Source organism: Sceloporus occidentalis, unplaced genomic scaffold (assembly GCF_023333645.1).
Source record: "Sceloporus occidentalis isolate IW3139 unplaced genomic scaffold, rSceOcc1.0.p SCAF_76, whole genome shotgun sequence".
NCBI classification, from domain to species: domain Eukaryota; kingdom Metazoa; phylum Chordata; class Lepidosauria; order Squamata; family Phrynosomatidae; genus Sceloporus; species Sceloporus occidentalis.
Genome location: NW_028317056.1, coordinates 3,129,421 through 3,273,599, shown reverse-complemented (window position 1 = coordinate 3,273,599; position 144,179 = coordinate 3,129,421). Strand labels below are relative to the sequence as shown.

The following is a 144,179-nucleotide window of genomic DNA, read 5'->3' as shown; positions in this document are numbered from 1 at the left end:
TTCAAACTTTGCCCCAAAAACCTTTTACTTGCATAACCCCACTGACTGTGTTAAACAGGGAACACTGTGGATGGAAACACGTGATTAATTTCACACTCACTTAGGTACGGCTTTATGGAGGATCAGCTCTCTGGCCACGCCGAGCAGCATCACGGCAGCGGTCTTCGGACTTTCCTTGTCGGCTTTATTTAAATATTCTGTCACCAACTGGTAAACACAAGAGTACCTGTTGGGGAAAGTGACCAACGTTATCCAAGCACCGCCATCAAGAAAATAACCCTTACTTGCTAAATCTAATCAACCCAAGTATTCAATACGTCTTCACAATGCTGCATTGGGGAAAAAAGATAGATGGACTGAACAGAAAAGACACGTGGAGTCCTACTTGTTTCAAGGACCACAAGTGATGAAGAGGAAAAAAAAAAAAAGAAAGTCAGTAATGCTGGCAAGCCCTGAAAGCCTGGAGCGGGACACCCCCCCCCCGGGATCTGATGCTTTACACTTTTAGACACTGCTGCCAACAGGTGAGTTTGGGAGCCCTCTAGATGATAAAAGTTTGATGGCTGTTACCCGTAGACAACGACTTGCATGTGATTCACGGTGCATCCGTTGCATGTTTGCGTGAGCTTCCGTTTGTGACACGCGCACACGCACTCGATAAAGCTGTCCCGGGGAACCGGCGTTCCTTCTAAATAGTTCTTATATGCCACAGACAGTTTATCAATGAAATTCTGCAACTGCTTCCCTAGAGCAAAAGAAAGACCTAGACTAAGTCCTGGGTAACGATCACAGAAAACCGTCAATCACGGCATCCCTACCTAGGAAATGTTTTCAAGTCGGGTGCTTACTATACAGCACATACCATCGTCATCTAGGATGACGCTTCTAACGTTACATAAGGTGCGGCTTTATAGATATACCTCCTTCTCGAAGCTCTGCGTCAATCTCTGTGAGATCCAAATTAAATATGGTTAGAACCCCGGCCAGAGCCGAGTCTCTCTGTTGCTTCCAATATTTACTCTTATTATGCGCGTTGCAGTGGCAGGCAGACAAGGTGGTCCAATATGGGCACTGTAATAAAAGGAAACAAAAGTAAGTAATAAGGTCAAACGGCAACAGAAGTCACAGCAGTTAGAATGTTTTACTGTTTTCTTGACGTATAATTCATTTGGATAATCATTCAAAACCTGACTCAACTTTTCCAGTGTTCTGCTACTGGACTCAATGGGATCACTGGGGGGAATCCGCGTGTGCAATGCTGTGTTTGTGGCCCAACGAGTAGCAAGGTGCAACTTGTTGAGCAGCAACTGGTTTATTTAGTGAAAAGGGGGTAGATAAGTGGAACGGCCTCCCAGCACAAGTGGTAGAGGCTTATACAGGGAATTTAAACACGCATGGGATCAGCCTATGGCTCATGAATCTAAGACGAGACCAACGACTGTTTAAGGTTTGAGTCTTTACAGCAGGAGAAACGGGCAGACTAGACGGGGGCCGATCTGCTAGAAGTCTATGTTCTATGGAAGCAAAATATAGTCATGGCAACAAAGGGTTATATTTTTGATTCAGATGAAGGGTACATTTTAAACAAAATAAGTTTAAAGCTTTGCAAAGCAGTTGTTTTTTGACTGATGCTCACTATTAATATCTTGATGGACACATGCCTTATGTACAAGAATCTATATCTTCTTTAAAAGGACCATCATGACCCTACGCACTTCTGAAACAACTCCAACCCCTCACTACGCAGCAGGTAAGTTCGCTTTGGCGTTGAGCGGAAGAAAAGCGCCAACTAATAAGAAGGCTAACCCCAGATTGTTTAGATTCCCGCGGAGCGAGGACAGAGCAAGATTCATCCACTATGTAGTAATATTACCTCGGAGGATTGCTTGTCACAGAGATAGCAGTAACATTCTGAGCAGGCAGTAGCGTTCGTATCTAACGGGACTTGAGTCTCTCGTTCAGCACGTCTATAAAACAGAAAGCCATGACGTTAAAATGTTTTCTGCACTGTCCAAACCTACATGGCGCAAACACGGGAGCCTCGATTTGCTTACGTGAACTGGTGCGTTGTGCAGTCGTATCGCGCATGAGGCATCACCTTAGCCTGTTTGCTGAACGTGATGGCCAGTTCTTCATCGAGGACCTCTTCAGTCTTCTTCTCGTGAACAAAAGACTCCTCTGGGGGGGAAAGAAGTGTGTTATGATAAAAAGCAAAGCTTACTGGAGATCTGTGAGTCTGTACGGGTCTGGGGGTTCCAGTGCCTGGTATAGAGCCATAGTCCTTCCACGAGTCGCATCTATACAGCTCTTGTTTCTGGGCTACCCTATCATCCTAAAGCAAGTTATTGCATTTAAATAATCACAGATGTTTTCAGAGCGGCGGGGGGAAACATGAAAATAATAATCTTACAAACCCAAAAGGTGCAGGGAATATACCCCTTGAACCCTCCTTAAAGGGACCCTGATATTTTCAAATGCATTTTGGTGGTCCATATTCTTCAGTCTTTCACTTAGCCGCTGCCTCTAATAAAAGCAGGGAGCTTACCTCCTGTACGCGTGCGGAAGCACCCTAATTCCAGTTCATGCGCACCGAGCTCCCGCTGAAGTGACAGCAGCAGCAGCCAATCCGATACATGCAGCGTTCAGCAAGCATGCCTGTGATTGGTTGCTTCTGAAGTCGGAAGTGTTACCGAGCTAGACGTGTACGTATGAATGCCTCCGGCTTTCAGTAGGCAGTTGGGAGCCGGGCTAACAGATAGAATTCATTAAAATACATTTGAGTCCAAAGGAAAATAGACAACAATACGGATCCGACATGAAAATAGGTCTGGAGAGGACCTTTAAATACAGATGGGGTTAAAGGTCAATCTCCGTCTCAGGCAAAACAAACAGGTACTGGAGTACAACCCCGACACCTACACCTACCTCCGACGTCTTCAATCAACAACACCGAATTTCCCAGCCCGAGGGTAACGTCACCCTCGTCGTCGCTAATGACAATCACGCTCTCATCACGAAGTGTCGGCTCGAGAGAACTGCTCCCCTCGCACAAACACTCGGCTCCCGATCTCATGATCGCTGCGGTGAGGCCTGAGGAGAGGAGAAAAATGAATGAAAGCAGTTACTTTTTTAAATAAAATAAAAAAAAGAAACTACAGAGGGCATGAAATACAGACCAGGAAAGGGTTACAGACCCGATGCCTTCCGCTGGTTTCCGGGGAAATGTAAGTGAAAGTATAGATCAAGAGATACTTCGACCTACAGCAACGCCCCTCTGTGCGTGCGCAACGCACAAATCACACTATACCTATGTGAATATGTTATATATATATATATATATCACATATTATATATTTGTATTGACACACATATATGTTTATATATATATAGATATAAAACACAGAAACGCTAATATTTACATACTTACATATAGACAAACATTCTTATGTGCATATATATTTATTTACATACATATGTATATTGACGAACACTAATAATTACGTATATTTGTACACAGTACTACTCTACATGCCCGCAGGCTGCCTGGGAACATGTATGATGTGTTTGCCGTTATTCTGTGGGTTATTAGCCCCTGGCATGTACCTGCTGCCCCTATTCACCCTTTCCCCGCTGCAGCGCCCCCCGGTTTCCCGGCTCCGCTCACGCCTACCGACCAGATAGCAAAAGGTTCGCGCGCAGTTCACTTCCGCTTCCGAGGCTCGACGCACATCCGCGTCCGGGGGTTGCCTGGCAACAGGTGACGGTGTAGGTATATACAGTGATGGAGTCAAGTCATAGGATGGGGTGAATGTAACGTAACTGGGGCTGAGGGGCTGAGGGGCTGAGGGGCTGAGGGGCTGAGGGGCTGAGGGGCTGAGGGGCTGAGGGGCATTCTTTGACACTCTGACAGCGCCGCCTGGAAGCCGGAACTGCTGGGCCGCAGGCAGGAACGGCAGCCATAGCTACCAACTGTCCTTCTCCAGGAGAATCCTTGCTGGGTATGAGTGTGTGACGGTGTTCTACAGCTCCAATACTGTGTATAGAGACAGCAGAAAATGGCTTTGTGGGGATGTTAGGATGCAGCTCCTGCGATGTGCATTTTGTTATGATATACCTCCCAAGTTGCTTTTGTGGGCGGTTGGCATCTTGGGCCGGATTTGCAGCGCGATTTATCAAAGCTGAGCTCTGCGATATGATGTCATCACAACATTCTGCTTTAATACATCAGACAGCAGATGACCCCAGCCCCCCCTCTAACCATGTCCCACCTGTTACCCCCCCCCCCTGTTACAGGGTCACCGTACCCAAGGCTGGGTCCCCCTGTTTGAGGGCTGAGGAATCACCAGTCAGTCCCTCATACGGATAGCACTCAGCTATCCACGGATCATCCAGACCACCATTCGTAGCAAACCAAGAAGAACTCTCTTTATTACAAACACACAGAACTTATATACAATCTCAATGCAATGTGTACTGAACCCAACCCCCAATCCCATCAGCCACATCCCACCACAAATGCCATCAGTATACAGGGGATGTATCAGGTGAGGGGATTACAGAATACAATGGGTTCCCCCACCTGTGTTATCCCCCCTGTAGTGCGGGTGCCGTCTGGGCAGACAGGGCTGTGTTGGCTGATTAAGAGCCCCAGCCAGATTATAGGGTCGTCTCTTTGAAGGCTGGAGCTGAATCCACATCAGTCTCTGGGCCGGTTACACAATAATACACAATATAAAATATTACCGGGTCACGGGATACAGAACCGGACACAAAAGTGCTCCGTGACCCGGCTAAACTTCAAATGACACATGAGCCAGCTAGCCTGGCCCTGTCACCCCCCCCCCGAGGAGGTGTCCCGCTTTAGGGGGTATCTATTACAGGTGGACCCACATGTGCATACCTGGGAACTCTCCGGGATTCTTGGGGTCACCCCAACTCCCCACCACTTCCCCATCAACAAAAAAACATGTCTCCCACCAGCGGGCATACCGTACAACGCCAGCGGGTCTACCCTACGACGCCAGCGGGACCTCCTGCCACCATCCCGCAAGGGGGCTCCATGTAGCCGGAGCCAGAAAGTTCCCAGGTGTTCCCATCTAGAGTTTTTTTTCCCATTTTTAGCAATTTTAACCCTTCGCACGGCTATTTGTTTATTACCACATTTTGAAAAAAAGAAAATCAACATAATATAATAACTGTTATCAGATGCATGCGCTGGTTACCACAGTGAGGTTTACCGGTTGTCCTGTTTACCCTGTTTATACCAATCAATGCATTTTAATAACCATTTATAAACCAAAAGCAACGGATTCTTCTTTAAAAACCAAATCCGCATGAAATATGTAAGGATGGCCGCGGAGGGGACCCAGCGCCCACTCGCATGAATGGAAATGCGAGCTTCTGTCTGCTGAACCCTTTTCGGGAGCTTTAAGATCCCGCCGTCTGTCATCAAAATGCTTCACATTCTTCGTTATTTCTCGGGGAATATCGTTAAGACGTCGAAATGACACATTCCGAAATCAACGCGCTGCGAGTTTGGCAGAGAAAGGTCCGCGCCAGCTGTCCACCACGGGCTTCTCGAGAGCGGATCGTCAGCTGTTACCGATTGTTAACAATTAAAATTCTAGTTCCATTTTGTTAAGTATTCTGTCAATGAATGAGAACGCTCATTGTCTGACGGTAACGGCTCCCGCGTGTTATTTACGCGCCGACGGGGGGTTAAAAAGAGACACTGCGGTTTCTTACCGCTTTGTAAAAAGTGATTTGTGAACCCTGAGATCTTACGACGAACCCACAAATCTGATCATCGTAGATCCAGACTTGTGTAAAAAAAATCCGACGGAACTTGCTGGTAACTTAAGGCAGCGATATAATAAAACGTCTCCGAGTTATGCAGAACTTGGTTGGCGGAACCATCCGCTTCCCTAAATCGGAGACTTTCTGTAGGTTTTCGGGGGATAAAAATCCCTTTTGGTGTTTCTCCCACGGTGGGAAAGAGTTAAGGCTTTTGCGATAGCTTTTGTCTCTATTACCTCATTCAGTCTGGTAAGAAATACTCCTTCCTGACAGACTGTGACTCATCTTTTAAAAGCCTCGCACAACCACAAGTTATATCGAGTGAGTAAAGTCTAGAAGTTCCCAACGAGCGGGAAACCAGACAGCGTTGTCACCTTTGTCCTTGGTTGAAAGAGCAGTCTGTCACCGGTTATGAACGAGTTAGAGTCCATAAGCGGTCGCTGGCCGTCATGGAGATGGATAATAACCTATTTTGGAAGGTTAGAGCAAAAGGCGCGTAAGAAATGTTGATTATATGTCACCCAGACGAAAAATTCCTTCATCGGTGAGATGGCTTATATGGAGACTATCATCAGATACAATGGGGCTACGAAAGGCTCCTTAGATAATTGTCCTCTTCAAGTGGGACAACATTCCGGCCTTAGATGTAAACTTGTACTTCGATGAGGGTGTTGTGGATGGCGCATACGCTGCGGCAGATAATCCAGTTAGAGAACGTTATATATACGTATAGCTATCCAGAATATAAACTATATTAGGCCAGGGATATATTTTTGGAAGGTCTGGGGGTGGTTGGGGGACAACAGCAGCCCCCTTGCCACTGCTCAAGTTCTGGACCAAATTATGGTCAGGCATATTTTTGGCCTCTTTCTTTTCAATTCACATTTTCTTTTTTTTCATGTAACAATACTTGTAGACATCAAATCAAAGCCTCCCCTCCAAGCGACAGCCTGTTCGAGGAGCCAGGGCGACAAATTCTGGAAATGTAACAAATTGCGGCTTAACGGTGACCACATGTGGTATCTGCTGTGAATTTCACAGTATCGAACCAACTTCATACCTAGTGAAAAGAGACAGCGATGTCAAGCGTTTCCTGCCTCGGTTGCATTTCATAACCCAGGGGGCGTCACGGTGGACTTCTTCGAATTTATTATTTATGAGTTGCATTCATGAACTCTTGCCCTAGAAAGCATCAGAAGAGCTGGTTTTCATTAGTGCTGGTAGCGGTGAAGCATGGCTTCCCTATGGGATAGAGAAAACATTTGGAAAGTGAGAAATTGATTGACTTGGCTGGCCACTTAGGACCTCGTATGGAACATCTCATCCCGGACTGGCTTTCCTCGACATCCGCCCACCGCTTCATTATTAATCAGTTGAAGTCCTTATCGCTTTAATGTTTTCTTTTCTGGAACTGTATAAGTGAAAACTAGGCTTATGTGGAATGGAACGGACTGTTTCTAGGCAGATCCTCATTAATCCTTGACAAAATTAGCGTGTTTGAGAAGATGTTAGGGTCTGACCCTCAACCAAAATCTCTGGCTGCCATTTTACCAGCTTGTGGGTTACATGGAGCAATTCCTCCAGGGCCCCAGCATTGTGAGGGGCCCAAACTTCTGATCATTCCCACGAAGCAACAATCTGACCATGTGGCCACCTTTAGTAATTCACAGCTGGAAATTACATTGTTTCCGGGCATGAAGCACAGTGAGGGGCCAACCAGCCGTGAGGAACATCTTGGAGGCAAGCGGTGGATGCGGTAATTACCAGGGGGGCACTCACAAGGAGCCCTTTTTCTATAAATGCTCCAAGGCCTTGGGTAAAGAGATTGGGAATGTCATTCTAGATCAACCATTGGCTGTGAGGAAGATCTTACCGGATCTCCAGATTAAGGAGCTCTGCATCTCTGGAATGCAGGTCTTAGTAGTATTCCAAATATTTGGTTCTAAATTTAGGGAAAAACATAATAAATGAGGACAGGAACCTGTGGCGCTTACACAACCAAATATATAAAAAATTATATTGGATTTGGAAAAAGTGACAAAGTAATCATAATTAATATTATGGATAATATTAAGTCATGTTTCTTACATTTAACTCAACTTTATCTCAGCTTTAACGCTCTCCAAAAAATCCAAAGAATGGACCTAGAATGTATTATTTGTCGTTCATTTTTTGTCTTTCGACGCTCGGATCGTGGCAGAGAGGTCTAACAGAACCCTGGTAAATTCTGGGTGAAGCGTTTTGCTAATAAACTTCTAATCCGTATCAGCTGGAAGCGGCCGGTGGTTTCCCTCATCTCTCCGCACTTTTCTGACCTTTGCTCCCGGACTGCGTTTTAATAACTTTACTATAATTTATAGAGCCTGGGACGGATGACTTGTGGGAGAAGGAGGATTATCTAAGTCTTACAGGCGCACTGCGATGTTAACTCATCGGTGGATAGCTATTTTTGGTCTACCAACGCTTAGCAGCTGGTACAAAATAAAAACTTATCCAGCCACGAACAATGATAAGAATCAAATTTCATACAAAATGTAATCTTTTTACATCAAAAAGTTGTGTTTTTTTATTATTATTATTTTGAGATTTCCAAAGCCGATGATTAACTTTTTATTGGTAAGTGTGACACGTCTTACCCTGGACCCCGGTGACTTTAGAACCTGTTCTATCCTTTTTCAGTGGGATGGGGCCATCACCTGGACAACACGGTCCATTCTTAATGGGATGCCTTTGTGGTGTCTCTCTGCTTTTGACACTTGATGGGTCGTCCCCATTAGTCAGTCATCAACGTGTAAAACCAGTTGTCTGTATTCTGATCCCTGATCTGACCCTTTAATGTTAGTGTTGGACGCGTCTTCTGACATCTAGAACGTTTTCAGCACCTGGACATGTGGAACGCGTTACCTATTCACCAGGAGGTGTAAGAAATCCACACCATGGGAGTCTGAAGGTTCAAGGTGTATAATCACTGGTACCTTTCACCACGGCTTACGGTCTGCAGGCTGATTACCAAAACACATTGCCTGCTCCTCACCTGTGTCGGTTCCTTGGGACCTTTGTTCAGATTCACAAGACTTATGAGCGTTACTCTTTTTGTAGATGGCGGCCTTAGAGTTCATATTATCCCATCTTTTGGTTTTTGGACCTTTCTCCATTGATCCCACGTTGAAGCAGTATGGTCCGGAAATGGTAGGTGGTTCGGGCAAAGACCAAAGCTCGGTGACCAAAAATTATCAGAATACACGAAATCAGCGCTTCTTCTGTTGTTTTTTTTTTTTTTTTAAATCAAGTGAATAAAGGTAGTTTTAAAACTGCAACTTTTTATTCTCATATTTCACCAATTTTTCCAACGTGGCGCAGAAATAGTGTTTTTTTTTTAAAAACATGGCGCCTGTGATGTTCTTCTGTGGACCCTACGTGCTTCGTAGATTAAAATTCTACCAAAATAATCTATTCTTGTTTTTACCAGAAGTAATATTTTTATACAGGTCCATACGCACGCTAACTCTCCCTGGACATCTGGTTTCCAAAAACACACACAAAAAAAAACCGAGGGAAACTTTCCCCAGCAGCAGGTGAACGGGGGAACTGGGGACCCCTCGTGTGACACATGTCCCTGCCAGTTAAAGAGCTGATTTCATGCCACTAAATAGCGCCGGCAGGGAATTCCAGGCAATAGCTTCACACACGAGAGGGAATAACTGCGAGATTCCAGGGACAGCTTTAACCCGCATGTTCTTCAGGCGTTGTGGGCATGACGAGGATTCCCGCGGGTCGGCCTAAAATTGTTTATTCTAATTTTGTGATTGTCTTCGGTGATACCCACGTTAGCTTTGTAGATGTTGCTTGTACACAAGGATACATACAACAGACTTCATTAGCATCGCCATAAAGCGTCAGCTCAGTGTGGTGTTTGAGCCAGGAAAGTCACCCAAAATATCCAGATCTGCAGATAAAGGGAGTTTTTTGGAACAAAATGAGATAAAACCAGGTTTTTGTCACCGACCGACATTACTGTATACAGCGCTGGGGGGTTATATTACTGTATACAGCGCTGGGGGGTTATATTACTGTATACAGCGCTGGGGGGTTATATTACTGTATACAGCGCTGGGGGTTATATTACTGTATACAGCGCTGGGGGTTATATTACTGTATACAGCGCTGGGGGGTTATATTACTGTATACAGCGCTGGGGGGTTATATTACTGTATACAGCGCTGGGGGGTTATATTACTGTATACAGCGCTGGGGGGTTATATTACTGTATACAGCGCTGGGGGGTTATATTACTGTATACAGCGCTGGGGGTTATTACTGTATACAGCGCTGGGGGTTATATTACTGTATACAGCGCTGGGGGGTTATATTACTGTATACAGCGCTGGGGGGTTATATTACTGTATACAGCGCTGGGGGGTTATATTACTGTATACAGCGCTGGGGGTTATATTACTGTATACAGCGCTGGGGGTTATATTACTGTATACAGCGCTGGGGGGTTATATTACTGTATACAGCGCTGGGGGGTTATATTACTGTATACAGCGCTGGGGGTTATATTACTGTATACAGCGCTGGGGGGTTATATTACTGTATACAGCGCTGGGGGGTTATATTACTGTATACAGCGCTGGGGGGTTATATTACTGTATACAGCGCTGGGGGGTTATATTACTGTATACAGCGCTGGGGGTTATTACTGTATACAGCGCTGGGGGTTATATTACTGTATACAGCGCTGGGGGGTTATATTACTGTATACAGCGCTGGGGGGTTATATTACTGTATACAGCACTGGGGGTTATATTACTGTATACAGCGCTAGGGGTTATTACTGTATACAGCGCTGGGGGTTATATTACTGTATACAGCACTGGGAGTTATTACTATATACAGCGCTGGGGGTTATATTACTGTATACAGCGCTGGGGGTTATTACTGTATACAGCACTGGGGGTTATTACTGTATACAGCGCTGGGGGGTTATATTACTGTATACAGCGCTGGGGGGTTATATTACTGTATACAGCGCTGGGGGTTATATTACTGTATACACCGCTGGGGGTTATATTACTGTATACAGCGCTGGGGGTTATATTACTGTATACAGCGCTGGGGGTTATTACTGTATACAGCGCTGGGGGTTATATTACTGTATACAGCGCTGGGGGTTATTACTGTATAAAGCGCTGGGGGTTATTACTGTATACAGCGCTGGGGGTTATATTACTGTATACAGCACTGAGGGGGTTATATTACTGTATACAGCGCTGGGGTTATATTACTGTATACAGCGCTGGGGTTATATTACTGTATACAGCGCTGGGGGGTTATATTACTGTATACAGCACTGGGGGTTATATTACTGTATACAGCGCTAGGGGTTATATTACTGTATACAGTGCTGGGGGTTATTACTGTATACAGCGCTGGGGGTTATATTACTGTATACAGCGCTGGGGGTTATATTACTGTATACAGCGCTGGGGGGTTATATTACTGTATACAGCACTGGGGGTTATATTACTGTATACAGCGCTAGGGGTTATTACTGTATACAGCGCTGGGGGTTATATTACTGTATACAGCACTGGGAGTTATTACTATATACAGCGCTGGGGGTTATATTACTGTATACAGCGCTGGGGGTTATTACTGTATACAGCACTGGGGGTTATTACTGTATACAGCGCTGGGGGGTTATATTACTGTATACAGCGCTGGGGGGTTATATTACTGTATACAGCGCTGGGGGTTATATTACTGTATACACCGCTGGGGGTTATATTACTGTATACAGCGCTGGGGGTTATATTACTGTATACAGCACTGAGGGGGTTATATTACTGTATACAGCGCTGGGGGTTATATTACTGTATACAGTGCTGGGGGTTATTACTGTATACAGCGCTGGGGGTTATATTACTGTATACAGCGCTGGGGGTTATTACTGTATAAAGCGCTGGGGGTTATTACTGTATAAAGCGCTGGGGGGTTATATTACTGTATACAGCGCTGGGGGGTTATATTACTGTATACAGCGCTGGGGGTTATATTACTGTATACAGCGCTGGGGGGTTATATTACTGTATACAGCGCTGGGGGGTTATATTACTGTATACAGCGCTGGGGGGTTATATTACTGTATACAGCGCTGGGGGGTTATATTACTGTATACAGCGCTGGGGGTTATTACTGTATACAGCGCTGGGGGTTATATTACTGTATACAGCGCTGGGGGGTTATATTACTGTATACAGCGCTGGGGGGTTATATTACTGTATACAGCACTGGGGGTTATATTACTGTATACAGCGCTAGGGGTTATTACTGTATACAGCGCTGGGGGTTATATTACTGTATACAGCACTGGGAGTTATTACTATATACAGCGCTGGGGGTTATATTACTGTATACAGCGCTGGGGGTTATTACTGTATACAGCACTGGGGGTTATTACTGTATACAGCGCTGGGGGGTTATATTACTGTATACAGCGCTGGGGGGTTATATTACTGTATACAGCGCTGGGGGTTATATTACTGTATACACCGCTGGGGGTTATATTACTGTATACAGCGCTGGGGGTTATATTACTGTATACAGCGCTGGGGGTTATTACTGTATACAGCGCTGGGGGTTATATTACTGTATACAGCGCTGGGGGTTATTACTGTATAAAGCGCTGGGGGTTATTACTGTATACAGCGCTGGGGGTTATATTACTGTATACAGCACTGAGGGGGTTATATTACTGTATACAGCGCTGGGGTTATATTACTGTATACAGCGCTGGGGTTATATTACTGTATACAGCGCTGGGGGGTTATATTACTGTATACAGCACTGGGGGTTATATTACTGTATACAGCGCTAGGGGTTATATTACTGTATACAGTGCTGGGGGTTATTACTGTATACAGCGCTGGGGGTTATATTACTGTATACAGCGCTGGGGGTTATATTACTGTATACAGCGCTGGGGGGTTATATTACTGTATACAGCACTGGGGGTTATATTACTGTATACAGCGCTAGGGGTTATTACTGTATACAGCGCTGGGGGTTATATTACTGTATACAGCACTGGGAGTTATTACTATATACAGCGCTGGGGGTTATATTACTGTATACAGCGCTGGGGGTTATTACTGTATACAGCACTGGGGGTTATTACTGTATACAGCGCTGGGGGGTTATATTACTGTATACAGCGCTGGGGGGTTATATTACTGTATACACCGCTGGGGGTTATATTACTGTATACAGCGCTGGGGGTTATATTACTGTATACAGCACTGAGGGGGTTATATTACTGTATACAGCGCTGGGGGTTATATTACTGTATACAGTGCTGGGGGTTATTACTGTATACAGCGCTGGGGGTTATATTACTGTATACAGCGCTGGGGGTTATTACTGTATAAAGCGCTGGGGGTTATTACTGTATAAAGCGCTGGGGGTTATTACTGTATATAGGGTTTAAGGTTCTAAACCTGTGGGACACGGAGCTGGACTGGGGATAACAATTCGGCCCCCAATACTTTAAACCTGGAGCCTGACAACGGCTGGATATGAGCGGCCGCACGATATGTTCAACCGGCCATATGGTGGTACATGTATACATGTGATATGTGTAGAAGTCTGTAAACAATCGTGCAGGTGGACAGTGCGGTATTCGGTAGGAAACGTCAATACGCTTAGAAACAGGAGAAAAGTTGGATTCCGTCGGAATTGTTTGAAAATCTCATTTTTTTGGAAGCACCTCTTTTTTTATTAAAAATATTGCATTCATTAGTAAAATCACATTGCTTGAAAATAATACATAAACATATAGGACATAATATTACCGAAATATTAACCTCATTGATGGATCAACAGAGTTACAAACATGTCACACCGAGTAATCGTGCTTGCGCGTAAGTGCCTGAAAAACAGTAACATTGGGGTATTATAGCGTCTGTGAAGACTGTGGACAAAAAAACCTCATTCTAAATGATTTAGTGAGTTTGGGTCTCAGAAGAGGGTCCTAGAACATTATCATTGCACTCAAGTAAAAAAAGTAATGACTACGTAGAAACCTACGGTTCTTGAGTGAAGAACGTTCCCCCCACTGCTGTTTTGTGGCACTAGGGGGCGATGTTGCCTGATTATTTGGCCGCTCCGTACATTCTTGCGGTCTTGGGTTAGGGCCTCGGATTTGAAAAATGAAAAAGATGAAATTCTGGTACATGTTAAAAAAAATAAAATACAGCTGTAGAGTGTCAACACGGAAAATCCGCCTGTATTAAAATATTGTTTTTTATATTGTTTTTGTTGTAATGGTAGTAGCACTCTTCTCCTTTTTTTTTTAATTGACTGTTTTTATTTCTTTTTCTTAAAGGGACAGTTCAGTGGAAAAGAACGCGTATTAAAATGCTCTGTGAGTAACCCTAACCCTCTGTGAGTACTTTAATATACATTCTTCAAAAACCGAAAAAAAATGAAAAGCACTTAGCTAAGGTAGAAGCTGCAGCTGCAGCTTCCCTCCTCCTCTGTTGGCCGGCAATGCTCACTTTGAGCCGCCAAGCAGATCTAATCTGCTACATAACAGCCTTAGAAGACAACTAAAAAATGACCAGGTGCCCCTAATGTACCTACTTTGTCTCCTTATTCCGTGGATCCTGTTCTGCGGAGGGGGGGGGATAAAACGGTTACGTGACCATTTCTCCCCGGGGGGGCAGCGACTTGCTCTTCATTTATGGACGGCTGCCGCTGGAATAAAACTTATTCCCAACAGTTGTTCGATGAGTTCATCTCATGGAAGACTTCACCTGCAGCTGTCGCTGTGGCCCCTGTTTTGCAAAGCTGTTAACCCCTGGGCTGCTGGCCAGACTGAAAAAAAAAAAGGGGGGGGTTTGCAACACGGCCAAAATTGAAATAAAGCAGACAAAAAGAATGGTTTGCCCGAGTGTCAGGTGGCTGGCGCTCGATACGCTTTTCTTCGTATGAAGCCTATTTTTTTGCCCAGTTTGTTGGGGGCTCTGTGACCCGAACTTCGTCTCTCTGTAATTCTAGAACTTCATTGAAATAGCGAGCTATAGATCGGAATTCCTAAACTTAAGACAACAAATATCACTATTTTTTTATTTACCACGTTGGACAATTTAAAAGTCTGGCTCGGTTTGGATCCAATGAAGATTGCAGAATTTCAGATTTAATGGCTCTTAGTGCAGATGTTACTTTTTTATAGACAATTTAATTTTGTTAAATCGGTCTTTGCCTCCAACGCGAGCAAGGGCCCTTCCCAGGGCCAGACTGGGGATAACGAGGCGGCTCTGGCGCTTTAAGGCCGGCGGCCACCTAATGACATAAGTGCGGCTGGATATGATGTCATATGTTAAATTTTTATGTTCTCCAGCCGGTGGTCCCATGGTGCCCCGGGAGAGGCAGATCCGGTGAGTATGGAGGGTTGACGTCCAGCAACCCTCCAGGGATTTGCCCCATGTGCCAAATGGCCAGTCCAAACTTGACCTTTCCCAATGGAAACCCATATTTTAGACTCCCTTTTTAATATAAATTTATCTGAATCGAAAATTCTCTTTTTTAATTATTAAGGCCAGCCTATAAGGTCATGCAGACTGTTTGTGGGTTGTAGGCTAATATTCTCGTGCAATTTATCTGGCTTAGCCAAGGGCATCTAAAGCTATAGTCTTTGGTAACTTGGCTAGACGAGGCCCCCATGTGGACATACATGGAATACGTCGTCTCTGGTCCAGATACTCCAAAGCCTACATCCAACGTAAAATCGTCTCGAAAAGCCTCGATGCACGTGTGAGATTTGAAAAGTAAAATGATTTTGATGGGACGATATCCATTCTTGCCAAACGCTTCATTTGCCATGTTTTCGAAATTGCTGTTTTCTTTATGACTGTGGTGTGTGCCTAATTCCCGAGTGAAAGCACAGCTGTGCGGTTTTGCTTTGTGGCAGTCACTGACCAATTCCTGTATTACTATCATTCAACTAACATTATTATGAGACCCCTCATTAAAGCTGGGTGAGAAAAATCAGCGGGGGGGGGCTTTTGGGAGGTTTGTTTCACTGCCTATTTTTGCCCACTTTTGCCCTGGTCAAGGCTCCTATGGGAGTTACCATGGAAACAGGTGAAATATCTTGCTTGTTTTTTTTTTCAGCAGTTCACCTATATTTTTTTTAAACTTTGCCAGAACAAGCGAAAGACCCTGAGTCCAAAAACGTTTAATTCCATGCATACAAGGACTAACATGAGCATGAAAATATACAAAATACAAATAACAATAACGTTAAGACACACCAGTACAGAGGACGAGAGCCTTGCTCACGTGAGCTTACAATCTACCCTCTGGCACATCAAACTAGGTAGAATGAATCGCGTCTCCCTGGGGGGCACGCCGGTTCAATAGGCTTCTCTAGAAATGGCTTTAGAACAGGAAAGAAATTATAAGAAAATCTGTTAATGAAACAAACCCCCCAGATGTTTGTTCAGCCCTGGGCAGCTCTTTCGGTGATCCTGCCATTGTGTCAGAGTGAGGGCAGAACGCTGAACAATCATTAGCCCGATAAGGAGGAAGAAAAGCGCATTGAGACGCTGCCGGTATCTAATCGGGACGCTGATATCAGCCCTGGAGTTGCCGTTCAGCCTAAATCTCACCGCTTCCTCTTGTCTTATCACAGCTCACCTTGTAGGCAGCCGCGATTGAGGGTCATGGTGGGCTGTGATGATTTTTTTACCCTTTAATTCATCATTTTAGGGAGGTGCTAACCATACGTTTAATTAGGATTAGTACCGGGGGAACTGACTTTGGCTCAAGTCCTACGCCTGACTCGGGACATAAGACATCGCTGAGCTGCGAGTAGGACTGGATTGTGAGCCCCCATCACTGGATCCCCCATTGTCTCTGGAGACATAAAATATATGTTATAGTAAACAAAGTCTTGTTCAATGTATAGATCCCATATTATGGTAACAGATGTGTCTCAAACCTCAATCAGTCGTTGGTCTCGTCTTAGATTCAGGAGCCGTATGTCTATCCCATGCATGTTTAATACCCTCACTGTATTACCCTCTACCACCTCTGCTGGGAGGCTGTTCTATTTCATTCACGGTGGCAATATATTAAATGGAAATGGAATGGGATTAGTTGGCAATGTTTTTCTTTGAATCTGCTTTGGAGTGTTGGCAACATAACAAATACATGAGCAAGGGGTTTTCCTCGAAGGGCTCTTATGAGGTGTTATTTTGTGATAGCTGTGAATTATTAATTCCGGGTCTCAGATTTCCCGTAAGGGGCACAAAGCTTTACCCGGTGGTGCCCAGGTATCACGTCATACCTGGGAACTTTCTAGGTTTGACCCGGAGTCTCCTGGGGAAGCTCTGCTTCTGTGTCTCCAGGTCAGAAGACCACTGGTCAGTTTCTTCATTCTCCAGGCAGGGGAGCGGTGCGTGGCAACGACCAATCCCTGTCCATGTTCTAGCTGATCTCCTCCCAGTTCCCTCCCACTAAACTCTTTCTGTGGCCATCGCCTACGCATGGCCTACATGAAGCCACTTTCCCAGCTCCAGGTAGCCTACGTTGGGAGGTTCTCATTTGTCTGGAGCCGTGGAAATAAAGTAGATTTGTTTGTTGTCGATTGTTTATAAACCTGAGAAAATACATTACCGTGGGAGAAGGTGGATGTGACGAGGGCCGGACGGCTTTAGTTGTGTAACCGAGTCAATGTTTGTTTAGAAATTGGGCAGCTGGAAAGCACAAATGCGATGAGTACTCTTTTTCAGCCATTGGATGGCTTGAAATCATTGGGATGGCCACACAGCTGAGTCTGTCTGCGCAGGAACAGGTGACGGAGGCAGCTGTCACTCCGAAATCATGTGCCGGAGCGCGGGTACACAGAGAAACCAAAATGGAAGAATGAGAAGAACATGGAACGACAAACCACGGAGGTGTAATGAGCGTAATGACTGATGATAGATGGATCAAGGTTCGCAGGGTTCCTTCGTACGCAGTTTGCTGGGGGCAGGAAAACGATGTAAAGATATAAAAGCACACTTTTTAACACTTTTTTGTTTACACTTGTATACATACACATGCAACTGTCATAAAATCACACGTTTTGATACTTGTGACTTTTTTTATTTACACCTGTATGCATTTACTTACTAGAGATAAATAATCTTACTTTGTTTACATTAGTGTGTTTTTTTTGTTTACACCCGTATACATATTCATGCAACAGGCACAAAATAATACTTATTCACACCTTGATTTTTTGAGTTTGCACCTGTTTACATCAAGAGATATAAAATCTCCCTTTTTTCTTGGTTTTTGTGCACCTGTACACATAAACACACAAGTAGAAAATCACACTTTTTTTTAACACGTGATTCTTTTTTTTTTGTTTACACCCGTATATGTATAGATACAACATATATAAGATCAAATGTTTTAAACATTTGTGATTTTGTTTTGTTTAGCTTACACTTATATACAAACAGGTATAAAATCACTCTTTTTTACACTTTTTTTTAGTTTACACCCATATCGTAAACATGCAAGAGATGTAAAATCACACTTTTACTAAAGCAAGTTAAGAAGTTAACACTAAGTTGAAATTCTCCAATTCCAGTAAAATTAATCTTGCTTAATTTATTTATTCACTTCCCAGCAATTAATTATTTTTTTTAAGTATATTTTAGACATATTTATTGTAACATTTAAAAAATCAAAAAGGAAAATATTTTCTGGTTTAAAATAATGATACTGATTTTTTTTACATATTCCTTTGCTTCTTATTAAACAATTTAAACTAATTTTCTTTGATTGCCCAATTTAAAATAATTCATCCACAACATAAGAACAAGTAAAGAATAAATAACAAATACAAATTATATAACGAAAAAAAATATGTATTTTTTTTTTAAATGTTCCTTTTTAAGAACTCAGCTTTGAACTTATTCCCTATTCTTCCTTAATTATCTTTTTTTTTTTTCTCTTGATAAAATCAACGTAAATAGTGCCTTGATTTTACGCAGAAACAGAAAACTTTGGGCTGCATTCAGTGGAATTTGGGCTCACAGAAGTCTCCTAATATTTTCTTGTCAAATGTTAATTAACAAAGAAATTTAACAAAGAATTCTTAGTGGCGAACGGACATAAAAGAAGGACACACAATGTCGCCTTTCTCCGACGAAACGCAGACATCTGCCTCTTTAAATATGAATTAGCCTCATTCTTGGGCTGCGCAGGAATATTGCAGCTGCAGAAGTCACGGTCGGACCGGGACAATAAGTCTCTGAACACATAGAGCGGCTGCAGGTGCAGAGATGTCCGCGGCAGCGCGGTGGAGGGCTTTACTATAAAAGAAGCGCTTCCAAACTCGATATATTCCTCCTCCCAAAAGGCAAGCGTTCAGCTTTTCTAAGATTTAACCACTTTGCTGCCAAAATAATCAGCAAAGTCGCATTTACCACGGGATCCGTGTTTTTTTTTTTTTTTTTTTTCTCTTTTCAGCTAATTTTTGATCTGATAAAAACCTTTTTTTGTCCTAAGGTGCAAATACTCCCCCAATGGACCCTCTGAACATGGCTCCTTGTATTACCAAAAGGATACCTTTGACCGAACCTTAACCAAGCAAAATAACAGACAGAAACATAGGATTGTGGCAAACAAAGTCACTTTTATTATTATTAAATACAGCCAATAATAAAACTTGGAGTTATGGAGTCCCCTCCTAAAACTAATGTGGCATTCCCTCTCCCCCGAGGACAACGGCACTTAGCGACAAAGCAAACAAGTTAAATCATATCCGAAACAGCCCATTGGACTCACTTAAATAGACCCCCCAATTCCCATCATCCTTTTGCCCATGCCCCTAATTTTCCTGCCATTAAAGTTGGCCCAGCCTGCAGCCCATTATTCTCAATAGAGAGGCGCGTCCTGTGTTGGGTGCCGTGTTCAGAGGATCTGGGGCAAAGCTCCTAAATGGTGATAGCTCCAAGCTGGTCCCTCGCTGATGCCACTGTTTATTGCATAGCTCCCAACAGTCCCGGTTTTCAAAGGACAACCATGAGTTTTGGGGCACTGTCCCGCTGTCTGTGGGGCTCAATACAGCTTTCACAATCTAGACCCCGGAAATGTTGTTTATGGATAATTATTTATTTTGATAAAATATTATTATTTTTAAAGCGTATCTATTTATGAGGCAATAATGTAATGACTCAGAGGGGTCAGAGGAGTTTGGAAATCCCGGTGGAGAGCCTGAAGTCCACGGTCGATGTGATTCCTTGTTTGCTGAAGGGCCAAAGGGCTACCTACCCATGGACTCAACACAACTTTAAATCTGGCATGACATGAAAAATGGATCACAAAATGTTATTTCTCACATGGCCCCAGAATTTAATTGGCTGACTCCGTCGTAATTCCCAGGTTAACCCGTTTGCTGCCATGCAACGCTACTTACCCTTCCACTGTTCATTCTCCTCTGGACAAACACAACAATTGTCAATCACGCTCCTTACAACACGACCCCAGGTCCAATTATTACAGCCTATAACCTTAATAAAAGTGTCGGACTATTTAAAGGGTGATGACAGGCGTATTTACGGCGGAGTCTCGGCTAATGTTATTGCATTACCAAAGCAACTGATTTGTGCCACAGACGGAGCGGACAGGCTGACAAGCGGAATGGACGTGACAGAGAGGACTGTAAATGGGGGTCGAGGTTTGGTGAACAGTAAAACTTGGCTTGAAGAGTCTGGTTATGAGGGTTTTACACGGTGATGTTGAAGACGGTAAAGTGCCAGCAGCTACATTTCCTACAAGGAAGCATCATCTGCCCAGCGATGTATAGGCGTAGGGCAGTAATTCCAGGGGGCAGCAGTCCCTATGCTGCAAAACCTGGTGTGCCGCTGCTCAATGGGCCGGTTACAAGGGAGATTTCTGATCTCCCCAACTTGCCCGTTTACACAACGGAGGACTGTGCCGAGCCAGCAAAGCCTCCATAGGACGCAGCAAAGAGGCTACGCGCCTTAAGGGCACAGAGTGCCAAGTTATGATGTCATATCCCAGTGTTCCACAGCGAGAACCTCCATGGCCAAAGAGAGGGTGGCTGGGGGCTCGTCGCTGGGTCAGGACTGGGGCAGGTAACTACACCACTGAAGCCACCATCGTCTTCCATAAATGATATACACATCATCGTACCACCAGGACCATCACCTTATACTGTCCGAGGCCTAGGGCAGCAAGTCTAGGGGGCAGTAACCCCTTATAACATTTCCAAAATCAGACAGCCCTATTGAGTGATTGGGCTCCGTGGTGCACATACTTAATGTTATCCGTCACAAGGCTCGTGGAAGGCACTAAATGAAATGTCCTTCACAAAAAATGTGGCTGCCTAGCTCTGGTCTGGGGTACAAACATATCCCAGGGCAAGAAATTAATTCCCACCAATTCCTTGACAATTTATATCTTTATTTTTTTCATTTCTCATTTTTCTTTATTTTTACTTTTAATCATTCACAATTTTCCCCATAATAATAATAATAAAGAAATCAGTTTTAAACCCAATCATCCTGGATGGCAGCTTCTTTGGTTGTCCCGTGTTGGATTTTTTTCTTTTTTTGGACAGTTTGTATAATGTTTACCAGGATTCCGCACAATAACTCAGTTGTCCCGATGCTTTGGCTATAATGAAGTCATTTATTTGCAGCGGGCATTAAAAGTGTCATAACGTTTAAACAACACTATTGTCCCTCTAAGGGGGGCTTGGATTTAATGCCTATAGTCGGATAAAGAGGTGCCAGACTCCTGCAGATGCGTTGAACGGGATAAGCGCGGCGTCTCTGGAGATGACACCAGTCCTAGTGGTTCATTATCTGCCCTTGTGAAATGAGACTTACTTTCTTGATGAAAGTAGAGGATTTTTAACTCTTGTTTGGCCTCCCTTCTATCCCATTTTAATAATTTAAATGGCAACATTATTATTTTGTCTACATGAAGGTAGAGTTGGGAGGTCATCTCCTGGTAACAACTTCAGAAGATACGTCTTCTCCTGGGGTCAAGAGGTCAATGACCATCCTTAAAGATGGGGTTACACAGGGCCTAACAAACCTCTTGTGTGATGTCACAATTGCATAATTTTTGAGACATTTGGGTGTTTTTCCAACATTTCGTTTTTCGCTGTGGCTTGTGGAGGAACGTTCAAAATTCCATAAAAAAATTATGACAAAACAAACCACGAATGTGTCTAGCATGGATAGTATCAAATTATATTACAATACAATCAAAGAGTGTTTCCCTTATACTGTTCCGCCGCTCAGTTGAAGTGGAATTCTAATCTAATTTGCAAAACTGGCACCTGCGCACGTTGGGAGTTTCGGCGAGGACTCCTTGCCTGCCAAGGAGCAGGTTAACGGCTTAAGCAGAGACTTGATCCATACCCCGCGATGAGTCGCCCACCCAACCATCCAGAAGTGGTTAACGTCTCTCTTCCCCGAACTTCTCAGCCCAAGGTCTGGCCTCCTGGACGAGCACCATGCGCTACAATTTGGGACTGTGTGGGCGTCTGATCCAGACAGAGCATCAACAAAAGGCTCGGAGTTATGGATGCCTTGGGGTTGGATCAGCTTACGCGTGTTTAGGTTTTTAGCCGAAGAATATTTTTCTCGGCGAAAAAATGCAAGATCGCAAATACGGCGTTAACAAAACGTAACACTTCATAAAATCAAACTGCCAAGTCTTATGCTCTTCACACTCGGCGAGTGTCTATTTTTGTCTATAGACTCGCAAAATAGTTGTTCTCCAACATGGGTGGAACCGCCGCTGTGTATCTAAAACTAGCAACAGGGAACTCTGGGATCTGAATAAGATGTAACCCCCACCCCCCCGTCCCACTCCCACCCTGGGGTCTTTGTACTGTGGGTGCTAAAAGTCACCCAATCCCTCCTTTTCTATAAAATGAGCTTATTTACCGTCATTGGTTTCTGCAGTGGATTCTGGGTCAAGGTAAGAAGATGCTAGTTAGCCATGTTCATTTTTTTTGTGGACCGGGAGGGATGCAGATGTCAACAATAAAAAATACCAAAAGGTACCAAAGCCTTTATAAAATGTTTGGACGAATTAATGTCCCGTGGCTTTTTTCCACATATATGACCTGTCCATGATGTCTCGTCCTTCTGTCTGATGCATTAGCGGCTCCGTTAATTCTTCCACCTCCGCGCCCACAGGGACGGTCTGAGCTGAGATCGTTCCAGGGTCAACCTTAAGAAACAATTAATTTGGGTGTGACCGGCAGATCTACTCAGCAATTAATTATCGTGTCGTCCACGATGGCACCAAACCCGTTCTCCCATATTATTAAATCATTGTATTTTAAAACATTTTTCTATAGAAATCTTTACAAAAGCCAAATTGCAAATAGATAAATTCAGAACGGACGCAATCAAAGACAAATAGTTTCAAACAATAATACATTTAAAAAAGTTTATTATCAAAAGTATCCTTTTTTTTGCTGGTTGGGAGACCTGGATGCAATGTAATTGATTACGTAATAAAAGGCAAACAATGCGTATGCCGGAAATTCTTTGGCTCACGGGCCACTGTTTGGACGGTGTGTTAGATGACCATTGAGGTTGTTAGAGATGAGGTCAGATCTTCCAGTTTAATCCCTCTAATGGTCAGAGTAATAATATATCTGCGGTCGCGCTACCAGCGGGGTCTTTGCTTTTGCTGTTCCGAGAGTTCTCCGGAGGGCTCGCTACGGAGAAACAAGGCCAACGGGGTCTTCCTCCTAAAGCACTGGAGATTTGCACTCCAGATGCTGCGCCCCAAGTGGGAGGAGGGTTAAACCGCAGGACGCCGGCCAGATGGGATGGTGTAGGCAGGGGTGAGACCCAGGAACAAGATAGATCAGATGGGAAGTTGAGGGTGTGTGGGAACATCGCATCACTTAGCCTGTGATTGACTCCCTCACCATTTCACTGCCGGACTTTCCTGAAAACTGAAGGGATCAAACATCCAAAGGCATTGAACTCTTCCGCCGGCGCGTTGGCTTTGGGATGAGCAGCCTAAAGTAGGAGCCGGTGACCTAAGGACGTGCAGAAAAAATAAACGGAGCTGCAAGGCTCTCCATGAACTGGAAACCCTGATAAATAAGTTTTACTGAAGAGCACAGTCAGGGACCGCGTCGCACAGGGTCCCGGGGTAACCTTGCATACATTTGCACAGTAAGATGGCCAATGAAGTATTAATACACATTTGATTTGTGTTGATACATTTTAGGGTCCCAGTAGCAGTGGCACAATTACAGTTTGCCGGTATGTTTGCGGGACTTTTTAATGCTTAGGGGACCAAATGTCACTTTTGCCCCGATCTGTGAATACCTCTCGACTTTTCTCCTTTTCGTGAAACCTCCTACGGGCGCGCCGAGGCCTGTGGAAGCTTCATATATTCAATTGCTGGAAATGTGGGTTTTACGTATAATTTCCAGTGTGCGTCATGCTGTATTTTAACCACCTGAGGCCATTTTCCTTAGTGGAAAGAAGAGGGTCTAAAGAGACCCGATGTGAGTTGGTACATTTGAGTGTTGCTCCAAGAGCCTTGGTAGAAGCCACAGACCCTCTACTAAGAAACCTCTACTTGTCTAAACCCAAGAGCTGGCCTAAAAGACCCTGAAACGGCAGAATGTATATTTGGCCAAGTGGGGCATATTTCTGGTCCCCCTCAGAAAGCGGGGCAGGTACTGCAAGTTACCCATACAAGCCTCTATTGGCCTGGAACGTGAGCTCTGAGCCAGACCACCCTAGTAAAGCCCGATGTTTTGACGATGCTGGATGGGGTCTTCTTCACAGCAAGCCCACTGTTATGTGAATAGATTGCAAATTCAGAGACCATATGGACAAATAATTAGAAAGGATCGTTTCTCCTCCGGGCAGCGAAGGATTTTTAATCTCATTTTATACCCTGCGTAAATTACTTGCGTACTTGGTACAAGGGATAAGGCTGGATTTCCCATAAAAGACCCTCTGCAAATCATGTATGCCAAGGAGAAGCCCACCGAATGTTTCACTGAACTCCGCAAACAGTTGGCTGGTGCGGTGCTTTGGGTGGTCATCCAATCTAGATTCCCACCCCATGTATTCCTATCAGTTACTGTTACAGCCGACATCTCCCACCCCTCCAGCTCGGTTCTTCTTGCGTTGATACGTTGACGTTCTCCTGTACATATTCCACATCTCCACCGACGAGCGGGGTAGGTTGGCACAACTTAAATTGATGCTTATAACCCATTAGCATCAATAGATAAATCCGTTGTATACATAATGTATAGAATGAAGAATAACCGCTGGCTATATGTATATCTATTTGATCTAGAGCCAGCTGTAGAACCTCCTTAGAAGGCTAATCTATACACAGAACAGTGACAATGTAGCCATATCTGAATGTAATCGTTACATAGTAGTTTTGTGGGTGGCAGTTGAGTAAGAGGGGTGCATTTCTCCCCCTACAACGACCCCTTTGCCCTCCGCAGCTCCCCTTCTTCACGCTCGCCTCTCGTTTTTGGCCTTTTGTAATTAAGAATTGATTTGTGACTTATACGTTAATGAGGTGACAGATGGCTGAATGAGTTTTGGATCTGTTCCAACTTTCTTTGGCACCAGGACCCCCTGCTTTAAACAGCCCCATTTGTTGTTTACCGCACCCTGGGGACCCCCGAGCGCACCCCTCCTCCCCAACCACCAAAAAGAGCGAGCGTGAAGGAGAATGGTGACTGGTACTGGCCAGAAGCCCTCTGTTTATATATATATATATATATATATATATATATATATATATATATATATTAGTGCAAAATCACGTGGACTTGGCAGCGATTCAAACAGTAGAGATAGAGACAGTCACTAGCCAAGACTGGAGTATCTCAGAAGGGTTCCAGATAAGGCAGGCTGACAGCGTACCAACATATAAACCTCTGCACCGGCATCCAAACCATGCTCAGAGGGTCAGTTGGACCACATCACGGATTAGGTACCCAAAAAGCAATTTATTAGGCAAGTTCCCTAACTTTAGAATTTATCACTTCACCAAGACGGTGGTAGGTAAGTGGAACAGCCTCCCAGCAGAAGTGGTAGAGGTTAATACAGTAAGGCAATATAAGTACGGGTTAGGCGTATGGCTGCTGAAGTTAAGACGAGCCCAAGGACTGATTAAGGTTTGAATCTTTACAAAGTGTAGATGAATGGGCAGATGTCTCTTATCTGCCATCGAACTCTATGCTTATGTTTCTATTTCCAAAATAATTATGTAAGCTCAAGGCTATTATTCTTAATTTCTATACTTGACAAGAACAATTTGTGACAGGTGCGACTGTCTAAAAGTAGCAGATGTGCGGTAACAGAACGCTAATATGGACATTACTGTCCGAAGCTGGTAACTAATTCACTTTTTTTATTTACATTTTTTTTGGGACTCGACCTTGGCTCTGAGACGTCTGAAACCAAACGCTGCTCGGTGTCACGTTTCGGCGACGTGACATGGTATTTTTGCTAATAGATTAATAAAATATTTTAACCATAATGTAATAACGGAATAATGTAGTCTGTAAACCTATTAAGCGCTGCATAAATTGTTGGCACTATGTAAATGATAATAATAATAATAAGAAAACACTGATATGAGGCTTAAAAAATTTATTTTTTACTTTGTGGCTAAACCAGTTTATGGACCAAATATGACAAATATGACTATTATTTTGACCGCAGTCACTGCGTCCTCTTCTCGTTGCATGTCACGGTTCTGCGTTTTTTTTAACACCACTACATGATTTATTCATAAATGCGAGAAAAAAAGCGCTCTAATCGGTTAAGTCAGGTGATTTCTGCAGATTTTGCTTTGGTTCTTGTCTGCGTCAAGATAATAATCCAGGAAAAGGCTGTCAGAAAATGTGCCAAAAGTTACAAACGTGATAAACTAATCTAACGCGGGCTCTACGAGGCTCAGCCTTGTTGGACTGGCACGGAGAGGCAGGAATGCAGCAGGGTCATATAACTCGAGGTCACGTGACCCCGCGGTAAAAGCAACCTGCTCATGGCCAGAGAGAAAGGTGCCGGCGAGGTAAGGGGGTGCGAGAGGGAGCGAGTGAGTGGGTAAGAGAGGCATTACAAATGTATGTATGTTACAATGAGAATGGATGGAAGTGTGTGTGTGTTAACATGAATGTGTGTGTGAGCATGGATGTCTATAAACGGTGTGAGTGTGTGTTAGCGTATGTGTTAGTGAGTATAAGTAAGTATGTGCATGTGTGTTTGCATAAGTGTATGTAGATATGTGTGCCAGTGTATATGTTGGGGGGGGGGCACATGGCTTTACCTGCCTCATGGGCCAGAAGATCCCAGCCCTCCCCTGCTATATACAACCAGTGAGAAGCAATCTAGAACTTCGACTGTTCAGATGATGTTCTTCGTCCTGAAGATGTTTAAGAGACCTGCTTCGACGCGTGTGAATTCTCATTGCACGTAAGCGATGTACATTTTAAGCCTACAGAGCGGCGTTGAGCTTCAATTGAGGAGATGTCTCTCCATCCCGAATTGAGAATGGTTTTAGTCTGTAACGCTGCAACCCATAGAGATGTCCTCAGAGCTTTAAGGTTGGTCCAAGAAGCCACAATGTGTAGGAGATCCAGTCCAGGCATTTGAAGGACGCTGAATGACGTATTTTACCTACTCCGGGACGTTCTGCACGTGAAAAGACATTAGGATTTAAGAAACAGCTCCACCAACGTACAGCTGTTTGGATCCCATTAGGTGGAGTTGTCTCAAAATCATATCAACCACCAACGTTCTTAGGCAGCCAACGACGAGAAACAAAAACCTCGAAGACATGCAACAACCATAAAAAAAACCTTAAAATATTCCGAGAGATACGAGTCATTTTAGCACTTCCCCAAATATCAGTTTGGTGAATGAGGAAAAAAATCTTGCTACATTTAGAATGTAAAAATAACCCAGTTTTGGAAAAAAATGATTAGATTTTAATGATATTAAAATCCAGAAATATTGGCCATTTGGAACGCGGATCACCAGCGATCGCTGTCATAAGCAGGCGGCTAATGGGCCGGCATTCCAAGGAGAAAAGAGGGCTTAAGATTTTATTATCTGCACAGAACGGAGCAGCTGGGACGCGTTTCGCGGGGAATTCCTGCACAGAATGCCGCTGAGCATTCATAACTCACAACTGTCTGGTACTGAAAGCAGCAGGTTGTCTTGAATGAGAAATCCCAGAATGCCTTGGGGCGCAAAGCTCCAGAAATGGCCGAGGTCCATCTATGTTTATAAGACAGCGGCAGGGGGTCCGCAAAGGTTTCTGCGCCTGGGTTTGGGTGGAAAACGGTCCGTTTATTTTTTCTTTACCTGGAATGTGAATTTTCATGTAGGGTATGAAAGGATTTTAAAGGCAAGAAGATTACAACATGATATCTTTTATTGGGGGCAACAAGATGTAAAGTTTTGGGATTTTTTTCCATCTTTGAGGTCGAGGAAGTTTATGTAACTTTAGATCTTTTTCTATGCTGGTCCGATAAAAGGGCTCGACTTCCACCCAAGACCCCCATCTTCTCCTGGCCCAATATGGCTGTATCTGTTTTTCTTATTAAAAAATCACAAAGGTGTTCCTGAGTTTCATATTCTCCCCTAATTGTTCCCATTACAAGGGTCATTTATAAAAGGCATTCTAAACAAACAGTATGCATTAGAAAAGTACATATATATATATATATATAAAAAAATGCTTTTTATTTTGGAAAAATATCAGCGTTTCAGTCCATTCTACGAGGTTTTTTCCGGCAACGGCCACGACCTCGACTGGAAGAATTTCTTGAGGCCGGGGAGGTTGACCGGCGGGAAGTAAGGTCCGATCCGCTTCCGAATCCACCACCTGCCCTCGGACGCGTGCGCACCCCACAGCTGGCTGAACCTGTACCTGAAGTGCTCTCCTCGTATCCACCTGTAGGGGGCGATATTGAAAAGCGGCGTTTATTCACGGCCCTTTATTAACCCCTTCGGATCCAGAATACCTTTTCACGAAATTCTGGAACTCTCGGATCGCGTTCTGTTTGAACTCCAACGACAACGTTGCGAAAAAGGAGACCCGTTAATAATGAGATATAAGCAATATCTACGGGATTTCTTTGATCAATTTTATCTATTCTGCCCAATTTTCCCCAAATACCAGTTACTATTTTTCTATTGAAAGTAACCGAGTAAGGCAGAGGATATAAGAAAGCTAAGCCCAAGTCTACTAAGCCATGCGATCTATAACCGAATGAACACAAAACAACCCAATATTATTAGGGGTCCCGTTTAATGATGACCCAAAGCCTTCGTAATGCTTAAAGGTGGGGTTAGCGCGCCCCCCCGCCGCCGCCATTGAATTTTGGCCCATTCCATCTAGCCTGGTAGCAGCTGGGGCCGAAGCGGCCCTTCATGGTTGCGTATAGTACAGCGGGTGTTATGACATCTTCCAACTGTACGCGTGAAAAAATTAGAAGCGATATTTGCGTGGTACCGGGGGGGGCTAAATCTCCCCGACAGCTGTAATTAGTTCCAGAGGGCAACAGCTGTCCCGAAAATTAACAGCTGAGAGATTTTTGGAGGGAAAAACAGGAATTGTGTTTTCTGTCAAAATTAACGATCTGACAAGGCCAGCGAGGAGGTGGGGAATCCGCGGAAACATGAGTTTTATTATTCTGTACGGTCACTTAATACGTTATTGGCTTTTTTTTATTTATCTGGAGACCTCTTTGCACGGTTTCCCTCTTAATTGTAAATCAAAGAGAGGACGCTGGTCAAAAAAGTATAAATTCATTAAAAGCCATTAAACCCCCCCATCCCGTAGGTCTCACTTCTGCCTGTTTGGGATTGTTAACCGCGGACGCAAAGCCATCTCAGCGTGTAAAGTCTCGAGCAATTATTATGTTTTTTTTCAAAACAAAAAAAAAAATATATATATTTTTGGCTTGGGGGGGGGGTCTAGAATTTCAGCCGAATCCCTTTGTGATTTAGGTGAGATATTTCTGAAATGAAATGCACACTCGTATTTTAAGAGCGCTAATAAAGGCTGTCAGGTCAAAGAGACCGTTTAATTGGTGTATAAATCTAGACGTTAACGGTGTGGGTCAAACGGATCGAGGGGAGGAATGAGCCGGGAGAGGATGGCGGTCGTTAACCGTTTTTATTAATGTTTCCAAATGCAAGCGGTTGGAAGCTCTGCAGATATAAAGCTGTCTCGGGATAACGTGTTCCGTTTTTTATTGTAAAGACGTAAGAATTGACAATTTAGGATCAAAAGAAAGGGTGACCGCTATAGCCGCTCGTGTGAATCTACTTGGTACTGAGAGCGTTAAACTTAATCTGACACCTAATCTAAAGGATGGCTCTACTGGGAAGGTGTATTGGGCATAAGACATAACGACACAGGGTTTTTGCCCCAAACTCAGGGTCTCAGGGGCAGATTCTCAGGGTCACACAGTCTGGAGCCGACTCCTTCCTATTCTCCCCGCTGTGATCATATATAAGACTCCCAGTTGGTGCTTTTGCTCCCAGTATGTTGTGGTTGATATCCCTGCTTGAGTGCAGGTGACTCAATTAAGAGCATCTTTAAATAATGACAAGTCAGGGTTTCGATTAGAGCCAATTAATGAGTTGCTACGTAGACTTTGGGCCATTAAAGAGTTAATACTAATTTAGATACATTAATGACAGTCAGATCCGGACCCCATGTTTATGTATATATAAAAGCCAAATATATATATATATATATATATATATATATATATATATAAACCTTTATTCCTCGATGTACGTTCTGGCTTTGGGTTTAACCCCTCGCATGCCAGCAAGGCTAAAGCTGGACAAATCCTACAAGCCGTATAGCCAGGGCTCCTAAATTTTTTACTGCCGACACCTAATATTTTGGGCTGTTTTTTTTAGACGGGTCTATCCCTTCCCGGCTCCTATAAAATAAAATAAAGCTGGCTCTTAAAACGTTCCGTCTGGCTCCTAAATTCTAGGCAGAGAGATAGGTCCAGCCCCGGTGCGATGCCCGGGAACCCGCTAAGCTCGGTCTCACTGCGGCGGCTCGCTGATGCGGCGGATGTAAGACGAAGCCCAGGAACCTTCTCTGCATTAAAAATGGAAAGGAGAGGTGTAATTTAACCCCGTCTTGGCACGCTCCCAGCGTGCGATTATCTGACTTGTTGAGCCGGCCGCAGTATTAGGTAATAAAGCGAAATGCACAATAAACTGGAAGCTCCCTCGTATTTGCAAGTCCTCTGGTAATTGGCTTTTATGTTGCAGTAGCTCCAGTAATATGGCTTAAAAACTTAACTTATTAACCGCCAGCACCCTGCGATAGGTTGTGGCTGCCTTGCACACCTAAATCAGATATCAGACCATAGGAACGGAATTACTCTTTATACATAACCCATTACAGACTCAGTGTAGCACAGGATACAGATCACTGGATCTAAATCATCCACGTAGAATACATGGATAACGGTTAAAAAAAATAAATGTATTTTCCTCCTTTTATTTAAGGGAGAAGGTGTTAAATAAGTGGACAGTCTCCCAGCAGAGGTGGTAGAGGGTAATACAGTGAGGGTATTAAACATGCATGGGATGGGCATACGGCTCCTGAATCTAAGACGAGACCAACGACTGATTAAGATTTGAGTCTTTACAGCAGGAAACAACGGGCAGACTAGACGGGGGCCGGATGGGGCCGATTCCTAGAAAAGTGCCCCAGGGGCCTTTCGAATTGCCCCGCAATCCTTCTCACCTGGGAGGACTCTTCTCCAGGAAGGGGTTGACCGCTATGAGGGAGGACGCTGCTTTGTCATTGGCTAACAGCTTCCCCGCGAGGTGTATGATCCACTCGTTCTGTTCGTAGGTCTGGCAGAGAAAAATGAGAAATACATGGAAAATTATTTTCTTTACAAACATCTTCCGCTTAGAATCGTTATTCTCCGGCGCGGAAACATCACTGCCGAGAGGACAAAGGAGCAAATGGATCAAACGAGACTTCCGACTTCTCAATATAAAGTCTAAACGTTCTTTTGAAGGCCCGGTCCTCCCAGTCCTAGTCATCCATCAACAGGACAGTGGCGTATTTTGGCCGAACATTTGCTCTGTCTGACCCAGGGCAATGCCCCAGCTGCCCCAACCACCTACCCCTCTGGGGCTGCCATCCTCTAGGTTGAGAACCCGGATATGACGCCTATTGAGCTGAGGTCCCCAAATTCCTGTGCCCCTTTTTCCTCCCCTGATGCCCGTCTTTTCTAGGAGCTCGGAATGTTTGCTGGGTATGAGGGTATCGCAGGGTTCTACAGCCCTAAAAGCCCCGATAATGTGTATAGAAACGGCAGGAAACGGCTTTATAAATTAAACGGGGTAAATAAACCCCATTATTCTTCTTCTAAATGCCCCGCCCAGTTACACAAATAGCTCCACCCGCAGCCACACCTCTAACCACACCCCCTAAAAATGGCCCTCTGTATTGTTGATCGGTACGAAATAACATTAAAAACAATATTCATTTTTTAGGCATTAAATGTGAGTTTTCTGTCATTTCGGTGAATGGGAGAAAAAAGGCACTTTCCGAACCGGCCGCTTTTTTTTTTTGTTTGCTTTTAACTCTCGTGTTCCCATAAAACGATCGAAATGTTTCATTTTCTCCAGATCCCACACGCTGTTTTACTCGTGAATGTTATTTCTGGAGCATTAACGTGCAAACCACCCCATTAAGCGCTCTCTCTTTTGCAAGTGCCTGATGTATAGTTAATGCATGTTCCACCTGGCAGCGCATTAAACCACGTTTAGCCACCGGGTGCAATCACGCGCCACGTAGCCAGGAGCAGATAAAAACGATTAAATTGCACTTTCCTCCAAATAAACATCAATTTCCTTTTCAGTGTTTTTTTTTATTTCTTTCCTTAAATTTGACCCATGTGGTAATATATTTTAAAGTTTTTTTTCTCATTGAAAGTCCAATATGTTTTTAAATGGCGGGGGGCTTTTAAAGGCTTTATATGAGACGTGCCTAAGGAGAGTGAAGGTGGACGTGAAAAAAAACCCCTGGATCAGGGGGTCTGCGATGCCCTTCGCCGGGAGGGAAGCCTATGGTGGGGGACCCCCATAGCGTGGTGGTGTCCTGATTCGACGATGTGCCCCAAATTTGATCCGACACCCCTGAGTTTTCACACTTGTGCATGGGTCAAAAAAAAAAAACCCCAGTAGCCGTTACACATTTCTCCAACAGGAACGGAATGTTGGCAAAAAAACAAACAATTGGCCCCTGAATGTAATCCTTTCAGCGACAGAAGAAGAAGCAGCGCATGGGCTACCATTCTAGTTCATGTGACACGGCCCACCTCTGTGTTATCATATAATAGTGATTTGCATGTTTTTTTTTTCACATTCAACTTATTACTTGTAAACAAAAAAAAATGGCAGAAGCACAATTCTGCCCTTGTTGTCATATTGGGTTTTAAGTGGAAAAGAAAGGGTTAATTCCTCGCTAAAGAAAATAGAAAGTCCGAAAGAGCAATTTTTGCCAACTTTTCTTTTATTGTTTGTCCTCTTACTGCAAAAAACGTCACTTCCACTCCACAAGTTCTAAGGATAACAAGGACAGCTCCGATCGCCAGCGGCGAATTCACGGCTGTCTTCTCCATGGCCAACCGACGGTGGTCCAGCTGGTTGACTATTACAGTAGGTGTGAGACGTCGCAGCGAGTGGCTCCATTCTAGCCGGAATCCTACAGGACGGCTTCTCAAGATTGGCTTAATACGTGTGAGTGCACTCAAGTTTGCACTGGAGGAACCAAAGAGTGATTTTAGGTGAATGCAAGGCGTCGTTGAACCATGTGCCTGGGCGCCATCAGAACATTGGCTCGTGGGGAGTCCCATAATAGGGTCTGGGTAGACCTTCAGAGTCTTGCACTTTGGCACTTAAAGGTTAGGTCACCTTTTGGAGGTTATTAGAGCTTGAGGGGTAAGGAAGCGAAACACTTGGACCGCGTTCTTTGATTTGGAAACCTTAGCTGTGTATAAATCAGGCCGGGGATACTAGAAAAGAATTGTGTGTGTGTTGGAACTCTACGCATGAGATGTTACCACGGGAGGTGGGTGATGTTTTGGCTGCTCGTCTGTTTGTTCAGCGTCTGTCATAAGTCTGGCTCAGAGATGGAGTGACCCCTCGACCCGTATCGTTTTGATGTTCTTGCTACTACCGTTGACCTTTGGTGGAACGCAGAAGACACACGATACCAGGTCAAGGCTACGAAGTGTTGGCAAGTTCCCATGATCACCCCGTTGGCCGCAAAGTTACCCCGTGCTTCCATAACGGCTCATGCATTTATTTATTTCACGTTGAGATTTTAAAGACAACAGCGTCGATGGGTCATCCTCAGCTTGGTCAAAAATGTTTGCGTTCCTTGAGTTTCGGGGGCGATGACCCCGGGCTTGACGGTTGGCAAAAATCTGGATTAACCTTGCCCGTTTGGCAGCGAAAGGCTTTGGAACGGACGCCGGGATGAGACTTGCAGCTCTGACATGGAAGGATAAATATTTACCCCGCACACACCCTCTGGTAGGAGATGAGCGCGTATCTATTTCAGCCAGCCGTGTCCGGGGCGGGCTCACCAAACATGCGGCCTGGGTGCCGGCTTCACGCTGTCTTCTTCAGGCTATAAAGCTCAGGACGCTGTGTTATTCCTGGAGAAACCGTACGCTCCTCTCCGTGGTAACACAGAATTATTTCCACTCCAGAGGGATCTTGTTTGTTTTGATTTGCCGGGGCAGAAATGTTGAATTATTAAAAAAAAATTTTTTTTAACCCTTTCACCGACAAATCGGTATCCGCGGCATTGTAAATAATAAGCGTTTTCGGACTCAAAAACAAACAGGATTCTATAACTCTGGAGTTTTTTTTGTTTAAAACCTTTGTTCAAGGCAGGGGCACTTTTTATTTATTTTTTTATCTGTAACATAACAAAAAAGAGCCGGGGCGTGTCGGGATTTGGGTGCAAATTCAACTTTGTTTGTGAACCGAAAAAACAGATTAAAATTGCTGAGCGGCCCCTGAAAGTCAGAGTTGGGTGGAGAAAATGATTATTTTAAGAACCAAAATTAAACTTTTTGTTGTGGCCCTATAATGCTTGTTGTGGTCATGGAAGGGTCGAAAGCCGATGGCCTCGCTTCACCTGCTATTTACCAAAATGTAAAAAATAAAACACAATTTTGGAAGTTCCGTCGTTTCATTATATGCCCCAAATCATCGTTTTAATTATTATCCTTTCAGGAGGTTGCCGTGTCTTTGGCAGAGAGCGTTCACATGCGGCCAGGAGTTGACGCCACGTCCTGTCGAGGTCGGAAGGCATGTGGCCAATAGCGGAGAGGGCCTGACGCGTTTCACCGAGTATCAGAGGTTGGTTTTAAGTAAATGCGGGGTTAAAAGGATCAAAACAAGATTTAGTGGAACAAAACAAGCGCCCTGGACTTGCGTCACGTTTGCAGAAAGAACAATGATGTATTTACAGGAAAATGTGTTGCTTTGATAAATATGGTGCCATGTTTTGCATGCGTTTACTTTTTAGCCCATGACTGATTTCTGAACTCAATGTTTCTGTTGTTCTGCTCAGATAAAATGTTTAATTGCATTCTTTGGCAAAATAAGCCTTTATTCTTGTTTTTTTCTTTTTTTGCTGAAAGTTTAAAATAAATACATAAAACAACACTGGAGCATTTAACGTTGTTTTTCAGTTTATATGGCAACAACCTATGGGTGCCTGCTCCTGACTCACACGGGAAATTAAGAATAAGGCAAAATTGAAGCATTATTAAAGAATTATTTCTGGGAAAGTTTTGGGCATTAAGCGCTACTAGGAATGACGTCCCCCCCAAAAAAACTCAACTGGGGCCACCATTAATGCTAACTGGGTTCCAGCCAAACATATACTGGCATAGCCGGGAATGTCTTAGGCTAGCCTCCGCGGAGTGCTCTGCCTTCTAGGGGAGTGGCTTTGTGTAAGAGGGACAGCCCTTAGTGGGAGGGAACTGGGCGGACACAGAGGAAAGAGGGCAGGGAGTGGGCGTGGCCGTGGCCACACACAGTGCTCCTCTATCCGGAGAAAACAGAAACTGACCCGATTAGCAGAGCTTCACCTAGAGACTCTGGGTCACACCTGGAGAGCTCCCAGGTATGCATGTTGATTCTGGTACTTCTATTCTATCTCTAGACTTCTCCCCTAAAGAGCTTGCAATCATTATTGGGTAAACAATATTTCTTCTCTTTAGTCCCTCCTTTTTTATCAGTAACCAGGCTGAAAAAATGTGATAGCTGCGGGCCCCTGATAACGTCTGGGGCCCCGGACAATTGCTTTTTTTTTCAGGTTTAAAATATTGTCTTGTTTCAGTTTGCAATCCATCCCGAGGGTTAATTTCATTATACGGCCCCTCTGGTTGCTGGCCGCAGAACTTTGTTTTTGTCCCTGGTTATTCAGAGCTCCCCAGTGCCAAAAATTTAATGTTTAAATCATAAGTGCATGTTATTATAGGGACTTGTAAATCCTGCGCGCTCTCGCAGACACTCGCCGAAGTCACCCCACCAAACGGAAAATGTGTGTCGTTTGTGTACCTTTTCCGACAGCACGAAAAGAACCTTTGGGACAGAATGAAGCCCAACGCGGACCTATCGATGGTATTTAATCTCTGTAACTTTACATCTGGCTCCTTACATACAAAAGCATATAAAACAAACCAAAAAAAAAAATACAAAAGAAAATATATATAGGTATATAGTGTGTATATATCTTTATACGTATGTATATTATTTTTTTTGAAAATGTATATATATATATTTTTTTAAATAAATAAATATATATAAATATATATATATATATATAATGACAGTTCACTGAATTGAACACCAAAAATAATAAAAATAAAATACTACTACTATTACTATAAACACAATATGGCTAAATATATATAAATAAATATATATAGTCCAATGAATCATTGAAAAAAGTCATTTGAATGGATTTTGGGTGTCGCTGATAGGACATAGAGCGGTAAGAAAAAAACATTACCCTAATCCAGGGTTTTACCAGCCGTTCCTATCTGGGAGCCAGGAAGGAATATTTTGCTGGATATATTGGCTTCTGTGCAATTCTTTTTTTTATTATTTTCCACTAATTTTGCCTACTGAAACATAATACAATAATATTTCCATCAACGGCGTCGCGCAGGTTTACAGGACGCTAAAGGCTGGTGGAGTGAAACGCTGAGATGTTTGTAGACTGTTATCTGCCGCGTGAAACCCGATGGCTGAACCCAGAGAGGGTTAGGAATACCGAGCCTGGTGGCCAAGTTCTACTAAGTGACCCAACGCATCTGAAAGACAATACACTCCCCGGACTATTTTAGGCTGTCCAATCCCCAACAAGAACATCATAGAAAGGCCATTTGCGATCTTTCATGGAGCCAGTAAGGATCCAGTCAGTGTGCAAATTCTGTCCTTATTCTAGAAACCCCAGCATGCCCTCTATTTCAGGTGTTGAGGGGTGGTGGTGGCAACATTCCTGGCCAACCTTGGCCAGGAACGTTGTCTATACCAGAGGCATCTCACGACAGAGGGTCTCGTGTGCTATGTATAGTATAGGATTGATTATTAGACACTCAAGTCTCTCTATAGGAATGTCTGTGTCATGGAACCATTAATAATCTGTTACCTGGAACGCTGCAAACCACATGAGCCAGTCGAGGCGGTAATGGTAGGGGCTGATGATACAGGGACGCCGCGTCAGATTCCCCGGCTTGCATTTAAACTCGTATTCCTCCCACACGGCGTTGGGGTCGTTGGGATCCAAGCTTGAAGTCCCTTGAATGATGACCTCCGTCCTCTCCTTGGTGATACTGTGGAGTAACAGAACGCATAAGACCTACAGCGCAGACACAATATGGTGATACTACGTTACGTCTAGGTGGCCGCGGTGGAGAAAACTTCCTTAAAAATGGCAGACGATGTGAATATACACTTGGAGTCTTCAATCTCGTTCCTGGGTTCCTCGTTCCAGTTGTCATATATGGCCAATAATGACCTATTGGCAGGACTTGCTATGATTCACGACGGACCGCATTAGATCTATGAAGTTTACGACCACGCTTTGTTTTTCGCTTATGGATCTCGGGTTGAAGCTGTAGGTGGGAGAGGACACGGGGTTGCAATCTTACTTAACCCCTTCACATCTAGAGGAGGGGGTGGGGGGGGTAAATAAAATATTGCACAGCAAAACTCTGGTGGTCTCCCATCTGGCACAGATAGCGGAATAGGGTGTGTGACATGTAAACACGTTCAGATGCCAAAACTGTCATTGAAGATTCCCAAGGGTTTCTGCGCGGAGCGAATTCAACAAATTACATAATTATCCGCCCTGCATAAATATGTTTTTTTTTTTTATAAAAAAAAAATAAATTGTGTGCGTCCGGTAAATAAAAGCTAGCAGGGTCAGCCGTGAAAGGGTTAACTCCCCCCCCCCCCCCGGGATGCATCCAGTTCTAGATTAAGCAATGGAACGGCACCCGGACCCCCTTAACCCCCCACTCCGCCCCCACCCCAAACCAGATCTTATAAGTGTTACCTGCTTTTAATGGAGTTTTTGGGGCAGCCAGACAGCCTGTTTCATATATACGCCGGGTGAGTTATGATCGTGGCTGGCAGCCCAGCGGTAAGAAACACTTTGTAAATCAGGGAGACCAAATTAGTAATAAAAGTTTGTTCCTACTGTGTGATTTCAGATATGTCAGGTTTCACGTACTCACATATTCATTATGAGCTGAATGTATTTTCTTTTTTATGGGTTTACACGGGCTGGAATTACAAGCGCTTGCGGGGGCCGCGTCTCGCTGCTGCTGCGCACGGCTGACAACCGGAACCACGGAGCAGCGAGGAAAAGTTTTGCAGGGGCACCCAAAAACTGGCAAGCGCACCCAATCTTTAATCCGTTCCGCTGTTCTCTGGCAGTATTGGTCGGAGGCACCGGTGGAGTTTATTGGGGGGTCTCAAGTCATTTATTGGAGTGGGGATGGCACCGAACTTTATAAGGACAAACTTATTGTAGGGGAATGTTCTGGGGGTCCAATAGTTTATTGCAAAGGGGGGATGCCACGGAGGTTTATGGAGTCGAATAATTTATTAGTAGGGGGTGGGGATCCCACCAAAAATTTATGGGGTCAGGTAGTTTATGGTATAGGCGATGCCACGGAATTTTATGGGGTCACATGATTTTTATTGTAGGGGACATGCCATGGAAGTATATGGGGGTCACCAAATTATTGTAGAGGTGATGCCATGGAGTTTTATGGGGTCAAATAATGTTAATTAGAGGGGAGGTACAGACTCATTTCTTGTACAAGAAGAGCCCCTAGCTACTCAAGGACAAACAATCGATTCTAAAGGGTACCCCAAGGAAACTATTTTAGAGGCAGATAATTTAATGTAGGCGATCCACAAAAGATTAAGACCCTGAGAAACCAGGGAATCTTGGGAAAGTCTACCGAGACGAATCATACCAAATATTTCTTCTATATATTACTTCGTATTATATTTTTATATGGAATATAAAGACGTCGACCGTAGACGGCAGGGAGAAAGGAGTAACTCCATCCAACGAGAGGAAAAAGTAAAGCGACCCCACGCCACAAATACTGGCGTGCTTTTTTATTTATCATTTCGCCATTGAATGTCCACGTCCAAAAATTTAAGGGTTTCCGACATGAAGAAAAGGGTTATTTTATATCGTTCTGAGAATGTTGTTTGTAGAGGCCAGTAACTCACTGTATTGGTATATAAGATAACCGTAGACCTGGGAAAAAAATGGCGGTGAAGACGTAAAGACCATTGGAAGGTACCTAAAAAATGTATAGCGTTCTACGCCATTTGTACAGAGCAACCTACTGCAAGAACTATCCTATATGCTAACGTTATATCCCAATTCTACCCATCATAGAGTTAAAGGGACGGTGCTATATAAAAGTTACACTTCTTGCGGCATACGCTATATTATGGTTGGGCAGGAAGCCGAGGTGGCTCACGTTCGTCCTATGGAATTTCCATATAGTTACTCCCAAGGACCTTTCTTGTGTCATCTTTTGGGTTCCACTCCAAGCCTAGGTTGTGCGTCTCTCTAAGCCACAGGGTTGAATGTAGGTTTTAATTGGACTAATTCGATAACTTTTTTTTTTTTTTATCACGTCTGGTTTTCGTTTGTACGTAATAACCAACATATGACAAGCAGGCTGAGATGATCCAAGACGTAGCAGGCCATTTCCCAAATTTCATATTTTTTTCAACATTTTTTTTAGAGATTAGGGAGACTAATACAAATAAAATGAAATAAAAAAAAAAAATTAATGAAGAAAACAGCAGAACTGTCTGCTACTAATGGTTTAGATGATTTTATGGTGATGGTTTTTGCCAAAAGCTGTTTCTGTTGGCTTTGTGTCCAATTTGGATAAAAATTGTTCTCTTGGGTCTTGTACAGAATCAGCCTTCGCTGTCCAAAAAAATCCCTCAACGTGTGTTTACCTTTCGCTGCAGCCAGGAACACGGAATCTAGAACACTTAAAAAGAGAGAGACGGAAAACTAAGCCCCTGCATTTCGCATTACCTTAAAACACGTCCCGCCATGATATAAAATGAAGGCAGGATTTATTTACGTTGAAGAGCAGGGAAAATATGGCGTCTTGGTAAGTGGAGGGTCTTCCACTCTTCTGGAAAGAGCCCCGGTGGTGGCAGTGTTAATGTTCGGGGGAGACTGAAAAATGTTTTCTTGAGGTTCCTAATGCATTAAGAGCTAATAAAAGACTGATAGGGTCTCTTAACCCCCCCCACACACTTAATTCCTAATGCCCAGACCAGCTGGACTTGTTTGCTGAATCCGAGTCAACCTCAAGAGGGAAAGCGAAGAAAATATTTTCCAGTAGATATTCTCCAGGACGATTCTTTCCCATTATAAAAAAAAAACCCCAAGGGGACGTGACCACTCTTGGCATGGAATACCCAGAATTCTGATGCCAGCCATCTTTCACATTAACACAAAACCACTCCTTGTCCAAGTCATCCAAAATTCATATTTTTAACATAAAACAATGTTTTGAAAAGGGCAATATTTTTCCCTTACATCATGGAGCACGTTAATGTAATATCTGCAAATAAACGTAAAAAATTCACACGGGCCTTACAGCTTTACAGATTAGCCATAATACAAAAGCACGTACACATATTGGAATCCCATTGGGGTGCTGAGGGCTGCCATCTTGGTTACTACAGGTTTTGGCGTTCTTATTCCACCCATTGACTAACGCCTCCATGACGCTGCCATAGAAATTGCGTGCAGATGTTTCTGAGACATACCTGCCAAATGCTCCGTAGGTGTTCACAATTCGGAGTGGGTTGAAAGATGTGTTCATGACTTGCCTGGAACTCAGTAGGTTCAGGATGACAGGGACACTCAGGTAGGTGATCAGGACTCCCAGTGAGAGATGAACCATTTTCCGGACGTAGAAACCTGAAAAGGCAATCAGATCACCGATAATTAGCTGAAGGTAGTAGGGATAAGTGCATGGCTTACAGTCTCAACAGAACAAAGACAGACAAAGCATGGTGAAGACATACTGAAAAGAACAGGGGTTCCAAGTGCAACAACAAAGAATGTGTGAAAAAGTGTATTAAGTATCTATAGACTTACTATAAGTCTTTGGAGGTTCATCACCAGCAGCTTTCTGGGTCTGCAACTTGGACACATGATGTTTCGCTGACCCTTCTTTGGAGCTGAAGAGGAAGCTGAGGCTGGCATCATCAAAGCAGGCAAGGCTTGGCACGATGGTCAGCCAATTCAGAAAGCTTAAGTTACCGCTGAGGATTAGGGCCACCTATTGAAGGAATAGTAATGGGTGAGAGGTTAGTGGTCCACGAACACAATTCTCATTCTGCTCGCATTTCAAGTATATGGCGTAAAAGGCTGACTCAAGCCTTTCTTGTGGAGAAACTGGCCATGGTCCTCTCACGCCTTGAGAGCCATGCTGGAGCTCTACTGAGAACTTCCATTATTTGCTCAAGTCATAGAACACTCATAGTACCTAAATCGCTGCAAGGTTACCCCAAGTTGAGCCCCTTGGAACGGACAATGTGAGAGATCTCCACACGCCTCATCGGTTATATTATGACATCTGTTTATTAACCAGTTTAAAACTGGACACACGTGGCACAATCTGGAATCTTAGGGGAATGAACTATTCTTTAACCCCTTAAGGACAATGGACGGTCCCTAAACCCATTGAAAACAATGCATTTTGAGCCCGTAGATGTACAGGCTTTGTCATTAAGGGGTTAAGAAGCTCTGAGAGTTCGAATTTTGAGTCCCTGTTCTCTTCCAACTTTAATGGGGACTGCTATGGAGCTATAAAAATTAATAAATAATAATATTAAAAATAATAATAATAATAAAGTTGGGAAGAGGAATTATAAATTAATTTAGGACACAATTTAAAGGGGTGAACCCGGATCAAGATACATGTAAGGGAGGTTCTCCAGCTGCGTTTTTTTTTAATCAAGAAGTATAACTTCTCAAGTCAAAGTTAGTTCAACTTGAGCCTTTGTAATAACCCTCTAAATCGATGACATCACACTTTTGGTCTGTCATCACTATCGGGTACCAGAACAAATGAAAGAACTATAATAAGTATTAAATGAGTATTTTTTTTTTGTTCTTCTTAGAAGTATTAAGGCGCGTCTTTCTCTTTCTGTTTAACGTAAAATATATTTGAGTTTCATAAAAAAAAAAATTAACCCCTTCTACTCACAGAAATATCCAGCTAAAGAAGAAAAAAACAAACCTGTAATCCTTTCAATAAAATACATGTAGATCGTTCTGGAAATAAAGGGTTTACTGTGCAGAAAAGTGTTGAGTCGTTAAAACGGATCATAAAAAAGGAGAGAAAAAGAAAAGTAATTTCTTACTCATGTCAAATTTCTCAACATTAATTTTATTCCATTATTTGGGGCCAAAACAGACAAATTCTCCAGAAAATGCCAGGGGCACTTGTGGGCTTTGTTTTTTATGGAGGTGTTTTCCTGGCTGGGATATGTCAAAGTGACGGCCATTAATTTGACGCGATGGTTTTACTGGGCAGGGCAGTGCGGAGTGCCAGCCGCCCGTTGAGCTCAGTTCCAGATTTCCTAGCAGCCGGCGGAGTGGGGCTCGGAGTGAGAGGAGATTATAGTCCTAACAGGGTCCCCACCCTAGAAGTGGGTGGTGATCTCCCTCGACGGTCTAAGGAGAACATCCCTCGCGTTAACCCTTTCTCCGCGTTTGCCAGAAGGGCCTGGTTGCCCAACGGCACCATACTGGGTGGCGCCGAGTCGTAACTGAATACCGCCGTTCAGAGTTCTAAGTATCAGTTAGCAGAATGTCTTGTAAAAAGGAGAGGATTGGAGCGTTAATAAGACAATGCCTACTAACAACAATGCGGAAGTGGAATCTGGACACATCTTGTGCATAAAGCCATAAAATTCTCTTCTCCTTTACTTCTTTCTTGTTTCGCTCAAAAACTAAAAGGTCAGAGGTTTAGATGGAATGTAAGGGAGTGTTACGTTACCAAGAGGGTGCTAGATAAATGGAGCAGCCTCTCAGCAGAAGTGGTAGAGGGTAATACAGTGAGGGGATTAAACATGCATGGGACAGACATACGGCTCCTGAATCTAAGACGAGACCAACGACTACATCACAAAGTCAGTCCCAAGTGTATTAAAAGGAATTAAGATATTGTGTCTGTAGAGGATCTCGGCACGGGGAGTGACACAGAATCCATAAGCCGTTCCCAACAGAATAAAAAAAAATGCAAAATAAAAGAAAAGGAAGTCAAACCCCCAATTATATTTTTTTAATTGTAAACACACATTGCCCAAAACACTGACTTGAAAAGAGGTCCAAAACAATGCCACGATTTACTATAATGACAATTCAGAGGAGGCTCAAAACTGCATGAGAACACGATCTGGAATTTGGAACACGTCCTTCTGGAAATCAACAAAAAAGGGCAGCTGACCTCTCGTCCTGTCTTCCCCACCCCTATCACCGCCATATTACTTGCCCCTTTGCGAGTTACCCCGGCGTCGATGAAAGCTTCTTGCAAATCCTCTGCTTTTTTTTTTTGGAAGACATCGTAGAGGCTCTGTGTTAATGATGAGCCGGGTTGTGAATCACCGTTGGCAGATTTTAGCAAATGAGCAGCTCAGCTAGCGATAATAAGAAGATGTCTGTAAATGAGGTCCGCGAGGGGAGGCAAAAGATTAAAACAAAAAAGTATTAAAGATGGTAGTGTTCCGTTCTCACTTTTCCAAAGTAAATTATGTAGCAAAGGATAATTTAATTCTAACAATACCTGTTAGGTCGTTGCCTTGAGTCTACGTACAGCTGAGATCATCTGTCCCGGAATTTTTCTGACCTCAAAGTTTGATACCCATTCTCACTTGAATTCAGGCGTCTCCTCTATTTTGATCGATAAAAAAAGGCTAAGTCTGCAGAAGGCTCGCCCGTACATGGGTTAGGATACCCCAAAAACCTACAATACTGGGGGGATGTTGAGTATGAACTTTGACAACCAATATGAGGTCAATGGAAGACCCACCAACAATGGCCAGTCATCAACCTCTTTTTGACATATCACATGCTACATTGGTTTAGCAAGCCCTGTATGTGCTAACATTCATGTTTAAGCCTTCTGATAAAAAGGGTTAAGAGTATTCAGTAGTTACAGTTAAAGTATTCTACAGGGTTTCTATGGTGCCTGCGTTTAAAGCTATCCAAAGGAACCGCGCCATGACTCCTACTGATCAATTAGAACCCAAACATCTCACTGTTCCCTCACACCTTCAGAGGTGATAATTCTCCATTATTTAGCCAGCTGAAGGGAGCAGAGGGAAAATTCAATATGTTAAGCTTTAAAAACAAATGGAAGCCATAAAGTGCTGTGAATGTATTACACGGTGGAACAATAATATCAGTAAAAAGAACATGTACAACTTCATTTCCAGTCGTCGACCCTCTAATGGGGATTTTCTCCTCGCTCGTATTAGTTGTGGAGATGTGACCGTGGCGCTGATGGGATGAGAACGAGAGGTGGGAGTATTTCTGGGTGCGGAAATACTGGAAACATGAATTAAGTATTTTCACGCTTCATCTTCTACTTCATCTTCTGCTTCACTTTGGCTTCCCATTCATCCTCGATTTGTCTCCACTGTATGTTCCATCATAAAACTCACTCTTTACGCTCTCCTGTTTCTTCAGCTCATGTTTTCAAGACCAGCTCCTGTTTTGCCCGATATTTATGGAACTTGGCTTGTCAAAGAACACTTCAACTCATATTGAGCAACATTTCCAATGGACAAAGATGGACACTTTTGTTTTAGGGGGGTATGGTTAGACACAGGGCTTAACTGAGTTCTTTGTGACTTTTTGACCTATTTATAATTATTTATGGAGCCGAGTATGGAATTAAGAAGAATAATATATTTAATTTACAAGAATTCCATTTTGGAACTCATTCCCTGCTGTTTCTATACACATTATTGGGGCTTTTAGGGCTGTAGAACCCTGCGATCCTCTCATACCCAGCAAACACTCCGAGCTCCTAGAAAAGAGGGGCATCAGGGGAGGAAAGAGGGGCATCGGGAGAGGAAAGAGGGGCATCAGGTGTTTGGGGATCAAAAAGGATTGGTCCTCATAAATAGGGACATTTGGGGGTATAATCTAGCAAGCAGAGACCTCCCAATTTCACCCATGCCATTGGCTACTTCTCAAACATGCCCCCAGATCTTCAATATTATATGTTTGGACCTCTTCACCGCACCCGTCGTCAATATGGTGGTGTTACAGCCAATGGACTGTATCAAAAACTCTGTATTTTGTTGGCGTTATAGAAATAAATGAGTATAATTAATATAAAGTTTCTTTCACTGAATCCCATAATACAACTCCTCCCTGTCCCTGAAAGCATTAGAGTCGCGCATGCGGTCAAATCCCATGGCCAGCAGGTAAACAGAACATTTCCTAAATCTGTTCCCAAACCCTTTGTTCTCTTGTCACGTTATTATTATTGTTTTTTTTTGGGCTCCCTTTGTTTTTTTTCTCCCCCTAAACCATTAAACGTTCTGTGAGGATCCGCAGCCTGTAAGATACTAATAAACTTCAGACATATCCGAGGCATGTCACTTTAGCGAATCGCAACGTATCCTTGTTTCACCTCGCCTCATGCACGGAAACCGACCGCTTCTTTAACTCTTTGAGCGTCACGTGGGAAGTGCGCCTGCCTTTCGCCGGGACGTTGCATGTCCTCCCTTCCGTCTTCTCATCTTCCTCACGTGCAAGGAAAGTGGTCCGCGAACGCGAAACTTGAAGGCCTCGTAGAGACATTTAAAAGACCCCTCGAGGGAGAGGAGAAGTCCGCGTCCGTAATGTCTCAAGACGCAGCTCGTGACAGGCCGACCCCAAACACACCGCCAAGTCCCACTGCTCTTTGGGGACATGTCGCTGGTTATGTTCACTATTAACTCTATAGGTTCCAGATACATCATGACCTTTGCTGCATTGTCTGTTAGAACAGGACAAGTTGCTACCCATGATAATAAGTTGCCGGTACCTGCGCGGCTATCCTCATTAGGTCCGACATTAATCATAATAATTGGGTAGGTACACTGGGGTTATAAACCCAAGGCATGTCTAATGAGGGAGGGCCCTATATAAGGAGCCGAGGGTTTTTAATCTAATAATGTCAGTTTTATGGATTATGACTGGAGTTTTATGGAGTGTGATATGAAATGCTTGGGATTCATTGCCCTCGGTGGATTAATTTGCAAAAGTACTTTTTTCCTGGTCGCAGGCCCGAAAACAATTATTTCTTGTATATTTTCTGATCCCGGCGCTGTACACAGAGTCTACGGCGAAGAAACAGCAAACTTCAAAACATCAACATCTTTATATATCCTGTCTGGTGGCTTTAAAGGGTGGTATACACGCTGAAGACATTAAAACACTACTCAGAAGACAAAAAATGCACATCCTCCCAGGCTGTGGTCGGATGAGACCAAACCAGATCGTCCAAACGTTACTATCTGGGTTAATATATGGGGTCCCGGGTTTTCCCACGTGGTCAGTTTTTACGGAGTCTGTGGCAGAAGAAACTCCTTCCTTAACAACAGATAGGAAATGGGGGGGATAACTGTGCAGACTCTGAGGACAGGAAGTTGAGAAGGCTACTCTCATGGCAGAACCTTAGAACAGGAAGTTGAGATGTCTTCTCTCATGGCAGAACCTTAGAACAGGAAGTTGAGATGGCTGCTCCCATGGTAGATCCTTACGACAGGAAGTTGAGATGGCTGCTCTCATGGCAGATCCTTACGACAGGAAGTTGAGATGGCTGCTCTCATGGCAGATCCTTACGACAGGAAGTTGAGATGGCTGCTCTCATGGCAGATCCTTAGAACAGGAAGTTGAGATGTCTTCTCTCATGGCAGATCCTTAGAACAGGAAGTTGAGATGGCTGGTCCCATGGCAGATCCTTAGAACAGGAAGTTGAGATGTCTGCTGTCATGACAGATCCTTAGAACAGGAAGTTGAGATGGCTGGTCCCATGGCAGATCCTTAGAACAGGAAGTTGAGATGGCTGCTCACGTGGTAGATCCTTAGAACAGGAAGTTGAGATGGCTGTTCCCATGGCAGATCCTTACAACAGGAAGTTGAGATGATTGCTCACATGGTAGATCCTTAGAACAAGAAGTTGAGATGGTTTCTCCCATGGCAAAAATACTTATATTACATAGAATGGTGGGATTTGGGAAAGTTCCTTTTTATGGAACATTCTATTAGTTCTCCCATGTTCTATATAGTTTGGGTGAGCTAAATATACGGAATATATATTCATTTTCATGGGGCTATTATTAAAAATATATTGTCTATTTGGGATACAAATTGCCCCAAACCAATAAAATGTAACATTGGGTCAGTATATATATATATATATATATACTCATATGGTGTTCATCCCCTGGGGTAAAAATATTCTTTTTTGTGATGGAGTCCAAAATCTAATCAGCAGCCTCAGATAGAGCAGTGAAAAGGTAAAACAGTAATGTCGAAATTTGACACACAAGGCACGTCAAGGCCACGGAGAAATAGTTCCTAAGAAATAACTATTTTGGAGAAAAAAGTCTTATTCTAAAGGCATATTTAATAGAGATTAAAAAAAGGTAATTAAATCACATTTTTTTGGGTACGGAATATAATGGCACTTTAAGGTCACCTTTTCTGTAACCCAGCAGATACGTGAAAATTGGATTTTATGTGAACGCGTTGATTTGCTGGCACACGGTCTCCCATGGGCTGACACACCAAGACTCGCTCATCTGGTTTTGTTTTATACAAGTATTTCTATCTGTAGTTTTTCTCCCCAAAAAAAAGTTATTGCAGAAAAAAACCCCTCATAAAATGACAGTAAGCAAGAACATTTAATTAGCTGCTATTATTCCTTTAATCTTGCCTTCATATTTCTGCGTCCTCCAGGAGGATTTCATTTTCACGCACGCCGGCCAAGACTGTGTGAAAAGCAGAGCCGGGCCGTAACCCTTTCTTGGCCGACTGGGTGGGTGCAAACCCGTGTCCATCCTAAATAGTCTAGGCGCTATTCTATTTAGACTATGGACTATAGAAACTCACAGCAGATCGGCCCCCATTCGGCCCCCGTCTAGTCGCCCGTTTCTCCTGCTGTAAAGACTCAAACCTTAATCAGTCGTTGGTCTCGTCTTAGATTCAGGAGCCGTATGTCTATCCCATGCATGTTTAATACCACCGTTGTACCACTTCTGCTGGGAGGCTGTTAAGAGTTAGGCAGGCCTAACCAACTCAACTACACAAGTTCTCCAGCCATGTACTGTTATTTAGAACTATAGAGGAACCCGATTAGGATCTTGTAAGTCGAGGAACGCCATGACGCCTTGATGATGTCATCAGTGTTGAACTTTACCCACTTCCTGTCATAGCTCTTGAAGCCAACATTCATCTCGCTCGCACGTGACTTGTGTTTATCACTCTGTTTTCCAGGCTCTTAGAAGGTTCCCTTACAAGAGTTTCACTTGATTTCTTGATGCCTGTGTCCGCCCCCCCCATATCTCTTATTCCTCGTACATTTGGCCTGGCGTGGCCTCACATTCCTGGCAAGGTTCCTGCCCGGACCTCCTCTGCCAGATAGGCTTACGGCCCCCAACCCGATGTGTATAATGCTCAGCGTTCTGCTTGTGAGAGTTTGCAATCAAGTGAGATTAGGACGCACAGGTGAAAGGGAAATTGGAGAAGCTCAGCCCTCTTTGGACGGAGCTCGGTCCAAATCCGCAGATGGTCCCGGCCTCATCACATCACAAACTCACAACATTTGCTACATAATTAAAGATTAAATTCATTGGGGGGGTTGGCCTTTTTGTGACTTCAGCTACTGTCATCACCAACATCTCAGAGAGTAGAAAAAGGCCGTTACTATGTGACAAGTAGACAAACATATCTACAAGCCGCAAAGGGTTTGCCGTTCCCCGGAGGACTGTCTAATGAGACCGATCTCACGGCTTCACGTAGAAGAGACTGCACGCACATTCTATTCTATGTCTTGTCATCCCTGTTCAACACCGCATTGGAATATGTTGGTGCTACAAATAATTATAATAGTAATAACACTACAATTTCAGGGAGCTACAACTTAACAGTGCATTCATTATTAATGATTCATTTATAAAGATTTGTAATTTTTTTTTTTTAAATAGTAAATATTGCAAGAATTTTTATTTAATTTTTTTTAAAAAAATTGCTATTATTTTTATTTAAAAAAAAAAAAAAGAATTAAGTATTTGAGATGAGATTCCTTTACATTTGTGCACCGTGATATAAAATAAAAAAATAAAGTTGTGCTTCATACAACGGTCCTGTGAAGACGTCACAACAGGGAAGGGTGAACCAGAGGACAGAGGCTTCCACCCCTTCGGAGACACCCCAACGACCAACTACAATCATTTACTTTTTTTTTTTCTTCCGACATGCTGTGCTGTGAATTCAGTATCTTTGTCTTTTTTTTTTTTTTAACCCAATGCCAAATCCAGTAAGCAATGAGTCTGTAACCCCCATAAATTCCGAAGGGGTGCGCTAAATATTGCTAAATATCGCAAACTTCCATGGCTGAAAATAATTGTTATTTTGTGAAATGCAAAGCCACCGAATCAGAAGTTTATGAACCCCTCTGAGTATCCGACGGCTAAAATGGAAAACATTGGACCATGGAAAAATACTTTTTTTATCTTGAGCATAACCACAAGTACTGTATACATTAATAATCCGAAGCACTATATACAGTAATACACCCACCAGAGCTGTATGTATACAGTAACACCCTCCCCCCCAGAGCTGTATACAGTAACTCCCTTTATCTGCAGACCTGGAGCTGCCGTTGCTGTCAGTCATGTGATATTTTGGGTGACTTTTCCCGGTGACGCTTTATGGCGATGCTAAAGTTATCCCAAGACAAAATGTTGGAACGTTGCTGACTATTAACTTTGTGTTTTTAGGGCCAGACATTCTAATTTAGATTTTCATTGTTTAAAGTATAACGTAGTTTTCATTGCTCAATACCAATTATATTTGACCTGATATAATAATTAAAATGTTATTATTAGTATAATTAATTGTAGTATTCTATGCCATTAGTGGTTGTGTAGGCTGCTCCTACCGCCCTATTTCATTTATTGTAAGACATTCTAATAAGACAAACCGCACTTTCATCTTCTCCCGTATCCCTATAGAAGCTCCAGATGAGAATGGCCCCCAGTTTCTATTATAGGCTTGTATTGAAATTGATCCTTGCCCCGGATGTGAGAAGCGTTCCTTTGGTGAGGGTTAAAGGGGTACGAGGGAGTTAATGTGGATGAGCAGTTTAGTGGCCCCCCCCCCCGGGAGATTTGGGAGTCCAGATGTTGAAGGAGTAGATGTTACACGATCCCGAGGAGGAAGAGGATGTGTGCCGTCCAAGCCTCCTCCCCCGATGCGTAGTAATTGAGTGCAGCCGATCTCTGGACTCATGTGGCGCCGGCAGGTGCGGTCTCACTGGTGGACTGGGGTCTTCAGCAAACCCCACCTGTAAAAAAAAAAAAGGGCCTCCTTCTTCCTTCTTCTGTCTTTCTCAGCTCCTTAGAGTAATCTGATTAGACTCTAATTACAAAAACGTCTTAATCCCGCAGAACAAGGTCTGTCCCAGCATCTCGGAGCAGGTTTCAAGAAGATGGAGTCCTCTCCTTAAACTTTAAGGTTTATGTCCCACTTCTACGCCGTAAGAAAACCCTTTGCGCCGATGCTTACCGACTAATATAGAATTTTCAAGCCTTGTGAATTCTAAGGCCGGAAAGAAAAAGAATGATAAAGCGTTAAGAAGAAATGGAAAAACCATCAAAATGTAACAGCCAACAGCAATAATTTGGGAGTCATAAGTCAAAGACTCTTTGGCCCCACAGCTGTCTTTTTTTACCCACTCACTAGATGTTAAAGGGAAATATACGCGTAATAAACTGACAATATTGACCCAGGGAAGCAGCACTTCCCCCCCGGAGACTCCGGGTCAAACCCAGAATTTTCCCAGGTATAATTCAATTTTTTTTTAAATCTGATTAACAATTACAAAAGTGCATTTTCTTCTGGCTTTTTATGTCATAAAGTACAAAATTTATTTTTTTTAATTGGTAATTTTACCTAGTATTAGATATTTTATAAACAATGTGGAATTTTCTGTCTATTTTCATTATTTTTTTTAGATTAAAATTTTTTTGATGCGGTTGCCAAAGTTCTGCCAGAATCGCAGACCCTCCTATCCTTTTTTTTTTTGTTGTTTTTTACCTGGTTAAAAATTAATTTTAGCTCCCACTAAAGGCAATTCCTCTGCGAATTCCTCATTACGAACCATAGCCGTGGCTATAAATTGCAGGCCATTAGTATTGTTACAAATCATCGGGCTTCATTCCAGAGCCGAAATCCCCTTTTACTTCTCACAGTAGCCGAAGCATTAAAATTCTCATTGTTTACCTACGAGACGGTCTAATTAACTGCTGGGTTTATTATACATGTATGTATAGTGTGCGTCGTTAAATAACGCGTCTGCCGGTGTCTGAGCAGTAAACTATATTGTAAGTAGAACCCTCCATTCCCCACGGGGGCTTCCCTCTCAGGCCCCTCTAGCTGGCTGCTTTCTCTCAAACCCAAAGGAGTTCTGGATCGGACAGCCGCTAATGAAAAACAAATTGTTATATTACTTAGGAAAATAATTTGCAGGAAACCTGAATTAGCTGTGACGGTGAAGAAAAAAAAAAAAGAAAAGATGGAAAAACTTTGAAAATCAATTCTTGGTGTGTATGCGTTATTCTGTAAGGAGGGACGCAGAAACTGTATCTCTCTGATAAATAAAAAACAAAAGGTTCTACCATATTATATATATACTGTATATATATAAATATATATATTTACATAATATTTTCCCACAGCTTGAAAGAATTGGTAATATTTGTCAGCTGGGGGAAGTATTTATCGATCGCACGTGCTCTCTTGTACTTCCTGTGAGCAGAATGGTTTTAAACACTGATGGGCATACCGGGGAACTCGTTAAATCCGGAGTCTCTGGGTACAGCGCTGCATTCATGGTTCTCCAGGTCAAATTTTTCTTTCTCTGGGCAGGGGACGGAACGATCACGCCCACTCCGTGCCCATATCCCACCCAATCCCCAACCACATCCCGTCCAATAAAATGCACTCCGGAGTTATTCCCACCCTCGCACAAAGACGGGGAAGAGCTCCGAGTAACCTGTCCCCCAGGATGTTCCCAGGTATGCTGATGGGCCAAGAGCTAGGTCAAGGGTCCATTCTAGAGGGCCAGTCTGAAGCCCTTCTAATATTGCTTATAATATATGCCTGTAATTGGTTTTTTTTAATAAGTGGGTTAGGGTTAGATGCTTTAAATGCTGGTGGGGGGCGTTCTTCACCCACCCATTTTTTAAGTTACATAGGGGTCCTTCTTTAAAAAAAGATGAATCCAGAATCGTTTTTTTTTTTATATAGGCTCCGGAATAGTAAGTGGGTGCAAACGATCGCACAAATAAGGAAAATTATTTCTAAATATTAAAGTAACCTAGAAATTAAATCAAATGATCTTATGGCTAATAATTTGCCCTGTAAACGAAGCATAAACAGGTGAGCGGAATATCTGGATACTTCCGTTAACATTCTAAGACCCGCGAAGAAGCGTCTGCAGGATTACGAGCACAGAGAACCTTAGTCATGGAATAAAAACACACAAATTATTTGAATGTGAGTATTCAGGGATTTGTTTTCACGCTGAAGCGCATAAATATTTATTTTCGCATTTACACCGATGCACGTCGCGGTACAGATGCACACACACAATACCCTGGACGACTTTGGCAATGCCCACATGCCAAGTGTTGGAGTCTATTTTCCCCCTAAGTCGGCACCTGGTCCCTTGGCAGTCGGGACGGGCAGCTGCGTGGTCTCGAGCGGATTCTGTCACAGGGATAAACATCTAATGGGAGCCGGCTGGATCCGTTTAACCCCTTCTCAGATGGCAATGGAGACCTGTGAGTTGGGAGTATTTTGGCTCAGGGGTATATGGGCCGCGTTTTTTTTTGGAAATCTGCTGTTACCCCTATTAATGAGAACTGGACACAAAGGAAAACCTTATAGACTTGTCATGCAGAGGTAACTAATCTAACTAATACCTACCTGTATGCTTTGCATTTTGAACCTAGGGCCAGGCAGTCACTCAGAACACAAGGACCTTAGAGGAGCCAGAAGACTACCAGGTAAACTGGGTAAGGAGAAGAACCAGGAGACCCCTGAGGACACCAAGAAAGCAGGGGGTGCTAGACAGGTACCCAAGAAATGGAAAAAAGAGGGGCACCAGTAGGCGTTCCATGACAACAAAGACTCCAAGAGGTGAGGACAACCAAGTGCCACCCCAGACACCGCCTTGGAAGACTGTGACCTAGGGAGAACCAAGTGGCTCCTAAGGACACCAAGCAATGAGGGACATAGGTGGCTCCCAATGTACTAAATAGCCCCTTACAACACAAAGATGAGGGCCCCCAGAGACTGTCCAGGGCACCCAGGGCTGAGGGGCACCTAGAGTCTCCCCAGGGCACCATGATCTAAGAAGTACCCAGTGGCTCCACAGGACGTCAAAATATAAGTGGTACCCAGCGGTTCCCTGAAACACCAAGAGATAAGTAGCACTCGGAGGCTCCCTAGGACCCCAAGATATAAGGAGCACCTGGAGGCTCCCTAAAACACCAGGAGATGAGAAGCACCAGGTGCATTACCAAAGAATTAAGTGATGAAGGGAAGCAGGTGGCTTCCCAAAATATCAAAGGATGAGGAGCCAAGGACCTGCACAACAGCAAGAGATGAGCTAACGGAAAACCGGGGAATCAGGTGCAGCTTTCATAGAGGGAAGCGGACGAAACCTAATGAAATGGAGCGTCAGCCGTGGAACGAGTGCATGACGGAGACGGACCAGATGTACAGGGGCCACCAATCTTACCGAGGTCTGTGTGCTCTCTCTGGCGTCTCTACAACGTCTTCCAAGCGGTTTACACTCACCCTTTCTTTCCCGGCACATACATGGTTAATACACACACACGCAAAATAATAATCCCACATTCAGACCCGCCACCACGACTCCAATAACAATTATAAAAAAACCGCCATAAAACGTGCCTGAAATGTCAATGGAGATCTTCAGGAGTGTGTATTAAATAGCATATCAGCATTAAAGTTTACGGCTTCCTCTGCAGAACAGGAGTCTGCCCGTAAAGCCCAGCTGAATGCACAGACTGTGTGCTAAAGAAGAAAGGTTTTGTTTCGATGCCAGATCCCCCCGCGTCGCGCTGCGCGCTCCTCGTGCGGAGTCTCTCCCCCGCCAGAGGAATAAATAAGTCCGTAATTGTGAACCGTCAATAAAATAGCAATTAACTCGTGGTTGGACTCGCGTAATTACAAGCTTTTATAGGGGCTTTCTAAATCCTACTGGGTCTTTGGACATTGACGTTAAGCAGGTAGCGTGCAATGCGCAGCACTGGCCACTAGGGGCCACTGTTCTACCTGCCAGGGTGTAAAGTTACGTCCTATAGTAGATTATTATTATTATTGACTTTTTATATAGCGCCATCATGTTCCGTGGCGCTGTACAATGGGTAGACAGAACATGACAAGCAGTATGTAACAAACAGGGGAGGTGGGCCCTGTCACCCCTAGCCCCTATCACCGGCTAATGCATTCCAGGGGGGGGGGTCACATGTTGTATATAATTAATTATCCTACGCTATAATAACTCCTGAGAAGAGGTGCCCGTCACAAATATTTCAGCACCTGGATATCCTATGGATTATGTAGTCAACAAAATGTTCAAAAAGATACTGGATATCCTCCAAGGTTAATTACTTATTTTCACGAGTCGTCGGCAAGCCCGTGTTGAGCCAGACCACAAACAAAAAAAAGACATTTGTCATTTAAGTACGAGGCCCCGTGAGGCAGTCTCAAACAGTAATAAAACAGTCGGTAATTTTTTTAAAAAAAATGTTAAAAATAGAACTAAAGAATGGGCGGCAAAGAGTATAAAAAAATAAATCTACGTTTAGCTTTTTCTAATTTTTTGGAGTCAATAATAAAGCAACAGAAATTCTGACGAATTCATTTCCCAGGTAGTAAAACATCTGCTGCGATCATAATCTTTGGAATCTGTCCAGTAGCTACTTGGTCTTTCTTAAGCGCTTGAATGATAAACACAAAGTGGCTGAACACGGAACCTGCTAGCAGTTCGGCCCCATTCGGCCCCCGTCTAGTCGCCCGTTTCTCCTGCTGTAAAGACTCAAACCTTAATCAGTCGTTGGTCTCGTCTTAGATCCAGGAGCCGTATGTCTATCCCGCGCATGTTTAATCCCCTCACTGTATTACCCTCTACCACCTCTGCTGGGAGGCTGTTCCACACATCTACCACCTGGATGATTTCTCTGTTGCTTTCTTTAATCGTACTTTAGAATATATTTCCGATTACACGTAAAGCCAGAACAGGGTGGAGGAGAATCACGGATTACAAACATTTACCAAATTGTGAATTCCCAAATTCCTTCAAATTTTAATATGCGAAAAAAATCTGTCTGTGATGCATCGTTGTTATAATTTTTTTTTTTTTTTTTTAAACGATTACTTGCATAACACTTGTGATTTAACCCTCTGAAGGCAAGGATACCGGCTATGGAGAAAAGAAAGGACTCATTGACCTGGGAGGTACTGGTTTGGGGTGGCCTCCCCTGCCCCTTACATTCCAGGTGATACCCCTGAGAGCGGGGTATTTAGCGCCCTACCGGGTAAACATAACTGAGGCTTCTATTTAATGAGCCTGGGTTAGTGCTGTGGTCAGAAGGGAAACAGGGAGCTACTGTCTGCACAGGGCCGCTGGGGAGAGGGGGGTAGGTGCGGCAGGAGACCACGACGGACGTCAGGTAGATCTTCACTCCCTCCTCTGCTACAACAAGACCGTTGTGTCCCAACGAGGGGCGGGTGATCGGACCCTGCGGTGGGATTTGTTATCATCGCGCCGATGGAAACACCCTTCATTTATACAATCCAACCAATTAATAAAAGCTCGTGGCCTTGGATAGTTCCGGAATGCGAATGATTGGGTCGAGGGCTGTTCGTTCTTGGAGGGGCGCACCTGCGTGCTTTAATGAATGATGATGTAATAGCCGTTCTGCTTAACTCGATGATAACGTTACGCAAAGATACGTAGCTTTAGCAGCCAGCTGGGTTTCTTTATAAAAGGTTTGGACTCAGGGTTTGCCCCTAAATATGAAGGTTTTTACCCCAAATATCAGGGTCTGGGAAGATATGCAAACCATCTGGTATAATAATATCTAAGCATTCTATGCGGTGCTTAAACACAGGTGATTTCATTCAAAGTATCTAGCTTGACAAGTCGTGGTTTGCATCAGGGAGGTTGTTAGAACCACTTGGTTTCCCCCATAAAGGTTAATTTTTGGGGGGTCTCGGAGCCAGGCCGGCACCGGACGCGTTAGGACCGGGTATGTCCGAGCGGTCACAGAAGATAAAAATGGATCTACCTGGAAGAGGATCTGCAGAAGCCCGTGAACGAGACACATGCGCCTGCCGAGGAACACGAAGAACGGCACGATCAGCTCGACGAAATGGTTGGCCAGGGTCTCGAACCGGTGGAACGGTGCCGGGCTGCGGTGCGCGTAATAGGCCAACGGGTTCGGGACCGGCTGTGTCTGCAATGGAGGAAGAAGAAGAAGAAGGTTTCACGTCATAAATACAGAAAATGCCAAATAAATAGCATAAGCCACGGCTCTGGGGGTCGGGTCGGAGGAGAGACACCTTGCCTATAGCTTTTAATGAATATATAGATGGGGCCCATGTGAAGCTCTGTTTCTTTTTAATTAAAAATAATTTAAAGTAAAAAAAAATTATATTTTCTATAAAAACCTTAATCTTTCTTGCCACCATTCCATTTCTTTTCTCACTTTTAACTCTTACAGAGGCCGATAGGCAGGCATAATGCTAATAGAGGAAGCCTCATAAGGTCACCTGTGGAATAGCATTAAAAGGTGACACCGCTGGGTTGATTATTTCTCTTTATTCAGCATCTGGAGGGAATGTTACCCCAAATAGGGGGTGATTTTAGTGGTTTACATGAAACGGTCTGGGGCCAACTGTAATAGTGGTTGCGTATTTCTACGTATAGTCTTCCAGATGCATTGTTTTCAGATACACCTGTGGTTAAGTAACAGAACCCTTAAAAACCGCAGCTCTGGAGGATGACCAGATAACCCTATCTGTCGCCGGGAAGAGGTTATGTGAGGCTGTGGGATTCCGGGCTGGAAGCCTCCAAGCTGAGCAGAGCACTTTTAATTAAAGAAGACAAAACATCTTTAACTTATTTGTTACTAAACCAGAAGAGAAGCAGGCCAGTGGGGACAGAGCCGAGAGACGGCGAGAGACGGCGAGAGACGGCGAGAGACGGATAAATAACGAGAGAGGGCGGCTGGCGGAACCGAAGCAGGAGAGAGAGAATCGGAATACAGAACCAAAGGATACATGATGGTCCTTAAGACTCTAGCAGGGCTGATGTGCTGTCATAGGACTCATCTGGAATAAATATATTGGTTTTTTTTGGGGGGTGCCACAATAACTTTAGCGTGTGAGCGGTCCAGAGCTGTGAACATGGACCTGGGAGGTGGCACGGACCTGGGTCTGGGAGGTGGCAGAGACCTGGGTCTAGAAGGTGGCACGGACCTGGGTCTGGGAGGTGGCACGGCCCTGGGTCTAGAAGGTGGCACGGACCTGGGTCTGGGAGGTGGCAGAGACCTGGGTCTGGGAGGTGGCACGGACCTGGGTCTGGGAGGTGGCAGAGACCTGGGTCTGGGAGGTGGCAGAGACCTGGGTCTAGAAGGTGGCACGGACCTGGGTCTGGGAGGTGGCAGAGACCTGGGTCTAGAAGGTGGCACGGACCTGGGTCTGGGAGGTGGCACGGCCCTGGGTCTAGAAGGTGGCACGGACCTGGGTCTGGGAGGTGGCAGAGACCTGGGTCTGGGAGGTGGCACGGACCTGGGTCTGGAAGGTGGCAGAGACCTGGGTGTAGAAGGTGGCACGGCCCTGGGTCTGGGAGGTGGCACGGACCTGGGTCTTGGAGGCAGCACGGGCCAGTACCGGGTGAGATAAACAGCAGTGAGTTACCCACAAGACTTGCTGTCTAGACGTGGTGGGTAACTATAGAATGGCCATCAGTTGGGTTCTCCAGCTGTTGAGGAACAACGTGCGGTGACAGCCACTGCCTCAATCCTTGCCACGAACCATGGGAGTCGTAGTCCGGAGAGCCGCCTGATTTGGCTCACACGGTGACGCTATGAAGGAGCAGTGGGAAAAGACAACAACTGCAAACATGAAAAGACAGAACATGCCGGCAACATTGTTACAAAATCCTGGCAACAAAGCGTATGGAATGGTGACGGGGTGCTATGAACACGTCATCCTGCGTGTCGCTCACGGATTACATGGCTGTGGTTGTAGTTCACAATGCCACAGGGGGTCTCTTTTTTAAGCTCTCTCGATCAGCTCAGAGATCGCAGTCACTAATGGAGACCCCCGAAGGGGAAGCCTCTCTCTGCGTTTATGAGAGGCGCTGGAATGTATCATTGTTGCTCAACGATAGTTTCGAGGATGGATCTGTATTCCCACCCCCCATGGATCGAAGGCTGCGTCCTCCATCCTTCCGTCAGTGGAGAGAAATGGTGGGGGGGGAGTGCGCCACACTGGTGCCGGGTGGGAGCAGGAGGACACAGGGAGAGGCTGCGGTTTCTCTATTTTTCCGGTTCAGTACAGTACCCTCTCGGGGGGGAATAAGCAAAGTTTCTGCTCTGTAACCCCTTAAGAGCCAGGAAGATCATCCCACACTTAGGACCAAAGGCTGACTGTAGGCCGTTTTGGGTTAAGATTCATCTTGAGGCGCATCCAGAATACGGGAAGAAATAAAACGCTTTGTTATGGAACTTCATTTTTTATGATATTTGAAAGTGTAATTGGGGGAAAAAAAGGTCATATTCCTGCCAAAGAAATGGATAATAGATGTGAGTCCGCGGTCAGACAGAGACGCTATCAGGATACCAAAAAATCAATCGAGCTGACCTCATCCGCAAGCCGCGGCAAGTTTAATGTCCTTGCATTTGCCATTATGGTTACCTGATTGTTGACGGCTTCTATGAGACGCTCGATCTAAGCATCAGCTCTGGAGGTTCGTTAGAAACAAGAGTTTGGCCCCATTTGGCCCCCCCCATCTAATCGCCTGTTTTTTCTGCTGTAAAGACTCAAAACTCAATCAGTCGTTGGTCTCGTCTTAGATTCAGGAGCCGGCTCGACGTCTGTGATCCTTGAGTGGTGTGCAGTGCCACTCTGTCTTACAAAGGGTTAATTCCTGCCGGGAAGCCCACAGATAAAGGTCGGCACCTGCTTGAACATAGGTCTGTGCCATTTCCCTTACAAAAAGGTATTCATTAATCTGGGTATTTGAGGATTCGGTTGAGAGCTTGGGGGTTTTTTAGATCGTAAGCTTTTGGGGAGAGCAAGGCCTTGCATTGTTTACCGTTCATTCTATTTGTAGTGTGTTAAAGGGTTAAGTGTTTATCCCAGAGGTTAATACGGGGAAACAGATCTCCAAAACAACATGTGGATGAAAACAACCCGTGCCGAGGAAGCCCCGCGGAACAAAGTGGAGCGAGGGAGCCAGCTCAGGGCGCCGTGTGTGTGTTCCTGCACAATGCCTTCCATATGTCCGCACGGCTCATGCGGGAGGGGGGGGGATCTGCTCCCATTCCCAGGCGAAGACCCCTTAATATCTCCCCCCAGAGCGTGGGGATTACACCCTGACCCCTAGGCTTATGACTAAGTCCCACCTGCCTCGTGCACATGGAACAACACAGCCTCGGAAAGTCTTGTTATTGGGAAAGTGCGTTACGGCTCTGCCCCCGAAACCCACCGCAATATCAAGGAGTATGGCCGACGAGCTAATTCCTTAAACCATTAGTGGGCTCTATGAGGATTAACACTGCGGGTCCACATACTCCCCAGCGCCGTGGGCCGGCACAGCCCGTTCTGGCAATCAGGCACAGCGGGGGCAGTCTTGGGAAGGTAGGGGTGCATGGCATGTATATTCAACAGAGTTTCTGCCCCCGAGGTATGCGGGCGAGGAAATAAAGTCACGACTCCAAGAGATAAGAAGAGTGTAATAAACGTGTACATGGTGGCCACCCAGCGACGTATCGTGCCGATGGTTACCTGCACCTGCGCCATCGAACCGGTCGCCATAACGTAACTGGATCGCCCTCTACGTCCCGGTATGCAAATTTACGATTGCCTAGATTGCCTTTTAGATTGAGTAGCGTATTTGCACTCTCGGGTGGAAGAACCCCTACGAACATATACTGCAGGAGACCCCCCATCCTGCCCTGACCCTTCCAAACCATCAGCAGGGCACAGGCTGCGTATAGAGACGCGGTTCCACAAGAGCAGGAGATGCTCCTCAATGACCCCAAATATGTAGAGTCTGAGGAGTTTTGCTCTGTGTACCCCCGCTATCGATGACCCCCTTTGTTATAGACCAATCCTGATAAAGAATAAGAATGAGACAGAATTTGAGCATTGATGCTAATACAAGGGACATCATACCTGCCTACAGTTTGGGAGCAACAGGGACTAGTTATGGCCGGCTACTCCATGTCCTACTACTACACTTCGGATCCATGAAGCATATAAAAGCACTGCCCCCCCCCCCCCAAATTGCATTGATTCAAAGTCTGCCGGCCACTTCTCCTAATTACCCCTTTGCCCCATGAAATATTGCCATTCGACTCCACGCCTCTTTCCCCATCGGAGTCCCTGCCGCAAACCCAAAGCGGAGAATCGAATTCATCAATACCTGTTATTTTTTTACAAATTTTCTGCACTGTATTAGCCTCTGCCACTTCTGCTGGGAGGCGGTTCCACATATATATATACATTTTTCAATCTAATGTTTAATTGCGCCTAATTGGTACTAAAATCCAATTAGTTCCACTAACTCCTCGCTCTTAAAAGAAATCACTCGTCTGCCGACTTGTTATAGAAATCCTGCTCTGGCAGAAGGCGTTTGCCTCCCTCTAATTCCATGTTTTTTTGGAGTTTTGCCCGATTTCATTAGCGGCCGGTTGCCCAGGACTCCTCCTTGACTTCTCCCAGGGGAGCCCCAAACTACTCAGCAGCGTATTATACAATAACTTCATAAAGAGAAGATTGTGCGGCCGGCAATCAAACCGCTTGGCTGAGGATACTTAGAAATGACTTTTCTTTAAAATAAAAAATGTAACCCTTCAGGTCCGAAAATGAAACATCGCCCGGTGACCATCCCCTTTATCCGATGTCCCTGAAAGGGTTAAGACGGACGTGCCACTCAATGGAAAAACATTCAAAAAGAAAAGATATTTCAATAAAAAAATATTTAAAGATCCAAGTGAAATGATATTTGGGGTTAAGAGAAGAGAACCGGTGATATAAATGACTCTCCACCGGTTATAAAAATACAAGAAGATTCATGTGAATGCAGATAAACACCGAATATTACATTATATGCATTAAAAAACCTTACATATATATATATATTACTGTTCAAAAGTTTGGTGTTGCTTACAAACTCATAGTCTTTTTTTTTTTTTTTTTTTTTAAAGAAAAGTACATTTTGTCCAATAAAATAACATCAAATCCAGATCAGAAATCCAGCGCAGACGGGGTTAATGTTGTAAATGACGATTGTAGCTGGAAATGGCTAATTTTTTAAAGAATCTCTTCATAGGCGTACAGAGGCCTTTTATCACTCCCATCACTCCTGTGTTCCAATGGCCCTTTATCACTCCCATCACTCCTGTGTTCCAATGGCCCTTTATCACTCCCATCACTCCTGTGTCCCAATGACCTTTTATCACTCCCATCACTCTTGTGTTCCAATGACCCTTTATCACTCCCATCACTCCTGTGTTCCAATGCCCCTTTATCACTCCCATCACTCCTGTGTTCCAATGGCCCTTTATCACTTCCATCACTCCTGTGTTCCAACGGCCCTTTATCACTCCCATCACTCCTGTGTTCCAACGGCCCTTTATCACTCCCATCACTCCTGTGTTCCAACGGCCCTTTATCACTCCCATCACTCCTGTGTTCCAACGGCCCTTTATCACTCCCATCACTCCTGTGTTCCAACGGCCCTTTATCACTGCCATCACTCCTGTGTTCCAACGGCCCTTTATCACTCCCATCACTCCTGTGTTCCAACGGCCCTTTATCACTCCCATCACTCCTGTGTTCCAACGGCCCTTTATCACTCCCATCACTCCTGTGTTCCAACGGCCCTTTATCACTGCCATACACCATTCTTGTTAATCATCCTTAAAAATGTTGAATCCAGAATTCTGCTTATTTTGAACAATATTTGAACGTTTCCATACTTTCTTTTTTAAGACTTTCTGATTCTGTTGAAATATGTTTCTATAAAGAGGGGGCCGTGGAAATGTTAAATTTGGGGGTCGAGCAGACACAGAAGAGGTTTTTTTTTGCCGCGTGACGCCCGGGGGACGCTCGTATCCTTTCCCTGGTGCTGTATGTACATAGGCCGTGGCGTACGGCTGGCACCAGTCTGAACCACAAGTGAACAATTAAATAAACATCCCCAGGCCTCACTGACAGGCAGTCTCCAGGAGCCGAGGAGAAGGGCCGCAGTTATTAGGCTGGCTCCTTTAAACAAACATTCCTCCCCTTACCTAGCCGCCATCGCCCGGCCGTTAAAGCCTCAATGGGAGCTGTGTCTGGCGTGAAGGCGTTTGCCTCTCCAGGGGCAGCACTGGCCGTTGACGCCTTTCACGTTCATGCGCACACACCATTCTCAGCCAGCGCTCTGATGCGTCTCCCCTGCCACCTGATCCACGCGTCCAACGGGGAAAAAGGTCCGTTCTCCGCACCCCTGTGCTCATCCTTTCATAGAATATAATCAGCGTTAAAATAATAATAAAAAAATCGAGTTTTCATCTAAATTATCGGGGTCTTAGGATATCGACACCACCTCTGGTGCTATCGTTACGTCCATGTATTGTGCTGACTCCAGCGCTGAAAGAGTTAATTTGATTTGTTTTAATCAAATATGTGTTTAAGCGTACAAGGATTTCTGAAGACATGGAGTATGTGTAAGGATACGAACGCATACCTCCCAACTGCCCCTCTTTAGAAGGGACTGTTTCCGCTGATTGCGCCACATAACGTGCAGCTTTTATGTGCGTTTGGTCCCTTTTTTTCCCGACTGAAAGAGTTAATCCCGCAGCGACGTGCTACGGGCCCCGGAGACGCGGGAGAGATCCGGGAGCTCGCGCATGAATTACCTGGCTTACCGAACGCCTGGCCCGGAGCCAATGGACGGGAGGGAGAGACGGGAAACGGTGCGAGGGGAGGGGGGAAAAGTTCGACAAACGGTATATTTTCCTTTAGAAATTCCATGTCAGAAACTTAACCTAACAAGTCGGGGGCTCCAGTTTCAATAAATCAGCAGCGCGGGGGTATCGGTAGCGCACGTCTCTCCCCTGCCGCAGGTAAAAGTCACCCCGAAGACGAGAACAAAACGCTCCTTCTCTCCGGAGCCTGGCGCAGCGACAAGCGGCCTTCTGTACCTCCCCGGGGGCCGACGAAACCAATCATTAACCCTTAAACCGCACCGAGATCTCGGTGGGATTCACCTGTACTCGGCGGGACGGGTTACAATGTGACAGGACTGACCAGACCGATACACTTAACTGACATTGTGGCTAGATAAGTGGCACGGCCTCCCAGCAGAAGTGGTAGGGGTTAATACAGTGAGGGTAGCACAGAACCTTATTACTGGGGTAATATGCTGGAAGAACACATTCTTCTAGATTGTTGTAGGATGTCTGGTTGGCAGCTGAGCCTCTCAGCCACTGTTTTTTTCCTACCAACCTGCCACAGCGGAGTAACCTGCTTGAACACAGGTGGATTAGTGATGTTTTTGTAGCTTCCCTTTACATATAAATTGCATAGTAAATGTTTTTTAGAGTCTAGTTTGGTCTCCTTGTCAACACATAAAAAATCTGTATTATACCAGAATATAAGGGTCATGGGAGAATCCCCGAAACATACTTAAATAGTGAAATGTTTCATCGTGGCCTCTGATTGGCTACACGTCTCCTCTGCGTTGGCGGGCTGAAATTCAGGGGCGACGACGTAAAAATGGAGAACTAAACGGGATTACATTGGTTCCCATGGTGACTGCACCGCTTCAAAATACTCCGCATCCGAATTGCTCTACATGGCCCATGCATCAGGCCACACGCCCTGAAGACTTAAAGGGTTAATCACCGCGCCCCGTCTGCTTAACATCCAGCACTTTTCGTCAATAATGTTTAGTAAGGCGCAATACTGCAGGCGTCCTACAGAGGGCAGTGTTGAGCTCTGTGGTTTTACATGGAGGTTTCCATGTCTCTCATGCAGAGCAATGGCTCATGGCAGCTCCTTCTATTATTAACCCTTTCTTACCACACAAAAAAAATATGGCCTACAGCCCACCAGAATTCTGATTCATTAGGATCCAGTCTTAGATTAAATCCATGATTATTTTTTAGGATTTTAACTCCATTTACTGGGGGGGGTTGTATTATCACATGAAACACGGCATGGGCATAGGGCATAAAACTGGTGGTTACATTGCATGGACACCTGGCAGCCGGCCAAATGCGTTAGCCTCAATGCCCTGCTTATATATCTAGACGCTGGCAATTAATTGGTTAATTGGGTATACTGCGCTATAAGGCAGGTTGTTTTCATTGCCAAATAAATCCGTAGCTGAAAGCTTTTAGCTTTAAGAGCCGCTCTCCCCGTCTCTGCCCAGCACACAAGTCCTCCCGCTGAGTTAAGGGAGCAGAAGGCTTGTAAGAAGGAAGCCCAGACTAGCCGGAGTCTGAGCCGACCGGGGAGGAAAAGGCTGGGAAGAGGTGTTGGAAAAAGCCCTGAAAAACAAGAAAAAGAAAGAAAAAATCCTGCAAAAAAAAAAAAAAAAAACACCCTGAAAACGCGAACATTAAACAATCAGACTTTATTGAATTTAAGGTAACTCCCAAAACGCCCGTAAAGCCCGACTTCTACTTCTCATTCAGCTAAGAGGCCAAACGCAAAGCTCCTTTCTCTGACGTCTTTGCTGGAGTTACGGATCAGGAGATATTCCTTCAGAATATTGTGATTTTTTTTTAATAAATTCTGCCGAGTAAATCAGTAAAACTGCCGATACACGAAAAACTCATGAATGTGAAGCTACACTTCAAAAGTTTGGGGTCACTTCCTTGTTTTTTAAGAAAAGTGGATTTTTTCCATTAAAATAACATGAAATGGATCCAAAATCCAGCGCAGACGGGGTTAATGTTGTAAATTATTTTTAATGGAATCTCTTCATAGGCCCTATATCACTCCCATCACTCCTGTGTTCCAATAGCCCTTTATCACTCCCATCACTCCTGTGTTCCGATGGCCCTTTATCACTCCCATCACTCCTGTGTTCCAATAGCCCTTTATCACTCCCATTACTCCTGTGTTCCGATGGCCCTTTATCACTCCCATCACTCCTGTGTCCCAATGGCCCTTTATCACTCCCATCACTCCTGTGTTCCGATGGCACGTGGTGTTCGCTGATCCAAGTTTAAGTTTAAAAGGATAACTGATGGTTAGAAAACCCTTTCTTCAGTTATGTTACAGCCAGAAATTTCCTTGTTTCCCACGAAAACAGCTGAGTGACCCCAAACTTATGAACAGTAAGACAGATCCCAGTTCCATCAGTGACGTCGCAGTTTGCCTGCGCTGACTCGTTAAACTCCATACAATCTGATAAACCATGCGCACTGATTATAGGGGGGGCCGCTGCAGACGGAAGCGATCCTCCCATGCGGAAAGCGATCCCATTAACTGGCTGCTTCACGTAGCCAAGCAGTGGCATCAGATCACTGAGAAGCTGCAGCTTCTACCTCAGAGGTAAGTATATTTTTTTATTTTTTCCTTTTTTGAAGAATGCATATTAAATTGCTCTATAATATGGGTTCTTCTATAAACGGTCCCTTTAATAAACTCCAAATTATGTATAACCAATATAGTTTATTTGGATTAAAATAGTTAAAAACAAAAAAATCAAAAAACAAATTAGGTCAAAAATATTCTCCAAAAAGAGGAATAAATTTGTGGCATGTTTTGGTACTTTCAAATCTCATGGATGATGCAACCAACGGGTTTTATTCTCTTATCTTGCATTTATTTAAATGATTTGTTTACTTCTGCAACGGCACATCGGTGAAGCTCCAGCGTTATCCGGTATTTCTATTTCTCTTGTATGTGACATAAATGTTTAAAAGGGATGCAATAAAGTACAAACGGGAAAAAAATGGAACAGCCTCCCAGCAGAGGTGGTAGAGGTCCATACAGTGAGGGTATTAAACATGCATGGGATGGGCATACGGCTCCTGAATCTAAGACGAGACCAACGACTGATTAAGGTTTGAGTCTTTACAGCAGGAGAAACAGGCGATTAGACTAGGTGACCTTGGAGGATGGCGACGATCCATTCCATTCCTGTGATCCCAATATTAGGAAGAATGGAAATTTCCTCCAATTAAATAAAAATTGAGATTTCTATGTAATGATATTGTGGAGCCCACCGGACCGTTTTCCTTGAGCGTCCGGGTGGGAAGGAGCCATAATAATTCTGCAAAACGTTCTACTTATGGGCTTCCAGCTTTGTTATAATTGTAACATCTACCTGGGGTCTATGAGATATTCTAACCGCGTAACCCCATTGGCTCATAAAATACGGTTCGGCGGTAGAACGCGGAGAATTCATGGGTTGGGGTAGTTGGTTCTTTATGGATTCCAGGATTGATGAAGAAAGGGTGTAATTGATGAGTTTCTTGCAAATTCGGCCCCTGGTGCTCCTAAAGAGACCCCCTACGGTCCAGTGGCTGACCCTGACAGGCGCTCTGGGACCCCTGCCGGTTGCAGCTGGTAAGTCCAGCCGCGTCAGCGTTTAGGCTAAAGAATTAAATCGGCCGCACTGTGGACACATCGCAAGCACCGTGGCTGGACATTCTAAGACATATTTTTTTAATGATGTCTATTAATGAATCCATTCCCAGGTTCCACGTTCTTGGTAAATAAGTGATATCTGTCTGGTTATTCTCTCCTCACCAGGCCCTCAGTGGACAGCTTTGACACGGTATGTTCTCACCACTTCTCCAGCCACCCCGAAGCTGCATTTGTTTCCACCCTTTATCTCCAGAGCAGAGATATAATTACCCCAAACATATTCAGAACCTTCCGAACGGAGCCACGCAGAATAATACAGCATACAGCATGCTGTCAGTCATGTGATATTTTGGGTGACTTTCCCGGGTCCAACACCACACCGAGCTGATGCTTTATGGCGATGCTAATGAAGTCTGATCCTCCACAGACTTTAATTAGTCAGAGTGTCCAGCTGGGTGATTAAGACTGAGCCATTCTACTGCCTAGTAGATCGGGGCTCAGATAACAGGGCTAATATGCAGCTGCCCGAAAACATTATATTAAGGAGCAAAAACAATAAAAACTGTAAAATATTTTTGAAAAAAGTATTTTTAATCTGATAATAGTAACAAAAAATGGTGGGGGGTCCGCTTTACACACGTATTGAAGTAGCTCCAGCATCGGAGGAACCCCGGAGGGCTCTTGTAAAGAAACGCAGCAACATCATCAGCTCCAACATTCATCTGTGAGCCCCCCGCTGCTGCCCCCTGTTGAGACGTGAGCTCACCTAGTGGTCTCCCGTGGACGGTCTCGAAGGTATCGGGGGGGGGGTCTGCATCATCGAGCTACCGCAACGCACAGTATTTAGACATAATTGTCCAACGCACAATCGGGACGCTAATTAGGAGGGCCAGACTCTACTCGCAGATCCTCCAGTCAAAGGCAATTAACGGAACGCGGGGTAACAGCAGACGCCGGTACTTACAGATGGTTCTAATAATTCAATTCTCCTTATTGATAATAATTAAAACCATTTTGTCTGAAATTCAGTATATATTTACTCAAGAACTTCTCCTCCCGGTCAGCCTGCGGCGATTCGCTTCGCTTGGTTGAATTTCTCCAGCATTACAGACACCCTAGCGAAGGCTTTAATAAGAACCGGGGCTCCAGGTACGGAGCGCAAGCCTCATTGCCGAGCCGAGGAATTTTTTTTTTTTTAGAGGGGGCTCTCCTGACGTGGAAAAGCGTCGGAAAGCGTGCTGTCGTGGGGTTCCTGTCCGGAATGCGGTGGCAGCCATGGGCACGAGTCTTTAATGACCGCGTTTATTCCCCATTCCACCTACGTGTCGGGCGGACTGGAATCTGCTGACATCTGGCTAATCAAATTTATCCGGTTTTGCGAGCGTTTTGACATGTAGCGTATATCAGAAGAGGAAGAGACGCGCTCTTTTCTCGGCCTCTTGCAAAATAGTTTCAGTAAATAACGTTCGTATTTCCACATTTCGCGGGGATTTCTCCTACGTGGAAGTTACTTGACTCTCTTCACCTGACTGCCTTGCGGAGAAACCAAGAACCAATATTCATACTAAATAAACGCCAACATTCTGATCCTAACAGAAGTAGTTTAGCTTCTCAGGACATTCTAAACGTTGTCTTCTCAGGGTTCTTTTCACCAAAGGAAGAGTTGGAAGGAGACTTTGCAGGAGAATTAAGGCTTCAACTCCCTCGCTCCACTATTCAGTATGGAGGGCCAACCACTGCCAGGTATCTCTGACGTAACGGGCCCTGTATAATGTATAATTCAATGGCTGAGGAGGCTTTGGCCTCTCACTGCTTTAGCTATACGTTAACCAGGGACAGCCAAGCTCTTGCAGATGTAGAAGTCTACGAGCGGAAACATGACTCTCCCTTTAGCGAATAGGGCCAAGTTCTCTTCAAAACCTCGTCCTTGTCCGCAGTGTCACATGGTGGGCACGGTGATGGAGGATCGGTCGGTTCTGTTGTAGGGAAAACCATGGAAACCTAAAAAGCCATTTTATTTAGCTTTCTTATGAGACTTAAGGACAGACACGAGAAGACAGACTTCCTTGTTCTTCATACCTTGACAAGCACCAGCCCTTATATAATAAGTTTAAGCGTCCGTCTCCGCTCAATGAAGGTATCTTTGTAGTCCTTTTAACCACAACCTTGAATCAGCCTTAATAATAGCTGTGGCTACTATTGTCGTTGGGGGTAACACGGGGGGGGGGGCATATATTGGGATGTGACTACCCTGTACATCCCTCACGTTGCTGTAGAATAAAGATTTTCTACAATGTATATGATTAGAATAATTTCATCTTCCTCAAGTGAATGTTTTGAATGTCAGATGGGACACCCCATCCGAGTTTATTTCTGATATCTCGTCTTTTCATTTCCTTCAAAGTAGAAAGGATCGCGGAAAACCGACCCGCTGCTGAAATTGGACGCGTTCATCTTATTTTTTTTTATGCGTTTCCATAAAATCTACTAATAACCTCATGTCACAAGACCCTCTCTTGTAATTAAGGGCTTTAAAAGAATTAGTTCTGGCGAATGCTCAGCATAGCTTTCTAGCAGCGTGAAGAGGGCCTCCATTGTATTTAATGTCCTGGGGGTGACAGGAACACCGCACCACATGAAGGACCTCAAGCCAGACCCTTTCTTCAGAACCATTTTTAACATTGTTAACGCCGGACGCTATTTTTTTTATGGAAATCCATCAAATGCCGGCAGTGACAAATCTTTCAGTTCCATTATGAATTACAAATTAAATATATATATAAAAAAATAGGGAAACAGAGAATTGCTAAAATAAGCTAAAATATTTTATTCATTACTTAATAATAATAATTTTGGTTTTATTTGGTTGAATGGTTAAACTGCATATTAATTCCCATTGTAACTTTAGGTGGGTTGTTCATGAAAGGTTTAGGTTCCTGGTGATTTATGAAGATTATTTTGAGATTGACAGAGGGTTAAACTTGGCCTGAGTTACTTGACCTATCAGTATAAAATCCATTGACAGGCGTCCCAAGATGCTCAGCTATGAGGTCACCAACCCAATGGTGATGAATTAAGCTGTTGAGCCACTTCTTCAATGACATCATTGATGAACCTTCTCAGGAAGGTTTGAGGGACCGTCAAAGTTCAAGCATTCTTCTGCACCCAATGGGCCCATTTTTGCCTATTTTTGCCTAGATTCATTTCTCATTGGACTATCTCATTTTTTTTGTTTTAAAAAAAGGCAATTTGTCTCAATTAAGGTCGTGCTCTGATCAGACAACCACAGATATTGGGTAGGCTGTCAAGAATCAAAGCAATTCGTTAAAAGGGGCTTCGGACTTGAGAATTCACTTCGCAGGAATGACACTTGGCACTTTCTCCGATTCACCATGCTCGGAATTTTCAAATTGGTTCCATACATCGAGGAGAGAGCTGGAGGGTGAGCTCGGGCTGAGCAAAGGTATCGCGTTACCCTCCACTCGCCAGCAGAAAAACAAACCCGACAAATTGCAAGGGAGAGGCGGAGGGCAAATTTGGTTATAAATGGGGCTACGATTACCGAAGAGGAAATATCATACTACACCTTTGTATAGGTGTGCGTGATACCTTTCATTTACTAGATTGCCGGAGATTATATTCGCGGCTCATGGAGACGAGGGCCCGATCCGACAGCTAATCCGAAAGTAAAATCTATTTCCGGTGAGAAAATTGATATTTCTGATCAATCATTCAAATGGTTTCTAATTTTTTTAACCAGGAACACAGCCAGAAATGCTCGAAAGTTTAAGCTCGTCCGTCCGTATTCCAAAAAATACCACGGAATGTTCAAAACGATGACCTCAAAAGTTACTTCTGGAGACAATACTGTGTCTTCTCTAGATGGCGTTACCATAATAGCAGGTAGATGGAGGTATTTCTTGCTACCTACCAAGATTTTGGGCGCTCTGGACGCGCAACTAAGCCGCTACCTACTTCCTGTTTCCTGTGCCAATTAAAACACGTAGATATTAAAGCAGTGAAATAATCAGCCAATCAGGACACTTCATCAAACTTTAAGGGATTGCAAATACTGGCTTAAATACTTTTTTTTCTCCCCAGATATCCTTAAAAAAACAAAACTGTATGGTGTGTTAAAAAAAATGTTAAGTTTGGTTAACTTGTTGATTAACGTCGGGCTTGTTTAGTCTTCTTTGAAGTCTATTTTAAGTTGCCGTACGAGATCACAAGCCGGGTGAAGGTGACTGTATCAGAGGATGAAGTCTTTCACCTGGGGGCAACTCACTGTCCCGGCCCACGTCTCTGGGTAAGAGGGGCTGACCTCTCAGGGGTCCCACACAAGACATCTGATAGGACAGTAAAGCACCGCTGGGCCATTGTCCTCAACCCCAGGGGGGGCCACAGACACTTTAATTTTACCCTTTAGAACTTTGTGATCTGAAACAAATTACTGCCTCCGTCCTCAGCGTGATCTGACCTTTCTGGATAATTATTAAGCCTTTTTAATTGAGTTTTGGAGCCACGGATTGATCGAGTACAAATTACATGTTATATACGTACGAAAAGTGACATTTTATATACGGATACACTAACGTGGGGCTGGATATTTCTAAGGCAAAAAAAAGTAGTTCTATTTGTTTTGGGGGTTTTTTTTAAATAATTTTTAAAGAATTTAAAGAATTACTATGAGGACAAAATATTAGTCCTTACAACATATGTGCAGTAATATTTTTTGTCTCTTTTCTGGATGATTTTTTTTTATTTTTTATATTTTTTATTTATTTTTACTTTTTTTTTTGCTGTCAATGTGATGTCCCAAGTGGGAGTTAAATTTATATCCTCCACTGTAAAATCTGTTGAATAGTTTAAAACAAAATATTATTTTTTTATTTTTTTCTACTGAATAAGGTAAAAAAAATCCGGTGAGTAAAAAAATAAATAAATAAAAAAAGTCTGTACACTCTAAAGGAGCCACTTTTTAGGGCCAGCTTTCATCGTTATCACAAAAGTGCAAATGTGACCCTGTTTTAAGCCACAATGAGGGGCCTGGAAAATCTAGAGGTTCTGTATCATACAGAATAATTATTTTTTTTGCCCTCATTCTGGGAAATTAGTATGACATCATTACCTGGACAGGGCAAAGCGAGACAGCGGGAAAGTGCCCTGTGTTCTGTGGAGGTATACATTTGCCCATACGCCTCCTCGCCTACATAAAGTACCCTCGGAGGAAGATCACAACTCAAAAAAAGATGGCGGCCATAAAAATAATAGTGGCCCAACGCCACGGCAAATAACGGCCCCGCAGCTGTCTAATGCATGGTTCCTCCCCGCAGAATAAATGTATTACGGCAGTTTAACCCGTTCCGTGCCCCACAGATGCAACGCTAACCAACAATCAAGTTGCTTATTTTTCACCATATGCTCAATTACCCTCAAAATTGGTCCTGCGGTGTTGGGAGGATCCCCAGCCGGAGGTATACGGGCAGGATGGGCACCGCGCCAGCTAATAAATTAACTAGCGCCTCGGACGACCGATGAAGGTGTTTTAAAATTATATTTCCAAAGTCATGTTTGTCTCCCGGTGAATAGAGAACGCCCTTTCGATAAAAGTACAGTGTATCACTCAGTCTGGGCCTCCAGACTTTTTGGCAGGAGGTATGAGGTCTTTAGTCAAAGTTGATACCTTTTATTGGGCCAACACACAAAAAATAAAAAAATGTAAAGTTACACAAGCCTTCAGGACCTCAGAGGTCTCTCCCTCAATTAAAAAAACTTTCTCTTGGGTTGATACAGCCATATCTGTTTTTCGGTAGATTTTCCGGTGTATTTTAACCTGGTTCTAGATCCCCTGTCACTGAGAAACCCGTCTGATCCGGGCCAAAATCCCCAAGTACCCTTGGATCGTCCAAAGTGGAGCAATGAGAAATATTGGATTAGTTGCTATTGCTTCACTTTTACTTCCTTGCAACACAACTAGTCTTTCAATAAAAGCTAATAATTAGAAGTGTTAAGGGTTAAACTGTAATATATTTACAAAACTAAGTTACAAGACATTTTTTATATTAACATCTCTCACAGAACTGGGTTCAAAGTGATGAAATAGGAGTTCCACGTTTATAAATCGCATTAGAATCAATGCTGCCTCGTAAGAGTCCTGCCAGAAAAACAAAATGGCCGTCCCCACAAAGCCTACTCTGGTATTATTTGTTAATAATGACAAGGCCCGTACATGTGCGGGCTCAAAATACGTTGTTTTCAATGGGTTTAGGGACCACCCATTGTCCTTAAGGGGTTAACGTGTAAGAAAATGCTTTGTATACAGAAAAGGGCGATAATGAAGAAGGTAATTAGGGTCCCTTTGAATTTTTTTGGCAGATAGGCCCCATTCGGCCCCCGACTAGTCTGCCCGTTTCTCCCGCTGTAAAGACTCAAAACGTAATCAGTCGTTGGTCTCGTCTTAGACTCAGGGGCTGTATGTCTATCCCATGCGTGTTTAAACCCCCTCGCGGCCCACGCCGACAGCTTAGCGTAGCAGAGCGCCGCTGAAATCTTACAGCAAAATAGTTAATGTCCCGGTTACCAGATTCTGTGCCAGTTTTTTTTTTTCTTTTTGGAGGGGAGCGTATAATGTGTCAGCTTTTGTTTGCTACCGCTTGGAAAGTCCAAGCTATAAATTAAATTAGCACTAGACAAAGGAGACCATTGTGCATGCATAGGACTGTAGGATTTTGCTCATAATGGCGTGGAAGGTGATTTATAGGTCCAGATGAGAGGTCAGCTCCAAGCACACGACTCCGGAGCAAGAAAGGGGGGGGGGACCCCAGAATTTGACTTTAACCATTTGGTTTTGGGGAGTCACCTTCCAGCTGCGTGACCTTAGAATTAGACGCGATGGATACCGGATAGTCACCGGTCACGATAATTGTTGATAGGTCAGGTTTTTTTATGATCGGACAGAGAAACGCACAATTCTAAAGAAAAAAATTAATCCAAAAATAATAGCAAAGGCATCATTTTATAAAGTTGTTTTTGAGTGTCATGTTTGTCCCCAAGCCACCATTTGGAACCCTATAGGCAGGACCTTTAAGCGTTATCATTTTAAAGAAACAAAATTAAACCAGAAATAAGGTTTCAACCAAATGGCATTAAATAAAAAATAGGAACTTTTGTATCAGATTATAAGGCAAAAACAATAAAATTACAATCCGTATTTTGTTGTCGAGTAACTTGATGTTATATTATCAATGGCGTTCTGCTGATGTTCTTCAAACCTGTCCAAAGCTCCATATGAAAGCCATCTTATTCTAATATTGACGTTTGTGAAGAAAAAAAATGGTAAATCCTGATTACCATTAATCCTTAGAATGTTTTATTCAATACCAATGGAAGCCAAGAAGAAGATACTTGGTAACATTCCAGAAAGGTGAGGTTCTACTAGTTTCTGGAATTGACCTTTTGGTGTGATGGAACCTAGAGATATTTCACACCTCTGTTACTTAAAGGCATCTATGTGGCCTTTTCTCCCACCACAAACTCGTTGATCAGGTGGATAGGGTGGACATTAGGGGTGAAGCAAGGGCAGATATGGCGTCAGCCACCTCCACCTCCTTCTTGTTGGGACCCCCAAAGAGTAAACCTCTAAGCACCTTCAAGATGGAGAGAATTTCAAGAAATTGTGAACGTTCCTACAAGCCAACGGCCTTCTCTGAACTATCCCGCTGGAGCTGACCCACCACGGTATAAGGCTAGAGGAGGATTATGGAAGTTCAAGTCTGGATGGAAAGCTCTAAGTTGCGTATCCTTGGCCTACCACAGTGTTTATATGGCACGATTAACAACGCGGTTTGGAATCCGGCACCGTGAAACTAAAGACATATTTCAAGGATCCCACAAATCAGTTCAGAAAGGGTGCAGCGCAGACTTCAGACGCAACAGAGATGTTTTACCCCCTTCCCGAACGTGACAACATAAAAATCAGTCCCCGGGCAGGATCAGCTCTCTAACACGCCAAGGGACCTCCAGGTCATTAACGTTGGGATCTAACAGCTGACGCGGAGAACAGGAGCTCGCGTCGGGTAAATGGAGAAGGTGCTCCTGTCTTCTGCGGGCTTAACAAGCATCTCAACAAGATAAAAGCCAATTAGGAGAAGCGGGGTAGAGAGCCGGTGAAGAGCTGATTAAGTGGCTGTGAAGGGGGGAATGGAAGGATTAAGCTGATTAGGAGCGAGAAATCCAATGAGTTGTACACTACCGGGGGGGGGGGGGGGGCGTTACAACTGTCACAGCTTAATGAAACCCGACTGATACGGAAAAGGTCCTTGCGATGGGTGGGATGTTCACCTCTTCAGAAATTTCTTCAAAATACCCAGCAGTCACGGAGTTAATTTTTTTTTTCTATAAAAGTATAATTTAAAGGGCCAGTCAGGACAACAACAAAAAATACTCTTCAGCCATGTAGGTCGTTTGGCTGGTGATTCTGCCATCAAATCAATGACAAAGACAAGATGAGTTTACAGGCAAGGTGTCCCCATATGCAAATTAGTCACCAGTGCAGTTCTTTATTTGCATATGGGGCTGCACCATTGGGGGAGATCAGCTTTTAGAGCAAAGATTGGGAGAACTAATTGTGCGGAAGGACACTAATTATATATATTATATATAAATATCATATGAATGTGTCATTTTAATAAAAAAAAGAAGAAAAAGAATAGCAATATAGTTAAAATCAGGAAGGGGCGCAGGAGCGTGGAATGTTGTACTCCTCCACGGGTGGGGTAAATGTGGATCTTGAATTTGCCCTACAAGTGAATATTACGCCGTGGGATGGAATCTTTCCAACGTGGACAAATTAGGCTTCAAAAGGAAGATTATTAAACAAGACCCCCCCCCCAAAAAATGACCATGGAGGATGACAAGCGTCAGGCACCCCCGCGGACTGTAATTGGCCATCACTGGCGGGAGGGAGGGGTTTGAATTAGTGGATAGGTCTCGAACCTCGAGGAATTTGCCCTGACATCATTAAAACATGGCCCTCGGGCTTCAATTAACTACCCAACAAGATGCTGTCTCGGAAAATCAGCGAGCGTCTTCATTTCTCTCCCGCCGCAGCGGCTCCCGGCTTCCGTCAATAATGTCACTGATACATTTACTGGGAATTAGTGTTTTCCATAACCCGGGTCTACGAGGCGGCCAGTTATTCTGAGCGCCATCGAGAAGTCCGCACCCACAGATGGAACTAAACACCGAAATAATATCGTAGCAGCGTCGGGTCGCTTATCACGTTATAAAGCGCCAGCGGATTCGGGAGCGCTAATCCAATAGGAAGAGTGAAAAGTAACATAAAAAACATGTATATAAAAAAAAAAAGGTACAGAATGAGAAGGGGGTCTTGGTCTTGTGAGCTCACAATCTTTAAATAAATTAAAGGAGCAGGCGAGTCACTGTATTGGACATTACCAGCTCTGCTGGAAGGACTTCTATGTACGGACAGCCCTTTTCTTCCCAGATAGGACCTGGACATTTCTGGCCAGGAGCTTTCAAGGTGAGGTTAAGCGGTGGCAGACACAGGTGGTGTAGCGGGGTATGCCCCTGATAACGCTGATAAGTCCCTTCCCTACTCGCTTACAGTGCATGATGTCATAGGTCAGTGACGACAAATCGCTAGAAGAATGGAGGCGGGGGACACGGCGTCACCACCACCCTGACACTGTGTCGCCCCCCTATAATAACTGCAGAAACGGGAGAAGGTGAAATGATTTTAGCAGAACGGAGGAAGCTGGGTTTCTCGGGGTGTCCGTCCGTTGGACTCACCAGGCTGCGAACACACCTGGGAAACATTAAGAATCCTCAGGACTATTATAACGCTCTAGGAATACAAAACCCAGACGCCGGGTAATAACGTTTTGATGGTATGCTGACAGTTATCTGCCGGGGTTACTGCCTCTGCCCTCGGCGTGCACGCCAAGCCGGCGGATAATTGCTTGCATGCAGGTCTGAAGCTTCCAAAACCCCTTCCAGACAAGCAGATGAGACAACCTGCTCCGAGCCTCCAATCAGCCCGACCTGCCGCTCGGGTAATGGCCGCAATTTGTTTTTTCGCTTGCGTTTTTTTTTGAGAGAGGTTATTTTTTAGGAGTGCCGGTTACGTGGAAGCCCCCAAAAGAAGGGCCGGTCTCTCCATTCTGCCCATCGTTCCAGACCCCAGCCATGAAGACGAACAGGCCTAGATGGTATCCAGCTGTGAAAGAACTACAACTCCCAGCAGGCAAGTCTGTTAATGATGGGGGGAATGTAGACCGACCGTACCTGGTGAACACGTAGTTCTGACTCTAGCACACCCCAACATTTCAGGGGTCCAGATCGGGACCTTGTGTTCCGGGTTGGGGGGGACTTGGAACTCAAGATCTTGTTCCATTCTATTTTTCCATTCTTTAGCCAATTGTGAAGTGCCACAGGATACATTTCTGATAAAGTTAAGGGTATTTGGTGGTATTTAGTTCCCAAGTCCTACCTCTTCCAAATTAGCAGCCCGAGTAATGAGAACGTTGGAGGAGACGGGCTAACGAGGCAAATAATTGGGGAGCCCGGCTACTGGATGGGGTTCACGTCACCCTTTTAATATTGCCTGATAAGATTATGAGCCAGGCCTGGCTTAACGGAGTAATTACGGCTCCTTAAGATGTTAGGCTTATTAAACAAGCACCGGGCTAACACAGCATGCGCTCTCCCTTCTGCTGCTAATTACCGATGGACGGCTAATTAAGATCCATGGTTTATATGCCTCCATTAACCCTTTCCGCTACTGCTGGCCGCTCCGAGTCACTTTGAAGATATGCAATAATGAAGGAATCTGTCATTTTAATTAAGTTGCCCAGATGGAGTTTATTTTATATATTATTTTTTTTTTTAAATAAAGCTTTTCATGTTTCTGCAACTTTCTGAATGTGTTTAATGACATTCTAGAGAAGGTTTGGCTTCTGGGGAAAAAAGATTTCACGTAATAAGACGGCGAAACCAAGTTATCGGAAGAATTCTAGGAAATTGTACAGCAAAAAAAAAAAAAAAAATTAGCCTGAAAAAACTAAAACGTCATTGTATAAAAAAAATACGAATTCGGTTAAATAGTGAATTTGGGGGAAAGTTTGAAAATGGATTTTATCCCCAAAGCAACCAATGGGCTGGTCTAATAATATTGGTTGTTACGATGATAGGAACACTCTTCAAGTGGTCAGAGCCGACATGGTACCCCCAACACCTGAGTCAGGGCGGACACAGTACCCCCAACACCTGAGAAGGGGCTGACACGGTACCCCCACACCCGAGTCAGAGCCGGCACGGTACCCCCACACCCGAGTCAGAGCCGGCACGGTACCCCCACACCCGAGTCAGAGCCGACACGGTGCCCCCACCCCTGGGTCAGAGCCGACATGGTACTCCAACCTGGAGTGGGAGCGGACATGGTACCCCCAACACCAAAGTCAGAACCGACATGGCACCCCCCATAACTGGAGCCAGAGCCGACACTGAACCCCCCTCAGCTCAGTGAGTGGTCTCGGTGGGTATGCAAACACTCCTAGGAACCGGATTCTGCATGTAATATTTGCATGGATAATTTGCATGCCAGGAGTTCATCCCATTAACAATGGAACTCATTTGACTACAGAAATTTCAGCCTCAGAATTCAGCTCCCGGCGCGACGTTCTGCTGCTCTGAAAAAGATCCAAAACCCCCGTCTGCCGCGACGTCCTTCAGAAGCCACTTTGTGAGGAAAAGGTTAACAGAAATGCTCTTTGTTGGACTGCGTGTTTTCATAAAGCCCAAATTCCCCTGCTTCATACACTAGCTAATTCCCCTTTTTCTTTGTTCTTCGAATTTGGAGAAGTCTTGAAGCGTGCCCTGACCGCAGGGGGAAACGGTGCAAACGCTGGGGGACACATCTCAGTGGTGCGCGCGGATTGCAGGGGACCCTAATCCTGAGGACCCCGGCCGTCTATACACGCAGTAGGTTATGAGGGTGGTCGGTACCAATGGTGGCAAGGATCCCCAATGGTCGTAGTGGACTCTCGGGGCTCCATCTAGTGCGCCAACTAGTGGCAGGAGGTCCAAAACACAACAGCGCACCCTCAATGCGTTCACGCAAGTCTAAGGCCTCGGGTGTAACAATCGAATAATATTGTTATGCATTAAAACCTTTAATGAAGAAACCTAGAATCTGCCGGCACATCGGCCCCATCCGGCCCCCGTCTAGTCTGCCCCTTTCTCCTGCTGTAAAGACTCAAACCTTAATCGGTCGTTGGTCTTGTCTTAGATTCAGGAGCCGTATGTCTATCCCATGCATGTTTAATACCCTCACTGTATTACCCTCTACCACCTCTGCTGGGAGGCTGTTCCACTTATCCACCACCCTCTCATTAAGATAAAACTTCCTCTAGTGTTTTTCTTGTTGGGTCAACCAGGGGTCACCGGTTGTATAGTGTGTGAAATATTTAATTTACCCCCCCCCAAATGTATAATACGCACATCTAGTAACCCCAGCGCATGGAACTCTAACGAGGCCCTAATATCACATCAGACATTCCGACAGCTTTACCGCTCCAGGCTTTGAAGATCCCCGAAGCGATCAATACAGCTTGATGCTCGGCTAATAAATGATGTTTGCCCTCCGGCTCCGGCGTTTATCACCTACAGACAGACAAAGCTATTGCCCTGCATGGTTCTCACGGTTAAAGATCTACCCCGACGAGCTGCGGAGACCCGGGGATCGGAGGCACACAGAGCGGCTGAAAATTACAAAGTCACTTTGTGGTCTGGCTAGAGGCCACCAATTACCCACACAGCGGGCAGGTGATGTAGCTCCACATTTAAACATGAAAGCGATGCGGACGGGGTTCGCACATTACGGTGAAGAAAAGGTAATTATTTGTCAGCTCCAAGGGGGTGACTAACGAGTAAATCAGCAGGTCACAGAGCCACCCCCAGCCTTGGGATGTTAGGACAGCAGGGTCCGTCCGGGGGCGATGGGATATCATAAATACCAACACCGTCAGCATCTTTATTACTAAAAACATGGCGGTTCTGGGTTCCTCAACCCACCCAACACTGGATGGACTCGCGACTTCTAACCTCTAGGCACGGTCCCATCAGCGGGGTATTTAAACCTCCGCGGCCGCCATCTTGAGTGCAGAGCGCCATATCCCAGCGCTCCGTGTCATAGTGGTGAGCAGCGCTTTGGAGGCTGAGCCGCAGCACATCTGGGGGCCAGATCACCTAAGGGCGACCCCCCCCTCCAGTTTTGTGGCTGGGGAAATGCTGCCCCCTAGACCTGCCATCCTAGGTCTATGTTATGTCGTAGGGTCCTGTTTCGCTGTGCAATCCACCCCCCCCGGCATCAATGATGCCCACGGGGGGGCCAGCATGGGCTATAGTGGGCCTTGACTGTTGTGCGGAGGAGGGGTAGGCTTTTTGGCGGGAATTTCGGGGGTGGAGTTGGGGGTAGATTATATAAGTGGCTGCTTTCCCGGGCTCAGGAACCATTTTTTGTGGTTAGCTTACCTGGTTGCGTGTCCCACCCTCCCTCCCTTTTTGTTTTGTTTGAAGGTTTGTGTCGTTTGTCACAGTCTGTGGGGCGGCAGCTTGCCAGGTATCCAGGGGGTTAATGTGGTGGTAAGTGAATGGTTGGTAACATCTGGTGGGAGGTTCTTGGCTGTCAGTGCTGGAACCTCAGGTCAGGGTGGGGGCATCTCGGTATGTCCCTTCCTTAAGTGGCATTTGGTTATGGTACCTGGATTGCTTGGCAAGCTTGGGTGTTTTATTGTATATATTTACATGTTGGTGTTTGAGTCGTTGTCGTTGTTAACGCACCGATGTTTATTGTTTCAGGTTTTGGCGTGACAATGACTCTAATAAATAAAATTGGCTGTGGCCTTTTCTCATCCATATTTATGGTGTGCGGTGTCGTTATTGGGGGGTTTTTAATGGGGAGTTAAGCCTAGCCCGGAGAATCGAAGCTACAACAGTCATTGGATGTCGGGTATACGATGACGCTCCAGAAATACTCCTTACCTCGTAATGGTAGTTCATACATGTCAGATCTCTCCAGCATCGGTCCCCGCGGATTTTGATCAGACCCTAAATAAAAAAACAAGAAAACAATATAAATTTTTTTACAGAATCTTTTACATACAAAAGATGATTAAAAAAAGGAGCTCACAGTATGAATATTAACATTAAATATTATATTTCATGTCAGGCATATTTTTTTTATACCTCCCAAGTGTCCCTGTTATGGAGCGGCAGTCTCACCCATTCTACCATGTCGCAAAATGTTACACCTCCATATTATAATCTTCTGTTGCGAATTACACCGGTATACAGTAATATTTTGCAACTTAATGGAATTCATGCAGAATGGTACAAAACGCTCGCCCCAAATGAAGGGGTTAACCGTTAATGACCAGGAAAAGTGAATGGCGGAGACACCTGGTTGATTGTCAGGAGGACATCTGTAAGCCACGCTCCGGCCTGAGGCAGGCTTGCTGTCCCCTCTCTGGCTTTGATCTCTGCTTTAAACCGCTCTGCGATTCGGATCACTGATGAAGGAAATGGTTCGCCGGTCAAAGGTCTGCGCCAAGATGGACCACATGTGGACAGCTACATCGTATGTCTTCACCTCCTCATATGACCGGCTCGGCCCCCGTGTCATCAGATATTCAGGTGACTCATTGTAAGAAGATATTAAGAGGTTGGGGCAGTCATAAAATGTCTGGGCTGGCGTTGAGTCACCACGGACTGTCTGTCAGAGACCTTCTGGGTGGACAGCCAGGACAGAAGGCTTTTCTATTAACCTGGGATATCATTAAATGGTTAACTTGTTCCTGCTAATTAAGAAACAGGATACTGGCATTGACGATGAGAATCCGGAATGTCAAGTCTTAGAACTATCTAAACAAAAAATGATAGAAATTCAATTAAACATAATCACGTATCTCGTCCCTGGGACAGTTGATGGCGAGGGAAAATCCCAATTGGTTGAGGGGTCCCTGTAATTCTGGGGGCCTGAGCCCGTTTTAGATAATAACAGACAACCAGCTTTGTGAGTGGGGAGTAGTGGAGCTATCCCTGTGGAAGAGGTAATTTTGACAGTTGGGGGAGTTATTTTTCATAATATCAGGGGAGCAGTCCCTGTGATTCTGGCAGTTGGGAACGTTGTCCTTCTGTAGAGAGCCGTCTCTGTGGTTATGACAGTCGTGGTTGCCTGATTATATGGCAGCAGTATGGCAGTTGGGTGCGCTGTTGTCTACCTAACATGACACGGGTAAACAGTCCCCGCGATTTTGACAGTTGAGGGCGCAGCTTCCATATTACTTAATTTTTTTACGAGATAGAGTTCCCCAAAAAATATACGTTTTCAGCTTAAACGCGGTTATATCAGCCCGGTAATTTATTCCACCAATATTAATAAATAAATAAATTTCTCGTACATCCGACACCCGAGGGGGTGAAAAGATGGCACCCTTAAAATGAGAAATACTACATATTAAAGCATATTTTTTTAATAAATGCCCCCCTCCTTTGGCCGAGTCCTCCCCGTGCCAAGTCTCCTAATTGGAAATTGATGTGCATCTGCGCGGCCGGAAGTCGCATGTGATCACAATCAGTAATTACAGATGCCGGTGACAGCCACTCGGTGCATCCATAGAACGCTCGGCGTCGCGGCAGGAAGTCATGCTCGATTATGATTGGCCGGGACGCTCGGCTCGGTTCAGATGCAGACAATTTGTTTTGCTCCGGCGTTTCTATAATTTGTTACGAATGCGAGGAGCGTATGAAGTAATAATAACTGTACAAGCGATAGGTTTTAGGATCTAATCCACGTTGCAGAACTCCCACATTCTGCTTTGACATGAAACCGCTGATCTGTGGGATTTCGGCTTCGGAAACATTTGTATCTGATTAACGGCATCGCCGAGACAACTCTGAAAGGGGGCTTTACTCGCTCGTCGGCATACTTTCTGTTATACGTGAGCGTGCGCGAAAGAGAAAGAGGGAGGAATGTAAGAAACGACGATACGTTTGAAGGAAAGGATGCAAGTTCCAGGTGTCCAACTTGGCCTGAAGCCAAGACTCTACTTTGGGGCAGTAAAAATGGCTACTAAACGTTAGAAATAAAGGAACGCTATCAATATACATTTTGTGTTGCGACCTTCGGCTGGAGTGCTTCTAGAATCAAGAGCGTTCTGAACAAATCTGACCCTCGCAGGCATCCTTAACCTCTCTACATGGCCGGACTTAACAGGTTGTCCAGTGCCTAATGAACGTTGCGCATGCTCACCCTTTCCTGGCTCCACTCTCCTTGAATCAAATGAGGTCCAAGGGAACTTAAAGAAAAGTACCCGCCGTGCCGGATAAGGGTGACACATGGACATTGCTTACTTTTTGGGCGGGGGAGGGGTTCTAGTTTACTTTTTTAACTTAGTAGCCCTATTGTTTAGAAATTGCCTTGAATCTGTGCCCATGAAATATACTGTATATGGGATTCCATCTTTAGCTGAGACTAATGGGGTCCCCTCCCCCCATCTTTAGCTGAGACTAATGAGGTCCCTTCCTCCCATCTTTAGCTGAGACTAACGGGGTCCCCTCCACCCCTTCCACTGGCCGCTCAATAATGGCGTCAGCTTCCTAACGGTTTCCGAGAAAGGGATGCCATTACCTACGTAAATCAGGAGTCACGGAGATGAATGAAGGCCTTGCTAATTGGCTCGGGGGGTTCATTAGGAACCGTCTGCAATGGGAATACAGCTGTTTTGATAGAGTACGCCATGGCGTCAGCCACTGAACATAAACACGGCTCGTACCTGCGCCTGTGGGGGCCGGCGCGCATGTGTTTACAGAATGCCGACTGCAAGCGAGCGATATCCGACGGCGGGAGATAAATGGCGGTGATGCCCAACGAACGACCCAATTCTGCGCACGCTTGGCAAAGGTCCAAACCAGATTGAAGGTGCGGTTCCATTTAGATGAGGCATCCATTCCTCCCTCTAACACGTTAAGCAAATAAACCTTAACACATGTGCCTTCCGCTGAGGGTTCAATCACATAACAACAACACCGAGACTTCTATGAAGTCACATGATCATTAAGCATTCCCTGAAAAATGATAAACAAAAAAAACCACGATTAAAGAATATTCTTGGGGAAAAGGTTTTAGCCGTTCAGCAATTAAAAAAAAAATGCAATAATGCAATTGGTTATAAAAGTGTTATATCCTCTAGATTGTCAGTTTACGACACCAGCCCTTTTTTTTTTACCTAACTAATCTGACTTTTAAATTAATACTAATAATATTATAAATCTATTAGATCGGGTGGAACAGCACCTTTAGCATTCCACAGAACCAGCTGTTTTTCATACAAAAGATGATTTAATGTTATTTTTTTTATTATTATTTGATTATATCTATAGAATCCAGCTACTAAGGAAGCCATATCATTATATATATATATATATATTATATCTTACATATATTATATCTTATATATGGCTCTTGGGATTCGTTGAGGAACAGTATCAAGGTATATAGTTACATTTTAGCAGCGATCAGACAGCCCCAAGGACTTAATGTCCTTGAAAGTGGATAACTAAAAAATATACAAAAACACAATGTTATGTGCTTTTTTTTTTGCTACATCATTGTATTTGGTTACAATTTGCTAAGCAAACGGGGATAACAGCTTTTTTTGATGTATAAAAGTCACAGAAGCGCAGGAAGGTATCGTGGAATCTTTGGAGACAGGCTTGTTGATAGATCAGACCTAAGTCCCCCCCCCCACCCCCTGGCCGATATCTTTGATACCCTTATGGGATTGTTGAAGGGGCTTTACAATAGGCCAATGGGCATCAATAACAAGCACAGGGGCCCCTCGCTGTTGTCCCGGTGGTGTGAGGAACCACGTGGACTTCTCATTCCACTTGAAGGTTTATCCTGCGTCCTTCATTCATTCATTCTTGCTCCATTGGTCTCGGTACGAGGAATGTCCTCCCGCACAGGTGTACAAAGGGAACTAGAACCATAAAACGTATCATTTGGAGGAAATTATCCGCTTTAGTCGCACCTCAAGGAACTAACCGTATAGCGGTAGTTAATACTTAAAGAAAATACTTCTCCGTGGGACTTCATCTACGGATTATTTTTAAGTTGGTTCTTGGCCAGTCTCCTAAGCCACCGTCGGTTGCAGGTCCGTACACGCTGGGCTTCTGTTTGCTTTAGATAACCGCTCCGGATCCTTGTTGCAAGTGGATTATTGGCGACGCTGTCAACGTTGCCAAGTGACTAAAACCGCTGGCAAATTCAAGACGTTTCTTGAACTTTGGTCGTGATGAAGAAACGCTTTAATTTAACCTCAAATGATAGGGCCTGATCTTCTACCGATGACCAAAAACAAAGCTGGCATCCAAAAAAAACCTCAAATGACCCAATAGGAGGGCTAGCCGGGTGTCTTTTCTACCATTTCTGAGAACTATGTTATTTATTTCACAAATCTGGTCATGGACTCGGAGCAGAACATAGAAAAAGCTTTGTATCCCTTCTTGGCTACCAAGCTGGCTACTCCTAGATTCACCGACCCGAGAGGCTTCTACTGCCACCCAAAAACATGACTACCAGTGTAGCGTATGAAACGTTCCACCAGACACATTATTGTTGAATGTCTTCAGCAGAGTTACTTGTGATCCGTACATTCTTGTGCACGCTTTTTGCCCCCTCTTCCAATGCCAGCTTGGACTCAATGACTTCCTAGAATCCCGTGGCTGGCCCCTTCCAGAGTTCTCATGGAACGTTTTCAATAACTTGAAAGTTCTCCAGAGAGTGAAATTAAATAAAGAACAGGAAGCAGGTGCCCCTAAACGGATTAAGACCTTGACCTTTGACACCAGAAGACCTCAAAACTCTGCCTTAACCCAATTTAAGTAATGGCTGCTCAGCCCCCTGGCATGGTTTCCCAGAGATCTGCATATCGCGGAGGTCAACGCTAAAAAAAGTGTCTTCAGGCAGTAATGAGCGCGTATCGGTGGGGATCAGAGGGAAATATACTTCTTGGAAGCTGTGTTGAATTAGTCCGGGGATGGTCCGCATTCTCAGCACTCTCTCTCCCGCAAAGAATCTCTCCTTTAGGCCAGAACTTCGGTATCTTTCTGACCCCCCCAATAAAAACACCTGCTGAGTTAAAAAAACGAGGTGGATTTTAGATGCAGGTCCTAAAAGAGGGACCATGACATTCCCTCTAGAGTGTAAGCTCTTGTGAGCCGGGCCCTCTGTACCTAATGTACTATATAAATAAATAATAATTATATTAATAATACTTTTTAATGGATCCGTCCCTCCTCTAGATCCCGGATACAGAGCTTCTGTATTGTTCGCCCGTTTCCGAACTAAACACCAGGGTTCTGTGATGGACACGGGAGGATTTGGTCTTCTAACTAAATGTATTTTTTCAGGGTTCTGATTTGCTACATTTGTATCAAAAAAAGTCATCTGAGGATATACAGCACGAGAGGAGCCCCCATACACCAACTATGGAAAGCCCAGAGGCAGTCATTGATCTGTCCCTCAGAGTCTGAAGAACCTCCTGAGTTTGGAGGGTAAAACATCAGAGCTGGACCCTGGATCATCTCAGTAATTACTGACGGGGGGGGTAATCCAGGTGTTCATCCAAAGAGAGGCACCAAACCTGCCTGTGTGGACTATAAAAGGCTACAACATTCGTCAGGGTTTTTTCTTGCAGAGACACTGATGGAATATAAGGAAGTTCTACTTTACTGAGGGGGTGGTATATAAGTGGAACAGCCCTCCCGCAGAAGTGGTAGAGGTTCATACTGTAAGGGAACTTAAGCATGCATGGGATGGGCATACGGCTCCTGAATCTAAGACGAGACCAACGCCTGATTAAGGTTTGAGTCTTAACAGCAGGAGTAACGCGTGGACTAGACGGGGGCCGAATGGGGCCGATCTGCCGGCAGCTTCTATGTTTTAACTCTGTAATGGCACAAGGGCTTGCTAAAAGCCAACATATTAAAAAGTGTGGACCACTTAGAAACATCGTCGGAAAACAAACAAAAGCCAAACCCGCGGTGCAGAATATTCCAATTAACACCCGCCCCCCTTCGATTTAGCGAACAATAAGATAATTGGGTTATAATATAACCCCGGAGAATGGTATCCGACAAAAAGGAGGCTTTCATTTACCCAAAACAGGGCTGCTAGGGAAAATATTTTGCCCGTCTCGGCCCTCAATGGGTTGCGATATCGTCACCTTGCCCTCTGCCTTCCCAAACTGCAAATCAACACGACAGATAGCGAGCTTTGTTTCCCAACAAGTGGAGGGGGGAGGGTAATAATTAAAACGTCAGTCAAGCTCTGAGCAGATATGGGACAGAATTCCTTTAAAAGTTGGGGGATAATTCTATTCCTCCTCATCTATTGATTGGACTCGACAATGCAGATGTCGGATTTTCCACGGATTTTTTTTCTTTTTGTTTCTGGTCGAGGGAACAATGGCGGCTTTCAGCCGTTTTCAGCCCCCCAAAAAAGTGTATTTGCGTGGGGAGGGGAGGGGTGAGATGGTGCTAACAGGCCAATGGAGAGAAGAAGCGAGTGACCCAGAGCTATGCCTGTAAAAATTCCATTGATGCCGGCTTTGGGAAAGCAGCGGAGATCGGCAGAGACGGCCCCGAGAGGATCAGAGTGTCAGCTCCACAGGCGGCTTTTCCAAGAAAGCCTGTTTAGAAGCCTCCATTATTTAGCGTTTCTCTAGATGATGACCACTTGACAGGTAGCGCTCCAGGTCCGAAGCTGCAACTCCCATGAAGTAAGGCAGCCACAGAATCAAACGCACGGAGACTGATATCACCCGAATTAGTTAAAACTAAAAGTTGGGGCAGATCGGCCCCATTTGGCCCCCGTCTGGTCTCCCGTTTCTCCTGCTGTAAAGACTCAAACCTTAATCAGTCGTTGGTCTCGTCTTAGATTCAGGAGCCGTATGTCTATCCCATGCATGTTTAAATCCCCTTACTGTATTAGCCTCTTACCACTTCTGCTGGGAGCCTGTTCCACTTATCTACCACCCTCTCTGTACAGTAAAACTTTGTTGCATCAGAGATCTCGAGTGAGATATTTGAACAGTGACTTTTAAACAATGGACCCATCCCCTCCAGTTCTTCGTCATTTATTATCGTTGGAAGATTAAACACGTCGGGGCTTTTAAACAATTCCCCAAACGCAATCAGCTTTATTTGTTTGGTAAACGGCAGAACAAGTGGGCAAACAATACTTCTGGAATGGTGGCAACCGAGATCCAACGTCCTGCGCCTTCTGCTTCCTCCAAGGGTGGAATCTCGTTGGTTTGTATCAGTTGAGGACTGAATGTTCTTTGGATTGATACAAAAACAGAGGAATATCCAAAGTTCCAAATGTATCCATCTGCAACGATCCCAAGTTCCGTAGACCTGACGTTTATGGAATGCGGTGATCTTCTCGGAAAGGGTGAATGTGCCAATGTATCAGAAGACGGGGGTAACAGGACGTCCTGGCGAAGACGATGGGTACGTCAGCAGACGGAGATCAGAACCACAAAGGAAGGTTGCCAAGGGGTCAAGTGTGGGACCCCGACGGAGGAATGGGGGGGGGGTTGCAGCTGGACGGTTATGGGTCAATATGTGGAAGTTTCTCTTCATGTCCCCAAATTCCCATGAAGCCCTGGTGGCCTCATACGAATAATGGGTCAGCTGATCAAAAAGCGGCCATTCTCGGCTTTCACCCACGCTAATGCAATAAAATGAATGAAAGTGAGTGTGGCGAGGAACGCGTCGGCTGCGGGGGTTTAAAAGGGGGGGAGATCGCCTGTGATCTCGGTGTCTGGATGCTGACCGCTGCCTTCAAGGTTTCAGATGATGAGGCCAGCCCTGACCTTGGCTGCAGTGGGAAGGAGGCACAAAGGGGCCGTTTGGCTGACTGCACCTCGTAATAACTTAGCCTTTTGGCTAAGATCAAGTGTAGTTCTCCTTGTGGTGGGGGGGGGGGGTGACACTGGTCCTCTGGTCTTAGGGTTCGGGAAAACAATGGAGCCTGAGGTGGAATTGCCCCGGCAGTAATGCTGGCGTCACCGTGTGTGGTATTGCACGCCACTGCACACGGTGAGCGCACGTTCTCGCTGGCGGCCTACCAGCACTACCTTTTCCCCAGGTACCTTCTGGTCTTGGGGTTAAGATGATTTTTTTTGAATCCGGCAGGCCAGTAATGGCTTGTCCTTAAATTATTTTTCTTTAATTTATACAATTCACGTCGTTTTTACACGAGTGCCTTTTAATTTCCCTGTTTTTGAATTCACGGCTTTCGAAATTCACGGCTTGGCCCCCACGATTCTTTGGCACACGTTTTTGATACCACGTTTTTGGACACTGTTTTCTTTTTTGAGGCAGTGAAGCCTGGACTTTGCTGGAGGAGGATTGGGAGCCTTCTGGCCCCTTCCTCTCTTCAAGAAGGCCAGCAAGGAGTCTCACTCTTCGGGGTGAGACTCAAGATCCGACCCTCCCATGGGGGGGGGTTGAAATTTGTCCGAGTTCTCCGTAAGGGAACTCGGTATCATAGTCTGGCTTCTGCTGCCTTGTGCACAGTTGCGGCACCCAGGAGCAAATCCCTCGGGCTCCAAAAAACCCCCCAAAACTGGTGGGAGAGGATAATGATCCTGATGAACGCTGGTATTCAGCGATGGCCCCACATCAAAGGCAGATAAGAGACCCCGGGGGCCCCTGACTCAGTGCCTGCTACAGAAAATGTTCTGGGGACACATGTTTTAACCCTTTGTTAAGCTCACTGTGACTATAAAAAGTCATGATTGGTGGTTAGAAGGTAAACACCTGAAATGGCCGGTTTGGGCACTTTTGTTTCAGGGGGGCGTGGTTAGAGGCGTGGCTTAGCCCAGACCTTTTTTATTTGACTTTCTGACCTATCGATAGCTATTTCTGTAAGTTTCAGTAAGGCGTTGTAAGGGATTTTATGTTACTGAGAGGGTGGTAGATAAGTGGAACAGCTTTCCAGCAGAAGTGGTAGAGGGTAATACAGCGAGGGGTTTAAACATGTATGGGATAGACATACGGCTCCTGAATCTAAGACAAGACCAGCAGGAGAAACGGGGAGACTAGACGGGGGCCGGATGGGGCATATAGAAACAATGTTTCTATTGTAAATAATTTTATTGTAATTACACAATTTAAGTTCTAAATACACATTGTTGTGGTTTCTATAGAAATTCATGTGACTTTAAGGACTGTAGAACACTGTGATGGATCCACAGCAAACACTCTGAGCTCTCAGAAAAGAGGGACTGTCTCTCCTAAACAGGGACACTTAGGAAGGATGGTTTAGGGCTTCATTAAGGCATTTTTGGATCTAAGCTGTCCATATAAACGCTTTCTAGGGTAAATTTAGCATTCAAGACGGGAATCTTTCCAGCACTTAAGAAGTTAATGGCACATTTTGCCAAATATCTCTTAAAGAACTGTTTAAATATAACCCCCCCCATATATTTTCCTTGTTTTCTGTTAATTAAGAAGGAGGGAAGAATAAAAATTCAGAGAAAGCCTGCTCTGCCGTCAGAGGGGGTTCCAGGCGATCATTAGCCGGGGTCTGGCAGTTGATGGAGTCATTAAGGGTCCCTAATGATTCCTCCCCGTAAGCCGTATCTGGAGCGTGGGAGATTGACTCCTGTCCTATCAATCACTCGCTGCAGAAATCTTCTGGTTGAGGTCAGCGTACGACGAGCGGCCGCTTGATGGGATGGAAGTGTTAGAAATTATAAAACAGCCCGTTAAGGGTTTAAAAAAAATAAGCATTTTTAAAGCTATTACCAGAACTAATCATTAAAAAAAACCAGTTAAACCAAAAATTATTAGATTTTTTTTTATGCCAATCTGGGGGGGAATAAGGTGCTGCGTGGAGGGCTTTTATTTAGCTAAATCCCTTAGCTTTAAATTTTACTTTAAATTAGCAAACAAAATAAATATTAGGTTAAATATTTTTTTTAAAAAAGTTAAAATATAGATGAAAGAGAAAGAAATTACCAAAAAAATAGATTAAAAAAAATATACAAAATTGGCCAATCTACAGAACCCAAAAGAGGAAGAAACCACATTAAAAAACCCACAAGGGATCTGTGCCAATGAGATGGTCGCAGCGGCATCGCCGCGCTGCCAATTACTGATAAGATTTAAAATGCGGTCTGAGGTTTACCATCACATCCTGGTTTTTTTCTTGTTTTTTTCCTTTCTATTTTCTTCTTTTTTCGGTTTGTTACGGTAAAAGAGAAAAAAAAAAAAAGAAACGAGAGAACGCTTGACCCTTTCACTGCCGGCAGCTGCTTGGTCGTACGTGCTTACCCTCACTCGATTGAGTGAGTGTTTGCTTTCTGGGCATCATGGTGCAATATTTATTTTTGCATTAACTGGTGTAAGGTAAATAAGCATCGCTGCGCATGAAGTGGATTCCAGCGCTTGATGGATGCTGCAAACTGTGAACTTTTCTATCAGGAGTTCGGTAAAATGAATGAAAAAATGTAAAACAAAATGACAGTATCCATATTTCAAAACAACTGATGTCATCAGAAAGGACTGTTAAAATGCTAAATTATGTTTTCATTAGAATTTTTTCCCCCCTGAAACTCTTCTGCATTTGCAAGTAAATTATCACTTAGAGGATCCTCGGGGGTGTGGTTACTGTTAGGGGGGGTGTCAATTGCTGATTATTATAAGAATACAGATGATCTTAAATAATCTTATGTGGAATTTGTGTTACGGATTCTGATATATTTTAAGAATAGTGTATAAGAAAAGGCCCCCGTCTAGTCCCCCGTTTCTCCTGCTGTAAAGACTCAAACCTTAATCAGCCGTTGGTCTCGTCTTAGATTCAGGAACCGTATGCATATCCCATGCATGTTTAATACCCTCACTGTTTTACCCTCTACCACTTCTGCTGGGAGGCTCTTCCACTTATCTACTACGACATGCCTATCCCATTCATATTTAATTAGGGCCTCTTGTTCTAACATTTCTCCTCATTTGACATAACCGCCCCTCCTGTACTTTGATTTGAATATTTCTATCACTTAGGAAAGAATTCACCGACTTTCCTTGAATTACCTTTTTTTATTATTTAGACAAAACTTTATCTGCGCTCTCCAGCACATTAAGAAAACAAAACTTAGCAGATCTGATATTTTATTCTTTCTACTCAAAATCAGAAAAACAACACACAAACTTTAAGAAGCTTTTAGGAGGTTCCACTACCACAACCTATCAGTCTCTACTTTTTGTGTCACATGACAATTAAGTGTTCCCGGCAAAAATGATCCACGAGGCAGAATTTGATATGACTGTTATAATTCTAACGCTGCACTTAGTTCCAAAAGCGTTAAAAGCCTCTAAAGGGCCGGCGCATTTAAATGGTATAAGGATTGTCGCTCCATCCAGCGAACTACAGGTTAACCCAAAGTGGACCTAATCACTCGGTAATGACAGCCCTTCTGTCTTCCCTCCAACTCCCAGATGGGGTACAACCTGCTGCCTGCCCTGCTGCTGTCAATCTTACAATCTCCCCCCCCCACCTCCCCAAACACATTTCTTGGTGACCTCCTCACCCCTCAGCAGACATGGTAGCTTCTGATTTACACTCCTCTGCAGCACCCCTCCGCACCCTGACCCGATGCCCTCTTGGTACCTCCCAAAATATACAGGGCTTTAACAAAACCAGCCTTGTATGCCGGGACTGCAATCAGCGAGCAGCGGGCAAACACATTAACATAACGAGCACATGTGCAGATAGACAGAGACACGCGGTGAGGCAACCCAGAAGACACCCCCCCCCCCCCCCGCTTAGGGAGACTTATTGCTTTAACCCTTTGTTTGATGACTAGAAGGGCACAATAATGCAGCCCCCCTCCTTTTGCCTCAGTTACCCATAGAATTCCTTTTAGATTGTAAGCTCATGAGCCGGGGGCCCTTATAAACCTACCATTCGTGCCGGGGGCTTGGTATGAAATTGCCACGTGGTTTAGATTGCAAGCTCCTTGTTATATAGTTGATAACCCCAAATATAAATTGTACTGCGCTATGGAATATGTTAGCACCTAATAAAAAAAAATTATCATGATTATTATATTATAACGGAGATGCAAGTAAAAAAGAGGATGATTTCCAATAATTTTTTTAACTACCTCACAGCCTAACAAAAAAATCAATTCTTACAAAAGTGTCAAAGAGTTACTAGTATCGGGACTGGTGGTAAATCTGCCAAATTAAAGAAATATATATATAATTGCTGTGCAATTCTGTGTTTTGGGTAATTTTTTGCAGTTGTATTTTTGGAAGCAAGTTTTCTCGTTTTCTGAGAAGTCTTAATTTCCCCATCAATCTTAATAAATCTGTCTGCGGATGAACTTTCCAGAGCAGCCAAACCATTACTCTCCTATTATTAGTCAAAAGAGATCTCTCAGCGTTTTTTATTATTATCAGATTCAAATATCTTTTCTAAAATACTGCGCTGCTCTTTTTCTCATAAAACAGTTGTAGTTTTTGCCCCATAATCTGTTATCTGACCCCCGATCTACTAAACCCCCCAACTCCTTATCATACTGCCTGTGGGGAACAATAGAACGACTTCATTAGCATCGCCATAAAGCATCAGCTCAGTGCGGTGTTTGAGCCGGGAAAGTCACCCAAAACATCACATGACTGCCAGCAACGGCGGCTCCAGGTCTGCAGATAAAGGGAGTTTATTGGGAGAAAAGCAGGTTTTTGTCACCGATATCACTGTATACAGCGCTGGGGGTTATATTAGTGTATACAGTGCTGGGGGTTATATTACTGTATACAGTGCTGGGGGTTATATTACTGTATACAGCGCTGGGGGTTATATTACTGTATACAGCGCTGGGGGGTATATTACTGTATACAGCGCTGGGGGGTTATATTACTGTATACAGCGCTGGGGGTTATATTACTGTATACAGTGCTGGGGGTTATATTACTGTATACAGTGCTGGGGGTTATATTACTGTATACAGCGCTGGGGGTTATATTACTGTATACAGCGCTGGGGGGTATATTACTGTATACAGCGCTGGGGGGTTATATTACTGTATACAGCGCTGGGGGTTATATTACTGTATACAGCGCTGGGGGGTTATTACTGTATACAGCGCTGGGGGGTTATATTACTGTATACAGCGCTGGGGGTTATATTACTGTATACAGCGCTGGGGGTTATATTACTGTATACAGTGCTGGGGTTTATATTACTGTATACAGCGCTGGGGGGTTATATTACTGTATACAGCGCTGGGGGTTATATTACTGTATACAGCGCCGGGGGTTATTACTGTATACAGTGCTGGGGGTTATATTACTGTATACAGTGCTGGGGTTTATATTACTGTATACAGCGCTGGGGGGTTATATTACTGTATACAGCGCTGGGGGTTATATTACTGTATACAGCGCTGGGGGTTATATTACTGTATACAGCACTGGGTATACAGATGCAGGCTCCTAAACACCTAAACATTCCTTTATCCGTGGATTTAATACATATCCCTCTGAAAAAATTAAATTTTTTATAACACCGAAAAAGCACTACTTGCCCATCTGGCACACAAAGGGTTACACGAACAAATAAAAAAAAAACCCCTCAAAATATATTTTACATGAAAGGTTCCCCATTAAGGGGAAAGTTGGATACATCTCCCGTATTTTGCAATATTTATGTAAAAACGCGTGAAAATGATAAATATGTTTTATTAGAGAACGGAGGGCAGATTTTTCTTGCGCATGTTCTTTAAAATTAAAACAAAATCGATAATATTTGCACATATTATAATTATATAATGTATGATTAGGAAACTCTTTCCGCGATGGTGGCAGGTATAAGGAAGGGGCGTCCTGTACCCATGATTGCCGGTACGCCCGTTTTTCCGGGGCAGACTCCACCTGGTCACTACATACCCTCCCTGCCCCTGACAGCCGACAGCCTGCTCTGGGAACGGCAACCGACGGCGGGCTTCAGCTGGCCCGGGACACAAATCACAAGCGGCTCCTGTGACAGGTGCACATGTGTCGGGGAGGAAACTTTGCTTTCACGCATCGGACATGCCTCGTAACGCCTGTCAGGATCATTATCCCGTCCCAGAAGAAGAAAACGTGCAAGTGTTTGGGCTGCCGGTGACACCGCGGCCATCAATCACCCGCTCCCTGATGGCCGGGATTATGGAGGCAGCTAACGCTCTTCCCAGCTTCTACACACAAAGCCGTCAGCGAGCCGTCGCACGAGAGAGCGCCGTTTAACGGAGACCGGCCGTTGGGAAGCCAGGACGCTTCTCTCTTATAACGAGCCTGAGGTCGTAACCTAAATCCATCGGGTCAGAGGCTTAGATGTAATGTAAATACGTTTTACGCATATAACCCATACAATCATCCCTTGGCCACATGTCTATCCCGTGCATGTCTAAATCCCCTCACCGTATTAGTCTCTACCACTTCTGCTGGGAGGCTGTTCCACTTATCTACCACCCTCTCAGTAAAGTAAAACTTCCTTCCATTCCATCTCAGTCTCTGACCCTCCAGTGTTAGCTTCGGGTCTCTTGTTGTAACTTTTCTCTTCTTTTGAAATAAACTTCCCTCCTGTACTTTATTAAACCCCTTTATGTATTTAAATGTCTCTCTCCTCCGTCTCTCCCCTGAGCCGGACACGTTGGGATCTCTTATACCTGGTATTAGGCCGTACGTTGCTGAAAACGGGCCGAATGACCTAATAAATAATCTGCCCCCATCTCCAGCTGTAGACGGCTCTGTTTCGTACCCCATCAATCACAGTGTAAGGGGGTAAAAGGTGCCCTCTTTGTTCCGAGGCTTGCATTTCGAGCCCTGCTTCTCTTTAACGCCGTGTTTTTCTCCTCCACCTATAGAAAGCTATAGGATTTCACATCTGCTCGCTCTGATACCGAAGCCGTCAGGTCAGATAAAGCGCCGGAGCCGAGCCAAGCAAAGCAGGCGAGCACAAACCTCCCTGTATTCCAGCGCTTTATTATTTCACCCGACAATCTCCTCTAATCTTGTAAAAACACGTCCATAACAACATATGGGATTAAAAGCCTCGCGCTCCACCGGCTGATACGGGCCCATCGCTAACGGTCGAGTACAAAAGCTTTTGCCGACACTCGATATCGTAACGGTTCGCGTCGCCCGACACGTCTGAGATCGGCCAGCTCTGGATCACGCGTGGCGTTATCCAGAATCCTCCGCGGCGACCATGCTTTCCATCATTCCTATAGGAAGGCATGGATGAAGGGGCAGCGATGAGGAGGTCATGGTCCATGGACGGCAGTGGTGGGAGCCTCATGGGAGTTAAAGTCGACGGTCGATGGGTTGCCCCCGCCGCTATGGGCAGTAGATGTGAGGAGAGGTGATTGGTAGAAGAATAATTGCTGCTGCGCCCCAAGGGATGTCCAAGTGGCACGGAGGGGTCTTGGACATTGGGACGCCCAACCACCCTCCTTGGAAGTTGTGGTCTTCAGAACGTAGAGGAAGGAAGAGTTACTTACCGCCCCGAGCATGATCCGGAAGATGAGCCAGCGGAACGTCCAGATGACTATGCGAGACGGCGGGGTGTTCTTTGGGATTCGGGCGAGAGACCAAACGGGGCACAGAAAGATCCCTAGAAATCCGGTTTCCAGGAGCTGAGATTCCCAACCTGGACGGGAAAGCAAAAAAAAAACCATGAGCTCGGTGCGTTTACCAAACAGAGGGGCAGAAAACACAGACGCCGAACCAAGAGTCCTGACAGAGAGGAGGGCGACTAAAACGAGGATCAGCAAAGACTTAGGGGATCTCGGCTTGGGGGAGAGAAGACAGAGAGGGGAGATTTCATAGAAGCTAGGAAGGTTAACTTTACTGAGCAAATGGTAGAGAAGTAGGCAACCTCCCAGCAGAAGTGGTAGAGGGTAATACAGGGAGGGTATTAAACATGCATGGGATAGGCATACGGCTCCTGAATCTAAGACGAGACCAACGACTGATTAAGGTTTGAGTCTTTACAGCAGGAGAAACGGGGGACTAGACGGGGGCCGGATGGGGCCGATCTGCCGAATGTGTTTACAGATCTCCTCTCTGACAGATCTCCTCTTTGATTCCCAGTAATCAACTGATTCACGTTCCCATTGGCTGACGGACACATCACAGCCGGGACGGGAACGTTTCCCAACAAAGCTTTTCAATTAATCCCAATCATTTTCAGTTCAAAGCACAATAAATCCCAAACTCCGCCGACACAGGAGTCTTTGTTACCGCAAACAATCCTTTTAAGTGATGCTTGGATCAGTGTTTGCACGTTTGACACCGTGCAGGAGCTCAGCATGCGCGGTCACATCCTCTCAACGTGTCCAGCTGCAGGAAGATGCATCATATGGGCTCACGGGAGGGGGGGGGGTGCAAAAAGGGCACAGTGCAGAGCACACCTTTTAGGTGGCTACAAAGGTTCAGCCTTGGCCAGGAGAAATGTTATCCGCTGGAGAAGAAACCCAGGAACTTCAACTCCCATGGCTCCCAGGCAACTATGGTCTGCCTGCGGATAATGAGAGTTGTTGCATGACCGAGGGCCGGAATCTGCACCCCGCGCCTCACGGCGGATAGTTTTAATATTAAAACGATATCCTTTGTGTTTGGCTGCTTGCGCTGCGGCCCGTATTGGCGTATCGCCGGCCCGTACTCCATGCAAACATCCGCTTTGCATTTTCCGTTCCCTGAAAGCCGATAAGAAACAACTGTTTTGAAAGGCAAAGCGAACCTCTGCCTAACGGTGCCCTTCAGCCATACTGTCACGGTGCCGCGTCCGCCGCTTAACCCTCCGATTGCTGCGACAACACAGACGTACCAGCACAGAAACACCGGCAGATCGGCCCCATCTAGTCTGATTTTAACCCATAGTCGTTGGCCTCGTCTTAGATTCAGGAGCCGTACGCCTATCCCACGCATGTTTAAATCCCCTCGCTGTATTACCCTCTACCGCTTCTGCTGGGATGCCGTTCCACGTACCCACTTAAATAATATTTTGCCCTTCTTGTGCCTGCCAGTTGTATGTTTGTAATGCCCTCATTATGAATCGTGATACATTGTATCTTCTTTTTATATGGGGCTCCTTTATGCTGTGATCTGTATTATATCGTGCTCTAAAAAAAAGCTCGGTATTTGGCAAGATGAGAAACTTAGCAATTTTTACAAACTCACATCTAAGTGAAGCGTGCTTAAAAAGAGCGATCTGAGTTTTAAGAGTAAAAGGAGAGGCCTCGGGGACTCCCCAGGGAGGATTTTTTTGAACGTATAAAACATTTCATTGTTCCAATAAAGCACTTTTTAATGCATTGGCTTCTCCGTGCCGTCGGAGAAACTGGATTTATAAACGCAGAGCCAGTCTGGTCTACATCAAACTCACTTATGGAACCACGCAAAGCTGAGATCAGAATATCTGCCTCCTGCCCCCCCATTACTACAAAGTGCCACACTAGATCAGTTTAAGAAGCCATGCTTAGACCAGGCACTGCGATCTCCTCGGTGGGATTTTACGACTGGATTGCTGTACAGCCGGTCTGGCATTTTTAAACAAACTGACGTATCGTGGTATAGCCTGGTGGGCGACATGTATAAGGGGGATCAGGCAGCTTTTTGCTCTACAGGTGGAACAAACGTGTTGGTATGGTCCATTGTGGTTGAAATGTATGAGTGGATTCTCCCGCTGATGTATTGGTATGGTCCAATGTGGATGAAATGTATAATAGGATCATACATCAGACGTGTCGGTATGAAATAGCATATATGAAATGTATTGGTATTTTACTCAACTGATGTGTTGGTATGGTCCAGCATAGATGAAATGTACAAGTGGATTAAACAGCCAATGTGTTGGTATAGCATGTATGAAATGTATTAGTAGATTACTCAGACGATGAGTTGGTATGGTCCACAGGGTTGGGTTATACAGGTGTATAAATTATTAACAAGTTGATGTGTTGGTATGGTCCTGTAAGTGATGGTGTATTAGGAAATGACTCATCTGATGTGTTGGTGTAGTCCTGCAAGTGGTGTTGTATTAGAATATGAAAATTAATTAGTTGATGTGTTGCCATGTTCCTGCAGGCGAAGCTGTATTAATTAGTTACACCCCTTGTGCTTTGGTATGGTATGGTCCAGCAAGTAGATGCTTGAGTAGATAAAACAGCCACATAACTCCTCATTATAAATGATTTCCTTTATTTGCATTTAAATGAACACATAATACGTGGAGTTTGCATTTTTTTGTTTCTTGTGATCTACAGTCACACTAGGTTTCGTTCAGAAGAAGTATGAGGAGATACTTTGTGTCTTTCCAGGGTAATGCGCCACAATTCCTGGAACCCTTGGTTCAGATTTGACTCATAAAAATCAAATCTTTGAGAGGGCCAATGCGTTGGACAAGCCATCCTTAAGGGTTACACTTCATTAGGACTAATAAGAAGATTGCAAGCATGTGGGACAAGGCTTCACTTTCCTCATGAACCACTACTCCTATGTTCTTAAAAGTCCCTTGTGCCTGGATTCTAATAATGTTCCAGAACGTCTTGCTGGCTCCTATATTCGGCAAACTTTTGATCAATACACCGTGCCCAAGTTAATGCTTCCCCCAGTAGGATCCCTCAGGCAAGGAGCGCAGTCCGATACTTCTGGGAAGGAGAAGGCTGGGGCGGCCGGCCGGCCCACCTGCTCATCCTCGCTGATGTAGTCCTGAAGCCTGGACCCAACAGCTGTGACCAGTAGCACAAAGACCCTCTTTGTCACTCTTTCCCCGAAGCACTGCTAGGCTCGGCAATACGCGATATAAATAAGAGGGTCTTCAGGATCTGGATGCTCCTACAGCACACGATTAACCCATTCCTCCCTGTAACAGTCACTTCAAAACGCACAGGACACCCTGTCCCTTTGATCAACATTGTGGCTTTCCCTTTGAACTTCTTAAGATCTTTATACCAAAAGTTACACTCGTCGTCTCTGCGGGGATAAATTGCATGTCAAGAAATGTAAAAAAAAAAAAAATGGGCATCTGGTTCACAACATTAAACCGAAGTCCGGGTCTTTGATATTCACCAATTCCCACACTTTTAAGTCCCTTTAGCCTTTAATGCCTTTAAAGAGGGAGCTCAGAAAGCCACCGTTGCCCTCTACTCCCAGTGATAATGCTCACAGACCCTATTTAAGCATCTTTCACGTAACGAGCCAAATGCTGGACTGGAGAAGGCCTTTGGGCTGAGGCCGCAATAATGGCGGCCCAGCCTTATAATTAAAGTTAAGCGTCATGTAATTTTATGTATCTTGGGTTCTTTGCCGTCCTTGAAAAAGATTGATGTAAAAACAGTAGAAAGTAGCACCAAGTGGGGGGGGGGGGGGGCGATGTAACTTTTTTTTCCTTGGTTCAGTTTCCTTCCAGGAGCATATGGGCCCTAATGTCCCGACGTCCACGTTTTAAGAAATGTTCTGTACGTCGTGACATTAGCGGGCAGGATCTGGGAGCTTCCGCTCACGTTTGCGAGTGTTGGCGCTCCTGCAGGAGTCACCGGCAAAAGGAAGCTGGACCATTTGTGACCGGTTCTGGATCTTGACCAAGCAAATGCATCTCGACGGACAGTGTAACAAAGACCACTCAGCGAGTTACCCCAACTCTGAGTTAAATCGTTATTGTTTTTATTTTCCTCTGAAGAAGCCTTTTCTGCTACTATGGCAACAACCTATCACTGCCTGCCACAAGTGTTCCTGTTCAATTATAAGGGAAGGGTCAAAATAATTGAATTTAAAATAAGTTTTGATGCCAGAAATTTGAGCGAAAGCTGGATATAAACTTAGAAACAATTCTAGAAACCTTGGTAGTTGCTGGTGGAACAACGATATACAGAAACAAAAACTACAGGAATACGGGGATCTGTCCTAGACGGAGTTACAACGTTACAAGAAATGATGATATCGGACTTATGTTCTGAAACCCTGACAAAGTTGGCAATTCAGCATCTTTTATATTCCATCCAAACTTCCTAATTTCTATTAATAAAATATAAAAACAAATAAAAGAAACTATAGCCAAGGGTAAAGAGAGATTTCTTTGTTTTCCTGATTTCGTAAAATACTGGTTTAACTCCATTTACCACTTTATCTCTAAAACTGTGTTTTCTATAAAATAAATTACAACTAAATGAGAAGCAGAAAGTACGAAATGTAAAGTTTTTATCTTGAAATTTTTTTTGGATATCGCAAAGAATAAATAGATTTTAAAAAGTCAGATTTCAATAGGATTTGAAGCTTTTTTTTTTTTTTTTTTTTTATTATTCTGCTAATGGATCTCCTGTGACAGATCGGTATCAGGTTAACGACCCCGTCAGTAGGAGTGGAGGCAGATATGCTCGGATGGCATCGCCGACACAATGAGTTACTATCACAGCTACCTGTAGGCAAATATCTGTCGCTCTAACGGGATATTCTGCATAAAAGTTACAAGTCGCGTCAAAAAACACAGGATGTCTTGGAACGGTGATCGCGTCGGTAGAAGGGACAATAATGCCCTGTCTGTGTCACAATGCGGAAATGTGGATTAATTCCCAATTAAGCCAACGTAAACAAAATTTAGGATTAATTTTTATAGCCATTTTCCTTATATACAGAGAAACTCCGCCACCCGCTACTTGTTGTGCGTGTACAGCCATACGCGTACTAGCGCACATACTAGCTCTGATGCAATTCTTCAGCATTTTATGTCTAACAATTTCACATTGGAAGCTTTTCCCTGTAACATTTCTTCAACAGATTGCAGGAACATACTGTAACCCTCTCCCTCCACAAACTATATTTCTTTCATCCTTGTGGTGCGGAGCGGGGGATGTTCCGGAACCTCTCTCTCTCTCTTCTTCTGAGTGCGGAAGAGTTCTGGAATGGTTTTCTCCCTCCATGTGTGAAAGAGTTCCGATACTTTCCTCTGCCGCATTAAGTGTTCCGGAACATTCCTCTAGCTCGGTGTTTGAAAGAGTTCCAGAACCTCTCTCTCTCCCTCAATTTATGGAAGAGCTCTGGAACATTTATCCATCTCAGGCTTGCAGAAGCGTTCTGGAACCTCTCTCTCTGGATGTCAGAGTTCTAGAACCGCTCTCTCTCTCTCTCACTTTGTGGAAGATTTATGCAACCTTTCTTTTTCTCGGAGTTTGGAAGCGTTCCGGAACCCCTCTCCTTTTTTCCAGAACATTTCTTTCCTTTTGTGCGTGGAAGACTTACGGGACTTTCCTATCTCCGGGTCAAGAAGAGTTCTGGAAACTCTGTCCTTTGGCGTAAGTTCTTGACCCCCCAGTGAAGGAGAGATCTAAAGAAACCTTCTTCCAGTGTGAAACAGATCTTGAACCTTTCTTTCTCTTAACATAGGATAGTTATGGCACACAGAAAGATACGCAGATAGTGATGTCACTGCAGCGCATGGGCTACCTGGGGTCTTAAGAGCCAGCGGCTATTAAGCATCTCAAAGGGTTAATTGAAGGAAACCAGGACTGTCACGCATGGCGAGAACTGTAACACGGACGGTATCATCAGGCAACCTGTTACCAGCGTTCAGCGAGGGTGCAAGAGGACGCGGACCCCCCGCCGACTGCTGTCACAGAGCCCAGGTGTGAAACCAGCTTGCAAATCTATTAGGAAGCTAAAACCACAATGGGGCCGCCTCGTGCTACAAAGAGGGTTTCAGAGAGAAGCAACCCAACCAACATACGCGACCGTTTACATACACGACACAAAGTTTGTAACATAATCGCAAAAGGGTTTTCTAACCATCAATTAGCCTTTTAAACTTAAACTTGGATCAGCGAACACAACGTGCCATTGGAACACAGGAGTGATGGGAGTGATAAAGGGCCATTGGAACACAGGAGTGATGGGAGTGATAAAGGACCACTGGAACACAGTAGTGATGGGAGTGATAAAGGGCCATTGGAACACAGTAGTGATGGGAGTGATAAAGGGCCATTGAAACACAGGAGTGATGGGAGTGATAAAGGGCCATTGGAACACAGGAGTGATGGGAGTGATAAAGGGCCATTGGAATACAGGAGTGATAAAGGGCCATTGGAACACAGGAGTGATGGGAGTGATAAAGGGCCATTGGAACACAGTAGTGATGGGAGTGATAAAGGGCCATTGAAACACAGGAGTGATGGGAGTGATAAAGGGCCATTGGAACACAGGAGTGATGGGAGTGATAAAGGGCCATTGGAATACAGGAGTGATAAAGGGCCATTGGAACACAGGAGTGATGGGAGTGATAAAGAGCCATTGGAATACAGGAGTGATGGGAGTGATAAAGGGCCATTGGAATACAGGAGTGATGGGAGTGATAAAGAGCCACTTGAACACAAGAGTGATGGGAGTGATAAAGGGCCGTTGGAATACAGGAGTGATGGGAGTGATAAAGGGCCACTGGAACACAGGAGTGATGGGAGTGATAAAGGGCCATTGGAACACAGGAGTGATGGGAGTGATAAAGGGCCATTGGAATACAGGAGTGATGGGAGTGATAAAGGGCCATTGGAATACAGGAGTGATGGGAGTGATAAAGGGCCTCTGTAATGAAGACATTCCATTAAAAATCAGCAGTTTCCAGCTACAGGAGTCATTTACAACATTAACCCCGTCAATGCTGGATTGCTGATCCATTTCGTGTTATTTTAATGGACAAAATCTTCTTTTCTTTCAAAAACAGGGACATTTCTAAGCGACCCCAAACTTTTGACTGGTAGTTTATTATAACGGCGCACTGACTGAAATTGTAAAACTTATTAGAAGAAGCAGAATTTAGCGTTTTAACCTTTTCTTCTTGTTATTATCCAACATTAACTTTTTTTTGTAAGGTCTAGATAGAGTCATATAACGCTATTCCAAAACAAATTTTTGTTTTTAACCAGGAATTCCTGCAACGGTCCGAAGCAAAGAGCCGAGAAGACGCGGCATTTTGTATCGCTGTGAAACGAGTGGCAGCTCTCCGCATAACGCTACCAGAAAACTCAACCAATTTGCATATTCTGTTGTTCGGTCTGATTGGGGGGGGGAGTGACCTGGTGACCCCCGCACCCACTCCTGTGACCCCCCCTCCCGGCCCATTCAGCTTTTTGTCATGCTGTTTGTTAAAGCCCTGTTGCCACGACGACTGAACTTCCTGGTCCCAGATGGCTTAAATCCATACAGGTGCCACGGGGGCCAGGCTAATGGTAATGACCTTGCGTAGCCTAATAGCGCTCGGATAGCCAGGAACATGCTTCCCTTCTGCGGAAATTGGGCCCTGGCAACGCAGGCCATTTAGCCTTGATATATGCGGAATATTTTGGAAGCTGCTCCGGGGCATTGCCGGTTCCAATTCCTCGCTGCTCAGTTCCTGCTCCTGAAATGCACAGCAGCTTTCCGAGATCCGACGGCAACCTACAGAGAGACAAAGCCACGGGCACGGTGCCAGCGGGACGCCGTCCATCGGGACGGCCAAAACCGGGCAAAAAGAGCGAATAAAAAAAATAAAATGTTAAGGAAGATGCACTTTTCTGATTTAAACCAAACCAAAATACCAAATGTGGAGCTGGATGTCCCGACACCCCCAATAAAGAAGAAAGTATAGTATATATAATATATATTATATTAAAAATAAGCATTAACATTCTCGTTAGGGTTGTTAAAATAAATAAACAAATAAAAAAAACACTTACTGAGAAACCATGTGCGTTTAGATGAGCTATAATTTAATATTAAAAATATACTCCAAAAATTTGGAAAATTGAGAATTTTTTTTTTTTTATTTAATTGTTTTAATTATAAAAATGTTATAGATATAGTTAGGTATTTGTCCTGCTGAATGGAGCAGGATTAGAACTGGATCATGTACAGTCGCAAAATATTCTAAATAAAAAACAATGATTTATGTTTTTACCCTAAATTTATGTATCCCAATCCAAGGAGAAAAAAAAGGGACTCAACCAAAAATGATTGTTTTACGTGAAATTACCGGTATATAATATATATATTATTTGTTATTATTATTATTATTATTTTTTTTAATATAAAACAATAAAACAAATAAATAAAGCCTTAGAAGAAGTCATCCCCTTTTGTTTTTTTCCCCTCAAACTGGACTTGACCTTTTTTATTTATATTGTAGGAAAGCATTCTGTGACTTTGTTAAGTGTGAAACAAAACGGTACGACAATAAATCATTCTACTTAAAACACATAATGGATACACAACAGGCATTCAGATACATAATTGCCATAATATACTATTTAAAAAATAAATACAAAATTATGTGTTGCTGATCCCCCAAGAACATTTATTATAATATAACCAAAAAAAAGTGCCTTTTTTTTTTTTTTTTTAAGAAATGTATAAATAAACAAGAATTACTAGCCATTTGGGTAATTGGAGGTGAAATTACCTATGGCGGGCGCCTGTGCTGACACTTCCAGGTATACAGCAATCAGGCGTACGCAAGCCCCCCCCCCGTAGCAAACCGCGCGGCTCTGTAATAGAAGAGGCATGTTCGGCCAGATTGATGTGAGTTGACATGCAGTAGGGACGCTGTTGTAAGGAGCAGCCACTTATTGAGTGGTCCGCCAGAGCCGCTGTATGTTACTGTAGTTTGCCATGACATCAGAACGCGATGGAAAAGCCACTGTGTGGTTATATTACCTTTTTTCTCAATCAGGTGGGGGGGGGGGTCGCCACGAGCTGGCGGAAATTAGCAGCCTGGTGTTTTCCAGTGTAGGGGTAATTCTACCCCCCCCCCCCGAGCCATGCACATGCCTCTAATCACTGGTTATAAATGACTCCAATCTTAGTTTACTGTGGAGTCTGACCAGGTCAGCAGACGGGCTAACTAGATACACATAAATCAGCGTGATGGCGTGTAAAGCCAGGCATCTGGACTCCGATTCCAAACGGCGCTGGCACCCAGGGTATAAAACTGCCCCCCCCAACATAAAATGGACTCAAATTTGGATTCCAGTGCGTGCCGCGCATGCCGGGCAGGGTACGGAATCCCACTGAGATCAGGAAGGTCTGCTAATGTTCTGGAGCAATTATTCCGGGGCTGTTAATAATTTGAGCATCTGACTTTATTTTAAGCACCGGGAGTTGAAATTGTGAAAGCGGGCCCTATAATGAATCAACCCCCCCCAAAAATAAAATCAACGTTCCCTTTTTCATCAGCATATTACAGTTGGAGGGGTTTATACGAATAGTAACAAGTTTGATGAAACGTAATAACGCGGCTGGAATTGGTAACATGCGGCCTGCATTATAACCGATTCTGCCGCTAACATCGTATCCGGAGACACGGAAATCCACCTAACGTGAAAGCCTGCGCCGGCGGTACTGCTACACCTCGCCCCTGCTCCTTGTAAAAGACACGATGACACTATGAATGAATGAATGAATGAATGAATAAATTAATTAATTAATATATCACACACACACACACATACACATACACTACTGTTCAAAAGTTTGGGGTCACTCAGCTGTTTTCATGGAAATCAAGAAAATTTCTGGCTGTAACATAATTGCAAAAGGGATTTTCTAACCATCAATTATCCTTTTAAACTTAAACTTGGATCAGCGAACACAACGTGCCAGGGGTGATGGGAGTGATAAAGGGCCATTGGGACACAGGAGTGATGGGAGTGATAAAGGGCCATTGGAACACAGGAGTGATGGGAGTGATAAAGGGCCATTGGAACACAGGAGTGATGGGAGTGATAAAGGGCCAATGGAACACAGGAGTGATGGGAGTGATAAAGGGCCATTGGAACACAGGAGTGATGGGAGTGATAAAGGGCCACTGGAATACAGGAGTGATGGGAGTGATAAAGGGCCATTGGGACACAGAAGAGATTCTATTAAAAATCAGGCATTTCCAGCTACAATAGTCATTTACAACATTAACCCCGTCTGCGCTGGATTTCTGATCCATTTCATTTTGTTTTGACAAAACAATATATCCACATTTTTCTAACTTTAACCTTGTTTCTTTCTACTGTTCTACATTGATTTGGAGGTCTCTTGAATAGATTCTGGAGAGTACCCCGAGAAGATAATCTCCTGGTTACAAATAAACAATTATCAACTAAGGCATCGTTGGCCACCCGGCTGCGTAGATTAGATAAAAGAAACGTCTCTTCTGCGGATTCTGTTTTTTTCTTACAAAATGACGGCCCTCTGAGGTCTTCCCATTAAAGCGGAGGCGATTGTGTACTTCGTTAGTGTCTTCTGCTCCACAACGGCTCGGGCTTGAGATGGACACTTGCTTTTTGCAGAGGTTTCAATCAGCCTTCCATGACTCACCAGCCGAGCTGAATTACATATTGCCGGTGACCTGCTGCCCTCCCCTCTCTTAAATTCATGCTCTCAAAACAGCTTAATGAGGGGTTTACTGGCCCAATTGGAAGTTTTTATTAAAACCCATTAGTGCAGCGAAGCAGCCCGCCTGAAGGAAGCAATTAGCTAAAAGTAAGTGAGCCTGGAGTTTCCCCCCAGTTGGAGCAGACCACCTCCTCCCCATTTTCCCCTCTAAACTGTTCCAGACTCCATAACAAAAAACTGGGACTTTCACGTGGAGGTCTCCATACGGAAAGCCTCAGCTCTGTGTACGTCCGCGACATACATCCTTCAGACCGGCTTTCCGCAATTATTGACTTTGGCACAAAACGATCTCCTCGATCCTCAGCTGAATGGTGGTGGCGGGGGGTTCTCCCGAGTTCCACCTCTTATTATAGATAATAAAAGGACTAGAACGCGGCAATATTCCAAGTTCTAAGAGATCTTCTCAGACCTGGGTCCATCTTTTCAACATGGAAGCCCACCTGCCATTGGGAAACATAAGACTGGAGCTATTGTGTTGGGGGGCTATTAGAAAAAAAAAAATAATGACAACTCTTCAAGCACCGACACTTCTGGAAGACTACGGAGGGTTCTATTCCACCTCAACCTTCTAGAAACATATTGAAGCACCTGAGTGGTGATAAATGTTTGCCAGGAGGCTCTCAAAACCACCCCGTTAGGGCCTTCTTCTAGATGCCACCAAAGCTTTGGCTGGTGTCCTGGAAGCCCAACCAGATATTGTGACGCTCATCCAAATTAGTAACAACAACATGAAAAGATATAAGAAGGCAAAACATTTCAAAAGATTCTCTTCCTGCAGGGAACAGGAAGAGAGACGGCTGACAAAGCCAGGTCTTGCGTTTTTTAAGAGGCATTGTTCTTTGAAGTTATCGAGTTCTTTGAGAAGAGACGGAATCCTTAATGGAGATGAAGAGAAACCATGAGAAGAGTTGTTGTTCCAGCTATATTATAACGCAAGAAATATTGTGGTTTTCCTGTGTTTCTAGCGCAGCCAGCATGGATTTGCATCTTATTTATCTTCATCTTCAGGAATATTTGATCCAAAAAAACAGGGGGGTCCCACTGGCTACAAAGGAGATCAAGCGAGGGTGTCGGGTTCTGACGGACGTCTCTGTGCTTTGTTTGGGGACAGGATGCGGACAGAAAGCAGGTACCTGGATGGAGCCGGAGGACGGGAAAGGGTCGTCCAGAGTATAGACGGTTACTTTCTAACCGTGCCGAAGAAAGTAGGGAATATATCCTTAGTATCTGTTAGTACGTGGGGTCGGGGAGAGTATCCATCGAATTATCCCAGACATGGACAATTCTTTCCAGCGGTGGAAAGATTAGGCCCATCCTGGTGGCCTAATGGTTTACGCCAATGGCGCAGAGGGCCAGTGTGATTTTTTTTAAATTAAAACTTGCTTTCTGATCATTACATCTGGAACCCTCATGTGTTCCAGTGCTGAAGCCGGCTACTGGTGAGCATCCCGCGCATGCGCGCTGTTGAGCAGGAGATGCGTGCGGCCGAACGCATCTCCTGTAAGCGCTGGGGGGGATTTTAATGAATCTGACATGAACTTTCAAAGGGGCAAGAAAAAAGGGTAATTAAAGGGGACAGTCGGCTATAATATGGATTGAAGAGTATATGACGGCTACGGTGTCCCCCTTAAGACACATGAAATGCACTAAGCCACTTAGCGCCAGACCCCTCTCACACATAGCTTTGTAGCCGTATTGTCTCCTGTGGCCTCCTAGTCCCTTGTTGATGATTATGGCACCTTCTTACCCCCCTGTAACATCCTAACAGCCCTCCACCACCCCACTCCGCTATCCAGCCCCCCACCACCCCACTCCGCTATGTACATCCTCCCTCGGTTCTTCTTCCACTAAAGCCTCGTACCAACTCTTTCCCACCACAGACTCCTTTCCACCCTCACCCACCTTTCCAAACGCCTCCTGTGAATATCACGTTGGTCAATATCAACACCGCATCGGGCCGCAGACATTAGTCACGGTGGAAACTCTTACCCACCGAGGAACGTAAACAAGACAGGAAAAGTCAGGAGAAGACGGCTGTTCACTTACCGAAGGAATACCTGAAAAAAAACAAAAATAAACATACGGAATTCTCAGAGGGTCAGATGGAATGTAAGGAGGATTTACTTTACTGAGAGGGTGGTAGATAAGAGGAACATCCTCCCAGCAGAAGTGGTAGAGGGTAATACAGTGAGGGGGTATTAAACATGCATGGGATAGACACACAGCTCCTGAATCTAAGACGAGACCAACGACTGATTAAGGTTTGAGTCTTTACAGCAGGAAAAATGACAGGGGCCGAATGGGGCCACGATTGCTCAGACTGTTGACAAACTGCTGTAAATCCGCCTCTACCACTGGAAATATTGTGCTGTTATGGCAACAAAACAGTTCAACCTATCAGTGCCATTACTTTGCACGCAGCGTATATTTCCATGGACTCCAAAGTAATCAGAGAGGAGCGAAACGCAAACCGCCGATCTAGACAAAGCAATAGGAAAACCTCTTTTTTTGGTTCTCATTTTTAGCTCCACGTTCCGGGTTGCCTCCTTTGGCCGCGTATAAACCCGAAATACTTAAAGCTCCCACACTGCTCAAGTTGCCGGAGATTTTATAAGACTTACAGCTCCTTGACTCAACCCCTAATCGCGGTAATTTTCCAAATAACTCCAAGATTCTGGGAGTCCGAGGAAACCAACATATTTTTTATTGACGCTATATACACGATACGGTCCAAGCATATCATACAGTGCTTTGGCTCGATATCCAGACGGCCTAAAGTACAGCTTAGCAGACATAGCCCAGAGAGCAACCCGTGTGTGATTTACAACCAAGCGCTTGTTTTTTTGAAGGTTTGATATTAATTTGTTTTTTTTACGGAATTGAATCTAGGAATTGGGGCATCCTGGGCTTTGACCAGACACCTCCGGTCATCGTCAGACGATGCTTTGGCTCCAAACTGCATTGGCAGGGAGACATCACCCGAAATGCGAGGTGCAAGTAACATCCCAGACAGCTGTTTGCTGCGGCTTGCCAAGGCTTTGCTGCGGTTGGGGGGGGGGGGGGGGGGGCGGACGGGTGGGAGAGAGAACGGCAGGGGTAATAAATGAAACCACTTGGTCTGGTTTCTGGATTCACTTTATTGTGGTCGAGGAATCCAGAAACCTGGGACACTCGTTTCTACAATTACACGGGGCGGACTTAACCCTCGCATGGCAAAGAGATTGGCGTCCTGTGCCATTAAAGTCATGGACGCGGGGGGCGGAGGAGCCGGTGGGTGCCGAAAGTTTGCCGGAGGACACCTTGGAGAAGCGGCCATGTCGATGTCCATGTAATGCAGAGGCTTGATGGTCTTACTACTATAACTTTACCCCCCCTCATATGTTACCCCCTTTCAACTGATTGCCCATGACTTATATTTAAGGTGCACCCTATGGGCAAATTTCCTGGGACTGATGCCCACCCTTTAACGAACGCCCAACGTCAAGAGTCTCAGATGTTTAGAAAAAGCCAGCCGTGAAAAGGTTCGGGCAATTAAAAGATACTAATAAAAGCTAAAGATGGGTGCCAGCTGTGACTCCCAGTGCTCCCAGTCCAGTGCGGGGCAGGTGGGGCAGAGAAAACCAGTTCTTTACTGGGCTGGCCATTTGGTGACGTGACAGGTTACACGTCGGTGATATAGAGTGAGTGTCTGTGATCCCGATATAGCTACTTTATTACAGAAGAGGAGTTCAGGCACCTGCTTTTGGACTATAATCTTTACCCCCATCAGCCGCAGGGTCTGACAGCTGAGTGTGATGGGTGTTGTAATCTGACGTCGTCTCTACGAGCAGCGCGGTTTACCGGCGTACAGCAGGAGTAAGGAAAAATCAGATATATGAGTGTTTATGAGTAAGTTGAGAACTGGCACGAAAAGGGTTAAAAGCCCAAAACACCCTACACCCAATATTCCCCTCTTCCCGATATAAATCAGGATCAGATAATAACAGCGGGGAGGTTTGATCATCCATCACTTCTCATTTTCTCTGCGGTCACAAATAGGTTTTTTTTGTCAATAATATTTAATGAATCTGCTATTAATCCGCAGGGGGGGGGGCTCACCGTGTGTCCGGAAAATCTGTCTGTTGTACAGCACTGCGGAATATGGCAGCGCTATACAAATAAATAATAACCCATCAGGATGTCCAACGCCATCCAACTCATAGAGGGCCACACTGGTCATCGAGGACGTGGAATCCACCGGGTCAAACTCATATGTGACGGACTACCATTCCCATAATCCCCAGGAAGCCCCAGGCTAGCCATGCCTACCCAGACTTATAGTTCACATTCAGCGCCAAGAGCTGCCAAATATTTCCGCAGGCTTCCTCAATTTTATGTGACCACACAATATGCAAATTTGGCACACTTTACTGCAGCAGCTCGTTTGCATACGTGGACAGGCAGTGATGTCACTAAAGAGACCGGGCAAAGTCCGGGCGGCTATCGACTGCACGAGGCCCAAGAGAGAGAGAAATATACACTGCTGTTCAAAAGTTTGGGGTCACTCAGAAATGTCCTCGGCTTCAGGAGAAGAGCAGATTTTTGTCCATTAAAATAAAATCAGAAACCCAGCGCAGACGGGGTTAATGTTGTTAGACTGTGGATTTCGGTTCTGGGCTGCAGGGTCGAGCTGGGTTGGTCTGATAGACCTATGGAGATCTTTTGAAGGTAATGGCGGTAAGCGGACTCAAATTTGGAACAGCGGGGCAAGCGATCCAAGCGTTGAGTTTTCTTGGCCGCTTGCGATTCTAGCAGATTATTAGGAAAAAGGGTGTTTTAACGCATTCTGTATTCAATGTAAACACTGTGCGCCATCACTTCGACCCGTCCTCGGGGGCCTACATTTTAAGTGCCAAAAAAAAAAAAACCAATGTCCGCCACTCTGGTTCTACAAGAGTTAATTCAGGCTTTGAAACTGATCTGTGCCGTCCCCCAGAGATAGGAAGCGCCCGGTGCTCTTCCTTTGCAGGAAGGATGACCCCCCTATGATCCTTCTAAATTTGCTTTAAAAGTCCCTGAGATAATCTGCTTCCCTTTTTATTTTATTCCCGGTTAGTTCGCAAAAAAACAACAAAGAAACGTCTGTGTTTTGGGCCAAGGAGAAGCAACAGATAAAAATGGAAGCGGGAGATTAAAGCGATCCGACGGCAGAGCTGATAAGGTTCCGGTCACTTTTTTTTTTTAGGCTGCACCCCTTAAAAAACTGTGACCCCTCCCCCCCCCAGATGCCCCAAGAAGAATCTACCCTCTTCTTTATTATTTGATATATCGTTCTATTCCTCCTGCTTTTATGCTAGGGGGTGTGGTTAGAGGCGTGACTTGGGCGGGGCTCTGTGCCCTAGTGTGGCGTATTTGTGTAACTGGGCGGGGCATTTAGAAGAAGAATAATTGGGTTTATTTACCCCGTTTAATTTATAAAGCCGTCTCCTGCTGTTTCTATACACATTATCGGGGCTTTTAGGGCTGTAGAACCCTGCGATCCCCTCATACCCAGCAAACATTCTGACCGCCTAGAAAAGAGGGGCATCAGGGGAGGAAAGAGGGGCAATCAGGGGAGGAAAGTGGGACAATCAAGAGAGGACAGAGGGACAATCAGGCAGCCCTTATCGGTAGGGCACACCGTCCTAATCCTTTGGCCTCTTAGTATAAGACCCCCGGACCGCCGATGCTCTCGGAATCTTTGAGTAACCGCCGGCAGATCGCTGTATTGTAAGGAACCCAATCTGCTTAAACATGAATTCAATTAATTCAAAAATGACTAACACCCCCCCCCAAAACCGACACTACGGCGTTTGAGTAAGCGGAGGAGCGTCGGGAGCGGAATGGATTTCTGTATTAGAATAAATAAAGTGATCTCAGCCGTAGAGCCCCGATAAGCCGTCGTGAAGCTGTGTGTCACAGTACATGCACAATAATAATGCGTTCTCCCCGCCAATGACCCGTTACCCAGCATGTAATGAAAAGGCTCGATCATCCCTGACCGGACAGCAGAAACGGGCAGATTTCATTTGTTTTTGTTGTTTTGGTTTTTTTTTTCTTTCTTTTCTGTGCCATAAAATTAATTTCCTCGCTGATATATTCCTTGTCACAAAGAGTCCGGGCAGCTACGAGGCTGGGAATCGACTCTGCGTGAACGTTCTGTTTTCGGGAGCGTGATACCTGGTAACACTTCAACGCGGCCTCCAGAACTCAGTTGGGGTGTCGGAACTGTGGGGTCCACCGGGGGGGGGTCAATGCTAAAAATAATTGAAAGCTCTTGGGAACAGTACACTGCAAACCCAAAATAAGTTACATTCTAGTCTTTAAAGTGTATCTATATCCTCAGCCAATGAATCAAATAAATTGTTGGAATACGATTCAATGCCCGTCTGCCGTATCAAGCGGCCGGAGGACATTTCTGGGGAGAGGTACGGTTACCCCAGATATAAGTCGAAACCCCAAAACAAAGGGGGCAGTAATTCTCAGCAAGCAATTACACACACAAAAGCGGCTTGTTACAGAGCCCAAAATCATACCCCCTTACATGTCAGGTTTGCCGGAGGTGGGGAGGTCTACATAGGTGGGATAGGGGGGATGGCCACTCAGTATGCAGCGTGAAGAGCCGACCCAGTGAGCTTCTCCAGCAGGAAGGTCTGCACTGGCCCTGTATGATGTATGGATAATGAACACCATCCCAGAAATTTCACTACACATTATGCAGGGCCGGCTATGTCCTTCCTATTGGAAAAGTTAGGTGGTTTAGTGAATCCTGCCGGGTAAAGTGTATGAATTATAAGCAGAACATCCGCTTTAGAACCTCCTGAACGGAGGGGAAAGCTTACCATATCTGTCCGACGTTCACCAAGGAGTGGTAGAGTATCCAGAGAACAGCCATGAGGATCATATTAGCGCATCCTGAGACAAGAACGAAGGCTGAAATGGCAAGGCCGGCCAACGCGATGTTATCCAAGTGGGTATCCATGTGCGACCAGTCTAAGAGCCAGAGCAGCGTGGGCGCGTAACTGAGGGCATCCGTGCCAATTTCTCCGCCAAAGTATCGTTTGATGTCTTCCAGATGCAGCCGGCATGGCAGTAACCCTTTGTCCCCAATCAGCTGCTTGTTCTGGTGGAAAGCAACCAGGAACGCCACGACTAAACAAAGAGAATCAAAAACGGCCGGGATTAATACGGGGCAAAATCCAGGAGGGTAAATACATTTTTTTTTCAGGCTCATTGAGATTTATTTTTCCACCCATGAAATGCCCCAAACTCATTGTAATTTTAAATGCATTTGCAGTGTGAACATCTGAAGGCAAACAAAAAACCCAACTTATTTGTCTATACAAAGAACAGATCTATAAGGAAATGTATAGGTCAAGATAATTTTTTTATTTTTTTTTAAGCACATTTTTATTCGAAGTCTCCACTTGATAGAATCGCTGCGTGATGAGAATTGCAGTTTGGGTATAAACACAAAAAACATGAATAGACTGATGAATAAAACAATTAGAAGCTGCAATTTATTTGATCCATACATATAGTTACAATTCTAAGCTAGGATTCCAAGCTAGCAAGTGATGGGTTCAAATGCTGGCTGAGAATCCTCGTAGTTTTAGTTAATTAACATCTGGACATGTTTCCTCTAGCCAAGTATTTCAAGCTAATGAAGACACCTCAAGTGTAAGTAGCCATTAGTCAAACAGAGTGCTTGTTTTGAGATCACACTTTGCTGGCCTGCAAACTGCTCTTTTGTGTTGAATTTATCAGGCTAATTGGCTTCTCTAAACAAATGTAACCCCACTAATAGCAGAGGTCAGAGGGGCTTTTTATCTATAAGAATCTGTCACAGACGCCTAGCAGCTGAGACGTTTTATTTGCTGTCCTTTCGAGACGTTGGGTAAGCAAGTGCTTGCAGGACACTCACCGAGAGGAGACAAGGGGGGGGGCAAAGATGAAAGAATCCCAGACTTGACCGATTTTTCTTAATAATACATCTTTATGGTGCGTTTCGACCACGGTGTGTTTTGAACAGCCGAGGTTCCTTTACCTGATATCTTACAAGTCGTTCCTATCCCCAAAGATCACCGGGTCCTTACAGACGGCAGAAGGTTCGCACGAGGCCTGGAATACCATCGTAACGGATAAAAAAAAAATCTAACGTGCCCCTCTCTTCCTAATAAAGTCTTTTTCGCTGCCGCAGAGCCGTATTATCTGCCCCTATAAAGCCAGCTCAGCGAAGCCAAACGGAAGCTCTTTTTTCCCCCCGACCGGTCTGTCTGAGGGATTTAATTACGGCGCGTGAGCCAGGAACCCATGCCTCGCAAGGAGAAGCCGCTCGGATTTTTCGCCATTAGCTCATATTTTTGGAATTTTTTTTCTCCTCTCCAGCTCACAGCTTGCGCCGCTAAAACAATAGAGAAAAACGTCCCGAAGATTAAAAGTCTTGTCAGCTCCTTCCCTGCCGGCGACTTCCGTGCCTAGCAAGACGACCTGGACCGACGCCACCCCGACCGCTTCTGGCACGGGCAAAAGAAGTTTTTGGTTTTTTGCTTTTATTTATTTTCTCAGGCGCGGCGGCCGCCATCTTTATTTATCTGATAATGCTGAATGGTCTGGCTGTGAAAATGGATGTTTATGTTCCAGCTCACGCGTTTAATGGGTTAAATGTTAGATATTTAAAGGGACGGTCACACCTACTGGGGATCAGTGGAAATTCCAATTTACTTACCCAATAACCATCTCCAGCTTCCATCTTTAGTCTTGGCCACAATCGATCAAAATATATAATTTGTGATATACTTACCAACAGTCAATTGGGGGGGGGGGGTCTCATAAGGCTAATTTAAATGGGAATGCTTTTCCTGCCATTGATTGGCTGCTTTAAGTAAGAAGGACCATGGAGGGAGAGGGAGCTGCAACTGCAGAGGGCTTATGGACGGCAACGCGAGAAAATCAAAGTAACCTAGGGAAAAAACTCAAAGGAAAGGGGGGGTATCACTGTATACTATATAGTAAAAATCTTTTTTTGGTTATACCTTTTAATAAACATATTAATAAAAGTCATGTTTTAGGGTGGGGTTATAATAAGGGTATTTTTTGATCCCGGGAACGGGATTGGTTTATTTGTAGTTGTAACTTACCCTTATTTTGGAATTGTGTTATATTACTGTATACAGCGCTGGGGGTTATATTACTGTATACAGCGCTGGGGGTTATATTACTGTATACAGCGCTGGGGGGTTATATTACTGTATACAGCGCTGAGGGTTATATCACTGTATACAGCGCTGGGGGGTTATATCACTGTATACAGCGCTGGGGGGTTATATCACTGTATACAGCGCTGGGGGGCTACATTACTGTATACAGCGCTGGGGGGCTACATTACTGTATACAGCGCTGGGGGGTTATATTACTGTATACAGCGCTGGGGGTTATATTACTGTATACAGCGCTGGGGGGTTATATTACTGTATACAGCGCTGGGGGTTATATTACTGTATACAGCGCTGGGGGTTATTACTGTATACAGCGCTGGGGGTTATTACTGTATACAGCGCTGGGGGGTTATATCACTGTATACAGCGCTGGGGGGTTGTATCACTGTATACAGCGCTGGGGGGTTATATTACTGTATACAGCGCTGGGGGGTTATATTACTGTATACAGCGCTGGGGGGTTATATTACTGTATACAGCGCTGGGGGTTATATTACTGTATACAGCGCTAGGGGTTATATTACTGTATACAGCGCTGGGGGTTATATTACTGTATACAGCGCTGGGGGTTATATTACCATATACAGCACATGGACCCCAATCTCCAGAATCGGCCCCAAGCTGTTCTCAGCTGGCCCAGCTGTGGTTTGACAGAACCGGATTTTTTTTTTCCTAGAACACCCAATTTTCCGCTGCGTTTTTAAAGAATGCCCCCTTGGGGGGTGGATTTTCAGCGCTGCGGGGAGAATGTGAAATAGGATTAGAGACACCCACCACCAAAAAATCTACTTCTGAGTTTGGTAGAATATACTATTATTTTTCTCAGGATTACAGCCAATAAAAAGTTTTTAGGAATTCTTGTGATGCCCCCCCCCGCCCAAGTCTCTTCATCGTCACAATAATTAAGCCAGGGATACCAATAACCAACAGATGAGTTGCAGTAACTCGAACCGACTGCATTATCTGCTAATATATACACTTTTGTTCAAAAGTTTGGGGTCACTTAGACATTTCCTTGTTTTTGAAAGAAAAGCAACATTTTTCCCCATTAAAACAACATGAAATGGATCAGAAATCCAGTGCGGACGGGGTTAATGCTGTAAAGGACTTCTTTTAATAGAATCTCTTCATAGGCGTACAGAGGCCCTTTATCACTCCCATCACTCCTGTGTTCCAATGGCCCTTTATCACTCCCATCACTCCTGCGCTCCAATGGCCCTTTATCACTCCCATCACTCCTGCGCGCCAATGGCACGTGGTGTTCGCTGATCCAAGTTTAAAAGGATAATTGATGGTTAGAAAACCCTTTTTGTAATTATGTTACAGCCAGAAATGTCCTTGTTTTCCATGAAAACAGCTCAACGACCCCAAACTTATGAACAGTAGTGTATGCAATATATAGATATTGTTTCTTTAAATCTGGAAACATTATTATATGGTTGGGGAAAAAAGCGTGCAATTTAGGAAGAGTAACAGATGAGCTTAAAAAACAACTTTTGTAAGTCATGCATTCGGAAAAAAAGCAACTCACGCGCAAAAGTTTCCACGATTTTATATATAAATGTAAGGGTTTCCGCGATTATATATATATAAATGTAAAGGTTTCCACGATTATATATATATAAATGTAAAGGTTTCCGCGATTATATATATATAAATGTAAGGGTCTCCGTGATTATATATATATAAATGTAAGGGTTTCCGCGATTATATATATATAAATGTAAAGGTTTCCACGATTATATATATATAAATGTAAAGGTTTCCGCGATTATATATATATAAATGTAAGGGTTTCCGCGATTATATATATATATAAATGTAAAGGTTTCCACGATTTTATATATAAATGTAAAGGTTTCCGCGATTATATATATAAATGTAAGGGTCTCCGCGATTATATATATATAAATGTAAGGGTTTCCGTGATTATATATATATATATATATATATAAATGTAAGGGTTTCCGCGATTATTTGCGCACTTTTATTTCATGCTTTACAGTCTCAAAATTGTAGACATTCCGATATCTGCGGGAAACAGACAGAATACAAGGCGGCTTTCCCCCCTGGCACACAAGGGGTTAACGGCATGCGCTGCCGGGTTTGTTATCGTAAAGGATTCCTTTAAGGATTACAGGATCAAGTCCCAAGTGCAGCGGCCGTGGCGGACCCCCCTGCGCTGCGCGCTCTGCGTGGGGTAAGTTTGGGTAGAATGTGCCCAGTTTTAGGATTGTAAATTAAATACAGGATAAAGTTTGTGGCCAAACAAACACAACGGCCGGCCCGGGGTATCATCATGTTCCGCTGCAATCAGAAGGGGCGCCAGGAGATGCAACAAAGATGGTGCCACCTTCCAGCGTACCCAGCCGAGGCCAAAAACGCTTCATGTATAAAGAACGGCGCATGAATAACGGGGAAGGGAGGCAACGCCAACCGCGAAGCACTGACGAGATGTGAGGTGCCAACCAACTGCACGTGCCCCATGAGGTGACCCGGAGGATGCCAACCAACTGCACGTGCCCCATGAGGTGACCCGGAGGATGCCAACCAACTGCACGTGCCCCATGAGGTGACCCGGAGGATGCCAACCAACTGCACGTGCCCCATGAGGTGACCCGGAGGATGCCAACCAACTGCACGTGCCCCATGAGGTGACCCGGAGGATGCCAACCAACTGCGCATGCACCCTGAGGTAACCAGGTGGATGCCAACCAACTGCGCGTGCCACCTGAGGTGACCCAGAGGATGCCAACCAACTGCACGTGCCCCATGAGGTGACCCGGAGGATGCCAACCAACTGCGCATGCACCCTGAGGTAACCAGGTGGATGCCAACCAACTGCGCGTGCCCCCTGAGGTGACCCAGAGGATGCCAACCAACTGCACGTGCCCCATGAGGTGACCCGGAGGATGCCAACCAACTGCACGTGCCCCATGAGGTGACCCGGAGGATGCCAACCAACTGCGCATGCACCCTGAGGTAACCAGGTGGATGCCAACCAACTGCGCGTGCCCCCTGAGGTGACCCAGAAGATGCCAACCAACTGCGCATGTGCCCTGAGGTGACCCAGAAGATGCCAATCAGCTCCGCATGCCCCCTGAGGTGACCCCGAGGATGCCAACCAACCGTGCATGCCCCCTGAGGTGATAGGCAGAATGCCAGCAACCATCCTATGCACTGGGCAGCCATGCACCAGGCCGAGGCATTACCCACCGAGCCGGCTCGGTATATTGTGTGCATTTAGACTGCATACCCGCGGCATGCCAACAAACCGCCCATATGCCCCGAGCTGCCCTGCGGGCCCCGCGGTATGACGTGTCCCCAGTTCTGGCCCGAGTACGCATACTCACAGTATATGGCCGCTATGGCTCTCAGCAGTATGATCCTGGTCAACCAGAAGCTTCCGGTTTGGAGCGGGGCCCCTGCACTGGGCCCTTCATTCTTCTCGGGGGCATCCGCGCTATGTGCCGGGGTGGTCGCGGCAGTCTCAGCCGCCCTCCTCCTCCTCCGGAGCCCCGGCTCCCCTGCTCTGCCAGTCTCGCCGGTCGTGGGCACCGCCATCTTGCTACACCCCCTGGAGCCCGCTGTCACTGCCCTCCCAGTCAGCCTCTGGGCCCATGGGCGCCGCCATCTTGCTACACCCAGCTGTCAGCGCACTCATCTAGCATGCTCCCTGTGCCTTCTGGGTTCCAAAGGGTTAAAGGAGATTTAGTGCGAATTATATTTTTATGACCTAATTATGTAATAAATGTATTACCTTTACAGATAAACACCAGAAATGACTGTAATTGGTATCAGTTTTGCCGCCATATAATAATCCTTGCGGAAGACATCAGAGATATAATTTGTATTCGTTTTTGCCAGCTGATCGGCCCCATCCGGCCCCCGTCTAGTCGCCCATTTCTCCCGCTGTAAAGACTCAAACCTTAATCAGTCGTTGGTCTCGTCTTAGATTCAGGAGCCGTATGTCTACCCCATGCATGTTTAATCCCCTCACTGTATTACCCTCTACCACTTCTGCTGGGAGGCTGTTCCACTAACTAAGATATGCCCACGACAGAGTTTGGGGTACAAGTGGGGACCAACAGGAGCGGGGTAGAAGTTTTTCACGATGTTCCTCAACATCATCCTAATAGAAACTTAAATGGAAATTCTGACATTTCAATCTCTGCAAACCGTCCCCCTCCACGGTGTTACAGAAACCCAGTTACAAAAATGTGCCGCCCCGTCGGCCTCATTAGCTTAGTGAAAGAGTCAGAGACCTCGTGGGAGATCCCCATTCCCTGCCTTTGGGGTTCGGAAAGTGAAACTAGGAGGTAGCCCCCCCATATTAGCTACATCAGGGGTGTGAAAGGGTTAATTCTCGTCATAAAGAAACCGTAAAAAGCTTTATCATTTAAATAGTGTTTTTTTTTCTTAATGACATTGAGGTGTACTGTCCCTTTAAATGTATGGAGCGCTACAGAGTACATTAAATAAATATGAGGGTCTATATGTCATCTATATATTTATACTCCAGCCGATGATGTCATGGGCTATACTGGTAGGATTCAGTGGGTCTGTGTAATATGGAGTTCGATGACTTCATATTGCTGAGCCCTGAATGAAGGCGACGGGGGAGTGATATCTGCGTGACACCAAAGCTGGCGTGTGTCCAGACCGGGCCGCGCAGTAATACCCTCCTATCAGAATACGGGGGAGGGGCTGCGTATTACACATCAGACATTGTAACGTTGTCGATGACACAATATTACCACAAAGCAGGGTCGCATGATGTCATAGCACGGTCTGGAGAATCCGGAACCTTGTATACAGCGTGACGGAGCAATGTCTGCTGCACACTCTGAAGGTGCTGTCCCACCAACTCTGCGGAATTTAACTTCCCATTAGAGACACAACCGCTAGCGCTGCTAAAAGGTGATGGGGCCCTGTTCGTAGGAGCTTACAATCTAGAAGGTATACACTGTATGTGCGTATGCGCCAGATATCCATTGGGTTAGGTACATGGCTGACGTATAAATGCCCTATTGTTCTCAACCTGTCTCCTCGTCGAGGTTACGAGTCACACTGTTCTCTACAGACGGGTAAATAATGGCACATTGTACGGCAGGAAAAGGGCCCGGTGTAGTCGGATGATTAAAAGAACTGTCTGTTTGATTAACAGCCCCAGGTATATAGGAACCTGTGCCGGGTACAGACTCACAACTCTCCCAGCACGCTAAGAGAAGATACTCGGGAAGATCAGCAAGACTTCACAAGGTAGGGACAAGCTTTACTTCACTGAGAGAGCAAAGTGGAATAGCCACCCAGCAGAGGTGGTAGAAACTAATAAAGTGAGGGAATTTAATATATATATATATTTATATATATATATATATATATATAATATATATATATATACGTAGATAGATAGAGCAGGTGTTTGTGGGCTACCTAAATTCTGACCGTGATTCCACTTAAAAACTTGATATTTCTGCGCGTTACTGTGATAATAAATGATTAGAAAATAACCCCATTGTACAGCGCTGCGGAATATGATGGCGCTATATGAAACAATAAGTAGCAATAATGCTATTTAATAACTGAATTAATTCGATCAAAGCAGAGATCTGGAGTATGACATACCGGCTTTAAACATGGGGGGGGGGGCACCGGTCTATATATTATACATTTTTTAAATAAATATATCATTTTTAACCATGAATATTCTATTAAATGCTTCAGTGATCAGTAACCCTTTAAAGGCCTCATTGGGGACGGCGGGTTATATTTAAAGGGAAATATATAACTTGATCTACGTCGTTCTATTGATACCTGACGATTTTGCTCATTAGGGATCTGGTTCTGATTGCATTCTGTAGAACGTGTTTAGGTGCCAAGGTCCTGATTATCCTTTTCTGCCCTTTTTTTGTGTCGATGACATCACTGGACAGGGCGTGTGATGGGAATTAAAGGCGAAAAACTTGCACGGTTATGATTCGTCCCGTTAGGATGTATGATCGCATAGAGCGTGATGTAACTTGCCTCTCCGGCTAGTGAAGGATTTGGGTCGGGGCCCAATTAAATACCGTCCCTCCTAACAGTGACATTTGGGACATTCCTTCCTCGCGATGACACGAGAACTGGTTCCATTTAACTCTTTATTCACATACGGTGGGTAAGAGCCGTAGGTTTTCAGGACGTTATCGCTCCATCCTCCTAAAAACTTGAGTTATAACGTTCTAGAGCAAGACCATCAATCGGGAGATTCGGAAAAGTTCTGTACATATTGTGCAGCGCTTCGGAATATGAAGGCGCTATATGTAAAACAATAAATAATAATATTCAGGGGCCTCCTGCCACCACGCAGTGGGGTATCTTGGGGCAAAAGGTCCTGTTGTTCTTGCACGCTCACACCTATAGCTTTTTCTACGCTCTCCATGGCTACTCTGAGTCACAGTGGGGCAGAACCACTTAGTCCACAGCAATCCTGGGGTTCAGAGGCTCAGATTTCCCGGCTCCCCCACTAGGCAACCAGGCGATAGGGTCAAGGGGGTGCAAGGATGGACCCCTGGGTCCTGCAGCTGTACCCAGTTACCCTAATAGTTACGCCACTTACGTTCCCTTTCCTAGTGCAGAGGTACAGTATATATATATATATATAAATATATATACAGAGATATATTTAATACATATAGAAGACAAAAAACAAGTTTTATTTCTGCATGAGCTAATTGATAACACAATGGGTACAAATCTGGCATGCAAGGCGTTAATCCGGACCTCCCCTTGACAAGGATTCCTTGGGTGAGATTAAACAATATTTGCTGTTTCCACTTAAAACTAAACAAATTTTCTCGCCTTCGGAACCTTATTTGCTCTTTGAAGACGCTGCTATTGACGGCTGTTTTTTCACCCCTCTCCGTCTTCGGTAAACTTGCAGGTGAAAAGATTCTCACCCTCGGGGATGTCCGGGATTCCCGACCACCACCACATTATTTGGTTAATGACCCCGCGGTGATGTCAGTCCGCGGGAAGCAGACCTCTCTCTAAAATAAATAAATAATAAAATAAATAAATAAAAAAATAATAGAAAATAATAATAATAATAATAATAATAATAATAAAAAAAACACACACAGGAGTTAGCGTATTCTAGAGTACCCTAGAGTGCCAAGGCCAGGGCAGGAGCAGCCCCTCTGACCACACTTGGGGGACTCTCTGGGTTTTGCCCGGTGACTCATTATTTCTCCCCAGGCTGAGAGAGGCGGCTTCTTCAAGAACCCAAAAAACTTTAAAATAAATTCTGACACAAGCTTAACGCTGCTCCATTTAGTGATGTATTTATTAGGCTTAACTCAGGCCAGCGCCGCCCGCCGCCCCTTCAGCGCCGCCGTCCTAGGTGTAGAGATATGACATCATACGCCAGCACCCCACTTTCACTTCACTTATTTAATAATGTAACCTTTTACATAAAAATCGAATTTCATATAACAATAAGAATGAAAACAAATCATACAATTTTGGCATATCATAAACTGAATCGCACAATAGACTATATATATACATATAATTGGGAAAGGAATACATTTTAACCCGCAAACATTTGCATATTTAAACAAGCAGTTTGGGGAAAGGTAAGCAATTTCTAAGTTTGTATATTTTGCGGATTTCTGTGTGTTTTAGGAGTTATCCAACAAATTCTGGAAAGAAAACTCACCAAATTTTGCGTTTTAATTGCTTGCAGACGGTAATTATGGGCTCGGCTGTAATTGAAATCGAATGCTTTCAACATTTCTACAAGAGGGGGGGGCTAATTTTTCCAGATATTTTTTATTTATATATATATATATACTGTACAGTAAAGATTCTGCGTTATTCACATTTAATTCAGTGTGATTAATCGGAAATGTCATTCAAAAAAAAAAATATCAATGGAATCGTCTGCTTGTTTATGCCAAAATGTTTGTATTTTTTGTTTTGTTTATTTACGTTTTTTTTTCTGTCCTGAAATTACAAGGAAGGAAGGTTATGTTATTCAAACAGCAGCGGATTCTCTCTCTGCTTAATGTCTATCGGTCCGGACTTCTATTCTGCTGGAAAAAATGTTTTACTTGGTATTAAGGTTCTGTGTTGGATTTATTCGTTTTTTATTAAAGGAGTAAAAAAATATTTTTCTCCTTGAGCAGAACCCCTGGCACTGTATATCCTAATAACCCCCAGTGCTGTATACAGTAATATACCCCCCCAGCGCTGTAACCCCAGCGCTGTATACAGTAATATAACCCCTAGCACTGTATACAGTAATATAACCCCCAGCGCTGTATACAGTAATATACCCCCCAGCACTGTATACAGTAATAACCCCCAGCGCTGTATACAGTAATATAACCCCCAGCACTGTATACAGTAATATAACCCCACAGCACTGTATACAGTAATAACCCCCCAGCGCTGTATACAGTAATATAACCCCCCCAGGGCTGTATATAGTAATAACCCCCAGCACTGTATACAATAATAACCCCCAGCACTATATACAGTAATATAACCCCCAGCGCTGTATACAGTAATATAACCCCCAGCACTGTATACAGTAATATAACCCCCAGCGCTGTATACAGTAATATAACCCCCCAGCGCTGTATACAGTAATAACCCCCCAGCGCTGTATACAGTAATATAACCCCCAGCGCTGTATACAGTAATATAACCCCCCAGCGCTGTATACAGTAATATAACCCCCAGCGCTGTATACAGTAATATAACCCCAGCGCTGTATACAGTAATATAACCCCTGCGCTGTATACAGTAATATAACCCCTGCGCTGTATACAGTAATATAACCCCCCAGCGCTGTATACAGTAATAACCCCCAGCGCTGTATACAGTAATATAACCCCCAGCGCTGTATACAGTAATATAACCCCTGCGCTGTATACAGTAATATAACCCCCCAGCACTGTATACAGTAATATAACCCCCCAGCGCTGTATACAGTAATATAACGCCCCCAGCGCTGTATACAGTAATATAACGCCCAGCACTGTATACAGTAATATAACCCCCCAGCGCTGTATACAGTAATAACCCTCCAGCACTGTATACAGTAATATAATCCCCCCAGCGCTGTATACAGTAATATAACCCCCCAGCGCTGTATACAGTAATATAACCCCCAGCGCTGTATACAGTAATATAACCCCTGCGCTGTATACAGTAATATACCCCCCAGCACTGTATACAGTAATATAACCCCCCAGCACTGTATACAATAATAACCCCCAGTGCTGTATACAGTAATATAACCCCCAGCGCTGTATACAGTAATAACCCCCAGCGCTGTATACAGTAATATAACCCCAGCGCTGTATACAGTAATATAACCCCCAGCACTGTATACAGTAATATAACGCCCCCAGCGCTGTATACAGTAATATAACGCCCCCAGCGCTGTATACAGTAATATAACCCCCAGCACTGTATACAGTAATATAACCCCCCAGCGCTGTATACAGTAATGTAGGTCAGGATTGAAAAAAAAATGGTTTTATCTCATTTTGTTCCAATAAACTCCCTTTATCTGCAGACCTGGAGTTGCCGTTGCTGTCAGTCATGTGATATTTTAGGAGTATTTCCCGGCTCAAACACCACACTGAGCTGATGCTTTATGGCAATGCCAGTGAAGTCCGTTCTTCCATAGACTTTCATTTGTTGGAGAGTCCAGCTGGGTGATTGACTGAGCCATTCTACTGAGTTGGGGGTTTGTCTAGTAGATCGGGGATCAGATAACAGAGAGAACTCATACAAATGGCTGATATGCAGCTGCCTGAAAACATTAAATTACGGGGGACAAAAACTACAACTGGGGTAAAAAAAAACCAGCACAATATTTTTGAAAGCTAATTTTTAATCTGATACAAGAAATGAAAAAATGGTGGGGGATTCTCTTTAATTAGGGAATCATAATATCTCCTTAACAGTTTGAGCTCTGTGGGTTGGAGAAGGAAAAATTATAAATAAAAATGCGAATTAACAATGAGGGATTTCGGATATATTTTGGGAGGACTCTAATGCAGTCAATTTAATAAAGGAATACTTTATTTTATTACCATGTCCCCTTTAATTACATAGTCATTAGTGAAATTCAAAACATCTGGATGGTCAGCTGGGCTGGAGGGAGTTAGTTGGCCGGGTGGATTCCGAGTAAATCAGAGCTTGCAGAACGCGTGTTTTCTTACAGAACGGATTGTCACAGGTGTCTTTCTTTCCCACAAACTTTAACCAGACCAGTCAATAAACACATGGATCCGTTCCCATGGCCGCTTATCTCCAATCAATAGATATGTTTGAGCGGAGATGGGTCCCAAACAGCAACGGGTGGGAAAACCAGTGTCAGCCTGTACGAGCCTGACGCCCATTGGGAAAACTCCCCCCCTGAATAAAACGTAATTATACTGTAAAAAAAATACATACTTTTATATTTTAGTAGAAGAGCCTTGTTTTCTCCTTTTTTATTGCATGTTAGTCTTAAAGGCAAACTCCAGCCTTCATATGCATGATACACTATGTAGACAAAAGTACTGGGACGGCTGCCCATTACACCATCAGGGACTTTGATGACATCACATTCTCAATACATAGATGTTAATATGAAGTTGGTCCACCCTTTGCAGCTATAACGGCTTCCACTCTTCTGGGATGACTTTCCACAAGATTTTGGGGAATTTCTGTGGGAATTTTTGCCCGCTCTTCCAGTAGAGCGTCTGTGAGATCAGGGGCTGATGTTGGACGAGACACCCGGCTCGCAATCTCCGTTCCAGTTCATCCCAAAGGTGTCCAATGAGGTCAGGGCAAGTTCCTCCACCTCAAGCTCATCTAACTATGTCTTTATGGACCTTGCTTAGATGGCAAGATCCAAGAACCAGCACCATAATGGTCAGGAAGTCCATGTCTGGATTCCCCTTTACACTTGGGGGGAGACACAGAAGGATGAATTTACAAACCAAAAACCTTGAGAACAACCCATCTGAGAACCGACAGCCGCTTCATAGGATCAGACTGATATGCCGATGGAGATTTTCCCTCTGTAATGGTGCAAGTGAGCTAAAACTCGAGACGCTCCCGAGCGGGCCGGCTGTTCAGCAGCTGTCTGTTCTTGCTTGAGATGTTCTTAAATTTTTTTGTGTGTAAATTCATCCTTCTGGGGTCTCTTGGGTTCCACCTCAAGTGTAAAGGTGAGTCGAGACATGGCCTCCTTGGTCACTCACGTCTGGAAGGATAGTGAATGCACTCTAACGAAGAGAAGAAAGCAAACATCTGCTGTTCAGGCTTTTGGATATAATTGAGTGATAAAGTATGACTTATTCCATTCTAAAGTCTGGGGAGTCAAATACTCTTTGTACGCCCCAGAGTCTACTTTTCTTCATGTGAGCTAAAAACACGAGATGATACTCAGTTGGGACACAGTGTAGGGCAGGCTCTTAAGAAACTGGTCACTCTCAAACTTTTTGTTATGGCACCTCGCTGCGTTACCCTTTATCACTTCTGCTGGGAGGCTGTTCCACTTATCAACCACCCTCTCAGTAAAATAAAACTTCCTTCCATTCCATCTCAGTCTGTGATCCTCTAGTGTTAGATTCCGGTGTCTTGTTGTAACTTTTCTCCTCTTTTGAAATAAACTTCTCTCCTGTACTTTGTTAAACCCCTTTATGTATTTAAATGTCTGCCCCCCCCTCTCTCCCAAGCCAGACATATTGAGATCTCCTAGTCTTTCCTAATCATTTTTATCCTGGAGACCATTCCCCATTTGAGCCGCATTCCTCTGAACTCTCTCTAGAGTATCAATATGGGGGTCTCCAGAGCTGCCTACCAATACCGTAGGAGAATTCTCACCAAAGATCCATCTGGGCTGGTAACATTGTAATGCAGTATAAAACAGGGCAACAAGTTCATCTAATTGCTTCTCATAAAGGGGTGAAGAATTCCTTCCCGGCTCCAAAATGCCATCTGATCTTTGACTGGATCACCTGTACAATCACCGCAGACCCAGGAAGAGCTTCCTAGACCTTCTTCCCATCAGCCGAGTCAAATAACCCAAGAAGATGCAGCAGGTGAAGCCAAACAACTTCTTTTTTTTTTTGTGCCTGGGAATAAACCCATTTGTTTTTCACGAGTACCTATTAAAGTTCCTTGAGCTCTATAAAGAGTTTCGCTAGGTTTTTACAAATTGCTGTCAACAAAACCTGCCCCCTTTGTCCTCCCAATTCACCCTAGGATGCTAGATTTACCCCTCCGGCATCTTTCTTCATTTCCGAAAAAAAAAAAAAAGCTCTTGACCGTACCAGGATTTGCAAACATTTTGGCCCGAACGAGAGAACGTGAAAGCAAATATAAATAAAATAAAATAAATTTTAAAAAAAAAGTAAAAAAAAAAAAATACAAATAAAAAAATAAATAGAATAAAATAAATAAAAAACTGTTAAAAAAATAAATAAAAATAGTTCAAAAATAAATAAAAACAAATCAAAAGATAAATAATAATAATAAAATACAAGAAAGGAAAAAAAAGGCTGATTTTTACCAGAAGAGGCAGTACTTTATTTGTTTACATTTTTTTTTGGTACATCAAAAACAGAAATTGTACTTTTTAATTTTGACTTATTTCCTAAGACCGAGGAAATCCACCCGGATCATTCTGCTGCTGCTCAAAAAGCAAATGTTTGCGTCTGAAGAGGAAATGTTTATGGCACGGTGAAAAACGTTGTGTATTGGAATAAACAAGGCTGATCGGAACAGAAATGGATTTGATTAGAGGCTGCGTGTTCCTGCGCACGGTATAAACATCGTTTCCATCGACCCGAATGCCTATTCGTTACTTAACCCACTGAGTGCTGGCGGCCATTCTGGCACTTAAAGGGTTAAAGGAAGAACAGCGTTCTAGATTTAGGTAGCCAATAGCCAATTTAGTTGCCCTTTTTCTTTCTACATCTATCACGGCAGAACTCTATAGCCTTGGCTTATCCATTAGAAACACTGTTACTAGTCCTGGTGAATGTCCAGTTACTTCCCAGAAATAACGCTTTAATCATGTGAAAATGTATCTTATTCAAATTTCTGCCGGGAATACTTTAGTGTGATGTCACACAATAGTAAGCTCTGATAGGTTGTTGCCATACTAATTAAAAAAAGGCTTTTTACATCTTTCGGTGTTTTCATGCATCTGCATAGTAATGTTTTCTCTAAGTGGAACAGCACCTCTAATGAGCTTATAACATAGAAGCAGGGAATTTGCCCCATTCGGCCCCCGTCTAGTCGCCCGTTTCTCCTGCTGTAAAGACTCAAACCTTAATCAGTCGTTGGTCTCGTCTTAGATTCAGGAGCCGTATGTCTATCCCATGCGTGTTTAATAGCCTCACTGTATTAGCCTCTACCACTTCTGCTGGGAGGCTGTTCCACCTATTTACCACACTCTCTGATGTAAAAAATGTGAGGTCTGACATATTTTGTAATTTAGGCAAATAGATTCTTAAGAGAAAATAAAACAATGGCCTTTAATCCGAGCTTTTATGAGTTCAATAGGGATTGCTCATGGCCGGTGCTGGGACTTTTCACAGCCCAGACTAGAACTTGCTCTGTGACTAGTAACTATTCCTTATGGCTTCTAAAAGTTTACGAGTTACACATCTGTGCATTAAAGAAACCCACGCAATGTATACTCCTTCCTATTCTCCCTACGCTGTCATCATATATAAGACTCCCAGTTGGTGCTTTTGCTGCCAGTATGTTGTGGTTAAAATCCCTGCTTGAATGTAGGTGAGTTGATTAGGTGTGTGCTTAAACAATAAACTGTACCTTAAAACTCCCTACTCCCTAGAATCCCTACCTGAATCCTGAAATATTAACCCTTTAATAGCCCAACGTGCAGATTCTATGCAGCCAAATGTGTGACCCGAATGGCTCTAATACCGGCCCCTATGGAGACCTTGACTTGTTATTAGTTAAAGATACACTTAATTGAGTCACCTGCATTCAAGCAGGGATATCAACCATAACATACTGGGAGCAAAAGCACCAACTGGGAGTCTTATATAGGATGCCAGCTGGGGGAATAGGAAGGGGTTTGCTCCAGACTGTGTGACCCCCAGAATCTGCCCCGAGACCCTGAGACTGGGGCAAAAACCTGAAGGTTCTCGTGTATCTTGCTGAGGATACTCGGCAGTAATAATTGCTGCTTCATTACAAGGTATTTGGGAAAATAGCTTTATGGGTCCATAAGCGTTGCTAACGGCTGCTGCATTCCGACACACTCTGTATTGAGGAATTATGGGAAATGAAGGAAAATTTGCATTAAGAAGGGGGCCGGATGGGGCCGATCTGCCGGCAGATTTTATGTTTTTAAGAAATTGTCCCTTTTTTAAAGTATTTCCTGAATTGATGGCATTCTGTGGATTTCCGTAGCCCTGCAGCATGAACGTTTGCAAGCCCGCATTACACAGGGGCAGATAATTGCATTTGTTCCGATGCATTGTGGGTTCTTGCTTAGGGGTGCATTTAAACAACAGGGGGTGGTGGTCTGCGTTGATCCTGCTCCCAGTGGGGGAGGTTGCGAGATATATTTCCAGCTGGCGGGCAGTATTTCTGCAGAGGGCGAATTAAAACAGCCTTCCTGCAGCTCCTGGTCTGTGCGTGGAGCTGCAACAGTATCCTAATGTCCGTGGCGGCCCCTTACTGCATCCCCTCTCCCATATATAACCATATTCATCCCAAAATAAGGCTTTGCTTATATTTTAGCGCGTTTCAGCGCGAGGGCAGGTTACTGCCTTTCGTTCCATTCGAAGAAGAGACCTCTAAGGTCTTATATAAGCTTGTATAACTTTCCATCGTTTCTCTGATGGCCCAATAAAAAGTATCCGCTTTGACTCCACTTTCTCCCTTCTTACCTGGCATTCAACAGGTTAACTAGTGCAGGGGGGGGGCACTCCAAAAAAGAGAGATACAGGATAAAAGAGAGAGAGGGAAATATAAGGAGGGAGAGAGACCTAGAAACACAATCTGTCCTTCATCAGGATCACTATAAATATAAAAAAAAAAAACTAAAACAAACAAAAAAATCCATTATTAAAATGTAATAGAAATTATATAAAAAAATAAAACAAAATACTTTACAGAAACTTTACTTTATACTGTAAATAATCATTATTTATTTCTTGTAATAATTGATTTTTTTAAATAAATTCATCAAATTTTTTCAATTTTTTTCGAAATATTGCCTAGATATAAACAAATATCTGAAAAAAATAATTTGTTAATATTTGTTGGGAAAAAAAGTTAAAATATATAACTCAGGTGAGAAAACTGTGATGACATCAGAAACTGTTTTTAAAGAAAAAAAAATATATATATATATATTGGTTATTGACATGAAATCATAATATGATGATATGATGTCATAAGTCTACAGTTACATTTGACTAAATATTCATGTTGAAATAAATTAAGTTACATTTGGTTAAATATTTAAATTCAGGTTGAACAAAAATAAATGATTTTAATCTAGGTTTTAACAAAATAATAGTGCAGGTTTAAACAAAAAAAAAAAAAGGAAATAAGGAAAAAATATCCAGGTGGATTGATCTCTGGAGTGCTTTGTGGTTCATGGATACCCCACTGAGTGCCCCCGGGGGGTGACAATCACTCAGAATATGAGGACCATGTGATGGAACTTTGCGCCAGTTCGTGAAAAACAAAAACATGAGACCAAAACACGAAAACAAACGGCATTTAGATGAGAAAGAGGAAGCCGGTGCTGTGTCCGGAGCGCAGCTCAGCGGAGAGTCTTTTTTATTTTTTTTTATTCAAAATGTATTGAGTTTCACAATTTTAAGTGCTTTTAAGAGACAAAATGCAATACAGTATATATATATATATATAGGACACATACACACACATATAAATAAATATATATATATGTCTCATAGAAAACCTAGAAGTTCCCATCCGGCCCCCGTCTAGTCGCCCGTTTCTCCTGCTGTGAAGACTCAAACCTTAATCAGTCGTTGGTCTCGTCTTAGATTCAGGAGCCGTATGTCTATCCCATGCATGTTTAATACCCTCACTGTATTACCCTCTACCACTTCTGCTGGGAGGCTGTTGTGCTTATCTATCACCCTCTCAGCAAAGTATATGACCTAGTGCCATCAACAAGTAGGACCCCCCCCCCCCATACCAACCTTATCAGTGAAACAAACAGAAAATACGGTAAATAAAATAAAAAACCACAGCTATAGCACCCCACAGTCTACTGATTAATTCTTGGAGAGTTGGGCTTGTAATAGAGGATTATCTGTCTAGTGCTGAAGGAGTTAAATCCGGCTGGGGATGATGGGAGTTGTAGTCGGAGCCCCGCTGCCGTGGAAGGCACACACGTGGGAAGTGACACCAGTGAAAGTGACCCTCTCCCTTTAAAGTGCCTGCTGCAGCCGCCCCCTTTTTTTGGAGAAGGAGGGGGCGGGAGGGGCTTCGGAGTCCTTCTTATAGCAGCTGGGGCAGGATGGGAGGGCAGAGCACAGTGTGAGCTGCTGCTGTGTGGTGGATCTGCTCTGAGGACTCCGGGAGCGGCTTCTTTAAAGTGACATCTTGGACCTTCTGCTGGACTTTAATCTTAAAGGTGACGCGTCCTGCCAGGACCGGGCTCAGCGGGTGGACAGCTCCGTTGGTGCATTAGCCAAGTTCCCCAGTAGCCGGCACTGACCCTGCCTTTGCCCCCCCCCCCCGTTCCAGACCCCTCTGCCCCTTTCTCTGTTACTCGGGGTCGGTCAGACCCAAGCCCGGCTCCCCGATGCTGAACATGAGTGCGGAGCAGGACCAGGCTCGGGATGCCCCCTGCAGCCCCGCGGGCACTGGCAGCTCCCTGTCTCACGTGTCGGACTCGGACTCGGACTCGCCCCTGTCTCCTGCCGGCTCGGAGGGCCGAGGATCGCACAGACCCCCCATGTCCAAGAACGACTCGGAGGGGCCCATGGACGAGCGCTTCCCGGCCTGCATCCGCGATGCCGTGTCCCAGGTGCTGAAGGGCTACGACTGGAGCCTGGTGCCCATGCCGGCCCGCGGCTCCGGCTCCCTGAAAGCCAAGCCCCACGTCAAGAGACCGATGAACGCCTTCATGGTGTGGGCGCAGGCTGCCCGGAGGAAGCTGGCGGATCAGTACCCCCATCTGCACAACGCGGAGCTCAGCAAGACCCTGGGCAAGCTCTGGAGGTGAGTGACTCCCGGTACCTGCCCCGTGTATAGAGCAAGCGCTGCCTGTCCTGTGTATAGAGCAAGCGCTGCCTGTCCTGTGTATAGAGCAAGCGCTGCCTGTCCTGTGTATAGAGCAAGCGCTGCCTGTCCTGTGTGTAGATAAACTTTGCCTGCCCCGTGTATAGAGCAAAGTGTATTTGCCCTGCGTATAGAGCAAGCGCTACCTGCCCCGTGTAATAGAGCAAAGTGCTCTACCTGCCCCGTGCATGGTGCAAGGTCTGCCTGCTCAATGTATAGAACAAATTCTACATGCTGAATGTATAGTGCAAGCTCTACCCTCTCAGGTTATGGTGCAAGATCTGCCTGCTTGATGTATAGAACAAGCTCTTCCAGCTGAGTATATAGGACAAGCTCTCCCCACTGGGTTAATTCCTGCTATATTCTTCTTGCTGAATGTATAGTACAAGTCCTACCTGTTAAATGTATAGCGCCTTGTCTACCTGCTGAATGTATGGTGCATCCTCTACATATAGAGCAAACTCATGGGAGCCTGTGGGGTGGAAATGTCAGGGGTTGAGAGATTTGTATAGAGTCTAAAATCCAGCCTGTTTTTATTGGGAGTCAGGAAAGGGTTAAACCTGCAGACTATAATGTACAATATCTCCAAATACTCAATATTGGCCAAAATTTTTGGAATCCCCGTAGAACGTCTGCCGCGGGTCTACGCTCTGCCGGGTATAAATAAAATGATAGCCGTGAATATGGGTCAAGAGACTGGTAGGATAGGGTTAACCCTTTGTAAGTTTTAGACCCCTTATAATATGACCCTTTTTGGGGGAGGGGGGCATTGGAATCCAGTGGTGGGCTTACATTTAATGCCCAACTGCCCCCAACCTTAGGGTGGCGGAGAAACACCAGGCTTAGGCACGTTATTAATATACCACAGAGATGGAAAAACATACACCCCTCTAAAGCCGTAACTGTAAATTTATTCCGCCCCATGGCCTGAACAGTCTCTTTGTGGTTTCACGTACAAGTGAATCATTTTTGAGAAAATGCAGGAAATCAGGATTCCGTTCTTCCACTAGTGACACCAAATGTGCCGTTTTTTCGAGATACTTTTCCACTTAAATTACCTTTCTAATCCCCAAATGCAAGCGTCCTCTCGCCTTCTCCAGTTTAATGCTGTCCGGTGGGCATCCCCGAAACAACAGTCCCAAGTTGCAAAAAAAAAAAATGTAAAATTATATTGATGAGTTGCTTAAATTCACAAAATTCTAATTATTTTGCCTTTTTTCTTTAAAATTTTTTAAATTATTTTGAAAAAAAAGAAACAACCAATAATTAATCAAAATCCCAGGATCTAATGTAGTAAAAGTTTACATTTACATTACAGAATAACTATATATATATATATATATACTGCATGCCTTTAAGATAAGTTAACCCTTCAATGATGTCCCCAAAAATCTTTGACCCATTATCTGTAAAATCTCCCTGCCAAATTTTTCCAAAATCCTTAAATCTGTGTACGGAAAAAATATTAGGCATGGGAAAATCTATAAAAGGGTTAAAATGTCAAAACTCAAGAAAAAAAAATAAAAATGGGTTATCGCCAAGTGGGTTAAGACGTTCCAAGACCAAACCTTACTTCTTGGTTACCGTTAGAGGACCTATAAATAGCAAATATTCGTGATAAATTGGGGCTGCCATAATATTTATAATAAATTGATATTTAAATTAATTTGACAGTTCTTTCAGAAATTATTTGTGCATCCCCCGTGGCAGACAATGAGTTAATATCTCCTAGAACTTTTCTTTAAAAAAAAATAAATCAATATTTTAAAAAATCTACTCCCCACCCTTATTTTTTAGAAATCAGAATAAATATTGAAAGAAAGTTTTTGAAGATTAGTGATTACTGTGAGTTTAATGCGGTAAATGCTGGGAAATAGAAAAAAATATATATAATTATTTAGAATTGGGTAGAAAAAAATTCTTAAAATTAAAATTTTTCTTGGTTTGGGATTTATTTTTAAATAATTAAAGTTTTTTTTTTTTAAGTTGGGGAAAAAATAGGAGAAAAAGGGGTTTTCAGATCACTTTATTAATGAGGTCATTCTTGAGATTTGTTTTTCGCCCTTCGGTAAGCAAAGGGTTAACATATAAAATTACATAAGGTCGGCTGGAAAAAATCATTAACTGTCTGGCAATAATTAATTAAAGAATCCTGGGAATTGTGTGAATCGGTAAACAGACATTTTCAACATAGTAACGTCAAATTTTTATAATTTTATTTTCCGGAAACCTATTTAAATCAATTACTTGAATTTTAAAAAAAAACAACAAAAAAAAACATAATCTAAATTTTCACTGGAAAAAATACATTTAATATATTAATGACATTCAGAAAAATTTCTTTTTTTATTATTATTATTATTAAGTCCAATACAAAAAATTAAAATTCTTTTTAATATAGTTAATTAAACATATTAATTAGGATTTCATCTTATGTTTAATATTAACTTAAAATATTGTACTTTTAATTTTGTTTAATCCTGTATATTTTTCTCTAAAAGTTCCAGAAAAGGGCACATGCCAACATTATCTACTGTAATTTTTTTAAACCAAAAAGAACATATATTTCAAACTTTTCTAGGCCTTTGGAATATATACAAGCGAGCAAAAAATGTTTTTTGTTTTTTAAAAAAAATGCAGTTTAAAGACAGCAAGAAAAAAAAATCTCCTTTAATTACGTTCGATCCAACAATGGAATATTGTCCGCTCCGAGCATGGTGGTGAATGATCACTTTGGCCAAAGAAGTTTTTTTTTTTTTTTGTTTTTTTTTTTGCTAGAAACTAGACATTTTTGCTCTTGGTAATCTTAGAAAACTAAGATTTTTTTTAAAAAATGAATGCCATTTTGAGTACAGAAAAGTAAAAAAAAGTTGAAACCTGGGGTGTGTCTTTAAGACGAGTGACTTAAAAAAAAATAATTATTCTTTTGCCTTTGGAATGTTGGATTTAAGGAAGTTGATAATCCCAAAATCCTAGCTTTTTTTATTGTGGAGGGTTTTTTTTACGATTCAATTTTTTGCTCTGTCTCCTGCAAACAGTCAACCAAGGATTTTGATAGAAAATTAGAATTTTGGTCACATTTCGGTTGAAAATAGAAATCGAAAAACATTATTCTTTCCAAACTCTGAGAAAATATTGAAAATATTGCTTGAAAATACTGGTTTCTTACAATATTTTTGCCGAATGTAACACTTTGTATATTTTGTTTAGTTAATAAGAAGTTTTTTGTTGTTTATCGCATGGGTTAGGAGCTGGGCCCACAAAACTGCCAGCTGGTGGGAATTGTGTAGGAAAGTCGCGTTGCCAACCAACTCATCCAAATCTCTTCTTTCACCGCAGATTGTTGAGTGAAAGCGAGAAGCGTCCCTTTGTGGAAGAAGCCGAGAGACTGCGAGTTCAGCACAAGAAAGATCACCCCGATTACAAGTACCAGCCCCGGAGACGGAAGAGCGTGAAAGCTGGACAGAGCGACTCGGACTCCGGGGCCGAACTTGGTCATCAGATGTACAAGTCCGACTCCGGAATGGGCGCCATAGGAGATCTTCACGGGGAGCATACAGGTAATTACTGGTCATCGCCCCAAACCTCTTGGACGGGGTTCCTTCAAGCCCTTCTAGTTCCGGTTGGGCGGATGGGCGTTGCTCGCCCCGCTGGGTCTGAAAGGGTTGTTAACCAACAATCATCCTTGGCACGTAACCTTCCAGTATAGAGACGTCGTCGTTTCCAGCTCGTACTGGTGGTCTAAACGTTCTGCCTTGCCACAAACCGTGAAACATTTAACATTCCGAGACCTAGCTTTTATGGCGTTCTATAATGTTCTCTGCCTCCTAAATCTATTGTACATTAATTAATCGCAAGAAGAAATTCATTACCAGACTTAAAAATTCAAGAAGTTATATAACTATATATTTTTGAAATGTAGCTGTTACACTGTGTCCGGAGGTAGACGGTTTTGAAGGTGGGAAACGGGTTGTGTTAAGCTACGTATGAACGCGCATTGCTCTGTATAGGATGGGTTCTTAAATAATTATCGTTAATTGTATTTTATTTTCCGTCTCTGTAGGTCAAACCCACGGACCTCCGACCCCACCAACCACGCCGAAAACGGACCTGCACCACGGCGGCAAACAGGAACTTAAGCACGAAGGGAGAAGGATGATGGACAACGGGCGCCAGAACATTGATTTCAGCAATGTGGATATCAACGAATTGAGCAGCGATGTCATCAACAACATAGAGACTTTTGACGTGCACGAATTCGACCAGTATCTCCCACTCAACGGCCATGGGGCGATTCCAGCTGACCACGGGCAGAACCCGACAGCAGCTTCCTATGCTACATCCTATACTCACCCAGGTGGCACCACGCAAGCTCCCGTTTGGTCTCATAAGAATCCGGCCACATCCACCTCTTCCAATGAGTCAGGTCAGCAGAGACCTCACATTAAGACTGAGCAGTTGAGTCCTAGTCATTATAGTGACCAGTCCCATGGTTCACCAACTCATTCTGACTACAACTCCTATAGTGCCCAGGCTTGCACCACTACTGTTCCCAGTGCATCAATGTCTAGCTCTTTTCCCAGCTCCCAGTGTGACTACACAGACCTCCAAAGCTCCAGCTACTACAACCCATACCCTGGTTATCCATCCAGTCTCTACCAGTACCCATACTTCCATTCCTCTCGACGTCCCTATGCCACCCCGATCCTCAATAGCTTGTCCATCCCACCATCTCACAGTCCCAACTCCAATTGGGATCAGCCTGTCTACACAACGCTGACCAGGCCTTAAAGAGTCTTCATTCTTTGGACGGAGGACTTAAGGACGTTGTTGTGTCTCTGGTTCTTGAAAACTTCTGGGAACATATGCACTATAGACTGACTGTAAAGACGGGAGGCGCAGTGCCAGTTTCTTACAAGTGCCTGCTGATAAACCGAGGAGCTTTTCCTTCGTCTCCGATGGGGCGAGACTTCAGAATTCTCCAGGAAACACACACGAAAATTAAAAATAACTCAACACCTTACATTTTTTTTAAAGGGACTTTGAGATCATGTAAGATGAACGATGGGCTTCCGTTTCTCATGAGAAAACTGAATGTTTCTGTGCATAATAAGGAGTTGTCCAAAAGATTTGAAGTTTACGACAATGTGTCATACAAATAGACCAGCCATTCCGAATGTGCTGTGACCGATTAACCCAGTTCTAACCAATCTCTCACGTTGTGTAGGTGAAATGATCGGTGTAGGACAGTGCTGGGCCATCAGTTGTCCCCTTGGGACTGTTTACTACTACAGTTTCTCTGGTAGTGCTATGGAGGCATTATTCATTATTCACCAGACGCCTGTAGAAGGTCCTAACCCACTTGGACGTTCTTCATGAACTACTTCCTGGCCTTTCGATGACTTCCTTTGTTCATCTCTCCGACTGTAAGTGGATTCTAGAAAGAAGACCTCAAAAAAACAAAAAAAAAAACCTAGTGTTTCTTTGCGTCTCAGGCCTTGGTGATCATGAAATATCAATTTCCGTGGAATTTTTTTATTTTTTGTTTTTAAATAATTTTTGGCTGTAATTAACATGTTTATTTTGTTTTGTTTCAAACTTTCTTATAGTTCCGAGATCTTTTAAATATATATAAAAAAATATATTTATGTGCCGTATTATAAGTGATTAAATACTTTATTTGTATAAAAAAACATAGTCACTCCAGTTTTTTAATAAACAAAAGAGATGACAAAGTTGGTTCTTGAGAATTTGGAAAAAATTATTTTCCAATTTTTTTATTTTTTTTTTCAAAGTTGTTCCGTTTTGGTAAAAAATACAAATTAACTGAAAGTTATCGTATGATGCAATAAATTAAAAAAAAATATTTTGAAACAGTAATTTTTTCTAATATCCACAAACCAGTGTAATAATGAATTTTAAGGGATCAAAGGTTTGGGACCATATTTTTTTGGTTTAAGACACTATAATTATTGTCTCTAAAATGTTATGGCTAGGTAGATTCTGACTAATAATTTGATGGTTTGGCTTTTTTTCATGTTTTTTCATTCCTTTATCATTGTATGCTGAGCATATAATTCCTATTTTATAGTAACTCGTGCCTTTTTAAAAATAGAAACAGATGCAAAATCATAAAAAAAGTCTTCTGTACATTTGGGACAAATTTTAGAATTTTTTTTTTTTTTTCCTTGGTTTATTTCTTATTGTTTTTTCTAAGACTCCATTTTTTTCCTGGAAATCTTATTTTTCTGTCCAGTTGTGTGAGAATTTCAATGTTTAACATGCAGCTCTTTGTTTTATTAAAAAAAAAGCTAACTTTTTGTATATTCTATCTTTTCAAGAAAATTAAAATGGCTTTTTATTGAAACCTTTGTGGGTTTGTCACGTTTATGATTTATGGTGGAATTTTAGTAAGTTTTGAAATAATTTGAATTATTAATGCTAAAATAATGTTAGTGCCATGGTCAAAAATTGTAATTAGATGATTTTAGGTTTTTGTTTTTTTTTAAAATGAGGAACCTAAGGTTGCTAAATAAAATATCCCAAACAATAGAAAATTTAATCCATAGAAATATCATAAAATGGCATGAATTTATAAAAAAACAAACCCAATGATTAAACAAAATTGTCCAAAAGCTACACAAGTGACAAAATAAAACATCTGAGATTTTTAACCCTTTTTAACCCTTATTGTTTCTACAATATATATATATATATCAGTAAATCTTATAAATTACTTTTTACTTCCAAAATGGTCTTCATTTTAAAGGGATTTTTACATTTATTTTTTTTTAACAATATTTAGATTTAAACGCAACTTTACCAAGTCTCTGAAATATAACAAAAGCATGGAGATTCCACAATGCCCAACAGGGAAGTATATTTCAAAGGAGGGGTAATGTTACGGAAAGGGGCCATAATCTAAAGCTAGAGGGTCTCAGAGGCTTAGATGGAATGTAAGGAGGTTCTACTTAACCGAGAGGGTGGTAGATGAGTGGAAGAGCCTCCCAGCAGGGTAAAACAGGCAGACTAGATGGGTCTGATCTGATGGAATTTTCCTTGAAATTAAGTCTTTCCAATTCTTAAACACATAGCGCTTCCTCCATATGACTCCAGAAGTCTAGGAACAGTCAACTCTACGGGGAGAAATATCCTCCGACATGACTAATTACGTGATGGGATTAAGAGTAAATCCCGGGGATTTTGACTCACTCCAGTTGGCCCGAGTAGAACAGAAGAATACCTACCAAGTCAAGCAGGAGGACCCACCAAGTCTACGCATGTTCCACCTGCCTCGGTCTGAAGGACTCCAGTGAAAGCCAATGCGGCTTTTCCGTACTTCCCTTAAAATTTTCCCCCTAATTTTTTTTTTTTTTTATGGTTAATGGTTTTATTTTTGATACCAAAACTAATATCTCACCAATTTCCTAACTTCCCATATGTTTCCACGGCAACCCAAAGGTTATGAGTCCTGTCTCAGCGACATGATATTAATTAGAGAGAGAAAATAAAAAAAAAAAACGCCAGGCTGTAACGGAGAAGTCGGGAGAAGTCGGGACCAGCCCAGTCTGAATCAAAGTCTCGTAAATGTGGAAAATATTTGCGAGCGCCGTATTTACTGAAGATGTGGCTCGGAGCACGGAGTAAAAAGTCCTGCTTAAGTAACGTTGGTTGTTTGTCTTAGGGAAGCCATGTCTTGGAATCTTCCCGGAAAGGTCCGTTTCTGAGCGAGGATTGTTGACTCACTGAGTGTAATTAGTGGAACCTCCATTACTTATACAAACAATTTTGTTCAGGTCCTAGTTTATGTTCAACCGCAAAGGCGATCACGCCGATCGATGGTCCCGGCGCAGCATAAGAGAAGGGAACGTTTAGGAAATATTATACAGGCCATATGTCTATCCCGTGCACGTTTAAATCCTCTCACTGTACTACCCTCTACCACCTCTGCCGGGAGGCTGCTCCACGTATCTACCACCCTCCCAGTAAAGTAAAATTTCCTTCCATTCCATCTCAGCCTCTGACCCTCTAGTGTTAGATTTCCGTCTCTTGTTTGGGATAATCTTCCCTCCTGTCCTTTGTTAAACCCCTTTATGTATTTAAATGTCTCTCCCATCCCTCCCCCCTCAAGGAGATACCGAGCTCCCCTCCTCACCAGAAATGCCGAGACCTTTTAGGGGGCCCGTCCCCGCCGTGGCATTTTCGGTGGAAGAACACCCGCCATATTGTTTCTCTATCATGCTTTTTGAAAGAAACCGACCAATCATATTCGTGTTTTAATATTACGTTGAATGCCTGGAGTGTGTGTGTGTTTTTTTATTTTTGTAGGTACTTAAGATAATTTTCCTCTTAAAAAAGTAAAAATCAGCTTCTTGGTTTTTAGCTGATTTTTTATAATATGCCTTTTTTAAAACAGTAACAGAGAAGGACGTGTTACCGTAAGGAAGATTTACTTTACCGAGGGGGTGGTATATAAGCGGAACAGCCTCCCGGCAGAAGTGGTAGAGGGTAATACAGTGAGGGTATTAAACATGCATGGGATAGACATACGGCTCCTGAATCTAAGACGAGACCAACGACTGATTAAAGTTTGAGTCTTTACAGCAGGAAGGACGAGCAGGCTAGACGGGGGCCGAATGGGGGCCGATCTGCCGCCAGATTCTATTGTTAAATTATTAAATTATTATCTTTTAAAAAAAAAAAAATCGTACAGCTCAACAAACCAAGAAGTTCAAGAACTTTTCTTCAAAGCACGTCGTGGTGACCAAGACGGAGTTTTGGCCGAAGTTTCCTATGCCTTGCCCAACAAGGGGTTAAGTTGCCAGAATGATCTCAGCTTGGGCAACGCAAATTCAAAACAGTTCAGTGTTCTGGGGTCTGGCCAGAGACAAGCAGAAAGGGTGGTGTTGGGGTCTGCTGCATTTTAATGATTCATTATTGCATGGAAAGGCCTTTTTTTTGTGTGTGTTTCTGCCTTTATCCGGTTCACAATAAAAGAATTAATTGGACAGAAAATGGAAGGGCCGAGAACTGACAAATCATTAAGAGGCCCTGAATGGCTGATTGGACGCACGTTGGCGAGCGAAACATTCCAGCGTGACCGTCCCTGCAGGATAATAACGGACAGTACATTATATCTGCTCGGTGCTACCAGGAGCCTCTCCTCTCCGCTTCCTGCACAACTTTTATTGTCTGCTTCTGTGCTCTGGATTTAGAATTCTGAGCTCCGAGGCCACAAACTGCACTGGCAAAACATAAAAAGAAAATAGAATTTTAAAAAAAATAAAAAAATGTTTAAAAAAACGGATTTCTCCCCATTTTGGTTAAGCCAGACGTGTAAGCAATGGGGTATCTGCCCATCCGGGACACCCCAGCACTTTACTGTATAGTCCCTTTAAAGTTATGTGTGGTCCTCATTGCAAATACACA

At 44.1% G+C, this 144,179-nt stretch overlaps 2 protein-coding genes across 2 annotated transcripts; one reads left to right on the top strand and one right to left on the bottom strand.

Moving 5' to 3' along the window:
- Positions 1–28,634: 28,634 nt before the first annotated feature.
- Positions 28,635–121,013, bottom strand: LOC149285782 (lipase maturation factor 1-like). Its single transcript, XM_089494848.1, has 11 exons — positions 120,803–121,013; positions 115,074–115,383; positions 110,260–110,270; positions 97,308–97,456; positions 81,730–81,795; positions 57,132–57,299; positions 41,614–41,797; positions 41,280–41,433; positions 37,597–37,780; positions 31,645–31,757; positions 28,635–28,812 (listed from the first exon to the last, which is right to left on the bottom strand). Exons 1-11 carry the CDS (start codon positions 121,011–121,013, stop codon positions 28,635–28,637), a joined length of 1,728 nt encoding a protein of 575 aa, XP_089350974.1.
- A 13,258-nt stretch (positions 121,014–134,271) lies between these two features.
- On the top strand, positions 134,272–139,541 carry LOC149285781 (transcription factor Sox-8). The gene is made up of 3 exons (XM_089494898.1): positions 134,272–134,690; positions 138,090–138,310; positions 138,814–139,541. Exons 1-3 carry the CDS (start codon positions 134,272–134,274, stop codon positions 139,539–139,541), a joined length of 1,368 nt encoding a protein of 455 aa, XP_089351024.1.
- Positions 139,542–144,179: the final 4,638 nt, after the last annotated feature.

What these genes read in the sequence shown, in the direction of transcription:
- LOC149285781 (XM_089494898.1), top strand. Translation starts at nt 134,272, where the DNA reads ATGCTGAACATGAGTGCGGAGCAGGACCAGGCTCGGGATGCCCCCTGC. An exon ending in ACCCTGGGCAAGCTCTGGAG is followed by an intron (nt 134,691 to 138,089) that starts GTGAGTGACTCC and finishes CTTTCACCGCAG; the next exon opens with ATTGTTGAGTGAAAGCGAGA. An exon ending in TCTTCACGGGGAGCATACAG is followed by an intron (nt 138,311 to 138,813) that starts GTAATTACTGGT and finishes CCGTCTCTGTAG; the next exon opens with GTCAAACCCACGGACCTCCG.
- LOC149285782 (XM_089494848.1), bottom strand. Translation starts at nt 121,013, where the DNA reads ATGGCGGTGCCCACGACCGGCGAGACTGGCAGAGCAGGGGAGCCGGGG. An exon ending in AGCCATAGCGGCCATATACT is followed by an intron (nt 115,384 to 120,802) that starts GTGAGTATGCGT and finishes CTCTTTGTTTAG; the next exon opens with TCGTGGCGTTCCTGGTTGCT. An exon ending in ACCTACGGAGCATTTGGCAG is followed by an intron (nt 37,781 to 41,279) that starts GTATGTCTCAGA and finishes GTTACTCCACAG; the next exon opens with TATCACCAAGGAGAGGACGG.